At 41.8% G+C, this 121,896-nt stretch overlaps 2 protein-coding genes across 10 annotated transcripts; both read left to right on the top strand.

Annotated features, from left to right (window-relative positions):
- The first annotated feature begins 214 nt into the window (after positions 1-214).
- cobll1b (cordon-bleu WH2 repeat protein-like 1b) lies at positions 215-34,452 on the top strand. 4 transcript variants are annotated; one of them, XM_014164118.2, is made up of 14 exons: positions 215-589; positions 801-890; positions 13,077-13,215; positions 22,205-22,402; positions 24,146-24,353; positions 24,507-24,732; positions 24,944-25,003; positions 25,198-25,292; positions 25,467-25,709; positions 25,906-26,023; positions 30,583-30,844; positions 30,941-31,026; positions 31,165-32,534; positions 33,907-34,452. In XM_014164118.2, the coding sequence occupies exons 2-14, from the start codon at positions 845-847 to the stop codon at positions 33,961-33,963; spliced, it is 3,108 nt and encodes a 1,035-aa protein (XP_014019593.1). In that variant the 5' UTR covers positions 215-589; positions 801-844; the 3' UTR covers positions 33,964-34,452. The 4 variants fall into 4 exon arrangements, with proteins under 4 accessions (XP_014019593.1, XP_014019594.1, XP_014019596.1 ...); XM_014164119.2 differs by lacking the exon at positions 13,077-13,215 and having other exon boundaries at positions 220-589; XM_014164121.2 differs by lacking the exons at positions 215-589; positions 801-890; positions 13,077-13,215 and adding an exon at positions 17,456-17,713.
- A 284-nt stretch (positions 34,453-34,736) lies between these two features.
- LOC106581801 (growth factor receptor-bound protein 14) lies at positions 34,737-93,277 on the top strand. 6 transcript variants are annotated; one of them, XM_014164122.2, is made up of 15 exons: positions 34,750-34,857; positions 46,844-47,059; positions 48,563-48,695; positions 75,959-76,115; positions 85,863-85,984; positions 86,139-86,213; positions 86,445-86,582; positions 88,074-88,184; positions 88,369-88,464; positions 88,574-88,633; positions 89,842-89,958; positions 90,093-90,162; positions 90,758-90,845; positions 91,025-91,118; positions 91,213-93,277. In XM_014164122.2, exons 2-15 carry the CDS (start codon positions 46,872-46,874, stop codon positions 91,357-91,359), a joined length of 1,596 nt encoding a protein of 531 aa, XP_014019597.1. In that variant the 5' UTR covers positions 34,750-34,857; positions 46,844-46,871; the 3' UTR covers positions 91,360-93,277. The 6 variants fall into 6 exon arrangements, 5 of the variants coding, with proteins under 5 accessions (XP_014019598.2, XP_014019597.1, XP_045560425.1 ...); XM_045704469.1 differs by lacking the exon at positions 34,750-34,857 and adding an exon at positions 46,229-46,386; XM_014164123.2 differs by lacking the exon at positions 46,844-47,059 and having other exon boundaries at positions 34,737-34,857.
- The last annotated feature ends 28,619 nt before the right edge of the window (positions 93,278-121,896 follow it).

Here is a 121,896-nt window from a genome sequence, read left to right as displayed (position 1 = left end):
ACCTGGTCAGTCTTCCTTGGAAAGAGCAGGTGTTCTTAATGTTTATTAGCACTTAGTGTACATATTTCCAATGCTACTTTAAATGAATTAAAAAAAACGAAACGTTTGTAGCCTATTCCTTCTGGGATGGAGAGACGAAATCAATCACCGCTGGGAGGAAACTAGGGCAGTAAGGTATTCGACGCCCCACGAAAGGCTGTTTGCACACTGAGTCGTCGTGCATAGCATCTACAGTACCGATAGGCGTACGCTTGGACGCCGATTTTTTTTTTTTTTTAGTTGTGCATTCGACAGAGAACTTGGCATCCGTAGCGTTGTGTCACAACTTTGATATGTTAACTGCTGGCTAAACGGGAAAGACCGAGTTGTGCTGGCGGCGTATTGGAACAGAGCAGTGACTGTTGTTTTGATCCAAGAGTTGGAGGTAAAAGTGGGAGTTCCAGAATTCATAAGAACGCAGAGTAGCCTAATGGATCACTGAACGAATGAAAAGTCTACGGTATATTTTGTACGGTATAAGTAATTTTTTGAATCCCTAATAAAGACTGATGAAAGTTGACAGCTGCTCGGAGGGGCAGGGCCATTCATGGTAAGAGATGTCGAGTTACAGAATGATCTTAATGAAATTGTACTTTAATGTCTGGCAAAAGTTATGCGGCGAACAACTATGACTTCATTGTTAATAGGGCTCGCCCATCCGCAGCAGGCACTCGGTCTTTTGGGACAGCTCTAGATGTAAACCTGTGCATTTTTTTGTTATCAAATATGAATAATTGTGTGTTTTGCTTGCCTTTCATTAGTCCGAGGGATTTTATTAAACCTATGCAGCTAGACATGGAAGAAAATGGGTCCCAAGGAACTCCACGACGACGACGATTCTCTGGCTCTAGGTACAGTATGTGGATTCAATATGGGTTTAAGATCAGAGGGTTCCTGTGTGAGAACTGTCAGTTTTTCTTAGCTGTAGTCTACTACATTATTGTTCACTTCAGGATAGAAATTGTCACCGTTATTTGGAGGTGTTCTAAAATGCTTAGATTGATGATGACACTTACAAAAACGTGTATATTAGATCATTTATGGTGGAATTCTTGAGATGACATCAGTTGGAAAAATATGGGACTTTTGTAGCCCATGGTGTCTTATGTCATTCCAAATCCTTATTCAGGTCAAACCTTTTACAAAGCTTCACTGGGATTCCATCCCTTCTATGCCATTATCTACCCCCCCCCACCCCCCACACACACAAAAAAATACAATGTTGCAATACATTTTCTAGACATGTTGCAAGCAAATTGCAATTGAATGACATAATTGCATGTCTAAGACAAAGAGTTTGACTCATTTAATGGTCCACAACCAGAGGGGACAGATGTGCATCGGCTATATTGAGTAAATGTAGTCAGTAACTGAAGTAACAGTTGTTGCAGACATTTCAGTAACCTTTGAACTCCACTCATTTCCTGCCTTCTGAGTTGTTCTGAGAAATTGCCTTGACCACATGTTGGGGTCATGGGAAGCATTTTGGAGGAAAACCAGTGTGCATCTCATGTGCGTTCTAATCAACGTCTGGTTATTTTATTCATTTATATTCTAAAGTCTTTTGGTCGGTAATTGTATGGATGGATGACCTCACAGATATATCATCATATTTCAGTCTCAATATGGAAAACTCAACAACTGTGGAGAAATGGAAACTTCCCATGAATTGCTATTAAACCTTCAAATTCTGCATCTCATTCCTAATTAAAATCATAATAAATCTGCAGGCCTGCATTGCATGCCAAGGGAGTGAGCAGTGACTTTATTAAAGCTTGCAAAGAACTTTGGGAGAACTCACTCCCAAGTTTAAGAGCAAACGCCTCCGACCAACTGGAATACAGTCAGCTGACATCATCTTCAAGCAACCGGTCTTGAACCAAATAAATGGGAAATTCCACACTGTCACAGTCATAACACTTTTAAAGAGATCCTCGTTGACTCTTATTTATTTGACATTCAATATTAGGCGAAAGACACGTTTAGACCTCTCCTCGTGGATCATTTTGTTTTACCACCAGTGGTATTTTTTGGGATAGGTGCTTATCACGAACTCCACATAACCACACAGTAATCAAGTGCTGTAGTTTCAGCTTTTGATATGTCGTTGTAGAATTGTGTAATTCGGTAGCAGAGCCCCTCTCTGGCTTTCTAGAGTAGCAGACTACCCAATTCAGTTTGTTATTTGGAAATGAAAGCCAATCTCCATGAGCTGTTCGGGGGGGGGGGGATACATGTGTGCCGGTTTTATTTGTGGCTTCTCATACTTTGAGCCACAACTGCTTCTGAAAATTCCCCCACTTTTCAAGTGCAATGACTTGTGGAGACATCATGTGGCCCTCCACACCATGCTACATTTGTTATCCTACTACAGACACTTCCAAAACACATGCCCTTGTCCAAGGGTGGCAGTTTGTAGTACAAACATGCATAGCTCTATGAACACAGTGACATTCACTTGAGGATTTTCCAAATTCGCCTCAACTAAATAATTGTATGTCTAGTTCTGCTTTGGCCGTTGGAAAGGTTACTTAATGTCTGCTAAAAGACAGTATCATATTGTCACAGCAGCATCTGTTTGCAATGACATCTGGTGTCATTTTGAAATTCTTCGCTTGGCAACTTTGCATTTCTGAGTAGCGCTGCACATACAGTGCATTCAGTAAGTAGTCACACCCCTTGACTTTTTCCACATTTTGTTGTTACAGCCTGAATTCAATTAAATTCATTGACTCATTTGAGATATTGTGTCACTGATACCCCAAAATGTCAGCCGAATTATGTTTTTAGAAATGTTTACAAATTGATTAAAAATTAAATTCTAAAATGTCTTGAGTCGATAAGTATTCAACCCTTTTGTTATGACAAGCCTAAATATGTTCAGGAGTAAAAATGTGCTTAACAAATCACGTAAGTTGTATGGACTCACACTATTTGCAATAATAGTGTTTATTGCACATAGAGTGGGGTACAGAGATGACTACTCCATCTCTGTACCCCACACATACAATTATCTGTAAGGTCCCTCAGCCGAGCAGTGAATTTCAAGCAGAGATTCAACCACAAAGACCGGGAAGGTTTTCCTATGGTTTGTTATGAAGGGCACCTATTGGCAGATGGGTAAAAGAAAGCAGACACTTAATATCCCTTTGAGCATGGTGCGGTTATTCATTTTACACTTTGGATGGTGTATCAATACACCTAGTCACTACGAAGATACAGGCGCCCTTCCTAAATCAGTTGCCGTAGCGGAAGGAAAACGCTCAGGGATTTCACCATGAGACCAATGGTGATTTTAAATGACAGAGCGAAAAGAATTAAGGCTGTACAAAATACAAATATTCCAGAACATGCGTCCTGTTGGCAATAAGGCACCAAATGAATACTTCAAAAAATGTGGCAAGGAAATAAACTTTTTGTCCTGAATACAAAGCATTATGTTTGGGGCAAATCCAAAACAACATCACTGAGTACCACTTTTCATATTTTCAAGAGCAGTGTTGGCGGCATAATGTTATGTATGCCTGTCATCAACAAGGACTATGGAGGTTTTTTTTAGGATAAAAATAAACAGAATAGAGCTAAGCACAGGCTAAATTCTAGAGGAAAACCTGGTTCACTCTGCTTTCCACCAGACACTGCAAGACAAATTCACCTTTCAGCAGGACAATACCCTAAAACACAAGGCTAAATCTGCACTAGAGTTGCTAACCAAGACACAATTGAAGGTTCCTGAGGAGCCTAGCCATAGATTTTTTTTTTTTATACCGATTTAAGTCCAAACTGTGAAGACTTAAAAATGACTGTCAAGCAATGATCAACAACCAATGTGACAGCATTATAAAAAAAAAATATATATATATTAGTATTGTACAATCCAGGTGTGCAAAGCTCTTAGACTTACCCAGACTTACCCATCGCTGCCAAAGGTGATTCTAACATGTATTGACCCAGGTGGTTGAATACTTATCTAATCAAGATATATTAGTGGGGGTAAATAAAACATTTCTTCCACTTTGACATGAAATAGTATTTTGTGCAGATTGTTGACAAAAAATGACAAATCCATTTTAATCCCACTTTGTAACACAACAATGTGGAGAAAGTCTAGGGGTGTGAATACTTTCTGAAGGCTATACAGGCCTATATAAATGTAGGATCTTGATTTAAAAAAAAAAAAAAATTTTATCACCCTGTTGCAGGAGAACTTTCCTAGGAAATGTCAAACTTGTAGTGTAAAAAGGCTTCTGATGTTTTCATTTGGACATTTCAGAGTTGAGTTTTCCTTATGAAAAATGTATCAGCCCCTACAAAAATGTCCATTAGTTATAATGCACATAGTAATTCACACTTCCTGTTGCTGCAGGATTATTTTCCTGTTGTAGCAAACTGCTGTAGCAAAGATCCTACATCTGTACAGGAAAGGAGTGCAGAAGGAGGATGGATGGTTTATAGATTTTCCTCCATGACAGTTGAGTGTTTTATTGGTGACATTCCTCTCCCTATCCTCCCAGCTATGTGAAGCCCTTGCTGATAATGAGAGACACCTTTTTTACCATGATCTCACATTGCAGGCTTCCCTCGGAGTGGAGCCGAGCGTGGAATTGGTGAAGGTATTGTGAATCCCCGCAGCTGTTTCCAGACACTTTAGCAGTCCAAGGGCACAGCTGCATTTTAATTCAGTAGCTTTATTCCCACTTAACTGCATCCAGTGAAGATGTCATAAGTCTAGACCCTGGCAAATGAGAACCCTGTCACACATTGTAGAGGCTCAACTATTTGGACCTTTCTGTTATAGGTCTTCTGTTCTGAGTTGAAACTTTGCAGGAGTATAAATGGATTGGGTCTCAGCAAATATTTGGACAATTAATTAAGTTCACAGTAGCCCTATTCAAAGTGGTTGAAAGCTATGGCGAGAGGGATGGGCTGAATTCTACAACAGATAAATATTAGGAAAATATAGCTGCAAGCTGAAATCATTGGGGTCAAAGTTACTGTCCCATAACCATATTTTGTGTTATAACGCCACAATTTAGCATACTGGCAGCAGTACGCCCTTATAACGAGCTACTGCACACCCATGTTTTCCATGGTAGAGGGTATAGGTCTTTGAGGCTAAAGTGTTCGCTGTGAGGAGAGGAACTTGTGAAACTAATACTGCTGTTTCAAATCCAAGTTTGCCATTTCAAACCACTTTGATCTGTGCTACTGTGAGCTTAATTAATTGTCCAACTATTTGCAGAGACCCAATCCTTTTATACTCCTGCAATGTTTCAACTCAAAACAGAAGAAGACCTAAAACAGAAACGTGCAAATAGTTGAGCCTCTACAAACAGAAGTGTTATCATAAGTCTAGACCCTGGCAAATGAGATCTCTACTGGATGTAGTTAAATGGGAATTAAGCTACTAATGTAAGGTTATGATAGCATAGACAAAAGCCCTCAGAGTTCTAGCATTTGCAACATTTTCCCCTTGAAACTTTCCTGAGGGGTGAAAGCCACTCTGTTCAGCCAGGAAAAGAGTTTCCAATTGGGCCAGGAACTACTGTAGGTTACAAATTAAACATGAAACACTGTGTCACAAACCTCTGAAAGCCAATCGAGGACAGCATGTGTCATTCCCTCACTAAATGCGATGAACTTATTTGAAAATGAACACGTTTCAAAGTAACTTTTCAATACAGAATAGTATATACTGCGTTTTGATACAGCATTTGTGCGATTATGATTAGGCCTATACTATTGTACAATGTTGTTCATCACATTATTTACGGTACTGTTTGACAGACTCAATAGAGTAGATAAAGATATCACACAGGCCTTGTTGTTTGTAGTTTCTGTGAAGAGGTCAGTGGCATTCCAACGGCCACCCACACCACTCATAGCAACGGCATTAAATGTAAAGGAGAGGCGAAATCACTGAATTTGGCCAGTAGGAAAAGGAAAAACTTCTGTTAACAGAAATGTAATTGAGACCTTAAGACAAGCTTGTGTTTGCTAAGCCCGTCAGGTCTTGGGAATACAGAGGCTTTTATGTCTTGTGGATGGGATGCTTTATGCCTCAGAGGGCTAAAACAGACAGTGGCCATCATCCAGAGAACAGGGAATAATGGGTCCTCTTTGTTGAAGCCAACGCACTGACCGTAAATACCAATGAGAGCTTATTACTGGAGTTGTACTGGGTTAGTATACAAAATCAGTCAACTATATGTTCAAATTTCGCCAAATGAATTGGTAGGCTTGGCTATTCCAGGAATTTCTGTGCTCGGTTTTGATACCAGAGAGCACGTATTCAACACAGATTCCACGCAATCGCTCTGTGCAAATGGCGTCATAGTGCCTGGAGAACACAAATAGTCAATACTGTGTATGAAGTCTTGGCCCGTGCTTTGATTCTGTTGTGTACTCTTCCAACACATAACAGATGGAAGCCACCTACCATCCACCTTCATAACAGAGCCTTTTGTGTTAAAAAGGTCAGAGAGAAATAGGACGGGCTGAATAAAAGTATGTGAAGCAAATCTCTAGATGGCGCTATTCTTACGCACTTTATCATTTACCAGTTGTTCATTCAGTATATTGAATATGTCACAGAAGCAGACATTTCGCAGCCATTAACCTAATGGTTACAAACGTGAGAAATATGCATCTTTCATAATGAATGCTAGTTTATGGCACTGTGGCCCATGTATCATTTATTTTTATTTTGGGATTTCCTCTGTCTTTTACTTGGAAAACTGTAATCACAAAGCAAGATCGTAGATACGTTCCCATATAAAGCTCTTGGCCCTTTGACATTTTGTAAAGCTCCAGTGCCATGTGATGAGCATCAGGGGAGACTGCAGAGCAACAGGCTAATGCTTCTTTGATAAACACTCCTGTATAGACAATGCAGCATTGTCTCATAAAAAATTGAATGCAGTGTGATTATATATTAAAATTATCACTCAAGGGGAAATGCGCTCTCTTCTCCTGCATTTTTATGTAAATGTTGACCTCCCAGAAAGGACAAACTTGTTCCTCTTTTTCAGTGGCGTACACAGTTTACACTCTTAGAAAAAAGGGTTCCAAAAGAGTTCTTCGACTATCCCCATAGGAGACCCCTTTTTTGGTCCAGATAAAACCGTTTTTGCTTCCAGGAAGAACTCTTGGGTTCCATGTAGAACCCTCTATGAAAATGGTCCTAAATGGAAACCCAAAAGGTTATACCATGAACAAAAAAGGGTTCTCCTATGGGGACAGGCGTAAAAACCCTTTTTAGGTTCTAGATGGCACTTGTAGTGTAGGCAGCTGAAGCATGTGTATGTGATGGGTTTACAGTGCATTCAGAAAGTATTCAGACCCCTTGACTTTTTCCACATTGTTACATTACAGCCTTATTCTAAAATTGATTTTAAATTGTTTTCCCCCTATTCAATCTATGCACAATACCCCGTAATGAAAAAACAAAAACAGGTTTGAAGATTTTTTTGCAAGTGTATTAAAAAAACATTACATTTACATAATTATTCAGAACCTTTACTCAGTACTTTGTTGAAGCACCTTTCGAGTCTTCTTGGGTATGACCCTAAAAGCTTGGCACACCTGCAGTTTCTCTCAAGCTCTGTCAGGTTGGATGGGGAGCGTTGCTGCACAGCTATTTTCAGTTTTCTCCAGAGATGTTTGATCGGGTTCAAGTCCAGGCTCTGGCTGGGCCACTCAAGGACATTCAGAGACTTGTGCCGAAGCCACCCCTGCTTTGTCTTGGCTGTATATGCTTAGGGTTATTGTCTTGTTAGAAAGTGAACCTGCTCTGGAACAGGTTTTCATCAAGGATCTCTCTGTACATTTCGCCATTCATCTTTCCCTCGATCCTGACTAATCTCCCAGTCCCTAGCGCTGAAAAACATCCCCACAGTATGATGCTGCCACCACCATGCTTTATCATAGGGATGGTGTCAAGTTTCCTCCAGACGTGACGCTTGGCATTCAGACCAAAGAGTTCAATCTTGGTTTCATCAGACCAGTGAATCTTGTTTCTCATGGTCTTAGTATTTCAGGTGCCTTTTGGCAAACTCCAAGCAGACTGTCATATGCCTTTTACTGAGGAGTGGCTTCCGTCTGGCCACTCAACTATAAAGTCCTGATTGGTGGAGTGCTGCAGAGATGGTTGTACTTCTGGAAAGTTCTCCGGAGAGACCATCGGGTTCTTGGTCACCTCTCTGACCAATACCCTTATCCCCCTATTTCTCAGTTTGGCCGGGCGGCCAGCTCTCGGAAGAGTCTTGGTGGTTCCAAAATTCTTCCATTTAAGAATGATTGAGGCCACTATGTTCTTGGGAACCTTCAATTCTGCAGACATTTTTGGTACCCTTTAGCTCTGACATGCACTGTCAACTGTGGGACCTTTTATACAGACAGGTGTGTGTGCCTTTCCAAATCATGTCCCATCAATTGAGTTTACCACAGGTGGACTCCAATTAAGTTGTAGAAATATCTCAGGGATGATCAATGGAAACAGCAGGCAGCTGAGCTCAATTTCAAGTCTCATATCAAATCAAAGTTTGTCACATGCGCCGAATACAACAGGTGTAGACCTTACTGTGAAATACTTACTTACAGGCTCTAACCAATAGTGCAAAAAAGGTGTTAGGTGATCAATAGGTAAGTAAAGAAATAAAACAACAGTAAAAAGACAGGCTATATACAGTAGCGAGGCTACATACAGTAGCGAGGCTACATACAGACACCGGTCAGTCAGGCTGATTGAGGTAGTATGTAGATATGGTTAAAGTGACTATGCATATATGATGAACAGAGAGTAGCAGTAGTGTAAAAAAGGGGGTGGTGGGTGGCGGGACACAATGCAGATAGCCCGGTTAGCCAATGTGCGGGAGCACTGGTTGGTCGGCCCAATTGAGGTAGTATGTACATGAATGTATAGCTAAAGTGACTATGCATATATGATAAACAGAGAGTAGCAGCAGCGTAAAAAGAGGGGTTGGGGGGGGGGGGCACACAATGCAAATAGTCCGGGTAGTCATTTGATTACCTGTTCAGGAGTCTTATGGCTTGGCGGTAAAAACTGTTGAGAAGCCTTTTTGTCCTAGACTTGGCACTCCGGTACCGCTTGCCATGCGGTAGTAGAGAGAACAGTCTATGACTGGGGTGGCTGGGCGTCTTTTGACCATTTTTAGGGCCTTCCTCTGACACCGCCTGGTGTAGAGGTCCTGGATGGCAAGCAGCTTAGCCCCAGTGATGTACTGGGCTGTACGCATTACCCTCTGTAGTGCCTTGCGGTCAGAGGCCGAGCAGTTGCCGTACCAGGCAGTGATGCAACCAGTCAGGATGCTCTTGATGTTGCAGCTGTAGAACCTTTTGAGGATCTCAGGACCCATGCCAAAATGTTTTTGTTTCCTGAGGGGGAATAGGCTTTGTCGTGCCCTCTTCACGACTGTCTTGGTGTGTTTGGACCATTCTAGTTTGTTGTTGATGTGGACACCAAGGAACTTGAAACTTTCAACCTGCTCCACTACAGCCCTGTCGATGAGAATGGGGGCGTGCTCGGTCCTCCTTTTCCTGTAGTCCACAATCAACTCCTTAGTCTTGGTTACGTTGAGGGATAGGTTGTTATTCTGGCACCACCCGGCCAGGTCTCTGACCTCCTCCCTATAGGCTGTCTCGTCGTTGTCGGTGATCAGGCCTACCACTGTTGTGTCGTCTGCAAACTTAGTGATGGTGTTGGAGTCGTGTCTGGCCATGCAGTCGTGGGTGAACAGGGAGTACAGGAGGGGACTGGGCACGCACCCCTGTGGTGCTCCAGTGTTGAGGGTCAGCATGGCAGATGTGTTGCTGCCTACCCTCACCACCTGGGACGGCCCGTCAGGAAGTCCAGGATCCAGTTGCAGAGGGAGGTGTTTAGTCCCAGGATCCTTAGCTTAATGATGAGCTTTGAGGGTACTATGGTGTTGAACGCTGAGCTGTAGTCAATGAATAGCATTCTCACATAAGTGTTCCTTTTGTCCAGGTGGGAAAGGGCAGTGTGGAGTGCAATAGAGATTGCATCATCTGTGGATCTGTTTGGGCGGTATGCAAATTGGAGTGGGTCTAGGGTTTCTGGGATAATGGTGTTGTGAGCCATTACCAACCTTTCAAAGCAGTTCATGGCTATGGACGTGAGTGCTACGGGTCTGTAGTCATTTAGGCAGGTTGCCTTTGTGTTCTTGGGCACAGGGACTATGGTGGTCTGCTTGAAACATGTTGGTATTACAGACTCGGTCAGGGACATGTTGAAAATGTCAGTGAAGACACCTGCCAGTTGGTCAGCACATGCCCGCAGCACACGTCCTGGTAATCCGTCAGGCCCCGCAGCCTTGTGTATGTTGACCTGTTTAAAGGTCTTACTCATGTCGGCTACAGAGAGCGTGATCACACAGTCATCCGGAACAGCTGATGCTCTCATGCATGCCTCGGTGTTGCTTGCCTCGACGCGAGCATAAAGTGATTTAGCTCATCTGGTTGGCTCGTGTCACTGGGCAGCTCGCGGCTGTGCTTCCCTTTGTAGTCTGTAATAGTTTGCAAGCCCTGCCACAAGACGAGCATCGGAGCCGGTGTAGTATGATTCAATCTTAGCCCTGTATTTACGCTTTGCCTGTTTGATGGTTCGTCGCAGGGCATAGCAGGATTTCTTGTAAGCTTCCGGGTTAGAGTCCCGCACCTTGAAAGTGGCAGCTCTACCCTTTAGCTCAGTGCGAATGTTGCCAGCAATCCATGGCTTCTGGTTGGGGTATGTACGTACACTCACTGTGGGGACGACGTCCTTGATGCACTTATTGATAAAGCCAGTGACTGATGTGGTGTACTCCTCAATGCCATCGGAAGAATCCCGGAACATGTTCCAGTCTGTGATAGCAAAACAGTCCTGTAGTTTAGCATCTGTTTCATCTGACCACTTTTTTATAGACTGAGTCACTGGTGCTTCCTGCTTTAATTTTTGCTTGTAAGCAGGAATCAGGAGGATAGAGTTGTGGTCGGATTTACCAAATGGAGGGCGAGGGAGAGCTTTGTACGCGTCTCTGTGTGTGGAGTACAGGTGATTTTTAGATTTGTTTTTTCCCTCTGGTTGCACATTTAACATGTTGATAGAAATTTGGTAGAACTGATTTAAGGTTCCCTGCATTAAAGTCTCCGGCCACTAGGAGCGCCGCCTCTTGGTGAGTGGTTTCCTGTTTGCTTATTTCCTTATACAGCTGACTGAGTGCAGTCTTAGTGCCAGCATCTGTCTCTGGTGGTAAATAAACAGCCACAAAAAGTATAGCTGAAAACTCTCTAGGCAAGTAGTGTGGCCTGCAATTATCACAATATACTCTACTTCAGGCGAGAAAAATCTAGAGACTTCCTTAGATTTTGTGCACCAGCTATTTACAAATATACACAGACCGCCCCCCCTCGTCTTACCGGAGTGTGCTGTTCTATCTTGCCGGTGCAGTATATATCCCGCTAGCTGAATATCCATGTCGTCATTCAGCCACGATTCCGTGTAACATAGGATTTTAAAGTTTTTGATGTCCCGTTGGTAGGATATTCGTGATCGTACCTAGTCTAATTTATTGACCAACGATTGCCGGTAACGGCAACTTTCCCAGTCGCCTTCTCCGGGTCCTGACCAGGCATCCGGCTCTTTGTCCTCAGTACCTGCGTCTCTTCCTCTTGCAAATAACAGGGATGTCGGCCCTGTGGGGTGTTTGGAGAATGACTTGGGCATCGTCCTTGTTGTAGAAAAAATCTTTGTCTAATCCGAGGTGAGTGATCGCTGTCCTGATATCCAGAAGCTCTTTTTTGCCATAAGATACCGTAGCAGAAACATTATGTACAAAATAAGTTACAAATAACGTGAAAAAAACACATAAGAGCACAATTGGTTGGGCGCCCGTAAAACTGCTGCTATTTCTTCCGGTGCCATTTTACAGGGGCTGAATACTTATGTAAATAAGGTATTTCTGGGTTTTTTTTGTTTTTTTGAAGGAACTTGCTAAGATTTCTAAACTTGTTTTCACTTTGTCATTATGGGGTGTTTTCTGTAGATGGATGAGGATTATAATTTTTTTTAAATCAATTTTAGAACAAGGCTGTAACGTAGCAAAATGTGGAAAAAGGGAAGGGGTCTGAAATATTTTCTGAATGCAATGTAAATAGTTCCAGGCGCTAACTGCTCCTAATTTCAGCTCTTATCACTCCAAAAGCAATGGATTTAAACATACACTTGGACAGTAACATATTACTTGTTCTTTTCTTATCTTAATGCTTGGCAGATGTTCACCCTGTCTTTACTGGTCTTTACTTGCCAATACTGAGTAAGTTCTGGTAGAAGCATATTTGACCTCTGAATTAAGGTGTGGGGAGAGAACAGGTCAGACAAGGTTGATCTCTTCTGTGACTTGCGTTGGGCAGTGTCATGTACATGGAATTCAAGGATCACCCAGAATGATCTGAAATCTCTTTGATTGACAGACTGGCTGACTAACTTACTACCAGCTGGAGTCCCAGTGGTATTAAGATGGATATAATGTACTATAGTCTTAAATGGCACCCAGCCGTTCCTTATATAGTACACTACTTTTTGACCAGTAGTGCGCTATATAGGGGAATAGGGTGCCATTTGGGATGTGCCCAGTGTTACTGAAGTGAAATAAGGCAGTACATAACAGAAGGTTATAATATACAGTATGTTAACGATAAACCACTCTGAAGTTATTAATGCCCCCTGGATACTCGGTTGTCTAAATAAGGGTGTGAAATGTTCCAAGCAAGTTTGAAGCCTGCATACGGACATGTTATGGGAAAATTGTTTTTGTTTTGCCTAAAATAATAAGGTACACACACAGGAAGTGGGGAGTTCTCCTATTTTTTTATTTTTTTTAATCTCCTACCATCCGCCCCACACAGCTCCTCGAGTAATGGCCTTTCCAGACCTTCTCTAAACAGCTCGTGTTTACTGTGAGCAACCTCTTACCAAATTACCAGCTGTGTCCCTGGTCCTGTGTTTTGTCTTTCCACAGGGATTTCCCTTCTCTGCAACCCAACCCCCATCCCCTGTCGCTCCGATTCCCACCCACTAATGCCTCCAACCACAAGTCGTCCCTTATCGTCTGATATGGCCTTTCTGTTAAATGAAGGACAAACTCTGAAGGCAAAAGAGTATGTACAGAGGAAGTATACTAAGGTCATCTGTTTCAGTAGAAATTCCTCTGTTACACTTGGAGCATGAACTGTGTGACACTTGATCATTGTACTTTATCAAGCACCTAGTTCTGTTGTTTTAAGGTAAAGAACCAGGGAAGGGGACATCTATAGTACATAGTAGGGCAGAGGGTGCAGGAGAAGACTTTGACGTAGTTGAACCTATGTTGATCTGGCACTCTCATTGTAAGATGTAGGACATTTAGTTGAGTCCAGTGTACGCTTACTATCCAAGGTCAAACTGTAGCTTCCTGTTTTTTGTTGCATATTCAATGGGCAGAAGGTGACCTCTTGTGTAGATTGTTCCATTTACAACCACTATGTTTAGCAAACAAAATACAGCACAGGACAGTTCAAACTACTTTAAGTACTGTGTAATAGTCGGTAAAAGGCAGCATCTCTGAGCCGTGCTTTTCGGTTAGTTTCAGGTCATGTTTCAACCTGCATGTCATTCCTGACATTATCAAGTAGTATGGAACTGAAAAATGTTGAGATAGATGTTCCTCTGCAAGAAAAGAATCTAACACCAACCTGCATATTGGTGCTTTAAATCTTGATCTAGTCTTCTGAGTTTAGCTTGCCTATTATTAGCTTTTCTCATCTACCTGTTGAATAGTCCAACATCTATTATGTGCTGTGTGAGTAAAGCATTGGAAAGCAGGAGGTTACTAAATCGGGCCTTGGTAAGCTGCTGGGGATAGTAATAAGAAGGGTGTCCACCCACTCTGCCCAGAGTGGGTGAAAACACGCTTTGGTGATGACTTTTCACTTCCTTATGTTATGAAATACATTTTTCCAAGACAAATATAATTATTTATGTTCTGAATCGGTAGGTGGGGGCTGTCTCAAACATATCATTAACAGTATATCCAAAAAGTTGCATTTTGTAACCTAATACGTCTGACAATAAGCACCTAGCTGTGTTGACAAAGCGGTGCGGGTTTCTCATAACTTTTGAGGATTTTACATTTTGTGGTCGCCGTCTTCCAAGTTGTTTCCTCGGGTTGCAAAATTAACATAACATAACACGAGCTGAATGAAATGTAAAAGGCTTTGAAAATAAAGGGCTTGGTATACGCTCAGTGATCTGTTAACATTTCACAGAGACGCTTGTTTTTTAACGGATTATGATAGAGACTTGAGGTTTGGACCAATTGTTTTCTTAGAGGATTATCTACACAACTGAACATTTTTACCCATTGGTCAAAAGATGCGGTTTTGATTGGACACCCTATAATAAGTTCTGACTGACTCCATAGTTAACACTTACTATTTCATCACCGGCCTGTACAGTAGACCTAATCGGGCAGAATGCTCAGCTACCTACAGATGTCCGATCTTAATTTGATCACTGTTTTGTCGCTGAAAAGTTCAGCATCAGGAAATTCAAATGAGCCTGAAAACCCAGAGTTATTTTTTTATTTATTTCCATGCGGGGCAGTTGAGTCATTGGAACCAGTGCCAGCTCTCACTCACTCAAACGTTAAAAGCACCAGACAGAATATCAATAAATATCCCACTGCTACTATAGGCCTATAGGTCCTATTACTGCAACGTTCAAATACATAAAAAAAATACTAATTCTGAGATGCATCAATACACATCAACAATCGTTGTTTTATATAGCTTAACACAAGAATGATATTGGTCTCGACAACGACATACGTGTCAAGTGTATCCGAAATGCAGCTGTACAGTAAGCTAAACCTTAGGCTACAGTAGGCTATCTAAACTAATTGCATACAGGCCTATAATATCACAAAGACAAGATGAAATTGAGAATAGTGAGGTAGCCTATGGAATGGAGTGTAATGTCGCATCAAAGAGAGCAACTGAATTTTAAACAGAAAAAAAACATGATTTTTGTGTGTGTGTGTGTATATATATATATATATATACACAGTGTATTCAGACCCCTTGACTTTTTCCACATTTTGTTAAGGTACAGCCTTCTTCTAAAATGGGTGACTTTTTTTTCTCCATTAATATTCACACAATATCCCATAATAACAAAGCAAAAAACGTATTTTTAGACATTTTTGCAAATGTATTAAAAATAAGTAAGTATTCAGATCCTTTACTCAGCACTTTGTCGAAGCACCTTTGGCAGCGATTACAGCCTTGAGTCTTCTTGGATATGATGCTACAAGCTTGGAACATCTATTTGGAGTTTCTCCCATTTCTTCTCTCTCTCAAGCTCTGTCAGGTTAGATGGGGAGCGTCGCTGCACAGCTGTTGTCAGGTGTCTCCAGAGATGTTTGATCGGGTTCAAGTCCGGGCTCTGGCTGGGCCACTCAAGGACATTCAGAGACTTGTCCCGAAGCCACTCCTGCTTTGTCTTGGCTGTGTGCTTAGGGTCGTTGTCCTGTTGGAAGGTGAACCTTCGCTCCAGTATGAGGTCGTGAGTACTCTGGAGCAGGTTTTCATCAATGATCACTCTCTGTACATTGCTCCGTTCATCTTTCCCTCGATCCTGACTATTCTCCCAGTTCCTGCTGCTGAAAAACATCCCCACAACATTATGCTGCCACCACCATGCTTCACTGTAGGGATGGTGCCAAGTTTCCTTCAGACATGACGCTTGGCATTCAGGCCAAAGAGTTCAATCTTGGTTTCATCAGACCAGAGAATCTTGTTTCTCATGATCTGAGAGTCCTTTAGGCCTTTCCTTCTTTTGGCAAACTCCAAATGGGCTGTCATGTGCCTTATTCTGAGGAGTGGCTTCCGTCTGGACACTTTACAATAAAGCCCTGATTGGTGGAGTGCTGCAGAGATCTTTGTCCTTCTGGAAGGTTCCCCCATCTCCACATAGGTGCTCTGTCAGTGACCATCGGGTTCTTGGTCACCTCCCTGACCAAGGCTCTTCTCCCCCAATTGCTCAGTTTGGCCGGGTGGCCAGCTCTAGGAGGAGTCTTGGTGGTTCCAAACTTCTTCCATTTAAGAATGATGGGGGCCACTGTGTTCTTGGGGACCTTCAATGCAGCAGAAATGTTTTGGTACCCTTCCCCAGATCTGTGCCTCAACACAATCCTGTCCCGGAGCTCTATGGATAATTTATTCGACCTCATGGCTTGGTTTTTGCTCTGACATGCACTGTCAACTATGAGATCTTTATATATTGACAGGTTTGTGTCTTTCCAAATCATGTCAATTGAATTTACCACCGGTGGACTCCAATCATGTTGTAGAAACATCTCAAGGATGATCAATGGAAACGGGATGTACCTGAGCTCAATAATGAGTCTCATAGAAAAGGGTCTGAATACTTATGTAAAGGTATTTGTTTATTTTTATACATTTACAAAAATATGGCCGTAACATAACAAAGTGGAAAAAGGGAAGGGGTCTGAATACTTTCCGAATGCACTGTTGTTATGGTCTTGTAATGAACAACGTCACTTAGATCACATGATTTGACCTAGCTTCCCATGCACACTGCAACAACCTCATCTTTTCTGTTTTACGATTTACTTCTCTAATGCTATTTTACTATTTCACAGTGAAACCAATTTTATTTATTTTTATTTTATTTTTTTGTAAATTTTAACCAGAACCAGACATGCTGGATTCATTTAAAGAAATGTTGCTCGGACGTTGAAAACAATAAAGTGTATTCGAATGGAGACTTGTGGATTCATCAGATGTATAATACTAAGGTAATGCCGCTACTGTAGGTACGTTATCTTAGATTGACATGATTAAATCAGCCTAATCTCAACAGCCCTATGCAAATCAGAGGCTTGAGGCAAAGTCTGTTGTCGTCTATAAGGATATGTTTATCAGAAGTCATCAGAAAGCAATCATCCAGAAGTGATTTATAAGATTAGCTTACAGGGAATCTGTTCCAAACCCTCGTCTCAGCAACTAGAGCACCCTAGAAACATCTGAGCAGGCATGTAATCTCATTCGTTGGCAGGCTTGTTCATGGGAGTAAGATCCACACAAGAGTTGCTGATGTGATTTCGGAGTGAATCACCTCGAAGAAGCAGTGTGTGGTGGTGGTCTGTGTTTGGGATAATGAATAGCAAACACATACAAAGTAACACCTGATTGAATTGAGTGTTGGAAAAGCGTCCCAGGCATGCTATTGTAGCCAGGCTCAAGAAGGCGGACAGATGGCTAGCGGACACGGTGTTGTTTGGACTGGAGGATATGAGAGGAAGTTGATAAACTCGCTGTGAATGTGATGGATGGCAGGGCTGTGTTGTTTCACCGCCCTGCCCACAGGTTCACGGCTCTAGCGCAGCGTGCAGGGAGGTAAAGTAAAGCTGATTTAGCCCTTTGCTTATTACTGACAGTGGGGGAGTTCACTCACTCACTGAACTGAAGTTTCACCGATACACCAGGCTTAAGAGATTTCTGCGACCGACTGACTGAGGGGGCCCACTGTGTGAAGGGATTTAAAGTACAGGAGACTACAGATTTTCTGATGTCACAGCCTGGGCGGGGCATTAAGGTAGGCCCGGTCTCCTCTGCTCCAACAGTCATAGCATAGCGGAGTCTGTCTTTGAACGCAGTGGAGATGGCAGGTATTTAAGAGGGGGAGAATTCAACACTGAGGCCAAGAGGTAAGAAGGCGTTACAGGGTAATGATTGGAGGAGATGATCTGTTTTTAGGATGAATGTGTAATGTTCAAACCTGTAGCCAGCATTTGAAAAGAAAGTACAGGTTGACTTGAGGCACTCTAGTTTTGCTCTACTTCCTAGAGCACCCTGTCTAACTTTTGTTGCGTTGTTTTTTTCCTAAGACAATGTTGAAGGGGAACATAGTGGGTATACGTGCCTTCAGTTTTAGGATTGTATACACTTGTGCATTACTGCTATGATTCTTGAAAGTACATGCCTGGGTAATAACTTAAGACAAGACAATGTAAGCCATGTTGCTTGCACTGTCATACAAGAATGTTGTAAGACCCGTTGGTTTGAGCAGCTAGTTTACTGGTTGTAGTTTGCTTGGATTCAATGGTTTTGTGGGAGTGTACAGTAAGAGTTTCTGTTAACCCTGTATGTGTGAGGCCGTACAGTAGATTACTCAGGCAAGGCAATAAAAAAAAAAAAGTGGTGTGGACGTTGGTGGTGGTATGCATTGTTGCACTCTCGCTTCTTAAAATACACAGGGTGTTGTCCAGAGGAGAGCAGGAAGGCTTGTTTGCATAGCCACTTTTGTTTGTCGCTTTGTTCATGAACCTACCTTTTCCCAAGGGACCTTTTAGGTTACACAGCCGGTAAGAGACTTCAACAGCGAGAAGGCTTCCTAATCTTTATGCATCAACTCTCAGTAAAATAACTTCAGCTTGGCAACTCCAAGAACACTCTTGTCAGTCATAAGCATAAACAATCTGTTTTGCCCCTCAAGTATTTACTTTTTCCCCTCGGGGTTTCCCATTGATTACGAAAGAATTTCATGGAAGAGGCTGAAAATGTCTTTCATGGGAACATACCTATGTTCCAGCTGCAAACATGTCCATTGGAATGCAAGGAATTTAGACAGCCCTTGTGGTGATGTTATTTGTGCCTTTTTCTTATTGGTTCAAAACAAATATATAAGAATGGCATATCAGGATATTACTTGTTTAAAAATGGTAACAATCAAAACGGAATGTATTTAATACCGGCCAGTGAGTAGGCTTGAGCAGGTTGCCTGCTTCCCAGCCCCTTCAGCTTATTCATTTAGAGGAGTGAGTAGCAGCCTCCCTGATGCCGGCGATCGATATTGCAATACTTGTTTTATAGGTTCGTTAATTATGTTTGCCCCTAACAAAGACCAGGAAGTAGCCATCAAAGGTACGACACTATAACGTCTATGGATTGATTTGGAGACGCATAGTCATTACTGTTGAACTTCTATGGACTGTTGTGTGTGTCTCTCTCTCTCTCTCTCTGCCTCTCTCTCTCCTCTCTCTCATATGCACACACACGAAGGCATCTCAGGTATATGAAAGTCAGTAGCAGTATCTGGATATTATGCCTTTGAGCTGTAGTCCTATTTGTGCATCGTCAGACAATAATGGAAGGAACAGGCCACATGCCTTTGATGCTAATCTAACAGTAGGATTCTGAAAATGCAATCTGGCTGCTTGTGTGCCGTCTGGATGTATTTAGTTATTGTCTGCTTTAGGTAGACTGAATGCGGACCTTCCTGCAGCTGCGTTGCACATTTGCGCAGTACCAGGTGTGAGCAAAAACATCAGAGGCTGATTTCACTCTACATCTGTTTTCATATTTCACACTACTGTAGTGATTCATCAACTGTTGGTGCCAGACTAACAGTAACTGATGGCTGGCAATGGTACCCTAGAGTTCACACAACTACTGTGTGTGTTCTGATACAGTCTGGCAACTGGCAAGTCCATAAGTATAGTAGGCCTCGTTCGACTTGTCTACCAAGGTTACACTCTTAGGAAAAAAAGTTGCTATCTAGAACCTAGAAGGGTTTGCCGGATGTCACCATTTGAAGAACCATTTTTGGTTCCATTTTTGGTTCCAACTCTTTCCACAGAGGGTTCAATCTACCTGGAACCCAAAAGGGCTCTACTGGGAACCATAAATGGTTCTCCTATGGGGACAGCCAAAGAACCCTTTTGTGTACTTACATCATTGGAGGCTGGTGGGGGGAGCTATTGAAGGACGGGCTCATTGTAATGGCTGGAATAAAATAATGGAACAGTACCAAACAAATGGAAACCACGTTTGCCTCCGTTCAATTTATTCTGTTCCAGCCATTACAATGAGCCTGTCCTCCTATAGTTCCTCCCACCAGCCGCCACTGGTATACATACACAGGATACACTCTGGTACACAGGATCAGCTGTATCAAGCCTGTGATCAATAAAAGACACGGGAAACAAAGGCACCAGACTTGTCATTTCCTCCTGTCTATTGACCAATAAGCATGTTCCCTGGTTGTGAATGGGTTTGTTTATGCACGCCAGACCTATATGCAGGGAAACACTTGGGGGTAAATGTAGGCTTAAACGGGTCAAGCTGCAACATGTCTCCGTCTGTCATCAGTCACCTCACTGTCTGGCAGAGGCTGCTGCTGCAGAAACATGGGCTTGGATGAGGAAAACAGTCCTTTTGTCTCTGCCTCCGTCACATGTTCTCAGAAGTGTCTGGATATGGCTCCGGAGAAAAGCTAGGCTGTCTTATAAACCAAACAATATTCTGTTTTGTCTTGAGGACTTTTGACTATTGGTTATATTGGCACCTGCTTTTTGCTTCCAGAGTCTAAAGTATCGCTGTTGTAATTTGTAGACATGACACTTAAATGTTCTTTCCTATCTGTGGAAAGAAAGTAAATCTTGGCATAATTTTGGCGAATGGTATAACATTTACATAGGGAGAGAGTAGCTCATTCCCATAATCGCATTGCCAAACAAACCTTTTAGAGCCATGAAATCTGGACTTTGTACCCTAGCCTGGTGCGGACCACAGTAGTCTGTCTGTTTTAGCTGGGGGCGTCTGTTGACATATTTAGTCACAAGGCTATTCATGGCCATTTCTGGTGGTTCTAGACTAGTTTTGTCTGTGTGTTGAATATAACTGTTGATTTAACACTGTCTTCCCTGCCTAATGTCTGTTTCTGAGGCTCTAGGCTTCTGGATGCATAAGTCCCACGCTTTTGTTAAAATCTAAAGCAGTTAAATGACTTTTAATTGCATCATTGTGCAACTATTGTGAATGAAGGTGGGGGCTTACTGGTGTGATTACATGATTAGAACCATGGAATATTTGAGAATAGAACCCCCGAAAGGAACTAATAGTAATTTCAAGTCAGGGCTTAGTGGGCCTGGGCCTCTCAAGTTAAGACATTGCAAAAATGACCTCTGAAGAAATCACATACACTACAGATCACGCAGCTTAGTCAATTGTGTTACTCCCCACTGAATTAACCCCTTGAATAACTAATGACAGCTTTCATTTATAGATAGTATTATGTATATTGCATTTCACTGCCAGTTTCTCATACTGTAATGTACAGTATCCCTCTGAAGGACAAAGTGTGTGTGACACCTTATCAGGAGATTTGTCTGTTTTTAAAAAAAACGCATGCATGTTTGCTTTGGCTGACTGCGTTAGCTGTTGCAGTCAGGTTAGAGCTAATCTGTCTGTACAGTGAGAAACATTTTCAATCCAACCTAAAGAAACAAGAACAAGAAAAAATCAACCATATGATTACACTCTCCCCAGTTAGCCCAGTCAGTTTTAATGATGGTGTAATTAGTATAAAGTAATGATTGGCCAGACATTTCTTCTGACAGATGGTCAGACTTTTCTATTCAGTTGTACGCGCCACACCGCAGATGCCACTTTACTCTGTATCGTTGGGGAAGGGCTAGTCAGTAATTCCTGTTGTATTCAGCGCATGTGACAAATACGATTTGATAATAATATTGCTGATTCAGTGATTTAAAGGGAAGACTGATGGGTTTTAAAAGACACCTGTAGAGTCATTTAGAGAACAGTTCAGAGGAACAGAAACTTTGATCACTGTGCTCCACCTTTTTGTTTCCTGTTTCACATGGGTTACCTTTCACCACACCGTCCTCAGGCCTGATGGACAAATCACTGCACTTGTCTTGTGACTTGTTTGCAAAGGGAGCCCAAGCTCTTTCATCTAATAGCTGCTTACTTTAAGTTGGGAAGAAAGGATTCCTTTCATGCTATATAATATGTGTAATCAGATTGTTTTATGCAATAACAGAATCATGTCTCATGAAATTTAGTTTTTAGATCTATTGCGAATGGTTAGAATTATTTTCGTGACAAATGACTGCATTCTCTTTTTCTACCTGTTCAATGTTTCTTATTTATATGGATACCATCAGGGAAAGATGTGTATTCATACCAGTGAAATACTACCATATTGTTTTAGACTGTAACAGGCTGATAATATTGTGTTAATATTATTGTGTGAGGCTCATCTTGTCCCTTTTCCTACGGACAGAGTGTCAACCAAAAGCAAGGCACCCTCTCCTCCAGTATCAGTGAAGGGCCTGGAAGGTGCAGGCCTCTCCCAGAGACACTCTGTATCAGGATATCCTCTGATGACCATGGACCAGAAAGAGAACCTACTTGAACAGGACCTGACTCTGGTTGTGGTTCTGCCAGGCGGAGTGGAGAAGACGGCCACTGTCCATGGCAGGTGAGACTTGGGCTTAAGTCCCACACGGCACCTATTTAGTGCCTATGGATCCCGGAAATGTTCTATATGCACAAAAAGCTTATTTCTCTCAAGTTTTGTGAACAAATTTGTTTACAACCCTGTTAGTGAGCCAGATGACTCAGGTTTTGAGGGAGCGTGCAATTGGCATGCTGACTGCAGGGATGTCCAACAGAGCTGTTGCCAGAGAATTGCATGTTCCTTTCTCTACCATAAGCCACCTCCAATGTTGTTTTAGAGAATTTAGCAGTACATCCAACCGGACTCTCAACTGCAGGCCACGTGTAACCACGCCAGGACCACCCATGGCTGTGCCCCTGCCCAGTCATGCAAAATCCATAGATTAGGGCCTAATGAATTTATTTCAATAGACTGATTTCCTTCTATGAACTGTCACTCAGTAACATTTTTGAAATTGTCGCATGTTACGTTTATATTTTTATTCAGTATAAAATGGTATATGATTACTGCACATCCTACCATTTACATCATCTTTCCAAGGCTCTAATGTAATGTCCTATTTCTCTGTCAGATATTGTAGGTGGTGCAGTAAAAGCTGTGGTTTTGGTTAACAGTACTTGAACCATTAATTGCACCAAAAAGTTTTATGATGTGGCTGATTCCTTTCCACTTGTTAAGGTTTAATGATGTTATTTATGTTTTAGGCCCAGTAATTACATTTTATGGTTTAAATATGTGTAAAAAATACATTTCCTGAACTTATATCTCCTATATATAGGACACACTTCAAAAATAAATCATAAGGAATGTCTTTTGCCATTTATGAATGTTTTGTTCAATGTGTTTCTATGGGATTTGGTTCCATTGGTGAAATTCAATATTTTTTTGATACCTAAAGGGGTCATAAAATGTAAAATCAAATAGCTAAATGATCCATGGACAATTCCATGTCAGTTTATACCCCCCCCCAAAAAAAAATCTTAGACTTTAGAGAATTAGATAAGATTAATATGTGTAGACTGTGTAATTTGCTACAGGCCCCCTGCACACACATTTCATGAGTTAGTCTTATGAAGTCTGGACGATGAAACCCTCATCCACACCAATTCAGCTGAGACCAAAACGCCTAATCAGACAAACATAAGATTAATATCTCAGTCAAAAGGGCTTTGTTGTTTTTCAGAACAAGGACTTTGTGTCCTGGTATGAAACTACAGGCCCACACTCTTCACTCGCCATCACCAAAGTTTACTCAAGATATCATTCTTCTATTTTTTGCAAGACTCAAATACTCCACTGGTATATTGTGCCCCCTTGCCCTCTCTAGCTTTAATCAAGACCAACTTTTAATATAAAAGGATTAAGCATCAAATTCTTCACCCTCTTTTATTTTACAGAGTACAGTGAACTCATTATGATAAGGATTACACTTCTGGTATTATATTTCCAGAGACTGGAATTTGGAAACTGCTGCATAGCTTTGTGTGGATGCTGTTGCTAAATGGTTTTCCACATCACCAACAGTTGTTTGTGTGTGAAGCCCAAACTGACAGCTCCTTATGCAAAGCTTTATCACTGTGAAAAAGTAGTGTCATAATGCATTACTATTACGTAGAGTGTAAAAGTCTTCTGTGATAGCATCTACTTTCGTGAGAGTAGTTTCTCCTTGGCATTTGCAATTTCCACACAAAAGTTCAGTGTACACACAGCCTTTTATCCTTAGCTTGGGCGATTTATTACTACTAACCTTTTTGTGTTTTTCAGCAAGCCGATGATGGATTTGTTAGTTATGCTTTGTGCCAAGTACCACCTGAACCCATCAGGCCACACTATAGAGCTCGTCACCACCAACAGAAACCACATCAAGTTCAAACCCAATGCTTTGATCGGGGCCCTAGAGGCAGAGAAGGTTTTGCTCAAGCCCAAAGGAATGGAGGAAAAGAGTAAGAAGCCTGGCCCTCAGATGCCAGAGGTACAGTTGAGACATCTGTGGTAGAAATGTCCTAGATATAATAATTGTTATCTTGTAATGCATATATGAAATGATAGATATATGTTTTTGTTCTGGCAGTTTTTAATTAGGTTAGTCATGAGGTCTGATAATCTAATTTCTTTGACTCTTCAGGCAACTGTCCGTCTGGTAATAAACTATAAAAAGACCCAGAAGACTATTCTAAGAGTCAGCCCTCGAGTCCCCCTTGAAGACCTCTTACCAGCTATTTGTGAGAAATGTGAATTTGACCGACAGAGCACACTTTTATTAAGAGATGCCCAATCTGAGGATCCTTTGGATTTGACCTGTTCTCTCAATGATTTTGCAATTAGGGAGGTTTATGCAAGGGACACAAAAGGTAAGGGCTTCTCTTTAAAACCATCAGCCTTCAAAACATTCATCAATCTGAATAATTACTATACATTCTGAACTAATCTCGGCACTCAGAACCAAATCTCGTGTGTTTAGTCTGTCAACAGAGACTTATTCTGAATAAACTTCATTCATTCATTTTACAATTAAACAGGTGCTTTTACTACCACATATAGTTGCCATCTTCTCTTCCATAGCTATGTACTCAGCAGATGTACCTGCCTCACCTACTACACCAACTCACCAAGATCATCTAGGTAATGTAACATGATTTTACTTGCCGATTTCTGTTTACCTCTGACATTATGCATTTGAAGTCCGTCAACACTTTTGACAGAAACTTAAGAAACGTTGTCAGTAAGATCAAATCGAAGTGTATTTGTCACGTGCGCCGAATACAACAGGTGTAGACCTTACAGTGAAATGGCCGAGATCTATATATTCCTAACAGATACCATTACACCCAGCAAAGATAAAATCCAGAAGGAGAAGGAAAACAAGGGATTGTTCAGTCTATTCAGGAAAAGTAAGAAGAAACCTGAACAGGTGTGTACTATGTTAATTTACAGGTCAGTTTTGGCTGATTATGAGTTAAATGGGTGTTGGGGTGGGGCATGGGGATACTGTCACAGCCATGTGATTGGATAGTTTTCTCTTTGCTTACTGCAGAAAACAGGCCTTTGATCAGGATCTGATTGGATGTTTGTTTGCTCTTTAAAGGGAATGACTGCCAGTGCCCCGGCGTCCCCAGTCTTCCCTAGCAGGCCTCGACCTCTCAGCATGAGCTCACTCAGTGCCCACTCCTCCACATTCAACTGCAGCACCATGCCTTCTGACATGCCAAAGAAGAGACGGGCCCCTCTGCCCCCCATGCTGGTGTCCCAGAGCTGCCCCTCTAACCTCAGCCATCGCCAGAGGTCCATCTCCACCTCGGAGCCCGAAACCCAAACGGATGGTGACCAGGTGAGTGGGACTCAACCCGACTGGACCTGTGTTCTGGCTTTACCAGGCCTGTTTGTAAAGGTAGTTATTAGTATGTCCAGGGAAATGGCTCGTGATGCATTTTAAAATTGAAATCCTAGACAAGTAAATCAATAATTTCAGGTAGGTTACTTCTTTGCATACTTCAACTAACTCGTTTTCCTCTTCTGTTGTGGAGATGACGACCGGTCTGAGTCGCAGCACAGAGTCTTCACTGAAGAGGACAAAGCGCAAGGCTCCTCCACCCCCCGCATCTCCTGGAGTGGTTGTCCAAGATGAAACTTTCCTAGATAGAGGTAAGAGAGGTTTCACTGAATTCATACGTACTGTATTGAATTGGCTTGAGCTCAAACCCCTGTCTAGATACTGTATTTCAGGTGTAGTTTCTTACATTAGGGAGTTACTTGAAAATAGCATCTTGAGGCAAGTTTTTTTTTGGATGTTGGTGATTTAGTTCCTCTTTCTCCTGGTTTGAGACCTTGAGTACATACATTGTACTTTGGTCTCTAAAGTCAACAACTGAGAATAGTAAATAAGACCAATGATTGATCAGTGGGAGTTGCAGTCATTGTATTTGACTCTGATGCCTCCTAGTGGTCAATATGAAACAGTTACAGAATGAAATAGCTATGCTTGTGGAGCCTTCAGTACTCGAGAGTTTGAGTCTAAACTTGCTGAGGGAGATTCTGCGCTGGCGCAGCTTCCTGTTGTGTCTTCTACCCACTCTGCTCTGCTGCCTCTTTCACCACCTCCTCAAGCATCTCCTCTTCCTGCACTGGCCTGCTGCTTTTCCTTCCCACACTTTCTGTCAATCGGATGAACGTGCTATTCTGTTGGTTTTCTTGCTGCATGTTTACACCTCCCTGCATGAGTTTTCTTTGGCTCTTCTTTCAATGTACTTCAATATGATCAAATTGGTTAAAAAAATACACTCTTGAACACAACAATACAGACATAAATACATGCAATACTTAGTTGAGACATTGAACAACAGTTTCCAGACTTTTGATCATACAAAAAAAGCATGTATTTATATGGGTTTATAATTATAAAGTGATGGAAATCAGACACACTGTTATTCAAGTGAAACACCTCGGAAAGCACTATCCGGAAATCCACTACCTGCGATTGACTGAATACCGGCTTTTGGTTATATCTGTTATTTGTTACTGACTAGCTTAGATTGGGTTGCATGCTTTCTGTGAGGGAGGAATGATCTTTAGTGATCTTTAAAGTTTAAACATACATGAAGTACATTCTAATCACTCCCAGTCGTTCAGCAATACAGACAGCCCCGGGAGACTTTGCGTTGGATCTAGCCATCATCCTCTCTTGTTTATTCTGAAATGTGTTTTTTGTATTTTCAAATGGCTCTTTTGATACTTGTTTCCGTCCTGTTCCTGTCTTTTGTAACATACTTAGTCCCCAGTTATGCTTTCCACACGTCAACTACTTGTGTTGTCAGACCTGAGTGTATTTCATAGGAACTTCATTTGTACGTTCAGTATTTCAATACTACACTAGCCAATTATCCCAGATCGTATGAATAAAAGATTTGACTGCTCTCTGCTTGTATTGCTACATCTTCCATCTGCCCTCCCTCCCCCGCTGGCTTCACATAATCGACTTCACAGAGGATGATCAAGCCCAGATTCTGGATGTCTCTCCCTGACGTCCCACGGCTGTTCATTTCAGTTAGACATCCCAGACTGCACAGTGAGGAGTCTCAGCTTTGTATAACCAGCCTGCTGAATATTCCTTCTGCTCTCTATTTTCCTGTGATGGCCTTGAAGTGCCGAGTGAAGAACTAGAGGGGAATATGAGATGCTAGATGTCTTCATTAAGCCCAATTCACTGGTCTGAAGTATCCCTAACACAATAATATTAGGTTCGCTGTTGTGTGATTTGTGAAAGTGACACTAGTAATTAGTGACATTTTTTTGTAATTAGTGACATTTTTGGCAGATACCAATATTTTCCTTGCCATAAAAACCGATACAGATTTAACCGATATTTCAAATTTTAGCGGCCTTAAGCATTCTAGTACAGTTAAATAGTTAGACCGCTGCGTCCATGCGTGTGTTTTAAGGCACTGCATCTCAGTACAGTCCCTGGTTCGAATCCAGACTGTATCACATCCAGCCGTGTTTGGGAGTCCCATAGGGCAGCGCACAATTGGCCCAGTGTCGTCTGGGTTTGACCGGGGTAGGCCTTCATTGTAAATAAGATTTTGTTATTAACTGACTTGCCTAGTTAAATAAAGGTTACACACACACACACTGTCCAAAAAGTTATTTTGTTGGCATTTACGTATGTCCCCATTACCAGTAAAACATAATCAATCTCTTTCACTTACTTGCTGTGCTGTTTCGTTGTTCAATCGTTTCATTCTCAACCAGGATTTCATCTTACATGTCAAGCAGTGAAGTTTCAGCTCTGTCCGTCCGCAGCTCCTCTTCCTCAGTATGCATTGTCACTGTGTCCATTTCCATCTTGTCCAGCTGTGTATGTAACATTTCACGTAAATCCTGTTTCTTGACTGCATCGAAGTAGCGGTCCTGGTACATAGCATCGAGCATGGTGGCGACACAGTAAAGAGAGAATGCCACTGAATTTGTTCACAGCCTGTGTTGGCAGTTTTGTTGAGCAGGTGTTTCAATGCCATGACAGAGGGGTATCACGTCTGCAGCAAGCGCAGTTGAGGTTCTTTCTCAAATCAGTTGTTCGAATGGAGCTCGCTAGTGTGTTCATGTTTCAAACATGTTCTCAAATGCTATTGAAATGTCAGAGGTATGACAACCAGCACATTCTTGAGCATGCAATACGACCTTCCTCAGTACGAAATCCTCATCGACCCACTGTGCTGTCAGACTCAGCATGCTCATGGGGCTGATATTGCTGGTCCAAATGTCAGTCGTGAAGCTAATAGCAGTGACGCCACTACTGTGTAACTCCGGTAGGGCAACATCTGAAAAATAGCACACTTGGTAGTGTGTACTGGTGCTCGACTAGTCGGCGAAAGCCAACATCACCCACGACAGAGAACGGTTGATTGTCAAGTGCAATGAATTTCATTATCTTGACGTTTTAGTTGTCTTGCTGAAATTTTCTTACGCTTTCAAATGACTGCTCGACTTGTTGACTGCTCGATCCACACAGCAGACATTGTGGGCAAGGTTAGGAATGCTGTGTTGCGCTAAATTTTACATGGCATCATTACGTCATGTGCATACCTATAAAACATATAGCGTAGTTACGTCAGCTTTGACATCGGTTTTGCACATCGGCGTTAAACTAGACATCGGGCCGATGTCGACATTTGCCAGACATGAGACCCATTTTTCTCCAAAAAGTTGACTCAAGTTTGTCAAATCACCTGGATGATCATCAAGACAATTAAAATAATGTTCTATGGACAGATGAGTCAAAAGTTAAACTTTTTGAATAACATGGGTCACATTATGCCTGGTGAAAACCAAACACCGCATTCCACAGTAAGAAACTTATACCAACGATCAAGCATTGTGGTGGTAATGTGATGGTTTTGGGATGCTTTGCTGTCTCAGGACCTGGACGACTTGCCTTAATAGAAGGAACCATGAATTCTGCTCTGTATCTGATAATTCTATAGGAGAATGTCAGGCATCCGTCTGTGAGCTGAAGCGCAGCTGGGTCATGCAGCAAGACAATGATCCAAAACACAGAGTCTACATGAAAATGGCTAAAAAGCAACAACAAAAATGGTTTTGGAATGGCCTAGTTAAAGTTCAGCCCTAATCCCAATTGAGATGTGGCAGGACTTGAAACGAGCAGTTCGTGCTTGAAAACCCACAAATGTCGCTGAGTTAACGCAGTTCTGCATGGAAGAGTAGGCCGAAATTCTTCCACAGCGACATGACACTGATCAACAACTACAGGAAGCGTTTGGTTGGAGTCATTGCAGCTAAAGATGGCACAACCAGTTATTGAGTGTTAGGGGTAATTACTTTTTCAGACAGGGGCATTGGGTGTTGCATAACTTTGTTTATGAAATAATTAAAAAAAATTATGTCCTGTAATTGTAGCGTTATTTGTTCACTCGGGTTCCCTTTGTCTAATATTATATTTTGGTGAAGATCTGATAACATTCAGTATCAAACATTTGCAAAAGTAGAGCATTTTAAATCGGGCAAATACTTTTTCACAGTACTGTAAGTATTCACACACCTGAGTCAATACTTTATAGAAGCAGCGATTACAGCTCTGAGTCTTTCTGGGTAAGTCTAAGAGCTTTCCACACCTGGATTGTGCAACATTTGCCCATTTTATTATTTTCAAAATTCTTCAATCTCTGTCAAATTGGTTGTTGATAATTTCGAGGCAACAATTTGCAGGTCTTGCCATAGATTATTAAGTAGATTTAAGTCAAAACTGTATCTCAGCCACTCAGGAACATTCACTGTCTTCTTGGTAAGCACCTCCAGTGTAGATTTCGCCTTGTTTTAGATTATTGTCCTGTTGAAAGGGGAATTCATCTCCCAGTGTCTGGTGGAAAGCAGACAAACAGGTTTTTGTCAAAGATTTTGCCTGTGCTTAGCTCCGTTTCTTTTTAATCCTGAAACTCCCCAGTCCTTAACGATTACAAGCATACCCATAACCACTATGCTTGAAAATATGGAGAGTAGTAATGTATTGGATTTGCCCCAAACATAACTTTGCATTCAGGACAAGTTAATTGCTTTGCCAGATTGTTTTACAGTATTACTTAAGTTCCTTGTTGCAAACTGGATACATGTTTTGGAATATTTTTATTCTGTACAGGCTTCCTTCTTTTCACTCTGTCCTCTGTCATCATCTCCATCCTGTTGTGCTGCAGGTGGCCAACCTACTACACTGGAAGAGATCGTGGAGCAGGAGGAGACCACTGCCTCTGTGATCCTAGACTCCATGAGTGATGTCCAAGAGGACGACAGCAGCCTCAACCTGTCAACAGCAGACATCTCCGTGGACTCTGAGAGAACCGAGGGTCTCTCTCCATCCCCGGATGCCCCGCATGCTGAGATGGAGACCTCCCCACCGTCTGAGAGCGAGTGCCCAGCGGGGGAAGATCAGTCTTGTGATCTGTCCTCAGATGGCAAGTACGAACTCTAGCAGATAGTCCTACATTATGAATGAAGTAGTGCCTCTTTGACTTCGGTTTTTGCATTGCTTTTCTTAACTCCTGTTTTTGATAGACTAGTGCACAGCATGGTGAACAACGCTGAGTGCAGGATTCCCATGCTGAGTGTGGGGATGGACACATCTGAAACAGAAGATGCTGGTAGGTTTACAAGTAGTGATGAATTCAAATACATCAAGTTCCTAATGCTAACTATGGATGTCATGCTATAGCTTTAGTAGCAATGTTGGCAAAAGCCATGTCTACTTTGTACTAAATCATGTTTTTTATGTTCTCCAGAAAGCCCTCCATGCCAAGCAGAGGAAATAAGTGGTCAGACAGGTTTGCCATGTGAAGATTCCAGAACACAAGGTGGGGCCAAAGGTGAATGTAGTACCGAGAGCTCTCCTACTATCAGCCCACCAGCAGCCCAGCCAGTGACACAGAGCACAGGAACACAGGCCTCCGATCAGCTGGACACTGATCCCTCCTGTGATGAACGACCAGTGGCCACCAGCACCCCCTGTCTCCCTGCCAAAGCCTCTACCTCTGGAGCGGTGGGCCAGAAGAGGGACATGTCCACATCCACAGAGGAGCTGCTGACCACTGGTGAACCCATCACACCTGCCTTATCTCCTTCCTCAGCAGCCCATCAGGGCCAAACATCCACTCAAAGTGCCCCGGCCCCACCGAAGCCATCCAATGAGCTGACCAGGGACTACATCCCCAAGATGGGGATGACTACGTACACTATCGTGCCTCAGAAGACTCTGGAGAAACTGAGATACTTTGAGGTGGCGCTAACGTTGGAGTCCCCTCATGTGGCTCTAGAGAAGGAAGTAGATATTGGTTCACTTGAACTCAAAGACTGCACTACACAGGCTGAGCAGTTACAGGTCAGAACAGAACAGATAGAGCTGCCGTCTACTGTACCTAGGGAAGACTCTCAGTCTCAGCAAGTCCACAGCACTACTACTAGTGAGAGCACTGTAAATGGCAACCTGATCGAGTCTATTCACTCCCCCTCAACACCGACAACAATAATTCTTGCAAAAGATGACAAGATTCTATCCCCTGCTAGTGGTGGAGACCAAGCAGGCTCAATAGCAGAGGTCAAGGAGATGAAAATTCCGCCCGCAACTAAACCCAAGCCTGGCTCGTTCCGCTTGCCACAGCACAAAAGAACACCTGGGTTTTACGTTACCTCGGCTGCAGTGAAAAGTTTGAGTGCCAGTCCTGACGCTGGCCAGAGGGAGGCTCCAGGCAGTCTAGTGGCAGCAGGGCAGGCCCTGCAGCCAGTAGGGGGCAGCTTCCCCCCTCCTCCTCCTCCGGTGCCGTGGAACGAGGAGACATCAGAGGGTGCTGAGATAGTTGAGGTGGAGCTGAGGCCAAAGGAGGAAGAGAGCAGAAGTGTGCCCCCTCCACGGTCCAGTCCCGTCAGGGCGCCCCCATCCCCAGGACTGAGCCTGGAGAAATTGAGGAGTTTCACTGCTCCCAAACCCTACTCTCCTACAACCCCATCCCGCTTTGCCCAAGCTGTATCTTCGGCGGTCAAAAGGTCCCAGTCCTTATCCAGTGGGTCCACCTCACCATCTCCTTGCTCGCCACCATTCTACCCAATCACAAGCAGCTTTTTAGTTAAAGATCCTAAAGGAACAGATGGGGATAAGGTGAGTAGTTGCAGATGTTTTGTGTCATGTTCTTTCTATTAGTCTCTGTATTCTCTATTAGAACATACAGTAGGAATCTGGATATTTATCTAATTCAGTGAATTTCTAAACGAGGATAGCGCATCTTCACAGCTCAATGAAAAAGCCAAGTAGTTGCTTTTCCCTTAAAATGCCGAGGCTCAAATGTTGATTGCTTTGATACTTGTGCTGAAGTTCAAAGCATAGGACTACCTTTAAAAATACTTTGCAGTAGAATTGAATCTCTCATCACAAGATGATTTAAGTGATCCATGTTTCACTCAGTGTTATCTTTAAACATTTGGCTACCCTCGGATGAACTCTTCAGTCTGCTGTTTTTCCATGTCCTTTAGGGTCAGCTTTGAAACTTGAATAACACAGGAAAGGGGAGGTGTACTCCTCTCTGAGAATGTATATACAATTTTCTCTCAATGGAATTAGAAAACCACAATGAGCTTTTGTTTCTAGGCTGGGTGTGTGTGTCCCCCCAGTGTGGCCTGGTAAACAATCCTAGCTGCTTATCCCACCTCTTAGACACCTTGACCTATGACACGCCCAACTCCATCAGAGACTGGGCCGGTGTGCCTGCGTGTCAATGATGTGCCTGTCCTTGGGGAGCCACATTTTGTATCTCCTTGTGAATGGCCTGAGCGCACATCTTTTACCATAGTTATTCCTGAAGGACGCTCTGTACCAGGCCTATAGCGTGGTGTACTGGTGGTTGATGTATCTAAAGCAGGTACAGCAGTGTCTTCATTCGAGTTTCTCTGTATTGACTGGCACACTCAGTTCTGAGTCTTGATTGATTGTGTACATTGTGTCTTCTCCGCTGAGCACAGGGCAGTGACAACAGCGATTGGGTGAAGGACAAAGGCTTGGAGCTCCAGGGAGTGGGGGACCCGTGTAGTGTCCCAGCCAATGACATAACTGTTCAGATGGCAGGCCAGAGTGACCCTGGGCGGCGCCTCAGTACGTGTGGAGAGGAGCTGAGAATCAACGGATCAACAGAGACATCTACAGTAAGCACTAGACTGTCACATAACATGGTGTTAAGTGGGGAGGGACTGCGACAGTGTCATAGACTGCCTACTGTAATATGACACTCACTCCCCACTTAACACCATGTTATGCGACAGTCTAGTCCTTACTGTAGATGTCTCTGTTGATCGTTTGCTTCTCAGCTCCTTTCCACACGTACTGAGGCGTTGCTCAGCGTCACTCTGGCCTGCCATCTGAACAGTCATGTCACTGGCTGTCCCCCTCCCTGGAGCTCCAAGCCTTTATCCTTCTCAGACTACATGAATGCATGTATAATTGCGTTAAGTTTCAAGATCCCTCTTCTTTTTTTTTTCAGGAGCCCGATGTCCTGCCTTCGAGTCTGTCAGTGCCCGAGCCCAGGAAAGAGGAATAAAACTTTGTTTGATAGTTTTAAGACCTTGGTTGCTAGTCTTAACAAGCTACACACTGTAGAAGACTACTTTTCTGTTTTGTTATGAGATAAATTACTGTATGTCCTCCACATATCATTTTGATGTTATGAAATAATTGTATGCATTATTCCCAATTTGTGTTTGAAATTTGATTCATATTGGACTTTTCGGCTGTCTTATTTTGCCAACGAATATGTATATTATTAGTTTTAATATTGAGTTGTAATTTTCATTGAGAAAATACAGTAGCCTATTTAGTACTGTCTACCATTTTGAAGAGGTCAATAATTGGACTGACCTGAAAGTGGTACTTATAAATTCCTCAGTCCATTTTTTATTTTATGTTACTCATTTGGTTTTGATAAAGCTGTGCCCGGACATACACTGGTATGTAAAGTATTTCTCTAAACATATAATGCTGTTATGAATTCAAGTTACATTCACAGTATATTAAAGTATTGACAATCAAAGAGTGTATCTCTCTGACAATTTTTTTTCCCGAATGAGTTCGAAACTAATTGCAACAATCATATACACTAGACAATTTTATGTTATTAAAAGTCCAAAAGGTCCATTAACGGAAATTTAAGCATGCTTCAACTACAATGAAACGGGACGAAACAACATCCCATAAAAAGTAAGCAAGTGTAACCTGATACTTCTCTCTACAAGATTGAAAGATGTTTCAGGCCGGATCTCAGTGCCAGACCTCTTTCAGGTAAAACGTCAGGGTTGTGCATGACGTAACGCATAAGTAAATATAAACACCTGTCTAGGGAGAGCGCGTGGACTAGATGAGCAAACACCTCAAGGACAGCGATGAAGACGAGAGAGGAAGCGATATGCAGTAACGGTGCCATTTCAGCGAGCAGCAGGTATTATGTTACAATAAACCATGTTCTAGGGAGCGCTGGCATAGGCTAATTGTTTGAGTTAGACCGATAAAGTGTATAGCTAGCCTACTGTGTAATTAGGTTCATGTCGATGGTTACATGGTGTCCTCGACCTACCCGTTGTGTTTTTTTTTTAGATTTCCTTCGATTATGTTGACTGTCTTATTTCCTGACAAACGTTGTGTGTTCCTGTGCATTGTGCCAGGAAAGGTGAAACACGTGCAGCCTACCTGTCTTGTCTATGTCATAAGAGGCTGAGGTGAAATAATGTAGCCTTAATAAAAGCTGCAATGTCACTTTTTTTTTGGCAACCGGACCAAATGAACATAGAAATGGAGTTATAGATCTGTCATTGTAATTGAAAACAAGTCTAAGAATCTATAGTGTGCAACTGCATCCCGCAATTCGGGCATTCCTGCATGTGGGCATTCCTGCATCCCTTCCACCGCCCAGTATACTATTGTTTCCTTCCCCCCCTTTAGCCTCAAAGTTTTAGTTTTTGCGTCTTTTACTTTCGGTTTTGTACACCAGAGTCAAACAGCTGAAAATAAATTTTACATAACCCAAAATATTGTATATCCCAGCGGTTTAGATGGTACAAGGATTGTCCACACAATGACTGCTTGTTTTGGCACATAAACTAAGTTTAGGCGAACAATTCGAATTTTAGCAACCAGTAAATGGCGGCGCGATTTCTGCATATTACATCTTTAAATGGGAATTGAAAAGTTATGGGAAAATACAACTAAAGGCTGTAACCCTTCATTATACATTCACAATTCAAAACATAATTTCAAAAATGTTCAGCAAAAACGATGAGTTAAAAAAAATAAAATGTATGATGAAGATTACAAACAGGCTACTCTAGCGCTTTATTTCACACAGACTACCGTAAAATGTCACTTCAATACCATACCACTGCCATCTGGCTGTTGTTTGTATGAACTTACCGAGTCATGGCTCGACATTGAAATCCATATGGGCTTGCCTACTTGTCATTATTAGAGCAGAAGGCTATATAGGGTGTAGTCACCTAACCCTCAGTAAAGTAATAACAATAGTATCCTATTATAGCACTTAACTGACCATGACTAAATGTATAAAACATGTATATACAAATGTTAAATTATAATGTATTACTTAAGAAAATGTAAAATATAATAATGATTAAATTGTAGCATCATGCCTTTACTTTTGGTCTTGAAGGTAGTAAGTTCGAAAGAAGCATGATTAAGTTGGTGCATAGCCCTTAGGAATTAAATGATGAAATAAAAAAAAAATGTTGCTTCCAAACCCTGAGTAGGTTTGAAATTCATTGCAGGTTATTGCCTCATATAAAATTCTTCAAGAATGGGTGTGTATTTTTAGTCGTTTGATAAGGAGACCTCTAAAATATCCACTTAGCCTTTGAGTGTATTGCAGGAGATAGGCCCTAAAAGCTCTTCAGCCTAGAGCTTTAGTACACTCAGGGAACAGGGTATGCTGTACAGATTTAGCAAATGTTATCTACACGTTTTCAAGTATTTTCTCCTAGAGTTGCAAAGAGTGTGTGCTCGACAGATGCATGTTAATGTTTCATTATAATGAGCAGCGATATCTCTGAATATACAGTATTGAGAGTGGTTGAGGACACCAGGCAGTCTGAGTGTTTACAAGTGTACTATTGTAGGCTGTAAATTACAGCCTGTAATTTATTATGCTCTTGGGTATTTTGCCTGTCTTTTTGTATGCCTGAGTTCATGCAGTGGAACAAGAGGGCATGTGATCCCTGAAGTGGATCCAGGTGAATATTTTTATTTACTGAGAACATTATTTTTTTTTACAGATGCCAGTTTGCTCAACTGATGGATTTTGCTAATTAAAATAATAATAATTAAACAGACTATCGCTAAATATTTGGCTTGGACCGTATATCGGGGTATTTTGAAATACTGACTATGATTTTTCTTTTTTTTTAATTCACAATAATTAAATTGAGCCAGTCACATGGTATGTTTGTTTACAAAGAGCACATGGAGTGAAAGGATGTTTCCTGAAGATCCACTGTTGATCACCTCTCTTCTGCTGCTCAAGTTACACTTGAAATTCACTACTAATGTTTGCCAGCTAAATATCTTATAACTACAAGTTGACTATCTAAGTGCCAAATAGATTTTCTCCAGCTCAGGGCTCCAGCTATGGATTTGTTTTGCTAACTTGCTAGCAATAGGGGGCTAGCTTGCAAGATCATGCTTCTTGGTTACAGCAGAGACAATCAATCCCCTCCTGTATTAAGTGTGGGTAGTCTTTTGAGATAGTTGTATAACTTTATGAGCTGGGTTATCTGCCCTTGTATTTAGTTCATGTTTGCTTGCGTTTGTTAGCATTTACCTAGCGTCTGCTATAGGAATTCGCAAGTACTTGATAGCATAAAAAAGAAATGAGCTCCTCCTGTGTGCACTGCTGGTAATACCACATACCCTGGTATGGTACAGGAACAATATGAAGGTATGGAAATCTGGATACCGCCCAACCCTACTAAATATGCGGTTCTGTTTACATTGATGTGCATATCAGTCAAACTTGTATTGTGTAGTTACAGTATCACACCCTTTAAAACACAGAATTTGTACTTTTTGAAAACACCATTGAAATACTATTCAAGTCTATTCCACATGGATTATCCTTTTAAGAGTAGGATTACAGTTTAAAGAAGAACAGTCTACGTTGGTAAAAATAAAATAAAAATGCCTCATTTGGCAAATCTGTTATCCATGCATGTCAGTAAATCTGGGATCAGTGAATTTAGCTGTCTTTTTTTTCCTGTTTTCAGAAGGGATTTGTAAAGCAATTGAAATTGCTTTTACACATTATTAGGTGCTATTCTTAATGTATCATATCAGTTATTATTGCGTGTTCGTCACTTTAAGTGTCACTCTTTTCAGGTAATAGTAATAATCTACTGAGAAAATACTTTCAGGCCAAAGTCTTATCTACTAATTGGGGAGTATTTTCAGAACTTTGTGTAAAACTATATCTGGGGAAAAAAAGACCATACCGAGTTATTCTATAGTAACGGTCAACATTGGCAAATCACAGGTTTGGAGTGACCCTGTTATTTAGATTATACCCAAGAAGCATGACAATATTCATGACATCATTGGTACTGAATGTGTTGTGCCAGATTTCTTTCTTTAGTTCTTCATCTGCCACGACTCGGGATAGAATTCAACAGAGATAGACACAAGCAGCGGACGATCCCTCAAAAGTCTTGGTGGTATTTCATATGTAAATTGCAGACAGTAATGTGTAGAGAATCTGATTTTCTCTCTCCCCTCTCTCTTTCCTGCTCTCTCTTCCTCTCTCTCTTTGTGCCCCCTCCCAGTAGTTACATTACTTTACAGTAGTAATTTTAGTGTTGCCTACATACTGTAGACATGACAAATTTGGAAGTCGGTAACATTAGAGTATATCATATATTTCACATAAAATTACTGTAATCTGCCTGTTGGATCGAGAATTGCATTATTCTGCTTTTAGCTTTGGCATTTCTTGAGTTGGAGCAAAACAGCCAAACTTTTTTTTTGTCACAGGGTTTTGTCTATTGCTGATCGAGCAGCATGATGTGTTTTGGCTGCTCAGTCATACACATAATGGCTCATGCAACATTTCTTTCTAATCAACAACCTGGGACTCCAAGAAATGATAGATTGGGGTCTTATAGCTGTCCTCTTTTCTGCGTCAACAGAGGATGAAGCATTAGAAAGGAAAGCCCGTTTTGCTATTTGAATTCTATGAGGTCCTCCGTTAGAGCAGCTGATGTAGTGTAGACAGCTGGGACTGGGGAGTGGTGTGGGGTTAGACGGCATAGTCAGTTGTGCTGTAAAGGTCAAATGGGGTGAGAGAGTTATGTGTTCTGTTTTCCGAATTCGTAATTATGTTTCTACGTAACAGTCTCAGAATAGCTGTTTCGGCACTTTCCGTAAGCACAGTACCACTTGCATGTGTGGAGTATGCCGCTCCAGAGATAAATAATTGATGATGATTATGAGGATAATGTTTGCTTAATTACTTAATATCCTAGCGAGAACATAGTCTAGGGGCTAGATCATATGTTGATGTCGATCACACTGTATGTGCCTGGACCGGTTTCTGTTTCTTCAGTTACAACACAAACCACACCACCTTGATGAAAGACACCTAGGCTTTGTTTGTCTTTGCGAGCTTCTATTTTCCTTAGGAAATCGTCTGGCACTGTAAATAACACGTTACTGTACCTACCCAACAGTAGGAAGGCCAACCTCTACTGTAGCACGAATTGCAGCTCACCTGTACTCCCCACGTCACTCATGAATATCAGATGAGGGGAGTGGGACTAGGATATTCAGGAAGAACAATCGACTAGGAAACGAGCAGCGCGACTCGTATAATGACAGTACATAACAGTGTTGATCTAGCAATGCTAAGCTCTATCCTTAGCTCCAGTTAGAAACCATTGAGACGTCACTGTTTTTCCCAACCTGGGGTGTAGGCTAGACAAGGCAGACTGTTCTAACAAGGCCAGGCTAATGCTGTGGACCGTCTTCGTGTTGGATCGAGTCCTGAGAGGGGATCGCTTTGTGAGGCTGCTGAATGTATGAGAATGCAACATGACCTCTGGGAGACGGCACTAATATGGCTTTGTTTCCGTGCATGTACTGTGTGTGCCATGACAACAACTTAGATCATAGGTTAAAGGGACAAAACGGGTGCCGCAGCTACTCTATGATTGGCCTGTGATCTTTACGTTTAATTTACAAGTGTTCAACATCTTACTCAACCGTTACTCCTCATACATAATCCAAACAAGCTAGAATGTACCTAGGATTTCACCAGCTATTGTTGTCTCCCACAATGGAATTGGAGAGGGGACTGTGAATCTGTCTCCGTCCATACATGTGTTCGTACGTTTGTTAGTCACTCGCGATATCTCGACAGCACTGTCCCGATTTTGACAACTTGGGTGAATGATGCTCCTTGCCGTAGAGATCTGGCATTTACACAATTACAATGATTGGTCAGATGGTGGCGCTATAAATGCAATCTTTGAAATGTCACGCCCCTCACCTCGTTTGACTTGGTCATGAAATTCTGGACATAGGTCCCTCTTCTCACAAGGAACACATTTGCCTCAGGGACTGATAAGGTCCGCCATTTAGAATTTTGTGAAAAACACTTAAAAAGCTACTCTTCTGGGCCCGATCTGCACGAAACTTGATATGTGGCATCTATCGAAAAAGGTCTCTCAACACAATATTTTCCAGACTAGTACCTAAAACAACATGGCTGCTTTTGACCAATAAACATTCACTTGGGCGTGGTCTGGCACATAAATGCATATAAATCAAGGATCCCGAGTGGCGCAGCAGTCTAAGGCACTGCATCTCAGTGCTAGAGGCGTCACTGTAGACCGTGGTACGATCCCGGGCTCTATCACAACCGGCTGTGATCGGGAGTCCCATAGGGTGGTGCACAATTGGCCCAGGGATGTCCGGGTTAGGGGAGGCAGGGGTAGGCCGTCATTGTAAATAAGAATTTGTTCTTAACTGACTTGCCTAGTTAAGTAAAGGTTAAATAAAATGATATTTGTATTGTAACACAATTTAGCACACGTTGCAAATACTATCAAGACTCAACATATGTAAGGACATTTAATATTGACCACACGGTGGCGCAATAATGGGAACATGTTTATATCTACTGATCTGTTTGACTCCGAGTGGTGACATTTGGTACACATGCTCAGGGATATGAGTCTAGCTAACCCACACGATATCTCAGAAACCACTGGCCCGATTTTGACCAAATTTGGGTGAATGATGCATCTTGCCATAGAGATCCGTCATTTACAAAATGTCATTGTGGGGACAATTGGAAAGCATTTGCATTGACTGATAGCCGAAGAATATGTTTCAGGCCAGGGTTATTTTTGGACAGCTCATTCTGCTTGGCCTCACGGTGTCCTTGTCTCAGACTTTGTTTTTGTAGGACCCCAGTTGGATTGTTTGACTAGTCTGTCTTTTTGTCTTACTTTCTCACTCACTCACTCACTCACTCACTCACTCACTCACTCACTACTACGCTAATTCACTATTGTGCTCCTTATGCGATAGACTTGCGTCGTGTCCAGGGGGTATACTTGTACATCAAGCTGCTACACGCTACAGAAACGGGAGGCTCATGCCCTATGAGCCATTCCGGCTCGCACAAGGCTCGTGCAAGGCTACTTACGTACTGCTTATGCATTGGATAAATAAGCATGGGACTATTTACATTCACCTTTACAGAGACTTCAGCAGTAGCATGTCGTTTATTTGATTGTTTCCTGTTTTTTTTTTATTTTGTGTCGTGCTTTGTCAGTGGTGCTCTCCAGAGAGGGGGCCTTTCTTATGATGGTGTGTCTAAGTGAAAAGGTAACCTAAGCCAGGTGGAGCTGTGTTATTGTGACAGTGCTGTTAGCTCAGGCTCCTTTACACTGGGAGTGCATTACTGGAGGCACACAGCTCCCTTTCATACAGATCTGTCTGATTTTTTTTAATTTTTTTCTCCATTGAATCGCTAGGGGGCTGCTTAAACAACTGAGGACCCATAGGGCTCTGGTCAAAAGTAGCGCACTATATAGGGAATAGGGTTCCATTTGGGACGCACTCTGAGACACAGGAGCCTCTTCAGGGTAAGACTGAAGCCATGTTCTGGGAAAAGATGCTCAGTGTCCTTCTCAAGAAAACCCTTTAGTGCTTGTTTTGTTGTCAACTGTGAAAAGACACAATGATGGGCCATTTGATGACTCTCGCGTTGACTTTGGAATCCAAGAATCGAGTGATAAGGAAACGCAGAACATTAAATATAAGTAATCTAAACAAGTGATACAGGTAGTGGGACTTGTAACCAATTTTTTTCCCCACCAAAAAAAAAAACCAGACGTGGCACTATGCAAGTCTTATGCCATTTGCAGACTTGGTGACTTACAGAATACATGTAAAAAATAAACTGTAAACTGCTACTTTAGCAGTAAAAATATTGTAATACTTCTAGGATTACTTTTAAATTCAGAAAGGATGTTTTCGATAATTATTTGACTCCTGTTTTTTCAATGACATTGAAATCAGTACTGAAAAAAGGCGCAAGTTTAAGTTTGTTCCGCCTGAGGGAGTCTGACCACAAGTCAGAGACAACTATGATGACACACAAAATGCCTTTTGAAGGATTGCGTGAAAAGAGCAGGAATAGGCTTTTGTAGGCTACAGTCCAAGCTATGTCTTCCAATGGTGTTGACTGCATCCAAAGATTATCCAACTTGAATAAACGCTTGGAGGTAAGGACAACAGCAGTGGTGTAGCCTACGTGCGCTATGGATAACACTTATTATTGAAATCTACATACAGTAGCGCATTGATGTGAATCACAGTGCTGCTCTCTCATTTAGCTATTTGCACCTTAGATTGTGGATGGCTGTTCACAAATGTACACTGAGTGTTCAAAACATTAAGAACACTTTAATATTGAGTTGCACCCCCCCTTTGCCCTCAGGATAGCCTCAATTTGTCGGGGCATGGACTCTACAAGGTTTTGAAAGCGTTCCACCACAGGGATGCTGGCCCATGTTGACTCCAATGCTTCCAACAGTTGTGTCAAGTTGGCTGGATGTCCTTTGGGTGGTGGACCATTCTTCATACACACGGGAAACTGTTGAGCGTGAGAAACCCAGCAGCTTTGCAGTTCTTGACACAAACCGGTGTGCCTGGCACGTACTACCATACCCCGTTCAAAGGCACACAAATCTTTTATCTTGCCCATTCATCCTCTGAATGGCACGCATGTACAATCCATGTCTCAATGCTTAAAAATCCTTCTTTACCCGGCCTCCTCCCCTTCATCTACACTGATTTGAAGTGGATTTAACAGGTGACCTCAATAAGAGATCATAGCTTTCACCTGGTAATTTTGTCATAGAAAGAGCAGGTGTCCTCAATATTTTGTAAACTCAGTTTATATGTGTATTTTAACCCAAATGTTTTTCTACCAGTGGACAGCCAGTGAAAAATGTGCTCTTGCAACAGCTGCATAGTGCGGATAAAAGTTTGAGGGATTTCCTCCCTTCCTCTGTGGTATTGTGCTCCACATACTGTCAAAAACAAGTTTTAATTCATGAAGACCACAAGTCGGGCTTTTATTGCTCAATCTAGTTCGTGCTGATAAAAAAAATCCATAGGCCTAACAGACACATGCTCAAACTCGCACACTTTTGATAGACTTAAACAGCTGCAAATTGTTGAGATATCAAAGTGTCGCCAACAAAAAAGTTAATAGTCCTATAGAAAATGCAGCATATGGCATTCGTCTTTCACATGCAAATACAACTTATCGGTAGTGCTCAAAGCATGCAATTCCACGAGAGCAGCATTTATTTTTCAACTCGACGCAATAATACCAATCAGTCCTCCATGACAACAAAATCATTAACAGAGTAGGCTAATACGTTTTTAGTTTGAGTTATGCTCAGGTAATTTTGGGCTAAGCTATATTTCAAAATCCTTTTCTTGAAGATCAAGGGGTATTAAATTAACTGGAAATCTGACTGACTTTGGTGAAGATATAGCCTAATTGTATTAGTATCTGTAGTAGAAAATAATTGGTTAGAAGAAGCCTACATAACCAACCCATAAAGTAAAATGCAACATCCATTCATGGCCAGTTATGTAAACTCTAACATTATCCTGCAGTAGATGTTGTTCAATATACATTTTTGTCTTCTCAAGGGGAAAGTAATAAAAGTAACTGAAAGTAATCCCATTACGTTACTGAGCTTGGGTAATCCAAAAGTTGTGTTACTGATTACAATTTTGGACATGTAACGGCAAGTAGCCTAGTGGTTAGAGCGTTGCTGGATCGAATCCCCGAGCTGACAAAGTAAAAATGTGTCATGCTGCCCCTGAACAAGGCAGTTAACCCACTGTTCCTAGGCCGTCATTGTAAATATTAATTTGTTCTTAACTGACTTGCCTAGTTAAATAAAGGTTAAATAAAAAAAAATAAGTTACTGTAACGGATTACATTTAGAAAGTAACCTACCCTAGCCATTAGTAACCCTAACATGTAATCCATAGATTATATATTTTTATTATAATTTGTATTTTTTTTTATTATAATTTGTATTTTTTTTTACAAAATATTGACGTATGTTAAAAAGAAAGAAGAAAAAAAAAGTGTTATATTCTCGGTCACAGATGGATGTGCGTATAATACAATGAACATACATTGACCCCAATTACTCAGCCCCAATATCTATATACCACAGCCCACTTACCCACACACCTAAACCCAATTAGCCACACACCCCATGCCCTGACCCTAACACCCACATGCCAATACCCTAATATTGATACAATCAAGTACCAATACACCCAAATCATAGCCCTAAATGCCCTATTTGTTACTCATAGACTCCAGTTCCTTTTCCAATACTCCTCGGCCCTGATACCCACTTCTCTTAAGCCTGTATTCCCCAAGTCACCAACGGTAACCTATCCAGCTATTTGCTGCACACCCAAACAATGTTATTTGCATATCTTAGTCCTGTGATCTCTGACCTGTATACGCTAATCATTTTCATTGATAAACTCATAGTTCAGTGGTATAACATGTGCCCCATTAAACCATTTTTCCTACCACAAACTTGTTGCCAAAGGATTTGAATGGGCAATAGACGTCCGTCCAGACCCAGCCATATGAGCCTTGTGTATTTCTACACTCCATTACTCATAAACCAGGTAAATCCATGGGCATACTCATATATAAAACAGGTGTGCCCAAGCCTCAACATTCATACAAACAAGGTCTACAGTTGTACTTTAGCCCCAATATTCTTACCAACCAGGTGTACACCTGCACGTGTAACCCCCATTTTCTTTTCTATTTTTAACAGGTCTACTGCTACATGTCAGGCCCAATTGTCAAAAAATAGGTGTACTTCTCCATTTCAGCCCCAATATTAATACAAACAAGGGTACACCTGTAATACAGCTTCAATTTACATACCTACAAAGTCTGTACCTGTGCTTGAACCCCAATAGTCAACTAAGCCAGGTCTAAATATGTGCCAAAGCCTGGATACTCATAAACTGTAAACCAGGTCTACCCCTGCACCTCAGCTCCAGTACTCCTGCAAACCAGGTTTACACCTTTTATATCTCAGCCCAAATACCCATACAAACCAGGTTTACACCTGTGGCTATGTCCCAATGCACTGATAGCCGGTCTTCCCTTGTGCAAGAGACACTAAACAAACCTACTGCCATTCAATATTTGTTACATTATTACACTAATTCAGTTTATGGGTCTATACATGGCCAATTCCCCCTCAAATGACAAAATATGACTTTCTACTGTCTATCACTGATTTAAACATACAGCATGTAAAGGGCTAATAGATAATCGTCTGTAAGATCGTCTTGATGAAGTATATCCATAACCCAACTCGACTTCAATCTACTGAGAAAATAAAGACTCTGCTGTGATGAATGAGTTAGAGCCACTGTGTTTTCCCATTGGTCACACGGCTAAGAAATGTTCATATACCTCCAGCATCATTGATTCAATGAATTGAAAACGGAAGGCACATATGTAAACGAGACCCTTTTAAACATATTTACGAAGAAAATATTTTTAAATGCCAACAATGTATTTGTTTTTTTAAGCTGTTGAATACAGACTTCTGGTGCCAATATGTCTGTAAAAGTACACCTTGGAGATTTATGCCTGTGGTCTTGAAACCATTAGAGAAATCATATTAAACTTCTTTGAATCATACTAGACCCCTTTTTACTAATGCATAATATGACTAATTAGTTGATCTTCTCTGGAGCCTGTAAAGTACAAGCATTTCTTTCCACTATTGTGACCGATGGGATTAAATGGGTTAATAGCATTTGCCATCATTTTGTGTTATTGCAATTTTAAGTAGCTTTTTGAAAAGTTGCTCCTATACAGATAATGGCCACTGTTCAGTTTTGAAGCACATAACATTAATAATCACCCTCAGCAGCCAACAACAAATTCATGTTCAATGTCTACTTTCTAATAAAGTAAAAATTGGAGTTAGAAACATTTGCAAAGGTTTGAATAGAATGAAGTTCTGCCATCTAGATTTCAGCAAGCTAAGTAAACTGGTACTGCGACCAGATGTTACCATAATGACTGCCTGCATGTGATTATCCACAGTAGCCTCTCAGCCCCAGCCCAATCTCTGTTACACATTACCTTTCAGATAGATGCTATCACGTCAACCATCGCCCCACATAATGCTTGGCTGGCTGTCACAGAATGACATAACCTACCACACCACACCACAGCCCACTACATCATGGCTGAGTCATGGCTGGGATACTCTCCGCTTCTACATTCATCCAGTCCAGCACAGGGCTCAGTTTTAAAGTGCAGTCGGGACCTCAGTGCGAAGTCTGTGACAAAAGGAACAGTTGGTATTACAGTCTGGTAGCCATCCAGGACTCATAACATAGCTAAGTTACATACTAACAACCCTTTGCGTAGGTGTGCTTTCTGTGCAGGTCTGCTTTCCAGGAAGTGGGAGAGGAAGAAAAAAAATCGAAGAGAAAAAAAAAAACTAAGAAATAGAGGGAAGAATTAACTACAACCAAACCAGGGGGAGAAAAAAAAATCCCAGAGTTGGCGCATGCATTTTAATACGCCACTGTGTCAAAGCCAGGGCTCATTTGCGAGTCATTGAGTTAAAAATATCTTTATTGTGGTGGATCATGTTTTGCCCCACTGGGCCAGTTGCACGGGCAGCAGATGAGCCTTGCGGAGAGGCATGTGTGTGCTGTGAGCAGACAGAGGATCCCTTCTAGCTCTTGCTCCCTCTCAATGTGCTCTACTCTGCTACTTCCCTGTACACTCCATTCCAACAGCTCGTCTCTTTTCTCTGCTCCAGATGATGCCTTGGATATAGCCGGCCCCCCATGAGTGATATGAATAACACACTGGAAGACGTACACACCTCTGGCTGCCTCGGAGAGAAAGCCGAGATTTCTGGGAGTGGGAAGGGTAATGTGAGTGGCTTTTCCAGCCCATCCCTCATCCCTTTGCATGGTCCTTTACAACCACCAAATCCCCAGCTCTCCAGGAATGTTGTCTGCCAGGGGAATAGGTATTGTTAATTTCTCCTTTGGAATGGCTGGTGTGAATGAATGTGATTTAGTGTCACATTTTTCTTTATAGTTCATAGTTATGTTTTCAACGAACAGTCTAAAACACAAACCATTTGTGTTAGTAATATATATCCCCAAATTTCCTTCAAAAGCCTAAGCGTATCTCTTACTTTATACTGTAACTCACTGCTTGAAGTTAATATTTAACATATGTGATTAGTGCGCTCGTACAATGTGCTCTCCTACAGAGGAATAGTACACCCTTTGTATTCGCAACAGCAGGGCAAAGACGTCCCAGTTGAACAATTGCTGTAGACTTTGTACCGCTAAATGCACGCCTGTCGGCGAGAGAATAGTTTTACCCAATTTTGAGAGTACACTGAAAGAACCGGACTCGAATCTAACACCTGTTACTTTGCTGCTTGTAATTAGTAACTTAGTAACTGCTGTGTGTTTACAGAGCAGTAAGGACATGTCAATGGGAGACACCTTTTACCATTCAAGGCCCTCAAATGTATTTGTCAAATGCGCGCGAATACAACAGGTGTAGACTTTACCGTGAAACGCCTTCACATATATAAACCATGTTAAATCTCAATTTCATATCTTCTCATGATACTAATGGCAAATGTGGTGATGCTTTTGTCAGGCCGGTCTTTCCCACACGGACAGGGTTGCTTTTTCTGCTCGTTTTGGTATGAACGGATTAAACGGACACGCTTTGCTGAGTTTTATGTGAAGTAAACAGCGTAACGGCCATCATGGCCTCTCCCTCATACAGACACAATCAGAAATCCACGTCAGATAAACATAAGGATCATAGGCCTGTATTTCCGTTGTGGATTCACTATGCATGAACGGGGGTGACCCGGCTCTCTAGTGTGTAGCCAAACTCTGTCTTGACATGATGTCAAGTTGAATTTTCTTTATACTAACTTAGCGCGAGCTAGGCTCCAAGTGCTCTTTCTAAGCTGCGCCCTGCTGAGGTGGAGGGTGCGTTATCTATCGTCTCATCAAAAATCAGTTTGTCCCTCTGCTTGGTGTGTTTTCTGACTGGCTGAGAGTGGGGGGGGGACCGGGGGGACGCAGTCGTAGACATGGCTAGTCTCACTGTCGGTCAGCCATATCTGTGTCTGTCTGGGAGTATCAACTGTTCAGTCCTACTGATCCCCTCGAATGTACAGAAGACACATGATTCACAACAAAGGCACTAACAACAGCTAGGAGGTATACAGTAGAATCTGGCAATACACATGCTTCAGTATGGGTATTGACAGTGATATATGTCTCAGGTAGAGGCTAAGGAGATCCCATGACTCGCTGTAGGCTCCTAAAGCTCCAGGCATCTAATATCTGATATATCATTGCAATAACATTACCACGAATGCCTATCTCTCCTCATTCCAGATGGAAAGACTGACCGACAGGCAGCATATTGTTTGTGTTAAGCTCAGTGGTTGTCAGTATAATGTTTTATATACTTATTCTTTGCCTCGCTCCAGGAAAATTGAAGAGGGAGAGGAGTTTCTGCTGGCTGCTCCTGTACCAAGCCTTTTCCCAGAACTCATTCCCTCAACCGTCTCATCCCTTGTCTCCGATTGTTTATTACCCTCCACCAAAAGTGGCGCAACTCAGGTGAGCAGATATTTGTTTATTTTACACAGACAAATAGAAAATACAATGTCCCCCTGTAATGATTTCCAGTTGACAACCTCGGGTGTTACATGTGATCCTAGAAGGGATAACACTGCCAGATAAAAAAAAAAGAACACAAGCTGCAAGACACGTGTACGTTCAAATTCTCGCGTGACTCGGTCATACTTGGCATGAGCTAAAAGTCTAAAACTGCGGGGCGTGAGGACGCAGAACCAGTTGTTGAGTATGCGAAGCACACGCTGCAGAGAAATCCCAAAGAACATGTGACTGTGAGATCCTGACTTTGTACCTAGATTCTGCATCAGCAACGGCGTTACAATGAACAGCGCACTCGTTCTAATGGCACAAACGTGTACAACCAAAGAGCTCAGACAAGGGTCGGTGACCCAGTGTTTATGTAGGCCTATGTGGTGTGGTTGTACCGCCGGGCATGCTGTTCTTCACCCTGCCATGGGCTGCATCCCAAATGGCATCCTATTCTCTATATAGTGCACTACTTTTGACCAGCTCTGTAAAGAAGAAAAAAAAAGGTGACTGTGGGGGAGAAGAGAGCTGGCACTGGATCAGCGTTCACTCCTCACTGGACCCCTGGCTCTGTTCTGTTCTGCTTGATCTCATCATATGGAGTTCCTGTGCTTAAGTGAATAACTTTCAGTGCATGCTTGGGTAACACTGTTAAATGTAAAGTGAAAATGTAGATTTCCTCCTAAATGGACATACGCAAAAGTAATTATATATCATGAGAGGGCTAACAATCACCGAAATAAAAGCTAGACAGTCAGGGAAAAAAGAAAAATGATTTGAGCAGTTTTTGATTTTGTTATTGTGCTTGAGTAAAGTAACAGCGTTAGACATGGCAAAATGCATAGAACTGCAGAAACATTGCTTTAAAACGGCGAAATGTTCTCTCAACTCCATGAAGAAATGTGTAGAATTGCAGGAAATTGGCACACTTGGGCAATCAGACAAAGGGGCAAATTATTGTGGCCCTGGTGGCACAAAATAATCTAAAGGTCTGATGTTTTGGAAAATGGTCGTGTGTGTGTGTGTGTGTGTGTGTGTGTGTGTGTATCTGAGCGCCATCAGCTAGGACTTGACATTGGTTAATCAAATCTCCCCATTCTTGCTCAATTTGACAAGCCTTCTCATACAGCTACAACTGTATATGCATTCGCACATCAAGTCTTCTCTTGAGTTGGGCTCGGGGATGGAACAACTGTTGAACATCTGAGCTTGTGGCGTGTGTGTACTGTATGTACCGCACATCTGTTGCTATGGGGTAATATTGTTGGGTAAAATACAGGATTAATCACAATAATTGTTTCCCAAAATAATAATTGCTTGCCAAACATTTATTTTTGTAATGCCAATCCTGGTTATAGGTGACATTCCTTCATATGAATTGCTGACATTATTGAGCATATTATTCGTTAATTGTGGAAATAAAGTAAGATATGCAAGATTTTTTGAATGAATATATATATATATATATATATATATTGTATACAATCGAGGTAAGCGCATTGGAAATGCTTTTGGCAGTTGATCTGCTTCTGTTCTGTGGGTGGCACTGTGTGCTCTTTTTAAATGATTGGTCCCAATCTCTCAAAGGCCCTAGGATACATGTGGACAGGGGTGGTCTGCCAGTCACTGGGACGACAGTCCTACTTGGGATGGGGGGAGGTTTCAGCAGTTGGAATAGTGGAGAACAATTGGAGGTTTACTTAGTAGCAGTGAGAATTCCATGGTATAGCTATATGGACACAATCATTATGGTGCTTTTTAATGGTAAGTTTACAAACATATATATTATGATAAATAGAATTGAAACTTTTATTTCATTATGGTGATATAAGTATAGCCAATTGTAATGGCTCAGCAGATCATGAGAAAAGACAATCAGTATTTACCTGGCTAAAAGGAATATATTGGAAAGTATTCAGACCCCTTGACTTTTTCCAAAATTGTTTAGGTTACAGCCTTATTCTAAAATTGATTAAATAGTTTTCCCCCTCAATCTACAAAAAATACCCCATAATGACGAAGCAAAAACATACTTTTTTTTGCTAGTTTATTTAAAATAAAAAATATATAATTTAATTTACATAAGTATTCAGACCCTTTACTCAGTACTTAGTTGAAGCACCTTTGGCAGCGACTACAGCCTCGAGTCTTCTTGGGTATGACCCTACAAGCTTGGCACACCTGTATTTGGGGTGTTTGTCCCATTCTTCTCTACAGATCCTGTCAAGCTCTGTCAGGTTTGATGGGGAGCATTGCTGCACAAGTATTTTCAGGTCTCTCCAGAGATGTTCAATTTGGGTTCAAGTCTGGGCTCTGGCTGGGCCACTCAAGGACATTCAGAGACTTGTCCTTCACCCCAGTCTGAGGTCCTGAGAGCTCTGGAACAGGTTTTCATCAAGGATCTCTCTGTACTTTGTTCCGTTCATCTTTCCCTCGATCCTGACTAGTCTCCCAGTCCCTGCCGTTGGAAAAACCTCCCCACAGTATGATGCTGCCCCCACCATGCTTCACTTTAGGGATGGTGTCAGGTTTCCTCCAGACGTGACGCTTGGCATTCAGGCAAAATTGTTCTGTCTGGCCACTCTACCATAAAGGCCTGATTGGTGGAGTGCTGCTGTCCTTCTGGAAGGTTCTCCCATCTCCACAGATGAACTCTGGACCCATCGGGTTCTTGGTTACCTCCCTGACCAAGGCCCTTCTCCCCCGATTGCTCAGTTTGGCTGGATGGCCAGTTCTAGGAAGAGTCTTGGTGGTTCCAAACTTCTTCCATTTAAGAATGATGGAGCCCACTGTGTTCTTGGGGACCTTCAATGCTGTAGAAATGTTTTGGTACCCTTCCCCAGGTATGTGAGTTGACACTGTCTCGGAGCTCTACGGACAATTCCTTCGACCTCGTGGCTTTGTTTTTGCTCTGACATGCACTGTCAACTGTGGAACCTTGTATAGACAGGTTTGTGCCTTTCCAAATCATGTCCAATCAATTGACAGAGATGGACTCCAATCAATTTGTAGAAACATCTCAAGGATGATCAATGGAAACGGGATGCACTTGAGCTCAATTTTGAGTCTCATAGCAAAGGGTCGAATACTTATGTAAATAAGATTTCTGTTTATTTGTAATAAATTTGCTAACATTTCTAAAAACCTGTTTTGCCATTATGGGGCGTTGTAAGTAGATGGAGTAAATAAAATATATTCCTCAATTTTTTAATAAGGCTGTAATGTAACATAACAAAAAGTGGAAAGTCGAGGGTGAATACTTTCCGAATGCACTTTATTATAATTTATCAAGCAATACAAGACCCTATTATTATGGTGGGAGATTATGGTTTTAAGTACCTCAATGGACCGTATAGGAAATCACACTGCAAACGATCACCCTTATCCACGTAAGGAAATCACGAATATCATGGATATAATGGAACGAGTGGATATATGGAGGTTTAAATATCCTGACCTAGTGAGATATACAGTTGAAGTCGGAAATTTACATACACCTTAGCCAAATACATTTAAACTCAGTTTTTCACCATTCCTGACATTTAATCCTTGTAAAAAAGAAATGGAGAAACTTATTCAAGAAAAATCAAGTGTAATGTATTCTGAAAATAAAGCGAAATGGATAGAATATGGGGAAAATGCACTTTCTTTTAAATGTTATCTTCAACATAGAAATTCTACCAAAAATAATTTACTGAAACTTGTTACAAATGATGGTGTCACCCATGATTCACCAAACAATATTTTGAACAGGGAAGCAAAGTACTTTAAGCATATGTTTTAGTTTGTCTCCTCCATCTCTACTAACCAAAGTTAATTGTTAGTATTATTTTCTATTAATAATGAACAATTAACAGCTGTACAGAAAGACTTCTGTGAAGGCTGAATTACAGAGGAACTTCTTGATGCAACTAAAGTTAAGTCCGGGAAAACTCCAGGGCTGAATGGCATACCATTCAGGTCCATTTAAAAAATTGGAGGCCCCTTACACTATGCAAACTGCATAGCGCATAGAATTAAAAAGGTGTTGTTGGATATTATTCATCCTAATCAGACAGGTTTTTTACATGGATGATACATTGGAGATAATATAAGACAAGTACTGAAAACAATATAACACTATGAAAAATCTGGGAAACCAGGGCTGTTTATCATATCTCACTTTTTGAAAAGTCTTTGGATAAAGTACGACTGCAATTTATAAACTCAGCAAAAAAAGAAACGTCCTCTCAATGTCAACTGCGTTTATTTTCAGCAAACTTAACATGTATAAATATTTGTATGAACATAAGATTCAACAACTGAGACAAACTGAACACGTTTCACAGACATGTGACTAACAGAAATTGAACAATGTGTCCCTGAACAAAGGGGTGGTCAAAATCAAAAGTAACAGTCAGTATCTGGTGTGGCCACCAGCTGCATTAAGTACTGCAATGCATCTCCTCAAGGACTGCACCAGATTTGCCTGTTCTTGCTGTGAGATGTTACCCCACTCTTCCACCAAGGCACCTGCAAGTTCCCGGACATTTCTGGGGGGATGGCCCTAGCCCTCACCCTCCGATCCAACAGGTCCCAGACATGCTCAGTGGGATTGAGATCCGTGCTCTTCGCAGGCCATGGCAGAACACTGACATTTCCTGTCTTGCAGGAAATCACACACAGAATGAGCAGTATGGCTGGTGGCATTGTCATGCTGGAGGGTCATGTCAGGATGAGCCTGCAGGAAGGGTACCACATGAGGGAGGAGGATGTCTTCCCTGTAACGCACAGCGTTGAGATTGCCTGCAATGACAACAAACTCAGTCCGATGATGCTGTGACGCACCGTCCCAGACCATGACAGACCCTCCACCTCCAAATCGATCCCGTTCCAGAGTACAGGCCTCTGTGTAATGCTCATTCCTTCGACGATAAACACGAACTCGTCAGTGACGAGCACTTTTTGCCAGTCCTGTCTGGTCCAGCGACAGTGGGTTTGTGCCTATAGGCGCCGTTGCCAGTGATGTCTGGTGAGGACCTGCCTTACAACAGGCCTACAAGCCCTCAGTCCAGCCTCTCAGCCTATTGCGGACGGTCTGAGCACTGATGGAGGGATTGTGCGTTCCTGGTGTAACTCGGGCAGTTGTTGCTGCCATCCTGTACCTGTCCCGCAGTTGTGATGTTCAGCTGTACCGATCCTGTGCAGGTGTTGTTACACATGGTCTGCCACTGCGAGGATGATCAACTGTCCGTCCTGTCTCCCTGTAGCACTGTCTTAGGCATCTCACAGTACGGACATTGCAATTTATTGCCCTGGCCACATCTGCAGTCCTCATGCCTCCTTGCAGCATGCCTAAGGCATGTTCACACAGATGAGCAGGGACCCTGGGCATCTTTTTTTTTTTTTTTTTGTCATTAGAAAGGCCTCTTTAGTGTCCTAAGTTTTCATAACTGTGACCTTAATTTTCTACCGTCTGTAAGCTGTTAGTGTCTTAACGACCGTTCCACAGGTGTATGTTCATTAATTGTTTATGATTCACTGAGCAAGCATGGGAGACGGTGTTTAAACCCTTTACAATGAAGATCTGTATAGTTATTTTGGATTTTTACGAATTATCTTTGAAAGACAGGGTCCTGAAAAAGGGATGTTTTTTGTTGTTGCTGAGTTTACAATATTCTTGCAACCAGCAGGATGTTACAGTACCAGTCAAAAGTTTGGACACAACTACTCATTCAAGGGTTTTTCTTTATTTGTACTATTTTCTACATTGTAGAATAATAGTGACGATGTCAAAATGATGAAATAACAAATATGGAATCATGTAGAAACCAAAAAATAGTTAAACAAATCAAAATATATTTGAGGTTCTTCAAAGTAGCCACATTATGCCTTGATGACAGCTTTGCACACTCTTGACATTTTCTCAACCAGCTTCACCTGGAATGCTTTTCCAATAGTCTTTGAGTTCCCACATATGCTGAGCACTTGTTGGCTGCTATTCCTTCAGTCTTTGGTCCAACTAATCCCAAACCATCTCAATTGGGTTAAGGTTGGGTGATTGTGGAGGCCAGGTAATCTGATGCAGCACTCCATCACTCAAATAGCCCTTATACAGCCTGGAGGTGTGTTAGGTCATTGTCCTGTTGAAAAACGAATGACAGTCACACTAAGCGCAAATCAGATGGGGTGGCGTATCGCTGCAGAATGCTGTGGTAGCCATGTTGATTAAGTGTGCCTTGAATTCTAAATAAATTAGACCAAGACGCCAGCGAAGCCGCCCCCACACCGTCTTACCACCACCTCCATGCTTCACGGTGGGAACCAGACCTGCGGAGATCATCCGTTCACCTACTATGTGTCTCACAAAGACACAGCGGTTGGATCCCAACATTTTGGGGGGGACTCATCAGACCAAAGGACAGATTTCCACAGGTCTAATGTCCATTGCTCGTGTTTCTTGGCCCAAGTAAGTCTTCTTTTTATTGGTATCCTTTAGTAGTGGTTTCTTTGCAGCAAATCGACCATGAAGGCCTGATTCACGCAGTCTCCTCTGAACAGTTGATGTTGAGATGTGTCTGTTACTTGAACTATAAAGCATTTATTTGGCCTGCGATCTGAGGTGCAGTTAACTCTACCTCTGTTGCAGAGGTAATTTACTTTTCCTGTGGCGGTCCTCATGAGAGCCTGTTTCATCATAGCGCTTGATGGTTTTTGCGAGTGCACTAAAAGAAACTTTCAATGTTCCGGATTGACTGACCTTCATGTCTTAAAGTAATGATGGGCTGTTGTTTCTCTTTGCTTATTTGAGCTGTTCTTGCCATAATATGAACTTGGTCTTTTACCAAATAGGGCTGTCTTCTGTATACCAACCCTACCTTGTCACAACACAACTGATTGGCTCAAACACATTAAGAAGGAAAGAAATTCCACAAATTAACTTTAACAAGGCACACCTGTTAATTGAAAAGCATTCCAGGTGACTACTGTACCTCATGAAGCTGGTTGAGAGAATGCCAAGAGTGTGCAAAGCTTTCATCAAGGCAAAGGGTGGCTACTTTGAAGAATATAAAATAAAACACTTTTTTTCGTTACATGATTCCATATGTGTTATTTCATAGTTTTGATGTATTCACTACTATTCTAATTATAGAAAATAGTAAAAATATAGAGAATCTCGAATGAGTAGGTGTGTTGAAACTTTTGACTGGTACTGTGCATATTTCCCCCCGAAATTTGGGTGATTGGAAATTATGCAGGCAATTGCTTTGATGGAAGCCCCCCCCCCCCCCCAAAAAAATATTATTATTATTTGGCTTAAATATTTAAAACATTCTCTACACTGCCACGGGGAATGGCCTCTGAAATCCAGCTTCCCCGATTGGCCGACCATGCCCGGTCCACAACCTAAGGCCCTTTTTTGATCCAGAAAAAAACATGCAAATATTTTTAACGAAAGTGGGGGAATAGGGTTTTGAAATTATTGAAATATGATCATACTTAGTGACAGTACAGAATTTGCACCATTTCATATAAATGACAGAGCATTTTCTGCCCAGCGTCCTCTGAGTGACAGAGACTCCATTCAAATGCCTGCTGACTTGTAATAACTTCAGCTTTAAGCATAAGGTTATTTCTTATTTCGCTCCCTATGCAAATTATGTGTCGGATTTCACATACTGCATCTCCGATGAGAGCAGAGAATGGAATGCGAAGTGGGACATCCAGACCTGTCACGGATTGCACAGCAATTGATGTTTTGCCATTCAGAGTGCTCTGTACACACATTCAAATCAGATTTAAAAAATGTAATTTAGCTTGCACTGCGGCAAAAAATACAACATGGTCACAACTATTTTTGCAGTTTGATCTACAGAAATGAATTTGGAATTAGTGAAGTAAAACCAAAACAAATCTAATTTTGATTTGAATCAAAACATCATTTTCTCATTGCAGGTCAGGTGCAAAGCTATTTTTGTACTGCTCAGATTTAATTTGAGCCAATGTTTAATTTGTGATCTATGATATATGTATGTATGTATGTATGTATGTATGTATATGTACATACACATACATACATTTTTTGCTGGAAACATTAATATATATATGTATGTGTGTGTGTGTGTGTGTGTGTGTGTGTGTGTGTGTGTGTGTATATATATATCTCAGACCTCAGACTCATGGTAAAGCCTGAAATTTCAGCGCTAACCGAAGAATATCAGCAGCGTTAGACCTGGCTCGTCAGCTTTTAACGAGTTGCTTTCAGTATATATTTACCATTCTCCAGTTTGTTCCGGAGCCCACCATTGTGCGATTTGAGAATACATTGTGATTGTTGTTTGTTCTCCTGTAGATGCCTGTAGTGCTTGATTATCTTCCCCAAATAAACTAAGCTGTCACTCTTCGCTTGATATGGCAGTCTCAAATGAGCCCTTTATACCCGATCCCCTTTCCACTTGACCCAGGATTCACACTGGAAAATCAGAAAGTGATTGCAATTCTCTAATGCACCCCTCGCTCTACTGTTTATAAAAGTCCAGGGGATTAGCGTGGATTTGTCATTCTCTTTTGGATTTTTGAGAGTAACATTTTTCAATTTCTCAGCAGTGAAGAAGTAGAATGACACCTTGGTGACCTCAGCCTTGAACAGTGTGGCTCCTTGTTAGCCTGTCTCAATGTGCTCCTTATGTAACACCGGGATGAGGCTTGCATTCGCACCTGATTAGGCTGACAGGCTTTCACTCAGCCTTTTGAGCTTTGCCATTGTCAAGACAAAGGGACTATGTCAGACTGCCCAGCTGTTTATGTGTCACAATCCCCCAGTTGCAGGGTCACGACCCATCTTCACAAGCACTTGAGAAACCGGTGACATCACTGCCCTAGCCTCCCTATCCCCATAAATGGGTGTGCCAAGTCTGTCTTTTCAATCCCCCAGTCTGTCTTTGAGGGTAGTCTGTTTCTAGGCAAAACTGCTTACTCTCAACATGTAAAGCTGCAGATTAGTGTCTATATGTCATCAGATTTCATGATAAAGTAATGGGAACGCTTTACTTGTTTTTGAAACACTTTGTCCCACAAAAAGGTGGTGGTACTGTTAAATGATAAAAGATATAGGGACAGGGCTAGAGTTAGTAGTGGTGGTGTCTGCCTTGGTGCTAGTTGCCGTGGCAATTGGAGCAGCCAGTGTGCTTGTGCATGATTGGCCAGGTTTTGGTTTACTGTGGTTGGCCTGAATGCCTGTTCGGGAATTATTTCCGATGCCCTTTGCTTGACATGCCTTTGTTTTACATGGGCTTTAAAAGCTATTCCAGTCGTGAGAAAGCAGTTTGCCTGAGCCCGTCAACCGTGCATTTTCATAAGAAAGTCTATTGTGTATATAATTTGCCCTTGTCCATATAATTTTTGCTTCTCTGTCATATGTTTTATGCGAGGAACCAGTTTGGCCACGCATTATTTGAGTTCTATCATCATTGTCAATATTAAATGTTCAACTGTTCAATATTAAAATGTTCTTCAAGCTAATTCATTAATATTGTATGAAGTATTATTTAGATGCCGAATGCCTGTGGGGGTTTAAAGTTGTTTAAATTGTTAAAAGGTGACATACAGTTGTTTTTTGTAGGGTAGACACTTTAATCACTGATTTATTACAATCGAACATAGTAGTTGATGTTTGGATATGTTACATACTGTGTAGTGACTGACAATATGTTTTAATCACAATTGTTCAATTATCATTTTCACCTTTTATGTGGGGTATTAACTCTGTGCATAGAATGTGCAAAATGTTCTCACTAAGAAAGACATAGGGGACATGGGCCAATGGCAGCCAGTGATTATGATGGCAGATGGGGTGATAAGGGGAGTAAGTGAATCACGATCTGTCCTATACTACTTCTGCTCCCTCTGCCATATCACAGGCACTTCTCTGTGACTACCTTGTGAAATAGTATACTTATGCACTTTGGATCATAACCTCAAGTCAGATCCCATTGGCAATGCCAGGGACATGGCTCCTACCATGTCTTTGCAGCACCAATGGCCCTCAATAAGCTAGCACAAAGCCCTCTAATCCCTTCAAGGCTTTGAAAGGTATGCAAGGTACTGTAGGCGCTATGGTTGTTTGTGTGGTAGGGAAGGCGGTTGTGCAGAGCCTACTTTTGGAAAAGGAAACTCTTTACGTACACCAGATTGTCCCATGACAGCTACTTGCAGGCCTGTCATATGTTGTGATGTTTTTTTGTGACACCTTATTGGTGGTTACGTTGCAATCAAATGGTTCATTGTTCAATTGCATAGCAATCATAATAACATGCATAATATTGCTTTCAATCATTCTCAGAGGCAACTTAGATTTCACACAATAACGGGCACCATAGAATCTTCGTTACGTTGATGTCCGCATGTATTCTGAGTCTTTTAGATGTACCAAACTGGTATAGTGGAAGGACTGTACACTGCTTGGCCTGTCATCAGACACACACACACAGACAGAGACCCTGCTTCCAGGCTTTTTTTTATATATACAGTTGAAGTCAGAAGTTTACATACACTTAGGTTGGAGTCATTATAACTCGTTTTTCAACCACTCCACAAATTTCTTGTAAAACAAACTATAGTTTTGGCAAGTCGGTTAGGACATCTACTTTGTGCATGACACAATACATTTTTCTGACGATTGTTTACAGACGGATTATTTCACTTATAATTCACTGTCTCACATTCCAGTGGGTCAGAAGTTTACATACACTTCCAATAATTGTTAGACAGATTATTTCACTTAATCACAATTCCAGTGGGTCAGAAGTTAAAATAAACGAAGTTGACTGTGCCTTTAAACAGCTTGGAAAATTCCAGAAAATGTCATAGCCTATCAGAAGCTTCTAAAGCCAATTGACATCATTTTGTGGGGGTGCTTTGCTGCAGGAGGGACTGGTGCACTTCACAAAATAGATGGCATCATGAGGCAGGAAAATTATGTGGATGTATTGAAGCAACATCTGAAGACAGTCAGGAAGTTAAAGCTTGGTCGCAAATGGGTCTTCCAAATGGACAATGACCCCAAGCATACTTCCAAAGTTGTGGAAAAATGGCTTAAGGACAACAAAGTCAAGGTATTGGAGTGGCCGTCACAAAGCCCTGACCTCAATCCTATAGAACATTTGTGGGCAGAACTGAAAAAGCGTGTGCGAGCAAGGAGGCCTACAAACCTGACTCAGTTATACCAGCTCTGTCAGGAGGAATGGGCCATAATTCACCCACCTTATTGTGGGAAGCTTGTGGAAGGCTACCCAAAACGTTTGACCCAAGTTAAATAATTTAAAGGCAATGCTACCAAATACTAATTGAGTGTATGTAAACTTCTGACCCACTTGGAATGTGATGAAAGTAATCATAGCTGAAATAAATCATTCTCTCTATTATTCTGGGAATTTTTACTAGGATTAAATGTCAGGAATTGTGAAAAACTGAGTTTAAATGTATTTGGCTAAGGTGTATGTAAACTTCCGACTTCAACTGTATATTTGTAACTACCCGAGGTCGACGGATTATGATTTTTCAACGCCAATACCGATTTATTGGAGGACCAAAAACAGCTGATATCGGCAGATTTTTAAAATATTTTTTATATCTATTTGTAATGATGACAATTACAACAATACTCAATGAACACTTTTATTATAACTTAATATAATACATCAATAAAATCAATTTAGTCTCAAATAAATAATGAAACATGTTCAATTTGGTTTAAATAATTGTTACGAATCCCTTTGGCCCAGCGGTCTAGGGGGGAAGGATACGAGACCCGTAACATAAATCATGCAAATTATAATCGTGACAAGTAACAGTGAGAACCAACAAACCACAGACAACTGAAATCTACCGTCAAACTCAAAAGGTTTATTTTAAACACACGGTAAAGGGATGTGAGAAAAGGGGCTGAGCTGGACCCAAGCAAAGAAACAATAATCCAAAAACACCCCTAAACTAGACTAGCCTATTGCCACAACAGCTAGCTAACCAAAAATACAGAGGGTGGTCCGCCCAGTTCTAACTAGGGTACTTAGACACAGTATTCCTACGGGTAATGTATGCCCATGGGCGACTTGTCTTGGTACCTCCTTTTCCCACCAAACAATATGAGAGAGAGAGAGAGAGAGAGAGAGAGAGAGAGAGAGAGAGAGAGAGAGAGAGAGAGAGAGAGAGAGAGAGAGAGAGAGAGAGAGAGAGAGAGAGAGAGAGAGAGAGAGAGAGAGAGAGAGAGAGAGAGAGAGAGAGAGAGAGAGAGAGAGAGAGAGAGAGAGAGAGAGAGAGAGAGAGAGAGAGAGAGAGAGAGAGAGAGAGAGAGAGAGAGAGAGAGAGAGAGAGAGAGAGAGAGAGAGAGAGAGAGAGAGAGAGAGAGAGAGAGAGAGAGAGAGAGAGAGAGAGAGAGAGAGAGAGAGAGAGAGAGAGAGAGAGAGAGAGAGAGAGAGAGAGAGAGAGAGAGATGCGCAAAAACACAGTGTTGGAGAAGAAAATAAAAGTGCCATGTAAAAAAAAAAAAAAAACTACCGTTTAAGTTCCTGGCTCAGAACGTATGAAAGCTGGTGGTTCAATATTCCCAGTTAAGTAGTTGGAGGTTGTAGTTATTATAGGAATTATGACACATCGACTATTTCTCTCTATACCATTTTGTATTTCATATTCCTTTGACTATTGGATCTTATAGGCACTTTAGTATTGCCAGCCTAATCTCGGGAGTTGATAGAGTTGAAGTCATAAACCGCACTGTGCTTCAAGCATTACTAATAGCTTCTGGCATACGCAGTAAAGTGCTGTTTGAATGAATGCTTACGAGCCTGCTGCTGCCTACCACCGCTCTATCAAGTCATAGACTTAATTGTAATATAATAAACACAGAAATACAAGCCTTTGGTCATTAATATGGTCAAATCCGGAAACTATCATTTCGAAAAAACAAAACGTTTATTATTTCAGTGAAATACGGAACCGTTCTGTATTTTATCGAATGGGTGGCAACTCTAAGTGTAAATATTGCTGTCACATTGCACAACCCTCAATGTTATGTCATGATTATGTAAAATTCTGGCAAATTAGTTCAGTTCACAACAAGCCAGGCGGCCCAAACGGTTGCATATACCCTGACTCTGCTTGCACTGAACGCGAGAGAAGTGACACAATTTCCCTAGTTAATATTGCCTGCTTACATGAATTTCTTTTAACTAAATATGCTAAAAGATATACTTCTGCATATTGATTTTAAGAAAGGCATTGATGTTTAGGTACATTTGTGCAAAGATTGTGCTTTTTTCGGCAAAGTGCTTTTGTTAAATCATCACCCGTTTGGCGAAGTTGAAGTAGGCTGTGATTCGATGATAAATTAACAGGCCACGCATTGATTATATGCAACGCAGGACAAGTTAGTAATGTCATCAACCATGTGTAGTTAACCCTTTCACACGTACCATCACACGGGTGTGATCAATCTACAGTGGTCCCTGAAGGGTACGATCACACCCGTGTGATTAGAACGCTTATTTAGAACGGCCAGTTTCGACTGACGCAACAATCAACATTTGAGCTGACCACACTTTTATTCAGAAACTATTTACACAAACACAGTCCTTACAAAGTTATGTCAAGAATGTGAGCAGTTTATTTTTGGATGCAAAGTTCAGATATTCGCTAGAAGTATCTATAGCTTAACAGCATCATCCAAACTGGAAAAATGTAGGCTACATTTGTCCTAGAGCTAACTGAGGAAGGATTGACGCAACACAAGCGGTCATATTTTATAACTCTTGGCTGACAAACTACAATATGAATTAGCTAATAGCAATTACTATTTATAATTAATCACATCACGGGTGAGCTCCCCATTGATTGAAATAATTAAGTAAAGAACTTTCTAGAAATCGAAAGTAATTCGACAATTAGTTTCAGTGCGCCACAATGCTTTTTTTTCCTCACAGAAACCAAAAGATAATAAGAGAAGACAAGATGAGTTTGGTCTGTTTTGCATGTTGAAGGGGTGTGTCGTCTACCATCGTTCACATCCCACCATTTCACTTCCTGAAGTTCTCAAAAAATGATTGAACCCTTACTCACCTCAATGTGTTATAGCATCTTTGATCCAACAGGCAACAGACAGAAAATGTGTGTGTGTGTGTGTGTGTGTGTGTGTGTGTGTGTGTGTGTGTGTGTGTGTGTGTGTGTGTGTGTGTGTGTGCAGGACGGGCGATGAGCAAATGTCTGCAGACTTGAACTGCACAAACAATTGGGAAGTGTTTGGGGAATTTTGTCCGGGTCAGAAATGTCAAAAAAATTAATTGGTCCGCAAAAGTAAAAATGACTACTTTTATGTGAATGAATGAGGCAGAACACACCTCAATTCAAACTGTTCTTAGAAAATAAACTTGTTAGATAATAATTTGAAAACAGCCTATAAATAAAAACAGGCTGCGTGCCTTGGTTTGAGGGCAGCGCGGATTAAATGTACTGTTGCGTAACAGGTGGTCAGCCTGCCATGTAGTTTCCTCGTGGATTGCAATGTAACCGGCCATAATCTGCGTCCAAAAAGGCAGATTATTGATTGTTATGAAAACTTGAAATCGGCCATGCCGATTAATCGGTCAACCTCTAAGTAAATACCTGTGGTCAACTTGTGCAATACGTTAGGAGATAAAGCACCTGTCACATTATTTTTTTATATTATGAAATGTACCAGTAATCCCCAGTCACATGTTTGTTTACAAGCAAACAACGAGGAGAGACCGGAGTCTTGTGAGTCACTCACTGTTTTGTAGCACACGCCAGGTGATCTAGTGACGGTATGGAATTTAGCTAGATCTCCAATCACTATTCATTTTGTTTTATACACTGCTGCTACTCACTGTTTTATTATCTATGCCTAGTCACTTCACCCCTACCTACATGTACAAATTACCTCAAACCTGTACCCCCGCACACTAACTTGGTACCGGTACCCCCTGTATATAGCCTCGTTATTGTTACTTTTTCATAATTTTTTACTTTAGTTTATTTAGTAAATATTTTCTTAACCCTTCTTGAGCTGCACTGTTGGTTAAGGGCTTGTAAGTCATCCTTTTACGGTAAGGTCTACACTTGTTCTATTCGGCACATGTGACAAAGTCTGATTTAATTTTGATTTAATAACTGTTCAGTTAACTGTCTGAAAAGTGCTAAATGATCTGTAGTTGTGCTTTTGGTGACGTCTACTTGATTGAGGAATTGAGGACTGAGATATGTGGTTGTCCCATCTAGCTATCTTAAGATGAATGGTACTAACTGTAAGTCGCTCTGGATAAGTCTCTGCTAAATGACTAAAATGTATATGTAAGTGGTTAGCTTCTTGCAATCAAGCTCCTCTTGGTAAAAACAGAGGATCCCCTCCTGGATCAAGAGCCTTGCTGTCTAATATTGGTTTTGTGCGTGCATAAAACTGCGAGGAGCATTTTTGAGTTACTTGTATAATTTTATGAGCAGGGCTGTCTGTCCTGCAAATACACTGCTCAAAAAAATAAAGGGAACACTTAAACAACACAATGTAACTCCAAGTCAATCACACTTCTGTGAAATCAAACTGTCCACTTAGGAAGCAACACTGATTGACAATAAATTTCACATGCTGTTGTGCAAATGGAATAGACAACAGGTGGAAATTATAGGCAATTAGCAAGACACCCCCAATAAAGGAGAGGTTTTGCAGGTGGGGACCACATACCCCTTCTCAGTTCCTATGCTTCCTGGCTAATGTTTTGGTCACTTTTGAATGCTGGCGGTGCTTTCACTCTAGTGGTAGCATGAGACGGAGTCTACAACCCACACAAGTGGCTCAGGTAGTGCAGCTCATCCAGGATGGCACGTCAATGCGAGCTGAGGCAAGAAGGTTTGCTGTGTCTGTCAGCGTAGTGTCCAGCGCATGGAGGCGCTACCAGGAGACAGGCCAGTACATCAGGAGACGTGGAGGAGGCCGTAGGAGGGCAACAACCCAGCAGCAGGACCGCTACCTCCACCTTTGTGCAAGGAGGAGCAGGAGGAGCACTGCCAGAGCCCTGCAAAATGACCTCCAGCAGGCCACAAATGTGCATGTGTCTGCTCAAACGGTCAGAAACAGACTCCATGACGGTGGTATGAGGGCCCGACGTCCACAGGTGGGGGTTGTGCTTACAGCCCAACACCGTGCAGGACGTTTGGCATTTGTCAGAGAACACCAAGATTGGCAAATTCGCCACTGGCGCCCTGTGCGCTTCACAGATGAAAGCAGGTTCACACTGAGCACGTGACAGACGTGACAGAATCTGGAGACGCCGTGGAGAACATTCTGCTGCCTGCAACATCCTCCAGCATGACCGGTTTGGCGGTGGGTCAGTCATGGTGTGGGGTGGCATTTCTTTGGGGGGCTGCACAGCCCTCCATGTGCTCGCCAGAGGTAGCCTGACTGCCATTAGGTACCGAGATGAGATCCTCAGACCCCTTGTGAGACCATATGCTGGTGCAGTTGGCCCTGGGTTCCTCCTAATGCAAGACAATGCTAGACCTCATGTGGCTGGAGTGTGTCAGCAGTTCCTGCAAGAGGAAGGCATTGATGCTATGGACTGGCCCGCCCGTTCCCCAGACCTGAATCCAATTGAGCACATCTGGGACATCCATGTCTCGCTCCATCCACCAACGCCACGTAGCACCACAGACTGTCCTGGAGTTGGCGGATGCTTTAGTCCAGGCCTGGGAGGAGATCCCTCAGGAGACCATCCGCCACCTCATCAGGAGCATGCCCAGGCGTTGTAGGGAGGTCATACAGGCATGTGGAGGCCACACACACTACTGAGCCTCATTTTGACTTGTTTTAAGGACATTACATCAAAGTTGGATCAGCCTGTAGTGTGGTTTTCCACTTTAATTTTGAGTGTGACTCCAAATCCAGACCTCCATGGGTTGATAAATTGGATTTCCATTTGTTTATTTTTGTGTGATTTTGTTGTCAGCACATTCAACTATGTAAAGAAAAAAGTATTTAATAAGATTATTTCATTCATTCAGATCTAGGATGTGTTGTTTAAGTGTTCCCTTTATTTTTTTGAGCAGTATATTTTAGAAAATGGCTCCCCTTGTGTTCAGTACCAGTATTACCGAATATCCTGGGATGGCACAAGGTCGGTATGACAATCTGGACACCGACTAACACGGATCCCAAACCGGCTGTGCGTGTGCGCTATCGTGTGACATCGTGCATAAATGTATTTGGTACCCCTACACCAAACGCGATCACGACACACAGGTTAAAATATCAAAACAAACTCTGAAACAATTACATTAATTTGGGGACAGGTCGAAAAGCATTAAACATTTATGGCAATTTAGCTAGTTAGCTTGCACTTGCTAGCTAATTTGTCCTATTTAGCTAGCTTGCTGTTGCTAGCTAATTTGTCCTGGGATATAAACATTAGGTTGTTATTTTACCTGAAATGCACAAGGTCCTCTACTCCGCCAATTCATCCACACATAAAACGGTCAACCGAATCGTTTCTAGTCATCTCTCCTCCTTCTAGGCTTTTTCATCTTTGAACTTAAATGGTGATTGGCATCTAAACTTTCATAGTATTACCACGACAACCGGCAAAACAACTCGTCTTTCAATCACCCACGTGGGTATAACCAATGAGGAGATGGCACGTGGCTACCTGCTTCTATAAACCAATGAGGCGATGGGAGAGGCAGGACTTGCAGCATGATCTGCGTCAGAAATAGAAATGACTTCTATTTTAGCCCTTGGCAACGCAGACACTCGTTGATGCGCGCGAGCAGTGTGGGTGCAATAATTGAATAACATAAATTCCTACATTTATTTTGCAATGCGCGCGCGACGCGAGTGGTGTAGTCAGGGTATAAGCCTAGTGTATACATGTCTAGGTGGACGATTTATGCTCTTATGATAGGCCCGGCACAGTCCAGTCAAGCACCAGTGAAGGAGGATTCATATGGGAATTGCTTTTATGTAATAAAATAATATTAACCAGTGGTGTAAAATAACTAATTAAAAAATACTTTGAAGTACTACTTAAGTAGTTTTTTGGGGGTATCTGTACTTTACTTTATTATATATAATTTTGAAGAATTGTACTTCCTAAAGAATATGTACGTTTTACTTCCATACATTTTCCATGAAGTACTTACATTTTGAATACTCAGGACTGACAGCAATATGGTCCAATTCACGCACCTATCAATATAACGTGTTGTCATCACTACTGCCTCTGATCTGGCTCACTCACTAAACACAAATACTGCGTTTTCTAAATGTCTGAGTGTTGGAGTGTGCCCCTGGCTGTTTAAAAATAAATAAAACAATTGTGCCGTCTGATTTGCTTAAGGAATTTCATGTATAGCTTTTACTTTTACTCATGTATGACAAATTTAGTTCTTTTTTTGACCACCTAAGGCGCTTCAGAGAAACGGATAGTAATTTAAGTGCGCATAGAATGGAGTCATGAGTGCATTTCCTTCACAATCGAACAAACGGGCTCATTCTGTTCAGAACAACCCAGGGTATGACGCCACGTCATCCTTGTAACTGTACATCAAACATGGCGATCATAAACTTTAATGTAAATTACATGAATATTATAATATGGAAATGGGAAGCGCATATTTGGACTCACGTGTGTGTGTGGTTTGCTTATATGACATCAAAGCTCTATTTTATTATAATCCTCAACGTCTCAGCTTTCAAAACACATCGCCTACCATTTGATCTACAGTTTTCCCCACACACAAACAAAACATTTGTAAAAGTAGCCCAGTTAGCGGGAGGGATGGGGGCATCTTCTCGTTGTGCTTGGTGCTCACATTTAGATCTGCTGTCAGTTGAATCCCATACAGCACTGTAAAGTGGAGAACCTGAGCTCTGACATGTATAGCATGTTACTGTACAGCCACTGCCGTTTTATCAGTGTCCAAATCTGCCATTTTTAACCCGTATACGGGTACGTGTGTAAAGGTCTACGAGCACATAATACAATCTGTTGTGATATGGATTGAGAATATCCGTTTGAATGTACTGTACAGTTTACTGAAGGTACAGTTGAAAGAAAGGAGTACAATGGTAGCGGTGTTTCTACTCCCATACCTCTCAGCAAAGGCATTCATGCATAATTGTAGACCTGCGTTTGCCAGAGTTTGTTTTATTTGCAGGCATGTGGGGTCAGAAACAGTTCCTCCTGCCCTGCTGTGTGTGTGTGTGTGTGAGAGAAAGGGTCTTGTTTGAATCGAGCCCTGGTCAAGGACAGAGTGTCTGGAGCAGGCTTTGTTATGAGAGTTGCGGAGACTCCGTTATCAATTTGGCTCCATTAATACAAATTCATTTTTGCACTCCCGATAACTAGCAGCGTCTGCTTGTCTGTGCGATTCACAACATGTTGTGTTGCGATTCCAGATAAACTGTGAGCTTGGGATGGACTCCTCCGTTCTCATGAGGGAAGCTGTATGACAGTCACCACTGTGCTGCCTGCCAACCCCCCGGTCTGGTCTGGGAGGGAAGGAAAGAGTATCAGGAGAGAGGAATCCTCCCACTGCTACAATGTGTCTAGATTTAGTCAAAACTACAGTACATGGTCTGATTCTGACCTGTGTACTCTGTTAGTACATTTCATGCACTTTTAATGACATATTAATGTACGTAAAGCTGGATAATGTGCTTTCTTGTTGAATCCATTCAAATGCATACCGTTATCTGCCCATAGAATGTTGTTGATTTTAAATCATTAATCGGCCCTTCTGTAAAATAATACTACTAAAATCATTTTCTGGTCTCGTTGTTTCTCATCATAAAGTCAGGGTAGTATTTTCTCAGATGAAGTTGCCTCTTCTGCTTGACATTTTAAGATTAATAGGAGAGTTTTGGCTCAAATGTTGAGCTTTGCCCTGCACTTGGAAAGACAGAAATATGTAGCAGAGTGGAACTGGCCTGTGCATGGTGTTGTGTATATCTAGCAATGCATTTCTGGTCCCTTTTCGACTGTGACCCATTATAGGGCCTAGCTAATTGCATAACTGGGTTTTATGAAAAGAGATCTCACACTTTTGGATGTTTCTAGTTTCCTGTGTCCAAGGACATGTTTCTGCTGTCCTTTTTTTAATAAAACATAAACACTTGAACTCTCCAACAAAAACACCACTATTATCATCGTTATCAAATTCCCCTTTTTATCTCTTCCTTGACCTTTTTATCCAAGTTCAAGCTTATCAGCAGGAACATTTGGCAGAATAGCCAAGGGGGCTAATATAATTGTTTAGCGTTGTCAGAATTAAAATGGTTTTGTCAGGGCCAAATCCTCTTTTACCATCGACAAAAATGTATTGAATACATCTTTATTTGATGTGTAACTCGTCTTTATCAGACCATTGAGAGTGACTTTCATTATTACATCATTAACTCTAATGCATACTGTGTAAGGCTGCTCGTTTCAGAGACTTCTTTGTTCATCCTTACAGTACAACAGATTTAAACAGATGAATTGTGGCAATTGTCGCTGTGGGAACAACTTGGCGCAGAGCTATTTTGAAGCCCCCAATTTATACAGTCTCCCAACCTCCTCCTCCCGTCCCCCATTCCTCTTTGCCAACCACATCTTTTCCTTGCTGTAGTGTCGTATAGATATGAAATCAGCAATGCGCTATTGTCCATTGCCTATACCTGTACTTGACTTGCACGCTTTTTCCGATAAGAAATGTGGAGAAATGAAATATGGAAATTCATGTCAAATGTGATTTGCCAGATATTCTTGTGGACATATTTGCAAATTGCATTATTCTAAAGTTGACAACATTTATACACTTCACGTTTTTGATTTATTTGCAGGAGATTGTAGTACAATGATATTGTTGAACAGACGGACATGTTCTGGTTACGGGGGGAAAAAGAGGTGTCAATTCTCCTCCTAAATTACTGGCCATCGACTACATCACAGTTTTCCCTTTCAGATATATTTTTTTATTTCATGTTGCGTTTGTACCAATGGAAAGACATTCTCTGAGCTGTTAGAAATGGGCAACTATATTACTATAGATAATACACCTACTCACTTTTGTGTCAGATGTTTCATCTTGATTTTTAGTCATTTTAGCGTTCTGGCTTTCTCTGAGCTTCTGCATCGTAAACTATAGTCCTTCTTGGAACTATTTTTATCAAGACTTGTTTGTGGCTTGATAAAGTGGCTTTCTTAAAAAAAATAAAAAATATATTTTTAGATTTCCAAGGACAAAGGAGGAGTTTCTTGTACAGCGATGACTTCTCTGTCTCACACATTCATTGTGCACGACCTCAGTGTAGAGAGATACGATACAACGTGCATTGTATAGCAGAATCACTTAGAGAAGACTTCTGCATATTAAGATAATATACTAAGTATGACATTGCGCGGTTTGATTTTTCTAAAATAATCTATAGAATACCAGTATTTACAACTTAGATATATGGATATTATTTATTTTAGTTGTTGTGTACTGAGGAAAGAAGCATGAACTTCCATGCGAGAAGAGTCACCTTGCCTGCCATTACTCCACTTTGTCTTCAGAAGCGGGTAGGAAACGTGCTTGTAATTTCCTCTCTTTGCCACACTGCATGACTTCTGCTTTCTTTAACTGTCCTAATAGTGTGTCCGTGTTAAATCGTACAATGGGATTCAACTAAACCACTCTGGAACTAGAAGTGGAAAAACAGTTTATTCATCCACTTTTCTGAACCAGTTTGGCCTGGAGTTCAGAAAAAAAACTCCAATCCAGAGATACAGTAGTTTTTATTTGATCCTTTGGATTGTGCTTCAGTATTTATATCAGTTTCCCATCAGTCATCACATTAGCTTTTTTTTTTACATTAAATTCATAGATTTGTCTTCAGTATGTTTTCCCCTTTACTGCTGAGGTACAGTATATGGCAGTCATTGGAGCAGCTATGCTTTTTCTGAGGTTAGCTAGCCTCCTCTGTTTTGTGTGTGTGTGAGACAAGCAGGCCTATATTTTTCACCATGCGCTTCCCTGGATCTTTCACAGTAGCGTGTTTACAGTAGCAGCTTAATAGAAATGTGATACAATTTTGCAGTCGACGCACTTATTAAAAAGTGAAAAAACAATGGTTGACATTAAAACCCAATTTTGGCCACGTATTTCAAAATACTCTGTGAACTCAGACTTAGACAGCTTAATGCCGTGATGATATCACGCTAAGGATAAATGTAGAAGTAATTTGGAATACAAAACATCTGACCGGTTGAAATATGTGTCTGTAACGGTCTATAAACTTGTTTTTGGCAAAAATGACACTAGAGTGAGCCATTTCAAGGTTCTATGTGAGCCTGTTGCCTGTTGCACCACTGAGGAGTTCCACTGTTAAATGTGTAGAAGGTTTGACCTAGGGTTATTTATGGTCCTCCAACATATTCTTGGTTTGGTGTTATGAGTACCTTTTTGTAAAAATGTGTTGTTAAAATAAGTTTCGCATTAATCATGAAATGAAAGGCTTGACATTACGTGGCAGAAACGTAGAATATACAGCTGCACAATGTTTAACTAAAATGCCTCAAAATGAGAGCAGTGGGGCAAAGAGACTGCATAGGCCCAGGTGTAGCATCTAGGACTGCTGTGTCCAGACAGCCAGGGAGTTCAAGCATGTGGAGGAGTAGCATGGCTAACTGAGCTTATCCAGTGCTTTGCTGTAGTGAAGGGCACTGTGGATGCATGGTTGCTACACGCTGAGCCGAGCCCAGGGCTGAGGCCACTGCTGTGGCGCTCACAGATAGAGCTGCAGCTGTGGGAGTGGAGTTCAAGGTAAAACCAGCACACGCAAATTAGTAAACCGGTGTCCGCAACCCTGTCCTTGAGATAAAGAGGACTTTATAGCGTTGTTAGCAAAGCATAGACAAATCTATATTTAGGCCAGCGCTTATGTCTGTCTGGATTTTCCCTCCCTTTTCTGTCTCAATTGGAGACCATGCTCCTTTCCTCCCAGAGTTTCTGTACAATTTGTATGTACAACCGTGTGGCCGTCGACGGGGGAAGGCCGGGGCTAAAATATGGGTTGCAGTCAGTACTGTTTCAAAGCTCGTAGCGCTGCTTAGCCCTGTCATCAACCTTATCTCTGTTGCCCAACTCTTATCTTACTTCCCTCAGCACTCTCCCATGTCAGTCCCTGCACAGTGTATGTCATTGTGTTAAGTTCTCGCAGTTCCAGAACGACTGACTATCTGAACTTAAATCGCGAGCGCACTTCACATTTACTTTGGACTGAAATGCACTTTTGGTATTTAGTTGCACAGGCCAGGTTGCCTGCATGTGCTCTGAACTACTTTTCACTTCAACTGAGGCGTTAAGCAGTCCTTATGTGTTCACCCTCTTTGGATTTGTTGTAGTATTTGAGTGTCGTCTTTGAACATGGTATAATGAAAGAGAATATAAAAATTGGTAGAAAACTGCATCTTTAGACTATCAATCTTTCTTGGAAAGCTTTTTGTAAAGCATCCACAATAACTATATTAGTATAATGACGCAAAAAAAAAAGGGAATTTGGCAGACAGAATTGGAGCTGTGAAATAAAAGCAGGTGCAGGTGAGCACATGGAGCAGCATGGCTACCTGATGAATGCACCTCTTTGTGCTCATTGATACAGAAAGCAGCAGTTCACAGCAGCATTTTATCTGGCTTCGCCATTCATTTGACTCCCTGGACCAAGCGATTTATCATGGATACCGAGGCCAGTCATTTCAACCCTTGTTGAAACATCCCAGCATGCTATGATACAATGATCAAATCGATTTATTGGCGAGAGCCGGCGCATGTAGGAGCTAGTGTGGGCTCAGTCTGTTGAAAGGTTCATTAGAACGAATTATGCACGTTGTTTTTATTGTTCGTTAGTTGTGAACATTTTGCTGTCTGGAATCTTGTATCTCCAGATACAGAACGTAGGATACCGAATGAGGACAGAATCGGCCGTTTTAATTTTTTTTTTTTATTGCAGAGTGTTGAATGCATTTTCAAGAACCTCACCAAATATTTGTCCAAAGCTCTCTGAAGTGGGTAAACATAGATAATAGTCAAGAGATATGCACACAGATTATATCTAGCTTTGCGGAACACTCCAATAAGGACATACAGGCCATATTTGTTTTTATTGCTAATATAAAAGAGATATATAAAGAGACCGAGTGTTACAGGGAGTATGCACAATGCCTCGATCACACCTACTGCGTCTTTTTGCAGTATAATCTGGATATGTGTGCAGCAAAAGTTCATCATTCACCTTCTGCTGCCATTTCTGTCAAGCCGTCTACGCATACAGTTTTTATGAGTACGTTCGATTTAAATCCAACGAATTCGCCACACAGAACGCACCGCAACTGCCTCTGCCATGCAATGCTGCGAGGCAAATGCAGTGTTCCATTGGGACATTTTAAAGTACTTCTGGTGTACCAAAATGCAATGATGCTGTCGGTGTGATCGAGGCGTAACACTACAGTACTTTATAATACATGTGTAGCATTTTCATGAAGCAATATCTCAATGAATACATGTTCTGTCATCATTCGTTTTGGGTGTTTTGTTGAAAAAGGTGCACTGTACTGGTAGTCATATAGAACTGTTTCCAATCAACAAAAATGTTGTAATTCATGTTGTATTGCACTGGAACAAATGACGACAAACTATCATTTAAAAACAAGTTGTAATAGGATTCTGATTGGGGTGACAAAACCCTACAGGATTACTTTTGATTTCCAGTAGGAAAAAAGTAGTCCAGTAGGACTGATACAAAATATTTTAGGATTGCGAGAATCCTATAGGATCCAATATGATTACTTTTGATTTCCAATCAGGGGGGAAAAAGCAGTCCAATAGGATTCTGAAAGAGGTGGAACAAAATCCTAATCGGATTGTGAAAATCCTACAGGATTCTTTTGGAAAAATCACAAATCCTATATTTTTTTTTGACTAGGGTTTTCCTATACATATATTAAAATATCTTCCTGACACACAAATCCTAAACCTTGTGTAATATAGCATCATGTCCAGTGTATTTGTGTGGAGGAACTAATGTCGTCCTGCAGGAGTAACGCAGTAAAAGCTGTTTCACCCCCTAACAAACCCTGCCCTGTTCCTCCATGAAACACGATCCTTTGGAGATTTGATTTGGCAAATTCTCAGGAAGTGACTTCCACAGAGGGACACAACTGGATTCCTGCCTAGATGTTTTTTTCCACAGCCTGATTTAGAGGCTCCTTCACACTGGTTTCATCTCTTTTTTTCTTCTTTTTTTTTTCTTTTGTCATTTCTACCCCTGGAAATGCATTGGATGCAGTATAATGTTCTATACAGTAAGTGCTCTGGGCCTTGAGATGATCATCTTCGGCTTTCTACTTCAACCTCAGTGACTTCAGTGTTGCTGCAATGTATGAGATGATTAGTGTGTCATTATTAGCTTGTCCGTCCGTACTGTACGGACAACTCACCAAAAGGACATTAAAGTAATCCCAGTAATGCAGTCCCTTGGCTTTTGTTAGGTACCCGCAAAGGGGGATCCTTACGTGTTTTTGGGGTCTTGTAAATCTCAGCACTGACTGATTTTTACTTCATTGAGGGGTGACGTCATAGTTGGTGGTTGTGATTCGCTGCGGGCTCCTTAAGGGCACTGACCCCAGCTCGGCTGGAGCACTGTGGCCTCGTTTCACTCCACAAAAGAGGGCTGGTGCATCCTGCCCCACGATCCGCCTTAAACCAAGGCACAGAGACCCATGCACACAGAAAGAGGCAGCCACAAAAGAGGGCTGGTGCATCCTGCCCCACGATCCGCCTTAAACCAAGGCACAGAGACCCATCCACACAGAAAGAGGCAGCCAAGCCAGTTGGTCTTTACTGTGACTCTCTTCCTCCCTTCTCCCCGCCCACCCCTGTCAACTTTAGACAGAGTTGACCCAACTAGCATTACATTTAACCAGCACCTTTTGTAATGGCTTTAGAGCTCACGCAGGGCTTTATGCTAAGAACTCGAATTGCCATGGCTGTGTGAATAGGGAGGGGGAGCGAGCCTTTTGACTCTTTTCTCCTCCTCCTCCTCCTCCTGGGCTGTGTGGAGCAGAGCAGGCTGATCCTGGGCTCTTTTACTTGGGGGGGAAAAGGTAGCAGGTGATTGGGCCATAGCCCCGGTGACATATATCTGTGGAGTCAGGAAAACGCTGTGCTCAGAGGCAGCTCTTTCTAATTAGCTCATTTCTGCCCCACTGCAGTAAAGAGAGGAGAGGGAGAGGGAGAGCGGGCTCTACTTTTCGCTTCCCAGCTGATACTGACTCGCTGCTCTGTTCTGTTCGGCTCTGCACCGTCTTGCCTGTCTGATGCATGTTTCCATGTTCCTCACTAAAAGCCTGGTTTACAATGCTGTGCACTCAACCCTACATAGGCTACAGAGTTAGCTCAAATTCACAAGTCTTGTCTCCTAACAGAAAGGTAAGTTGTGATGTCAGATGATTTGTTAGTAGCTTGTTTTGTGTTAATATTGCATGACTGTTGAGGTTCTCAGAGCTTTTTAATGCAGAACTGTAATATACCTGCTGTGAAGAAGAAGGAAAAATAAGGAAAAGGTATTTGGAGCGATAGGCTACGCAGTAGGCACGTTGATGTTTGTCGTGTCTTGTCCTGGAGGCAGGACTGGTCGCTTTCCCATTTAGATAGGCTGCAAAATGAAAATGTATGAAAACAAAAATGTTGGTGTTAAGTTAAGGTTAGGCGTTAGCAGTGTGGTTAGGTTTAAAATGTTATGACTTTGTGGCTGTGCCAGCTAGTGACCTCTCTGCAGAGCTGTCTCCAGAACAAGATTTATGATGGAAAAACGCTAACCTGCACACAGTAGGCTACTTTGTTAGGGATACGTTTATCAACTTTTGGGAGAATCTGGTGCTGTTGTGTGTGGGTAGAATTATGGTGGACTTTGACAAAGATGAGATTTGACATACCTAATATCCTATAAGGCTTGGAGAACATTTGAAAATCCCATGTGTTTGACATTTTCTCACCACTGTTTCTTGCCTAGTTGGTTATTTGTAAAGTTTGATGTATCATTTAATGTACATTTATTTCATGTACGTATGTGGTATGTATTTTTAAATGTACATATAAAGCAAGCTCTGAACTTTTCTGATACATATGTTGTTCATGTCAATGTGTTTGTTTCGCTGCAGGTAATCAAAGTGTATAATGAGGACAATACAAGTCGAGCGGTAGAGGTTCCCACTGACATCACAGCCCGGGACATATGCCAGCTGTTTGTCCTGAAGAATCATTGCATTGACGACCACAGCTGGACTCTGTTTGAGCATCTCACCCATCTAAGCATAGGTAAGATTTAAATTCAAAATGATGTTATTTACCCTACCAGGGGCAATTAAGTAAGACAAGTCTGTTTTCCAAGTACAGTATCAAATAGACACAAAATCCTCCGCATACATTTTTTGTATACAACCTTAGATTACTGTGCAATGGTGACGAGGAAGTGCACCAGATTCGGTTTAGTGAGTGTATAACCCTAAACCGGACCCAGTTTATTTTTATTTCTGGATTTTTTTCTGTGGCACACTGCAGTGTGATTCTGCTCTTTGAAGAGATACCACAAGTTGATCAGCAAAAGAGTTAATCGTACAGCAACAGTGGCTCCAATCTTTCTACAGGTGTAGCCTTACCATTTCTCAGCAGCTTGCATTGCAGAACTTATCCATCTATTTTGTTCATTATTTCATTGTCTTTAAAGCATTGATTTTGCTGGAAGTGTGCTGTTTATCATTCAACCAGTTTAGTAAGGTGTATCCTAAAGTCTGCAGTGTTCCTCTGAGTCTCCTTTTCTCCTTGACTTTATTGGCATGACTGTAATGTGTAATTATATATTTTAAGTGTTCATTTCAGATGAGCTTAACTGAACAAAAATATAAACGCAACATGTAAAGTGTTGGTTGCATGTTTCATGAGCTGAAGTAAAAGATCCCAGAAATTTTCCATATGCACAAAAAGCTTATTTCGGTCAAATTTTGTGCACAGATTTGTTTACTTCCCTGTTAGTGAGCGTTTATCCTTTGCCAAGATAATTCATCCACCTGACTGGTGTCGCATATCAAGAAGCTGATTAAACAGCATGATCATTACACAGGTACACCTTGTGCTGGACAATAAAAGGCCACTCTAAAATGTGCAATTTTGTCAGACAACACAGTGCCGCAGATGTCTCAAGTTTTGAGGGAGCTCGCAATTGGCATGCTGACTGCAGGAATGTCCAACAGAGCTGTTGCCAGAGAGTTTAATATTAATTTCTCTACCAAAAGCTTCCTCCAACGTCGTTTTAGAGAATTTACCAGTATGTCCAACTGGCCTCACAACCGCAGACAACGTGTAACAACACCAGGACCTCAACATCCGGCTTCCCCACCTGCGAGATCGTCTGAGACCAGGCTCCCGGACACCTGATGAAACTGTGCGTTTGCACAACCGAAGAATTTCTGCACACAGTCTCGGGAAACTAATCTGCGTGGTCGTCGTCCTCACCAGGGTCTTGACCTGACTGCAGTTCGGTGTCATAACCAACTTCAGTCAGCAAATGCTCACCTTCGATGGCCACTGGCACATAGAAGTGTGCTCTTCATGGATAAATCCTGATTTTTAACTGTACCAGGCAGATGGCAGACAGCGTTTATGGCGTCGTGTGGGCGAGCGGTTTGCTGATTTCAATGTTGTGAACAGAGTGCCCCGTGGTGGTGGGGTTATGGTATGGGCAGGCATAAGCTATGGACAACGAACACAATTGCATTTTATCGATGATAATTTGAATGCACAGAGGTACTGTGACGAGATCCTGAGGCCCATTGTTGTGCCATTCATCCGCTGCCATCACCTCATTCAGCGTGATAATGCACGGCCCCATGTCACAAGGATCTGTACATAATTCCTGGAAGCTGAAAATGTCCCAGTTCTTCCATGGCCTGCATACTCACCAGACATGTCACCCATTGAGGATGTTTGGGATGCTCTGGATCATCGTGTACGACAGCATGTTCCAGTTCCCGCAATATCCAGCAACTTCCCAAAGGCCACAATCAACAGCCTTTAGTCAATATGAAGAAGATGTATCGCACTGCATGAGGCAAATGGTGGATACACCAGATACTGACTGGTTTTCTGATCCACGCCCCTACCTTTTTTTTGGGGGGGGAATCTGTGACCAACAGATGCATATCGGTATTCCCAGAAATCCAGAGATTAGGCCCTAATGAATTTGTTTCAATTGACTGATTTCCTTATTTGAACTGTAACTCAGTAAAATCTTTGTTGCATTTATATTTTTTGTTCGGTGTATGCAGAAAATACCTAAATTAATCCCTAAATGGAAATTACACTTTTGGAAAAGAAATTTGTGAAAAGAATGTCAGCTAAAACATAACCTCTTTTATTCCAATAGTCAATTGTTTCCTGTTGATGAAACATTGAGCTAACAGGCTCCTAACTGTTGTCATTACAAAGAGTCCGTAAAACTATATAGGGAATAGGGTGCCATTTGGGATATACGAATTAGTTCCTCTCAACCTTTTAGAGCCCTTTGAACCTCTAACAATCTCTGGCCTGATTCACTCATCTTGGTCAAGCCAAATAAAGCTTGCACTTCAAACTACTTCTCTAACAGAAGCACATCTGCTTTCACTGAGTTTGTAATGAAGTGCTACTCGACTTAGATGTACAATTCTTGCATTATTCATTCTCTAAGCCCTTTCAGTGCTTATGTGGCGATGAATTGGTACCTTTTTTTGTCTTCTCTAACGATACTAGACAGACATTGCTTTATTGGCTGTAATAGACCCTGACGAGGATTTGGGTCTGATGACCATGCAGCAGCCCGCCTTGCCCCGGCTGTGGTTATACTATGGGAATAACTCAGCCTCAAATGGCTGTGCAGCATTCCAGACGACTGCCTCCAAACCGCTGCTTTCCATTGGAACGATTAATATGCATTTGAGGTTCAAAGGATTGAGTAAAGTTTGATGATAAATTGAAATAATAAATATAGCTGTGAGCAGCAATGAACGGGGTTCACAGGATGACCAAAATTGCACATGATCCGTTGGATAACAAAGCACTCGCTCATGTAGAAACCATCTTCCTTTATGTACAATCAGCATTACCATGTTTATCTCTCAATACCTCAAGGATGACACAAGACCATATAATGGGGCCACAATAAATGATATACTAATCAATGTTTTAATTAACAGATTTTGAGCATTAGTGTTACATATGCAAATAATTATTTTATGTTTTTTGACATGCTAAATTCAGCGTGGTACATCTTAGGGATGTCCGTGATAGCGATGACAAGGTTCAAGTTGATACGTGCTTTTAAATTTACATTTTTGACCAATCCCTTAGTTTTCCCAAACAAGTTTAGGCATGTACCATGGACCTACATTCCACATTTTGCTGTCATTTGGACTTATGGTTCATTGTATTTTTTTGCATATTTTAGCGCATGCTAATATTTATCTACTGGTATAGTGTGGCGATCCTTTGAATGCATCAATGTTTGGAGTAAATCTGACTTTTTATAGAATGGGTGGTTTGGAATTCCCATTGTTAGTCTCATGCCCATGATATACTAGACAAACTGTACACTGAGTGTACAAAACATTAAGAACTCTTTCCATGACAGACTGACCAGTTGAAGACAGGTGAAAGCCATGATCCCTTATTGGTTTCACTTAAATCCACTTCAATGTGTGTAGATGAAGGGGAGGAGATGGGTTGAAGGATTTTTAAGCATTGAGACATGGATTGTGTGTGTGCCATTGAGGTTTAATAGGCAAGACAAAAGATTTAAGTGCCTTTGAATGGGATATGCTAATAGGTGCCAGGCGCACTGGTTTGAGTGTGTCAAGAACTGCAACGCTGCAGGGTTTTTCACGCTCAACAGTTTCCCGTGTGTATCAAGAATGGTCCACCACCCAAATGACATCCAGCCAACTTGACACAACTGTAGGAAGCAATCGAGTCAAGATGGGCCAACATCCCTGTGGAACGCTTTCGACACCTTCTATAGAGTCCTTGCCCCAATTTTTGTTTTTTACATTGACATTTACATTTGTCATTTAGCAGACGCTCTTATCCAGAGCGACTTACAGTAGTGAATGCATACATTTCAATAATTTCATTTCATGCATTTATTTATTTATTATATATATATATATATTTTTTGTACTGGCCCCCTGTGGGAATCGAACCCACAACCCTGAGTTGAGGCTGTTCTCAGGGCAAAGGGGGAGGGGGAAACATACACATGGCCACATTCATAAAAAGTGGCATTGTTTGTCGTTACCTAGCAACGCACTACTACTTTTACAGATCCACTGTCTCATCTGCCCAGCCATGCAACTTATAAACTTGATCTCCACTGTAAAAGCATCTAGGCGTTCTCTCCGACATTTGAAATATTGAAATTAGATCTCCCATAATAATGTTGTCGGCACAAGATAGACAGGCAGCTTTCCTCAGCCAGTAGAAATGATGAATCTGCCTCATTTTATGGATATATATATATATAAATGAAATGTCAATAGAGAAACAGGTCAAATGAAATGCAGCTAGTTTGCGGCCTTTCTAACTGAAGTGATTGTGTTAGCTGTGTAATTGGCTTGCTAGCAAGGGGGGAGAGCAACCATTTTTGTTTGCCATAGCAACCTGCAAAGTTCTGGAAGTATCAACCAGCTCTTGGGAGGTTTTTGACAGTCAATTTGAATAGAACTAATGACCAGAGAAGCCCAAAAATTGCACTTGACAACCAGTGTTAGTGAATGTAGCATCACGCTCTGTTGAAATATGTGTGGTTTGAGAAAGAATCTTGCTTTTTAATCCTGGCAACCCATTGTATAACAGCAATAATACACTCTAGTCCGTGTGTTATAACATTTTTATCATGGCTGTGATGTGGTCTAAGTCACTCGGCAAAAAATGCCATAACACATGGCCTCGTATTATTGCTTAATTAGTCCTTGAGAATAATTTGTATGATTTATTTTAAGCATTAGTGCCATATTGTCAAAGTGAATTCTTATTAGTTTCCTTATTGGTTATCCATGCCAAACTTAAATCATCTTATCATGGTAATGTCTTTTGAAAACCCTAAAACGATTCAAGATGATAGGTCATTGTGGATTGGATTTACAATGGATTTTAAATGGACACGTAAAATCAGATTTCCTGATTCATCAATAACTTAGCCGTCTCTTAACCAATTCCTTAGCTTTTGTCAAACTAATTTAAGAGATGTACGTACATGGGTCTACATCGGCGTTATTTGAGCTCATGAGAATACGTTTTCAAAGGTTTTTAAAAATGTCTAAGATGGAGGAAAATCTCTCCCAATTTACCTTATGGGTCCTTGAGGCAAATTTGTTCAGCATGAGGAAAGACGCCTTCATACAAATTTCCACGTCTCTAGGTCAAATAAGGCGATGGATATGAGGGTTTAAGTAAGACTGCTTATAACAATAGGTGCCTTTTTGTTTTACGAATTTACTCATGGCCTCTTGTTCTGGTGTGCCAAATTAGAAAAAAGTTACCAATCTATGCTTGAGTTATTTGAACAAAAAGCTAAATTCAGACAATAATGTGTTTGTTGTCTTTGCTGTGAACTTCTAATAACACCCACAGAGCCAGGACTCGCACTGTAAATCCCACCTTAGATTAATAAATAACTTATCTCTAGATAAAGTGTTAATAATCAATCTGCACGGTGTAACGTTTTTAAAAGTAGCAAAACGCATGTCCTGCTGTGACACAGGTCTGATTGTACTGTATGTTGGCCCTGGGCACTAAATGTGTTTATATTGCTGTTATGATTATGAACAAATAACCACTAATGTACTGTATGTGTAACGTGGTTAATTATGTTTCCACTTGCCACTGCATAAATGTGTATTTTAATATTTTATGTATTCAAATTGGTTCTTTTAAGTTCGATGTCAATGAGAGTTAATGTCATTGGCTACGCTTGCAGATGGGGGGAGATTGCAAACATCAATTATTCCCAGTCTGATATTGACATGCAAGCGGTAGGTCACATTCTGAAATACTGTATTATATTTAAGCAATAAGGCCCAAGAGGGTGTGGTACAGTGCATTCGGGAAAGTATTCAGACCCCTTGACTTTTCCACATTTTGTTACGTTGCAGCCTTATTCTATTCTTTTTCTCATCAATCTACACACAATACACCATAATGACAAAGCAAAAACAGGTTTGTATACATTTTGGCAGTTTTATCAACAACAAAAAAACGGAAATATGACATTTACTATTCAGATCCTTTACTTAGTACTTTGTTGAAGCACCTTTGGCAGCGATACAGCCTCGAGTCTTCTTGGGTACGATGCTACAAGCTTGGCACACCTGTATTTGGGGAGTTTCTCCCATTATTCTCTGTAGATCCTCTCAAGCTATGTCAGGTTGGATGGGAAGCATCGCTGCACAGATATTTTCAAGTCTTTCGATGTTAAGAATGATGGAGGCCACTCTGTTCTTGGGGACCTTCAATGCTGCAGGAATGTGTTTGTACCCTTCCCCAGATCTGTGCCTCAACACAATCCTGTCTCTGAGCTCTACAGAGAATTCCTTTGACCTCATGGCTTTGTTTTTGTTCTGACATGCACTGTCAACTATGGGACCTTTATATACAGTACCAGTCAAATGTTTGGACACCCCTACTCATTAAAGTTTTTTTTTGGGGGGGGGGGTTGTATTATTTTCTACATTGTAGACAAACTATGAAATAACAGACATGGAATCATGTAGTAACCAAAAAAGTGTTAAACAAATCAAAATATATATTTGAGATTCTTCAAAGTAGCCACCCTTTGCCTTGACAGCTTTGCACACTCTTGTCATTCTCTCAACCAGCTTCAACTGGAATGCTTTTCGAACAGTCTTGAAGGAGTTTCCACATATGCTGAGCACTTGTTGGCTGCTTTTCCTTCACTTTGTGGTCCAACTCATCCCAAACCATCTCAACTGGGTTGAGGTTGGGTGATTTGTGGAGGCTAGGTCATCTGATGCAGCACTCCATCACTCTCCTTGTTGGTCAAATAGCCCTTACACAGCCTGGAGGTGTGTTGGGTCATTGTCCTGTTGAAAAACAAATGATAGTCACACTCAGCACAAACTAGATGGGATGGCATATCGCTGCAGAATGCTTTTGACTGATACTGTAGACAAGTGCGTGCCTTTCCAAATCATGTCCCATGAATTGAATTTACCACAGGTGGACTCCAATCAAGTTGTAGAAATATCTGAAGGTTGATCGATGGAAACAGGCTGCACCTGAGCTCAATTTCGAGTCTAATAGCAAAAGGTCAGAATTCTTATGTAAATAAGGTACATTTGTGCACGTTCAAGACCGAAAAACATTTATCGTACGGAGAACAGTAGCAACATTGTGGAGCAATGGATGGTCCCATTCAAAGTTATCAATCCCTCACCGAAGCCATTAACAGTGAGACGCAATGCCAAGATAGCTGAGGTTTTTCCCTGTATGGCATTGGAGGACTTTGACACTGACTACTTGGATGGGCCCACTGTCCCTCCAGTCTCCCTGGGGCAGCAGGTGGACAAGATAGATGACAACCCCAACTGTGGGAGGCGCTGCAGGAGTTAGGGCTAGGTGACATTGAGTCCACTCCGTTGTCGCCACAGTATAAGGCCAAGCTAGTTAAGCTTTTAGCCCGCTACGACTCCATCTTCTCAGGGCACAAGCTAGATTGTGGGAAGGCTACTGGCTATGTACATCATGTCCAGAATTGGTGACGACAAGCCGCTCCGTCTGCCTTACCATAGGCTCTCCCCTAACCATTATGACCAGCTCAGACAGGCCTTGGATGAGATGGAGGAGCGAGGGATAGTCGAAGTCCCGCAGTGAGTACGCCCCCCTACTCGTGGTGTTCTGGAAGAAGTCCGGTGATCTGAGACTGTGCAGTCTTCCGATGGCTTAATGCTCGCACCATCCACGATGCTCACTCTCTGCCTCACCAAGCGTTGGCCCTGGGTATCAATGCCTTCTCCACTATAGATTTGACCTCGGGCTACTACAATTTTGAGGTACATGTAGACGACAAGAAGTTCACAGCCTTTACTTCCCCTTTTGGCATATATGAGTATTACCGTCTCCCACAAGGCCTCGGCCAGAACTTGGATGGAAGTGCTGGGACAAAGACCCCATGCCATGGGAAAGGCAAGAAGAAGCGAAAAATACATGGAAATCTCACTGGACAGAAGAGTGCAAACAGGCCTTCAGTCAGTTAAAACAAACCCTCCTCGATCAGGTCATGCTAGCCCACTCTGATTTCAACAGTCCTGACGCTGCCTTGAAGACACCTGATACAGGAGACGGTGAGGATCAGAGTAAGGAGACTGAGGCCTTATCCATGAATGATATACCCACCCATGTCCATGTCTGGTATCGGCACTGACCACGGAAGAGGAGATCCCGGACATGCAGAAAGATGTGCCACTGGTAGGTGACCATCGGAACACACCACATTCTCAGGGTGCCGCTGGTTGTGCAAGCGTGTCAGAGCTGACCTTTTAGAGGATAAAGGTCAGAACCCTCTGAAGAGAAGTCATTCTGAACACACTGGGCCACAGGCTCCAGCAACAGTAGCAGAACACTTGACCTGTGGACAGTGATGGGTCAGAGGTCAAGTAGGCCCAGGTTTTTCTTTTCTTTCTATGAGGTAACCATTTGTCACTGAGTGTACTTAACATGTAACCTGCATGTTTGCCTATGAGGTCTATTAATTTATTTTTAATTTGACCTTTATTTAACTAGTTCCCCTAATTCCCTTTAGAGAATAGTCTATCGACTGGAATATTTGGTGACATTGCAAGGTATTACATTCCTCATTTTGTTTATAGTGTGAAGTGGAATTCAGCAGAGGAGAATGTAACGTGGTTAATTATGTTTCCACTTGCGACTGCAGAAATGTGTATTTTAATGTTCATGTATTCTAATTGGTTGGTTTAAGTCAGATGTCAATCAAAGGTCAAGTCATTGGCTACGCTTGCACGTAGGGGGAGATTGTGAACGTACATTCCTCTGTCTGTTATTGACATGCAAGCAGTAGGTCACGTTCTGAAATACTGTATTTTCATTTATAAACTGGGTGGTTTGAGTCGTGAATGCTGATTTGGCTGACAGCCGTAGTATATCAGACCATATACCACAGGTACTACAAAACATTTATTTTAACTGCTCTAATTACGTTGGTAACCAGTTTATAATAGCAATAAGGCACTTCGGAGGGTTGTGTGATATGGCCAACATACCACGGCTAAGGGCTGTGTCCAGGAGAACAGCCCTTAGCCGTGGTATATTGGCCATATACCACACCCCCTCAAGCCTTATTGCTTAAATGTACAATGTGTACGAGTTCACTATGTACATGTCCTGATGTTGGCGGCTTCCTGGATTTGCTTTTGTGTGTTATTGCTGTAAGAGCGAGTTAGCTTCCATGCTCTAAATGTAATGGTCACATTAGCCCCTGCTAATTCAGTTATTTCCATGCTAACAGGCTAATCACGAATCTACAGCCATCGACATACTGTTGTCCTACACATCTGATGCGCTTCCTTATGTCTATCGTCAGGAACTTACATTTATTGTATTTTAGTACTATTTTCGCAATTTACGTTTGATTTAAAAAAAATACTCAGTCTGATATTGACATTCAAGCGAATAAACACCAATCAACTAGGATTGCCGGCTGGATAGTCCTTTCTTTAAAAACACAATGCAAGAGTTACGAAGTACGATCACATCTGTTACACTGGTGCCGAGACCAGTCTTGCTGTGTTCACTGGGAAGCTGTTACATATGATCACAACTGTATGTTTGAGAGGATAACCTTTCTTTGAACCTTGATGATTCATTCTAGTATTGTGACAAGGAACATGGTCGGCTGCTGTAGGTTTGACTAACTTGACCTTTCTCACTTTCCTCTCTGTCCATTTCTTTTGTCTTTTTGTGGTCTCTACATTTGACATTTCTTTCTCCTGTATCCACCAGAACGAATCATAGAAGACCATGAATCTGTTATGGAGGTGCTGTCCGGTTGGGCCATGGACACAGACAGTCGCTTATATTTCCGGAAGAACTATGCCAAATATGAATTCTTCAATAAACCGCTGGTAAGATGAGGGTGTGATATTAGCAAAGAAAATGGTGTACTCATTTAAACATTATCCCGCCTGTTATCTTAATGCACTCTGCTGGACCAGTAGGTATTAGTTGATATAAAGAGCACGTGTGGTGTTAACACTGATGTTGTTTTCATGTTGATAGGATTTTTTCCCAGATCACATGGTGTCCATATCAAGTGAAACCAACGGGATGATGAACCATTCTCAGCTAATACAGGTATCCATCAAGCTACATTCTACATGTACAGTATCTTCACTTTAAAAAGGGACAGAGTCGGGGCCAGTTTCCTGGACACGGATTAAGCCAAGTCCTGGACTAACAAGCCCTTTCAAAGGAGATTCTTCAGTGAGTTTGCTTGCAAGTCCAAGACCAGGCTTAGTCTGTGTCCAGGAAACAGCCCTTCAGTGGTGCTGCTAAAGTATTTCCGGACTGTTTTCTGTCCAACAGACTTTTCTCAACTCGAGCACTTGTCCAGAGATCCATGGCCACCTCCATGCCAAAGAACAAGGCAGGAAGTCTTGGAAGAAGTTCTACTTTGTCTTGAGGAGGTCAGGTCTCTACTTCTCCAACAAGGGGACATCAAAGGTCAGTCAATATCACTGATAAATTAGTGTGCATTCAAGAAATGTTTCCTCAGTATCTGTCAAGTTTTCCAGATTTCAATATAACATGAATTCATTACAATATGAATGGAATAGATTTCCTTCACAAAATAATTATGTATGTTAAAGCAAAAAGTGTGTTTTTGCAAAAAGCAAATAGATTTAAGGAGATAATTGAACTTGTTTTTGCTGGCTGCTCTATGGGACCATTTGATAAGTCTGTGTCAATGTGCCAGAGTGGTGTGGTGTACAGTAGGGGACTAGCTAGCTCTTGTCTCCTGGCTACTTTGTGTAACTGGTTGAGCTAGATTTCCCTTAGCTCAGCTGGCATGCCAGTGCCAGGGACTGAGCCCTCAACACCCACCGATGACAGGTGAGGCTTAGACCTACACAGCGCTGTGCCAAGCCAACCACTTCTCCCTCTCCCAAAAACAGAAGACACTAAAACAAAAAGACCTCGGTTTTCTATCTCAAATATAGGTGACGCAATTAGAGAAGTAAGATCTGACTTCATTCTTTTAGTTTGATATGAAGGGATTTATGATGTGTAAATTGGTTTTGGCCCTACACATTGCCAGTCAATCAGTCAACACAAACACAGACAACTATAGCTACCCGTTCTTTACACTGTGCCACAGAAGTGAGAATGTTGTGTCGCAGTCCCACTGAGTTTGAACAATGGTTTACTTTGTGCTTGTCTGCTTGGTAAATCTCTTTTGCCTTGGCTCCCTGACAGTGTTCTTATTGTATAAATAGAGCTCTTATCACTTTGTCACATATTTGGTCCTATGTCAAACACTAGCCACACCTACAGTGTAATGGATAGGGCGGTATTATTTGCTTGACTACCTCGAAGTGTTCCAACCTCGTCCCACCTCTCCATTTTAAGGAGTCTGCAGCAAAAACAACAATCTCTTTTTATTCTGTGATCACAATGGACCAGGTCGATGGGAATCTTTGTCCCAAATGGCGCCCTATTCCCTGTCCAGTGCTCTTGGACTCATAGGGCTCTTGTCAAACGTAGTTTGCTGTCAAGGGAGTAGGGTGCCATTTGTGATGCAGACAAAAACTCCAAGCTACTCCCTCTTTACTATTGTCACAGTGACCAACGTACTACAGACTGGCATTATACCACATGCCTTAACTGCTATCTTTTCCTTACGTTGACCGGCCCACTAAGCTCACACAGAGGTACGTCTGTGTGTACATAATGGCCAAGAAGTATGACATTGCAGTCTTTATTTGCTTAGCATCTGTCTTCACACTGGGCAGCCCTGCATTGTTCACATTTCTACCCTGATCCCTCGCATAGTTAGATTTGTAATGGAACTTGAGTCTACTCTACAGTGGAATGCAAGAACCAACCCCTCGTTGCAATGGCGCATCGTCGGGTGGGGGTGGGGGGGGGTGTTCCGTAAAGGGGACACTGAAAGGCATGTGGAGATTTGAGACATGTCTTGTTTTCTGTTCACAGGAACCAAGACATCTCCAGTTCATCGCCGAGTTCAGTGACGGCGACGTCTACACGTTACTATCAGCGAGAAAGATACACGGAGCGCCTACTGACTATGGCTTCTGTGTCAAGGTACTTATTACTTTCTCTGTCCTATAAACCTATATTTGGTGTTTTCTGTAAAGGTTTTAACATGTTAACTTATTCAAGTCATTCTAACCTTTTTATTTATCCCATCAGGGGCAATTAAGAAAGGGAAGTCAGTTCCAAGTTATGTTTGGTAAACTCATGCTTTCTCTTCATGATGATCCTCCAGTCTACTAAGCGTGGCTCTCCACGGGACCTTAAGCTGTTGTGTGCAGATGACGAGCAAACCAGAACCTGCTGGGTCACTGCCATGCGCCTCTTTAAGGTACAGTCACCATGCTGACCCCCCCCCCCCCATCACATCCAAACTCTGTCTAGTGTCTACACATCTAAAGGCTTGCCTTTTTGAAACGTGCTCATGTTTTGTGTTGCAGTATGGGATGCAGCTGTACCAAAACTTCATTCAACCACACCAGAAACAGAAAACACCTATGGTAAGTGATGTGTAGATACAATGTGCTGATACACTGTTTAACAGCACATGACACATAGTTAGTATTCATCCTGGATTGATTTTCCAGAATATTCTGAAATGTGCATATTCCCCCCTCAAATACGAGTATTCTGTATGAGTAAACACCTGTTCTATTTTGGGCGCTGGAACATGTTCCAGCCTGTCTGCTCTAAAAATAACCATAGATCAGCTGCTCTCAGACTTACTAACTCATCACCCCTGCTTTGCTGTCAGAAGAACGCAAAGAGTGGCCAGGCATGGGGCTGGGACCCTGAGCTCAGCGCTGCATGGGGCTGGGACCCTGAGCTCAGCGCTGCATGGGGCTGGGACCCTGAGCTCAGCGCTGCACAGGGAGGGGCTAGGATGCATCTCAAATGGTGTACTTCTTTTGACCAGGGCCCTATGGGATACCCCATGGTCCCTGGTGAAAAGTAGTGCACTATATAGGGAATAGGGTACCATTAGGGACTGACCCTCTGGGAACAGGCTTGCGGAGGATATTAAGTTAGGGTACAGTCATGTTGCTGCTGAATCTCCTTTACCCCGGCATACAGCTGTTACAGCCTAGAGCACGACGTGCCGTTCAACTACGGACAAAGGATCAAATCACAATAAAACCAATCCAAGGAAAGGAGCAATCAGTTTGTTTGCACAATGATGCCTGGGAGCCCCAGAATGATCTTTGCATCGCCTGAATAGACCCAGGACCGGGGCGGAGAGTCTTAGAAGGATTGGAATGTTTCTATCCTTAGAGTAAACAGTAGTCACTTTGTGACGACTGCCCTTAAGGTTAGGGCTGGTTAGGGCTGATAGAGGGGCAAACCATGGCAATTTTAAAGGCTTCTCACTAATCCTGATAAGTATTTTCTTTTGTGTGTGATTTATTTAGAACCAGTGACTATGACAGCTTAAGGAACCATAATCAATTCTATGTGCCCATGTGTCATTCTATTCCCATCCCCTCTAATCCCCAGTGACTGGAGCACATTCTGCTCGGAATCATTTAGAAATTATACTGTCGAACTTCTGACACTAGATGGCAGCACAATACCACACACGAAAGCATGAATGTGCTTCTCCTATAACTTTTCACTCACTATCTGTATCATTTTTTTCAAACGTTTAAACCCTGTTACACTGTATACTCATAATAATGTATACTACCTCAAACACGATGTATATTTCCAGAGAAGTATCTCCGAGAACTCCTTGGTGGCCATGGACTTCTCAGGACACAAGAGCCGGGTGATCGAGAACCCATCGGAGGCGCTGTCCGTAGCCGTGGAGGAGGGTCTCTCGTGGAGGGTAGGCCATTGGTTCTCTCTCTGACGTCATGTCTCTCTACTCAGCGCGTGTAAGGTATGAAATGATGGTGCAGCCATGTGAAAATAGTCCTAGCATGTGACACTTGAACTGCTCTCCTCTCTCTCTCCCTTTAGAGGAAAAGCTGCCACCGTCTGAGCTCCCATGGAAGCCCATCCACCTCTCAGGGTCCCATGTCAAACATGGGTTAGTAGAAGGCCACTTTCAACATCCAAGCAGCAACTTCCATCGACACCGCCACGTGACTGTCCTGACCAGATACACTGTGCTTAATGACTCAGCCACCAGTGTCCTGTCCTCTCCCTCCCTTTGACACATGGGTCGTATTCATTAGTGCACACCTTAGCAGTACGATTTTGGCGGCAGGTAGCCTAGCGGTTAGAGCGTTCTGGCTGCTATCCGAAAGGTGGCTAGTATCCCCGAGTCGACAAGGTGAAAAGTCTGTCTGTGCCCTTGAGCAAGGCGCTTAACCCTGATTGCTCCAGGGTTGCCGTAGATATTGGCAGAGCCTGGCCCTGACCCCACTCTACAAAGGTGTCTCAAGGAGAGTTGGCATATCCCCCAAAAAACATCTCCATTTCACATATGCATATTAATACACACTTGTACGTGTATGAAATGGGACAAATATAAGCACCCACCAAATGTATTATTTTGCAACGGATAACTGAAACGAGCGTTTCTTATTGGACAAGTTCAGCTAGTCACTCACTGTTTCTGTATGTTTCCTTCCGTTTGGGGCCTAATGAACATCACCATGGTTGTCCTGTGTGTTTTGCAGCTCTCCATATGGCCCAGCCCTGGTTCCACAGCAAACTGTCCAGAGACGAGGCACACCGCTTAATCACTCAACAGGGTCTGATTGATGGGTGAGCAACATCAGGCACTTTTCTATGCGTTTTTTTGACGCCGCAAGCTAAAGAGTTTACATATGGATTTTATCGTAGAGTAATTTACTTTCTTTTTTCCCCAGACAGAAATGTGTAAAAAAAAAAAAAATGTAAAAAGTTGTTCCTGACGAAACTGAGAGACTTGTCTTTGTTTTCAGAGTATTTCTTCTAAGGGACAGCCAAAGCAACCCCAATACATTTGTACTGTCACTGTGTCACACACAGAGAATCAAACACTTTCAGATCTTACCGGTGAGTATAACCTTTTGTCTTGGTATATTCTCTACTCTTTTAGACAACATCTTGTTCAAGTGTGTGTGTGTGTGTGTGTGTGTGTGTGTGTCAGGTGGATGAAGAGGGGGAATTGTTCTACAGCCTAGACGACGGTCACACGCGTTTCGCTGATCTGATCCAGCTAGTGGAGTTCTACCAGCTCAACCGGGGCGTGCTGCCCTGCAAACTAAAACACCACTGTGCCAGGATCACCCTCTGAGGGGGAAGGGGTCTCCAAGGGCCCCATTCATACAGAAGCACCTTTAAATCACAGCGACTATCCCTCTGGAGAAGCAACCACCTAGCAACCACCTACCCAAGGGATGCCCTCCTTGACAACACTGAGAACACCTCCAGACATAAGCAAACTGAAACCACTTATCACCTTCTAGAATCCATTCTCTTGGAGAAAACCGTGGTAAATCAGTCTTTTGTAATGACTTACGTTTTTTTCACTAAAATATTATATGGGTGTTATGATAAAATACATGACGACATTGTGTCATACATGACCGTAGGTGTTGAGAAATCTGGCGTTGGAAAGAAAAAAGTGAATCTACTGTAGAGTTGATGTGACTGAGAGGGCTCTATTGCGAGCCCATTGGTTGGCCCTGTATGTTAGCCCAGGTGTGGTGACGAATCACAACCACCACAGGGACTCGTGTGTCGAGTCTAAACTTCCGTTAATATACTGTATACAATGTGGGTCACGTTTGCATTGTGTGTCGGCTCACTTTACTACTCTCTATGGGAATGAACATCTACTGTAGCCAACGGTTGAAACCGTAGAGCGCGAGCTGATATTTGACAGTGTGTGTTCACACCTCGAGAGTAGAATGACCAGTGTGGTATAGCCATCAATGTGCATTATTGGCACAGTTAAGCTGAACCTGGTAATTTGTCAGTAGAAGGGGATCACTGCTATCAGACGAGACAAGGCATGATGGGAAATGTAGTATGTCGACTCTAGAGGAGGCTGGTGGGAAGAGCTATATGAGGAAGGGCTCATTTGTAATTGCTGGAATGGATTACGGGGGGTGAACATGTGGTTTCCATATGTTTGATACCGTTCCATTTATTGCATTCCAGCCCTTACAATGAGCCCGTCCTCCTATAGCTCCTCCCACTAGCCTCCTCTGGTAGGCTACAGTGGTCCTATGGCCTTGGTCATCTCCTGGGTAAGCGAAGCTGTTTTTTATCAAATCTCAAGGGATTCCGGTATATTTCTAAAAAAAAAACAAATGATTGTTTATTTTCTATTTTTAGAGGTATGAGTAGCCGAGGAGAATTCAAAGTGGTTGCATGTTGTTTAAGCTGGACATTGACCGCTGTAGGGAGAGCATGCACAACAACATGCTTTACTAGCCTGCACTGTACATTTATTGGAAATGTACTGATTGCATTTGAATCAATAAACGGTAGGCTGCTCCCTTTTTGTTATCGCAAGACCAGCAGAAGAGATATTTGACTGATTTTGAGATTCAAACCGCAGTCTAAGATAGAAAGACAGTATAATATTGTGATTTTTATTGATCAAAATCTGAATTGTTGTACATTAAAATGAATGTTTTCTAGTCTTTTTTTTTCTTGAAGATTCAGGTAAAGCATGTGCAGCACCTGAAGTGGTTGAATTTTGATGTGAAGAACCAAGACTTACATCCCTTACTGTTTTGTTGCTTCATTTTGGAAATGGTACTGTAATCATGCAGCAATTTGTACAGACAGGTTTCACCAGTACAATATGATAAAACAAGGTGTAACTTACTTTGATACAAGTGACAAGCAAGACATGTTAACAATGCATTTCACACAATATTTCTTTTAACATAAAGAACAGTGCGTTTAAACAGTAATGATGTCATGGACTGCAATGTTTTATAAAGGAAACAAAATCAATGTCTACTTGCACTGTATGATTTCAGTTTTATAATTATGTATTGAGAGCAAGCCACATAAACAAGCACACAGTAGTTAGGTTTCCATCCAATTGGCAAATGAATATTCTCAAATCTGCATAAAAACCATGCCTGCATTTTCCCATGCGTTTTCATCAAATTCGGTGCATGATGGCGTAGTGCACATACAAGTAACTTTTGTCGTTAAAATTCCTATGTACTGAATAAAAAATATACATTTGAGTGGGACTCACCGCTGTAATCGCTGCCAAAGGTGTTTCTACATCTATTGACTCAGGGTTGGGATATTTCTGTATTTCATTTTCAATACATTAGCAAACATTTCTAAAAACATGTTTTCACTTAGTCATTATGGGGTATTGTGTTTAGATGGGTGAGGGAGAGAAAAAAAAAAAATCTATGTTAACCATTTTGAATTTAGGCTGTTACAAAATGTGGAATAAGTCTAGGGGTATGAATACTGCATTACATTTATATTTCTATAGATAACCTGTTAATTGCACTGTAGTAGGTGAAACACTGGTAACACACGTCTGATACTAATGACCCAGCTAGCACATAAGGTTCTGAGAACCATATACAGTATTTCTTAGAGCTTGAGGATTGTGTGGTTGTCCTATGGTTATTTTGCAACAACCTTTCCATTACGTTTCCTACAGGTTTTCTCATGGTTCTATTTAAAGTAATGTTCTCAGAACGTTCAGAGAACGTTAAGAAACAACATTCTGTGCAAATGTCAGTACTTCAGCATAATGCTTTCTGCAGGTTTCCTCATGGTTCAATTTAGTCGTGTTCTCAAATTGTTTAGAGAATGTTAAACAACTTTCTTCTGTGGGAATTCAAGTACAGCATAACGTTTTCTGCAGGTTTCCTTGTGGTTCTATTTAGTCATGTTCCCAGAACATTAAGAAAACGTTCTAAGAATGTTATTTAAAAACATACATTCTGTTCTCAGCATTAAAAAAAACTATTCTTAAGTGTGTTGGCCGTGTCCACTAATTGGCCACACCTGATTTATAAAGAGTGCATGTTTCCTTTAAAATAGGGTCTGTTTGAATAGACTAAAATGAACTGCTTTGTAAAAAAGCATGGTATGGTAGTGCCATCCTGGTGGACTAATTGGTGGACTAATTCCATGGATAAAGAGCAGAAGATCATAGGTTTGAATCTCACTGAAGCCATGCCACAATAAAAACCCAAATGTGCTAGCTGGGGGGTTGCACAGACTGTTAAAGGGCAACTACACTTCCTGATTTAGCCTTGTTTTAGATTTGGTTCATTAAGAAATGCTAGTGACCATGACAGAATTCAAACGCGAGTTGGTTTCGGGGTGTGGATTTATGTGGGTGTCTGTGTGTGTGTGTGTGTGTGTGTGTGTGTTCACAGTTGGGAACAGTTAGCCAATTAGCTTCAGCTGACTGGTGTGCAACCGACCGTGGCAAAGTGGGGCAGCAGGTAGCCTAGTGGTTAGAGCGTTGGATTAGTAACCGAAAGGTTGCAAGATTGAATCCCCGAGCTGACAAGGTAAAAATCTGTCGCTCTGCCCTTGAACACAGTAGTTAACCCACTGTTCCTAGGCCGTCATTGAAAATAAGAATTTGTTCTTAACTGACTTGCCTAGTTAAATAAAGGTAAAAATAAAAAAATACATTTAAAAGTTGGTTTGACTTTGGATAGCCTAGCGCTGGGGCTAGTTAGTAAATGAGACTGTTCATTTTGTACACTTTTCAGTTCTCATTAAATGCTTTCAATATTTCTATATGAATTTCTAAAATCTGTAGTTGGTTTGATGTTTTATAGTCATTGAAATTTGGAGCTATTGGTATTTTAACATATTGTCCCAGGCTACATTGTGTATTTTTCCGATGGTCCCGAACTAGCCCTATAAGTCAACTCAAATTTACCACAAGTATTAGGATCGGGTCGTATGCAGCTGCAATCCGAATTGATGATTACTTGTGTGCTGCCAGCTGTGGGTATGTGGGCAGGATTGAAACAAACCCAACCTTAATTTTTGAACAAAATTACCCTATTTAAACGTAGTCAATATTGACAGTAAAATACATGTTTCTGACTCCTATTCAAAGCCACATAGGCTGCTCTCTAAATGAGAAGTAGTTTTTTTAAGGGGCAGTTTCTATTTAAGAACAGTTAGCCGCTTTCATTCTATACCACAGGACCATAATTGGACCATAATTGGCACCTTAATTGGGGAGAGCGGGCTTGTGTTAGTAACTGGAGTGGAATAGGTGGAATTGTATCAAATACATCAAACACATGGTTTCCAGGTGTTTGTCATTCCATTTGTTCCATTTGCTCCATTCCAGCCATTATTATAAGCCATTATCCCCTCAGCACCCTCCTGTGTTTTATACAGACCATAATAGCCCAGTGTCTACATTATCTGAAATGACAATGTACATATAATTTGTCTTCTATGAAGCTTTCTCTGTGTTCACTATTTCTCTGCGTCTGTCATCAACAGTCACCCATTGTCCTCTTTGGTCACATTTACAGTCGTCGCTAGTTACCACGGCCACAAAGTCAGAAACCTGGCCTAGTCATCGGCGCCACGGTGGTACATGTTATAACCACTAGATGGCAATAAATGGCTTCTCTTAATCTCCTCACCTTTACTGGTGGGTGTGATGAGATCCCTCCATTGACGTCCATGGATCTCTGTGTCTTGCATAGACCTGCAATTGCCACTATTTGAATAGGCTAATCAGTAATTTACTTGATACATGGATTAGCATTCTGTATATTGCAGTCAGATGGCTGAGCGTTTTGACTTGAGGCGCTTCTTGCACAAAACACGAGTAACACAACACAGTCTCTAGTGAGAGTAAACAAATCACCCCGCCACTTCCTGACCACAGCTATTTCAATGTCTTACTTTGAAAATGTGCTTACATCCAGGGTTGAGATGTGCACAGTGAAGTCTTAAATGCACCCCTGCTTCCAAGGTCTTCAGCTAAATGCTGCTCTGGGATGTATTCATGCCATTGATCCATGTCTGGCTGCAGGGCTAGAGATTAGGGAGAGATGGCAGCTGGGGGGGAACTCTGCTTCCCTTAATGAATTCATCCAGCTAGACAACAGCCCAAACAGCCTGTGGATAACTTCTCCTCCCAGGCAGACTAGGGCTCACTGTCTGGGCCCACACGAGAACAAGAACAACTCCTCTTCTCTACTGTCCCTGACCAGAAGGAGAGGAGCAACCGGGCCTGTATTGAGGCTATGTGAGGGTAGGTTTGGACTGTAAGGGGAGTGGATGTGCGGTACTGTATCTGTACTGTCCATGACCCAACAATGTGTCAGCAGGAAGCTGGCTCCCCCAGCAGGGCAGCTCTACTGCTGATGCCACTGTGGCCCCTAAGGAACAGCACAGTCACTAAGGTAAATGGGCAAAATCTGAATATCACTGTCCTTTTGTTTTTTCAGCCTGTTTTGCCTTTTGTCGTTGTACTTTCTAAACAGCAATAAAAATAAAAAAGGTGTTTTTATAGTACTAAAGTAGACGTGTGTAAGAAATAATATTCAATATAAAATCAAATAGGGCTCTTAACAGGAACGTTGCCTTTAAAGCTGAAGAATCTAATATTTCAGCTTTACAGACTGAATAGAGCCCTGGATTGAGGTAAGGTGTATCTATTGTTTGCATTGCAGCAGGATGTATTGTATTAGAGCGCATTACCACAACGCCATACCTCAGAACATATCATTCTTTTTTTTTCTTGTCAAATGCTTTTACCCACTAAACGAATCCACGGCCATTTCCTCATTGCAACACGTTTTTGCAGAGTATTTCCATCCACCTCGTGATACACACACACAGATACATTATTAATGAGCATCCTGATTAAGCAGCTGATTTCTTCTGTCAAATGCCAATCATATCTGGAGATGTAATCGCTATTATACACTGAGTTGAACAACAGGTGTAGAAAACAAATAGCTTTAGCTCAACAAAGAAATATATTAAGACGGTGGGTTGTAAATGCAGAGTTCAAGCACATTGATAATGAGAGTATGTGATATTTTGTAGACACTTATCCAGAGCAACTAGGGTACATTGACAGAATTTTCACCAAGTCAGCTCAGGGATTCAACCCAGCAACCTTGCAGTTACTGGCCTAACGCTTAAGCACTAGGCTACCTGCCAGTACTGAGGTAAAGGTTGGATTTTGTGCTTGTATCAATCTTAAAAAATATATATATAAAATTATTGCACTTCCAGATAAAGTAAGGACATAACTGAATAAAGATACATTTCTTCATGTATTTAAAAGGTCTAGTTTGGTGGTAAGATGAATAATGGACAGCTATATCTGCATTTTATGCTTAAATTATCTCATTTTACTAGACTTTTTCTAAAGGTGGTTTTCACCTCATATTTTTCTGATATATTGTGTCACGGCTAATTGCACAGTTTCAATGTTGGCTTCCTAGTCTGCCTGCTCACCCCACATATCTTTTTTTTTTTCCAGAGGTCTTGGTACTGGAGAACGCCAAGTATCCAGGTTTGTTAATTACAAGGATAGCACATTCAGTCGTCAAATAATGGATGTGGTTTGCAATTTCAGGTTTTAATAATCAATTACTGGGAGTAATTCTCTGTGGAGTCACAGGAGAGTCATTAACTCATAAAACATATGTAATGTAGCTTTTTCTAAAGCCCTATTTTTAAATACATAAGGGAACAGGTTCTACTTGAAGTCTACGCATGTCCTTCCCGTATTACAATCTAAAGTAGCTCAATTATACCTGGACTATTCAGTTTCTACACCACACTACTATATACTTTATCCATCTAGGTAATGAATGCTAAAATACAAATATAATGTACATCAAACGTATAATGTGCATCAAACGTATTGTTCTAAGCAATACATTAGAAATACGACCGATGATACCGTGAGCCTTTGTCTCTGATGTGGAGGTTTACTCACTAGGTTCAGGCGGCTGTCTTTAGTTGTTTAGCTTAGTATAGCCTCCTCAAACTTTGTAAACCAGTGGCAGTGTCTTTGTCATAACAAACCATAGTGTTGTTTTCCACACCAGCAGTACAGTTGTGACTGTCTTCTCGGAACACATTCAAAGCAGCAGCGTTATAGACTGATTTCTGACCTTGAGAAACTAACATGTGAAGAGTGGCTCTACTCTGAGGCAGCCTGGCGAGATGCCGCCCCCCCCCCCCCCCAATCCCCAGTTGAAAGGCATACCTTTACATTGCTCGAAGGAGATAAAGAAATCACAGCAAGCCAAGTGTTTGTGTGATAAACTGACGTGTAAATAATACCTGTGCAATTACAACAAAGAAGAGGATATTGCAAATATGTATAGGGCTCCAAGTAAGATCACACAATTAATCAATGATGATAACAGAGCTGATTCCGAGGGTTATTGGCTATCCTTGTACCCCTGCCTGTTGTCTGAGCTGGGCTGGATAGGTGCTCTGTGATGGAGAGAGAAAGAGGGAAGGCGATACAGAGAGAGGGGGGGGGAATAAGAGAATAAAAGAGAGAGCGAAGCCCCAGGAGCTCGAGCTTGGGCTGACTAACAGTGCAGGAGCTCCCTGTGTGGCTCAGTGGCTGACTGGCTGACCACCGACTGAGCAACATTAAGGCAGTACTGCATGTAAAACCTTCTCACTCCTCACAGAAACACTTGAGTTTGGCAAGCAGGCCGTGGCCCAGCGGGGAGGTGGGCACACTGGGAGGCAGAGAGAAAGAGCTGTGGACAGACAGCAGGGAGACAGCTTATAGAGGAGATGGACTGATGTTTTAGGTGATCAAAAGGATGGATAAGAAAGGGAAAATAACAGGGGGGAAAAACAGGAGGGGGGTCTCGCAGAAAAAAACATTTGGATTTTTACAGGTATAAAAGAGCACAAAACTTGAAAGCCATAGCAAAGTTTAGATTTTTCTACAGCAGAATAGGCCTAAGAAACATATTACATAGTTCGTATTCAACTACAAAGTGATAAATTAGACATGCTGTAAAAGGAATACATCAATAATGCACATTAAACAAGTTGTACAGAAATCTCATTTTATCTAGTATCAATGTTTAATATTCAGTTAACTCAAATTTGTATTAATTTTCAGTGTGAAGAACAAAAATAGTTAATATATTATCACATACAGTACCAGTCAAAAGTTTGGACACGCCTACTCATTCCAGGGTTTTTCTTTATTCTTACTATTTTCTACGTTGTAGAATAATAGTGAAGACATCAGAACTATGAAATAACACATATGGAATCATGTAGTAACCAAGAAAGTGTTAAACAAATCAAAATATATTTTATATTTAAGATTCTTCAAAGTAACCACCTTGATGACAGCTTTGCACACTCTTGGCATTCTCTCAACCAGCTTCATGAGGTAGTCACCTGGAATGCATTTCAATTAACAGGTGTGCCTTGTTAAAAGTTCATTTGTAGAATTGATTTCCTTCTTAAAGCGTTTGAGCCAATCAGTTGTGTTGTGACAAGGTAGGGGTGGTATACAGAAGATGGCCATATTTTTTAAAAGACCAAGTCCATATTACGGCAAGAACAGCTCCAATAAGCAAAGAGAAATGACAGTCCATCATTACTTTAAGACATGAAGGTCAGTCAATCCGGAACATTTCAAGAACTTGGAAAGTTTCTTCACGTGTAGTCGCAAAAACCATCAAGCGCTATGATGAAACTGGCTCTCATGAGGACCGCCACAAGAAAGAATGACCCAGAGTTACCTCTGCTGCAGAGGATAAGTTCATTTGAGTTACCAGCCTCAGAAATTGCAGCCCAAATAAATACTTTACAGAGTTCAAGTAACAGACATCTCAACATCAACTGCTCAGAGGAGACTGCATGAATCAGGCCTTCATTGTTGAATTGCTGCAAAGAAAGAGTGAAGGAAAAGCAGCCAACAAGTGCTCAGCATATGTGGGAACTCCTTAAAGACTATTGTAAAAGCATTCCAGGTGAAGCTGGTTGAGAGAATGCCAAGAGTGTGCAAAGCTGTCATCAAGGCAAAGGCTGGCTGCTTTGAAGAATCTCAAATATACACTGCTCAAAAAAATAAAGGGAACACTTAAACAACACAATGTAACTCCAAGTCAATCACACGTTTGTGAAATCAAACTGTCCACTTAGGAAGCAACACTGACAATACATTTCACATGCTGTTGTGCAAATGGAATAGACAACAGGTGGAAATTATAGGCAATTAGCAAGACACCCCCAATAAAGGAGTGGTTCTGCAGGTGGGGACCACAGACCACTTCTCAGTTCCTATGCTTCCTGGCTGATGTTTTGGTCACTTTTGAATGCTGGCGGTGCTTTCACTCTAGTGGTAGCATGAGACGGAGTCTACAACCCACACAAGTGGCTCAGGTAGTGCAGCTCATCCAGGATGGCACATCAATGCGAGCTGTGGAAAGAAGGTTTGCTGTGTCTGTCAGCGTAGTGTCCAGAGCATGGAGGCGCTACCAGGAGACAGGCCAGTACATCAGGAGACGTGGAGGAGGCCGTAGGAGGGCAACAACCCAGCAGCAGGACCGCTACCTCCACCTTTGTGCAAGGAGGAGCAGGAGGAGCACTGCCAGAGCCCTGCAAAATGACCTCCAGCAGGCCACAAATGTGCATGTGTCTGCTCAAACGGTCAGAAACAGACTCCATGAGGGTGGTATGAGGGCCCGACGTCCACAGGTGCTTACAGCCCAACACCGTGCAGGACGTTTGGCATTTGCCAGAGAACACCAAGATTAGCAAATTCGCCACTGGCGCCCTGTGCTCGTCACAGATGAAAGCAGGTTCACACTGAGCACGTGACAGATGTGACAGAGTCTGGAGACGCCGTGGAGAACGTTCTGCTGCCTGCAACATCCTCCATCATGACCGGTTTGGCGGTGGGTCAGTCATGGTGTGGGGTGGCATTTCTTTGGGGGGCCGCACAGCCCTCCATGTGCTCGCCAGAGGTAGCCTGACTGCCATTAGGTACCGAGATGAGATCCTCAGACCCCTTGTGAGACCATATGCTGGTGCGGTTGGCCCTGGGTTCCTCCTAATGCAAGACAATGCTAGACCTCATGTGGCTGGAGTGTGTCAGCAGTTCCTGCAAGAGGAAGGCATTGATGCTATGGACTGGCCCACCCGTTCCCCAGACCTGAATCCAATTGAGCACATCTGGGACATCATGTCTCGCTCCATCCACCAACGCCACGTTGCACCACAGACTGTCCAGGAGTTGGCGGATGCTTTAGTCCAGGTCTGGGAGGAGATCCCTCAGGAGACCATCCGCCACCTCATCAGGAGCATGCCCAGGCGTTGTAGGGAGGGTCATACAGGCACGTGGAGGCCACACACACTACTGAGCCTCATTTTGACTTGTTTTAAGGACATTACATCAAAGTTGGATCAGCCTGTAGTGTGGTTTTCCACTTTAATTTTGAGTGTGACTCCAAATCCAGACCTCCATGGGTTGATAAATTGGATTTCTATTGATTATTTTTGTGTGATTTTGTTGTCAGCAAATTCAACTATGTAAAGAAAAAAGTATTTAATAATATTATTTCTTTCATTCAGATCTAGCATGTGTTGTTTAAGTGTTCCCTTTATTTTTTTGAGCTGTATATTTTGATTTGTTTAACACCTTTTTGGTTACTACATGATTCCATATGTGTTATTTGATCGTTTTGATGTCTTCACTATTATTCTACAAAGAAAAACCCTTGAATGAGTATGTGTGTCCAAACTTTTGACTGGTACTGTATATTATGCAAACAAGAATTTTTAAAACAATTACTTTGAAATGCTTCAAGAAACAGCATGCACTCGTTAACAAAATAATCTTTGTGGCATCACTGAATATAAGGAGTATTGTACGTAGTGACACACATATTCTTGGCGTTTATAGAGAGCAGAGTGGCTGACACACGACATTGAATCTATTTACATTTCTACCTAATTTTTTCTCTCATTTAAATGGTGTGCAAGTGACTCCTGAGCTAGGCAGGAAGCCTTGAGGAAGAGCTAGGAAATTGACAATTTCTCGGAATGCTGAGCAGTGGAAGCAGAGCAGCATATGTTGGGATTTGAATAGCCAATCGATGAATAACCCAAAGCAGTGTTTTTCTGGACGGACTGGTAGAACATTCCTCCGAGTTTGTGTGTGTGTGTGTGTGTGTGGGGGGGGGGGGGGTCATCCTTCCCCAAGGTACCAGGCAGTAGTAGAAAATATTTGCAATGCCACAAGGTATTTTGAAAGATATTTGGAAAAAAATCTAGAGCTGACCTTTGACAGGGCATTTGGCGAACGCTCACTCTCCCTATCTCCCCTGTTTCTGAGGCAGAGGAAATCATAGCAGAGAATCAGTGTAAGTGGTGCTAAGAATATTCACATACTCTTCCTGGTGTTTCATTTAGTTAACGTTTTGTCAAGAACAAAACTTTTATTGACTTTCCCAAGCCATCTTATCAAATGGTAGGATTTTCATGATGATTTGAACTGAATCCAAGTTGACTGTGTTTTAATATTGAGAGGTTTGCTGTGTTTAATTATTCACTTGATTACAATGTCTTCTTACATACAGTATTGCACTTACAATGAAGACTATAATGATACATTATCAGTTATTATTATACATTATTACATCTTTGGGATGCAGCTTAATGTTTGTTCATCGAATCTTCATATGTGACAGTGATTTCTTTCCCAACTAAAAACAGTTACAGACACAACATGCATACAATTAACTTTTCTGCTAGTCTTTACCTTAAGATAACAAATTACATTTTCCAATTCTATCCTGGTGAACTTAGTTTGACAGATAACAGAAACTCTTCTGCCCATCCATCCCACCGCCCGTCCATCCGTGCCTTACAAAGTTAGAATACCACTAGAGGGCAGAAAGTGCCCAACAAGCAAGTCACATTAGAACAATCTCCTACTCCTTTCACTTTATATTACTAAACACAAAGTCACGTAATAACAGATTGTATTGCACTCTTAAGTATATACTGTACTACTATACTATAATATACTTTTCATTTTTGTCTATAATGTTCAAATCCTATTTAGAACCACATACTGACACTGAAGAAATACATGTAAAATACAGACAGTACATCTTGTGTGGTGAAGAAACAAAGAACACTGGTATCACCAAAAAACCTACTGTATAATATTCCATTGGAAAGATCTGAAAACAATTGATCCTTTATTTGATAAATGACTGTTTGTGACCCCCATCTTGCCATACTGCTTGGTGGTTGCAGCCTATTTTAAGATGTTTTTCACTGGAACAGATTGCTAGAGAGGAACAGATGTCAAGATCACAGGCTCACAACATTTAATGGTTCTTAAGGGGATGGAGAGACTTTAGTTTGAACAAACAGCTTTATACAGAACAAGCAGCCCATCCCCCCCCCCCATTAAAAGTGTAATAGTGGTACATTGTTTAGATATACAGTACCATTACTCCAACGCAGGGAGAATGCATGTAAATACTTAGCGTGTAAATGTGAAATGAAATGTAGAATGAATGGTTGCCATTTGAATAAATATATTTTCTATGAGGTTGAAAATCAAACAGTGGAGGATTTGTGCATTTGTCCTAATCTGTGTCTAATTCATAAGCTTTCAAGGAAATGAGTAGGTAACATGCTGACCACACCGCTCATGTTATGGGCACGAGCGTTGAAAAATAAATGTACACATACATGATATTCAATCATTGCATCCAAACTGCTTGCGAGCGTCTGCGTAGCCAGGCGCTAAAATAGAACTTGGTTCTATTTGTGAAACTTGATGCGCTGGAAGTCCCAGCTCTCCCATCTCTTCATTGGTTTCAGGAGCATATACCAGGTGGGTGATTGAAAGATGAACTGAGGTCCATACTCCAGTCCAGTTGGTGGTGGTAATGCATCTTAAAGTTGGTTGCCAACCACCATATAAAGTCCAAAGAAGAAGAAGCCTGAAGGAGGAGAGATTACTAGAAACAAACTTGGTCTACCCTTTTTTATCTGTGGATTAATTGTTGGAGTAGAGGGCAGCCCAATGTTTTTATCCCAGGACACATTAGCTAGCATCAGCAAGCTAGCTAGCTAAATTGCCATGAATGTTTAAGTTCATTTTGATATTTCAACCTGCGTGTCCTGATGGCGTCTGGTGTGGATGGACAAAATCATGTGACGCGTGCGCACGACCGGTCTAGTCAGCAGTAAGGCATATAAAAGGGAAAGAGGATACCAAGTCAGTTGCACAACTTAATGCATTAAATGACCCAATGTCATAGAATAAGTTTACATATTGGAAATTACAGGGAGTTTAGTTTACTCAATCAGAAAGAGGAAACTCAAAGTGACACTAAGTATAGAGGCAGCACTACATTTTGGGCCATACAGTCTCAGTAAAGCTCCAGCCAATGGGGCTCCTCTCTGACAGAGCCTGACTGGGCTGACAGATCACCCCCAATAGTGATCAATGTCCACTGGGGTGGATACTGTCCCTCAAGTGCTGGAGGAAAATGTAACTCATACATTACACTGGCCAATTGATTAGCCATTGTTTTCCTCCCAAAGACATGGTCTTGGACAACAGCCATCCATTGCCTGATCCATTGAATGGCTGTTACGGGTGTTTTTGCTTGCTGCTACTTTTCTCTGTTGATGGTGCGCTGGAGGAGAGTTGCTTTGTTTCTGAGATTGGCTAAAGTGGTGGGTAATGTAGGAATGCTTTATAAAATGGACTAAATGGTTAAACAATGCCCTCTATATAGTGTATGTAACACTGCTAATATGCATGGTTTATATACTGTGAATATATAGCTAGAACAATAAAGGAAAAAAATCTTACCCTCAACTTAAACATTTGTTTTTCCATTCTGGTTACTGTTATCATCCTACATTTTACAGTACTTCTACGTCTTCAAAACATGACAAGTGGCAGAACAACAAGTCTAATATATTCTGTAACTGCCTAGAGAAGCGGAAGGATTGTGAAATGTGCACTGAAGTGAAACATGGTTCCAGACAGCATCTGACACTGTGTCATTCAGCAACACAGATAAAACCCATTCGTCACCAAACTGCCTGCAACTGCTTTCTGTCTAACACGTACCACTTACACATGTCCAACTACTGAGAGTATGCCAAATATCATCAAAGATGTTATGTTTATACAAAAAAAAGTGACTGCTGTGAGCTTTGTTGACATTGACTTAAACAAATCACATATGATACTGTATTTGATTGCTGCTAGAAGTTGTTGACAATACCCCCTTCAGCCTTTCTCCACTCGAACACATTCCCTATTAGATTTTCCCCTCCATCAGGTCCTGCGATGCAAGCTCAGGTTTGTCCTTCGTCCATTTACGATATAGCTCGCAGACTTATTCAATTCATCAGACGTCCACAATGCATGCCCAACTCAGTGCTGATCCCTTGGACACTGCTTAATCATTGTTGCCTTTGTAGGTTATTTCGCAACACCAGAAAATATGGGGGTTGATTCCATAAGAAAGTGGATTGGACTTGGACAGGGAATATTTAGAGAGCATTCTATTTGTTTACTTAGCTCTTCTTTTCATGCTGGGTTGAATCGAGACTAACTTCAATCATACCTTTGGACCTCAGACTTGAATAGCTAACTACCTCACTTTTTCCCTTATTATCAGACAAGTTAATTGAATCTGAGTCCAATACGTCCCTCCAGATGCTCCTTTGTAAGGAGGCACAAAAGTGCTGGAGCAGGTGTAGCCACGTTAACACTTATTTCCATGGAAGAGCAGTTGGCTCTGGTTAGGCATCTGAGAGGTAGGTTTACATGGCTTTGTAAATACCTTTCATTTTGATCACACTGGGAAGTATTCCTATCATCCTCCATTCAAAAGCTTCCACTTTGACCCACATATAGCAATCTATTGATATAACTGAGAGAGAGGCCTCAGCCTCAATGTACAGTGTTAGTACAGTGGGATGTGGACACAAACATGATCTGCTAATGGGGATATGGGCAAAATGACCGTGACCTCAGAATCCACTGCATTTTCGGAGGAAAGAAATGTGTCTTTGCCAATATTAACAGAGGTCACAACAGATTTGTTTGCAGTGTCTTGCAGGGGTGGGAATTTCACAACATGGCAGTGATTGCAGTAACGTTCCTTACCACTAAAGATGAGAATAGGACAATGTAATACAGTCCTCTCCAAAGGCATATGTTAATCATGGTATGCAGCAGGTAGCCTAACGGTTAAAAGCATTGTGCCGGTGACCAAAAGGTTTCTGGTTTGAATCCCCGAGCCGATTAGGTGAGCAATCTGCCGATGTGCCCTTGAGCAAGGCAGTTAACCCTAATTGCTCCTGTCATGGTCTGCAAAAAATATTAAAATGTATAAGTTACTGATTGATCTTTCATGACACGGCGGTGCCCACACCATTTTGGGAAACCATAAATGCCTATTATAAACGGCTTGTATTAAAATGTCAAATGTTGACGAGACATTGAGTGGATCAGATCTGCTTACATGCCCAGCTTACATAAGACATTTGTGAAAAATGTGAAGACATCTTAAGACGTCTTGAAATGGCAGCATCTTAAGTCATTTTACGATCACTATATTCTCAAGACATAGCACTATTTCAATGAGTATCTTGAGACACCATGAAATGTCTTCAAAATATATCTCAAGGCCAGAGGAGGCTGATGGAAGGATGTTTAATGTGTTTGATACCGTTCCATTTATTCCATTCCAGCCATTACAATGACCCCATCCTCCTATAGCTCCTACCACCAGCCTCCTCTGCTCAATACTTACACCATTGTTTCACCTCAATTCCCAATAACCTATAGCAATGTCAAATTCACTTATTTAGTGTGTAGTAGAATATGATCCTAAAGTCATGGTGAGGTTCAACCTCAATTCTAATACTGCCAGAAATATGATGCACTTAAGCAATGTTCATCATTACTTGTTTTATAGTCATTTTTGTTTATGGATGGACTACATTTCCAAGCTGCGGCCGCTGACATGAATTAAGCACTGTGAATGATCCATAGCCACCTAGCCAAAAGGTTAGGCTGCTAGTACATTCACCACACAGTGGTGTGGATCAGGACTTTTGTCAAAATTCCTCACACTGGGTTCGACTTCATCAAAATGTACTTTCACAAACGTCACGGTACGTGAGCTATTTTCACACAGGCAACCTTAGGCTTGAAGTGGAGTCATTCAATTCTGAGATCATTTATCAGTCGAGCATGAATTGAAAGATGGCTGGAGACTGTGCTTTATTCTTGAACATTTCAGATGTATGAGAGATGGTGGGATTAAGGAATGCACTCTCCCATACTGATCCCAACGTAATGATGGTTCAGCTACTGTTCTGACGTATTTTTATTTACTTAACCAGGCAAGTCAGTTAAGAACAAAATCTTATTTACAATGAAGGCCTACCCTGGCGACGCTGGGCCAATTGGGTGCCAACCTATGGGATTCCCAATCACAGACGGATGTGATACAGCCTGGAATCAAACCAGGGACTGTAGTGACACCTCTTGCACTGAGATGCAGTGCCTTTGACCGCTGCGCCACTTGGGCGCAGCTGTTTTGTTCTGTTTTGTTCTGACCACCGTTTATCAGAAGTATATTTAAACATTTTATGGGTCTTGGAGCTCTATCAAATTACATAAAAACCCTACACAATTACATTTGCTTGATTTACCCATTACCTAGATATCAAACCAGCTTCATTGGAGATTCCACAAAACACACATTTATACAATAACTACCTTGAAAGTTTATAAATCCAAAATGTATCAATAAACTAATTGAATCCAGTTTTTCACATACTGTAAGCTGTTTAGGATTGAACATGGACATACTCCATTGGATAGATATGTTGTGTCCCAATTAGTGCCAAACCAAAAAACACTTCCCCTTTAACATCAAATGCTAAGATGATTTGTATTGACCGATCTTTGATCCAGGAGATTAAAGACGACACTGTGTTAACGCTACAATGGAGAACCCTTAGGGTCAATAGATAGACTTACAGGGGCCAGGGAATGAAAGGGAACCATCCCAGTCGGAGAACTACCTCGTGGAACTATATTCCACATCAGGTAACTGATGCAAGATGAAAAATACTGATAAAAATACACACATACACAGGCTAACACACGCAACTCTACACATGTACACATGGATTTACATCTACACATGTACACATGGATCTACACATGTACACATGGATTTTCTATTGCAGATATGTGGTAGTAAAGTATTGGCCTGAGGGCACACACTTAATGTGTTGTGAAAAGTGTTATTTATGCCATATTTGATTTATTGTAAATACAGTGCATTCGGAAAGTGCTGTATTCAGACCCTTTGACTTTTTCCACATTTTGTTACGTTACAGCTTTATTCTAAAATGTATTTTTTTTTAAATGTACTCACCAATCTGCACACATAGCCCCATAATGACAAAGCCAAAACATGTTTTTAACATGTTTTAAGATTTAAAAAACAGAAATACCTTTGTGTCAAGAACTGCAATGCTGCTGGGTTTTTCAGGTTCAACAATTTCCCATGTGTTTCAAGAATGGTCCACCACCCAAAGGACATCCTGTCAGGGATTTCTTCGTCGGAGGACGATATAGCGAAATCATCGTCGGAAAAAGATGACCAAAATGCAGCAGGGTTGTGATAGTTCATTTTTGAACATTTAATAAACTCAAAAACGAACATTCAAAAATAACAAAACGAACTTACGATTTACAGACAGTCCTGTTAGACTTACACACGCTAAACACGAAACAATCTCCCACAAATACACAGACAAACACCCCCAACTAATATAGGACTTCCAATCAAAGGCAACACCACACAGCTGCCTTCAATTGGAAGTCCACCCCAATTAACTCAACATAGAAACAGATCAACCAGACTACACATAGAAATACATCAACATAGACCATAACTCAAAACCCGGAAATAATAAATCAAACGCCCTCCTAACTAACACACCACCCTGAACCACATAAAACAAATACCCTCTGCCACGTCCTGACCAAACTAAAATAACAATTAACCCTTATACTGGCCAGGACGTGACAGTACCCCCCCCCCCCTTAAAGGTGCTAACCCCGGAAGCACCTTAAAAAAAAACAACCCCAAACAACAACAAAACAAAAATTCCCCCCTACTAAAGGGAGGGAGGGAAGGGAGGGTGGCTGCCGTCAACGACGGCACTGTGCTACACCCCCCCTCCCCAACCCACCTATATCTGGAGGTGGCTCCGGTTCTGGCCGTTCCAGGCAGTCGGGCCACTCTGGCACCGCCGGGGGGCAGTCGGGCCACTCTGGCATCGCCGGGGGGCAGCTCGGGGCAGTCTGGCAGCTCTGGCAGCTCGGGGCAGTCTGGCCACTCGGGGCAGTCTGGCCACTCGGGGCAGTCTGGGCAGTCTGGCAGCTCGGGGCAGTCTGGCCACTCTGGCAGCTCCGGGGCAGTCTGGCCACTCTGGCAGCTCCGGGGCAGTCTGGCCGCTCTGGCGACCCTTCACGGGGCAGTCTGGCCACTCTGGCGATTCCTCACTGACATGGGCGGCTCTGGCGACCCTTCACTGACGGGCGGCTCTGGCGACCCTTCACTGACGGGCGGCTCTGGCGACTCTTGACTGACGGGCAGTTCTGGCGACTCTTGACTGACGGGCAGTTCTGGCGACTCTTGACTGACGGGCAGTTCTGGCGACTCTTGACTGACGGGCAGTTCTGGCGACTCTTGACTGACGGGCAGTTCTGGCGACTCTTGACTGACGGGCAGTTCTGGCGACTCTTGACTGACGGGCAGCTCTGGCGACTGTTGACTGGCGGGCAGCTCTGGCGACTGTTGACTGGCGGGCAGCTCTGGCGACTCTTGACTGACGGGCAGTTCTGGCGATTGTTGACTGGTGGGCAGCTCTGGCGACTTTTGACTGGCGGGCAGCTCTGGCGACTTTAGACTGGCGAGGCTGGGTTTACGCACTAGATGCCTTGTGCGTGGTGCTGGTACTGGGCGTACCAGACTGGGAACACGCACCTCCAGGCTAGTGCGGGGAGCGGGAACAGGACGAGTCAGACTGGGCTGACGTACTTCCGGGTCCGCACGAGAGACAGGAGCTGGAAACCTAGGGCTATGGAGGCGCACAGTCGGTCTTGATCTTACCTCCTGCACAACCCGTCCTGGCTGGATGGAACTAGTAGCCCTGTACGAGCGGGGTGCTTGTACAGGGCGGACTGGGCTGTGCAGGGGCCTGATGGTAGCCGTGCGTAGAGCGGGAGTTGGGTAGCCTGGTCCTCGGAGGCGTACCGGCGACCAGATGCGCTGCGCAGGCATCCTCCTACCAGGCTGGATGCCCGCTCTAGCACGGCACCTGCGAGGGGCTGGAATAACGCGCACCGGACTGTGCGTGCGTATGGGTGAGATAGTGCGCTCCTCAGCGAAACATGGCACTCTCCACCTCATACGCTCCTCCATATAACCACGGGTAGCTGGCTTCCGGCTCTTCCTAGGCCTAGCCAAACTACCCGTGTGCCCCCCCCAAAAAAATGTCTTGGGGGTGCCTCTCGTGCTTCAACGCCAGTCGTGTCCCTCGGAAACGTTCCCGGTCCATACCAATCTTACTCCATGGGCCTTCTCCGGCCATAACCTGCTCCCAAGTCCATCTCTCCCGTTTGTCCAAATCAAAATTCCTCTGCTCCTTCCTCTGCTGCTTGGTCCTGGTTTGGTGGGAGATTCTGTCAGGGATTTCTTCGTCGGAGGACGATATAGCGAAATCATCGTCGGAAAAAGATGACCAAAATGCAGCAGGGTTGTGATAGTTCATTTTTGAACATTTAATAAACTCAAAAACGAACATACAAAAATAAGAAAACGAACTTACGATTTACAGACAGTCCTGTTAGGCTTACACACGCTAAACACGAAACAATCTCCCACAAATACACAGACAAACACACCCAACTAATATAGGACTTCCAATCAAAGGCAACACCACACAGCTGCCTTCAATTGGAAGTCCACCCCAATTAACTCAACATAGAAACAGATCAACCAGACTACACATAGAAATACATCAACATAGACCATAACTCAAAACCCGGAAATAATAAATCAAACGCCCTCCTAACTAACACACCACCCTGAACCACATGAAACAAATACCCTCTGCCACGTCCTGACCAAACTAAAATGACAATTAACCCTTATACTGGCCAGGACGTGACACATCCAGCCAACTTGACACAACTGTGGGAAGCATTGGAGACAATATGGGCCAGCATCCCTGTGGAATGCTTTTGACACCTTGTAGAGTCCATGCCCACACGAATTGAAGCTGTTCTGAGGGCAAAAGGGTGGGTGCAACTGAATATTAGGAAGGTGTTCCTAATGTTTTTTACACTCAGTGTATGTATTCATAGTTAAAGAGGGATACACACACAGAGAGAGGGAAAGAGAGAGAGAAAGAGTGTAGGCTTGCGAAAGCATGCACACATGTCGCAGAGTTAACTGTAGAACCAAGAATAAAGCAGACAACATCTGAATACCATGACACTTAATCTTCCAACTGCGAGAGTGAGTGCCCCAATGCTAGCTTCAATCAAGTTTGTAGCTATATGACTCCTTGCCCCTATTTTCCCAACCAATCTTTGTGGTCTATTAAGGACCTTGTTTCAGAATTTTTAACAGATATTGGCTTTCATTAACTCTCATCCCCCTCATGTAAGTATGGAACACTTTACCAAGAGCACCCTGTTTTCCAAAGACTGAAGAGTCTTGTTATTGGAAATGAAATTCCTAAACATTGATATTATTTCCACCGAATAGGACACTTCTCGGAAATGTGAAGCAGTACTTGAGGACAAGGATAGCATTCCAGCACAATTGACGGAAAACCATTTATTCCCCAAGTGCAAGCACATACTTCATCCCTCACCAGCATCCTAAACTTTATGGAGAATTGATTCATGGCACTTCACTGGCTTTTTGCTTTGCTGATTTGTTTAAAGATTCTTCATCAAGTCCCGGCACTCCAAGAGAATTTGAGGGGGAAACCCCAGTGATAGCTGAGACTCAAACGTAATGCAGACACTCTATAGCAATCCAGGGGATCTGAGGTCTCCAGAGAGTACTATGTACGCGTGTTTGTGTGTTCTTGCGTGCGTGCATGTGTCTGTTATCTTCCCAAATAAAAACAACCGCTTTTTACGGGCACGTTTTATAGTACAGAAAGCTAGTCACTTAAAATGAATATACTGAATGGCCCATATTACTCAATAGTGGGACCATAAAAACATCCCACTTCCTTTCTGATATCCCTCATTCTGTACCCCTCTCACAATGCACAGTCCCTGGTGTACACCTGTCCAGATCCCTGATGTTGAGAGAATTGAAATACTAGGACATCAAAATTCTAAGCATCAGGCATCCATGATATAAATTCAGCACCCTCCAGATGACTGAATAATAACAGTAATGCCATTTTTACATTGACTAAAAGTCAGAGTTCCCCCTTCATTAATTTTACAGTCACTCTCTGGGATTCTGAAATGCCTAGCCATAGCACACGTCTCTTCGGTCTCACGTGTGTCAACTCTAGCCTTGCCACATCCATTGGAATAGTGAAAATGTAATTGCATCACAGAAGGTTGGTGGGACCTTAATTGGGGAGGACGGGCTCATGGTAACAGCTGGAGCGGCATTAGTGTAATGGTATCAAATATATCAAATACATGGTTTCCATGTGTTTGATGCCAGTCCGTTTGCTCCGTTCCAGCCGTTATTATGAGTCGTCCTCCCTTCAGCAGCCTCCACTGAATTGCATACCTTTCAAAGGAAGGTTGAGTTCTCTTTCTTTCACATATTTTGCTTACAAAAGTGCCATTCTTCCAGTACCAAAGGAATAGGAAATGTGATATGCTATCTGTCTATTGAATCTGCTGTCATATCAGTTATCTATGTGTGGGAGTACAGTAAATCAGAAGGCTTTACAGTTTCAGTACTATATGCACAGGTGAACACTATCTTATCACAAAGGTCACATGTTTCAGTACTATATGCATAGGTGAACACTATCTTATCACAAGGTTACATGTTTCAGTACTGTATGCATAGGTGAACACTTTATCACAAAGGTTAAATGTTTCAGTACTGTTTCAGATTGTGCTAACATAATTGCAAAAGTGTTTTCTAATGATCAATTAGCCTTTTAAAAGTATAAACTTGGATAAGCTAACACAACGTGCCATTGGAACACAGGACTGATGGTTGCTGATAATGGGCCTCTGTATGCCTATGTACAGTTGAAGTCGGAAGTTTACATACACCTTAGCCAAATAAATTTAAACTCAGTTTTTCACAATTCCTGACATTTAATCCTAGTAAAAATTCCCTGTCTTAGGTCAGTTATGATCACGCCTTTATTTTAAGAATGTGAAATGTCAGAGTAATAGTAGAGAGAATGATTTATTTCAGCTTTTATTACTTTCATCACATTCCCAGTGGGTCAGACGTTTACATACACTCAATTAGTGTTTGGTAGCATTGCCTTTAAATTGTTTAACTTGGGTCAAAAAGTTTCGGGTAGCCTTCCACAAGCTTCCCACAATAAGTTGGGTGAATTTTACTCCATTCCTCCTGACAGAGCTGGTGTAACTGAATCAGGTTAGTAGGCCTCCTTGCTTGCACACACTTTTTCAGTTCTGCCCACAAATGTTCTATAGGCTTGAGGTCAGGGCTTTGTGACGGCCACTCCAATACCTTGACTTTGTTGTCCTTAAGCCATTTTGCCACAACTTTGGAAGTATGCTTGGGGTCATTGTCCATTTGGAAGACCCATTTGCGAACAAGCTTTAACTTCCTGAATGAAGTCTTGAGATGTTGCTTCAATATATCCACATAATTTTACCTCCTCCTGATGCCATCTATTTTGTGAAGTGCACCAGTCCCTCCTGCAGCAAAGCACCCCCACATCCTGATGCTGCCACCCCTGTGCTTCACGGTTGGGATGGTGTTCTTCGGCTTGCAAGCCTCCCCCTTTTTCCTCTAAACATAACGATGAACATTATGGCCAAACAGTTCTATGTTTGTTTCATCAGACCAGAGGACATTTCTCCAAAAAGTACGATCTTCGTCCCCATGTGCAGTTACAAATCGTAGTCTGGCTTTTTTATGGCAGTTTTTGAGCAGTGGCTTCTTCCTTGCTGAGCGGCCTTTCAGGTTATGTCGATACAGGACTCGTTTTACTGTGGATATAGATACTTTTGTACCTGTTTCCTCCAGCATCTTCACAAGGTCCTTTGCTGTTGTTCTGGGATTGATTTGCACTTTTCGCACCAAAGTACATTCATCTCTACGAGACAGAACGCGTCTCCTTCCTGAGCGGTATGACGGCTGCGTGTTCCCTTGGTGTTTATACTTGCGTACCATTGTTTGTACAGATGAACGTGGTACCTTCAGGCGTTTGGAAATTTCTCCCAAGGATGAACCAGACTTGTGGAAGTCTACCATTTTTTTCTGAGGTCTTGGCTGATTCAAGGTAGGCCTTGAAACACATCCACAGGTACATCTCCAATTGACTCAAATGATGTCAGTTATCCTATCAGAAGCTTCTAAAGCCATCACACCATTTTCTGGAATTTTCCAAGCTGTTTCAAGGCATAGTCAACTTAGTGTATGTAAACTTCTGACCCACTGGAATTGTGATTAAGTGAAATAATCTGTCTGTTAACAATTGTTGGAAAAATTACTTGTGTCATGCACAAAGTAGATGTCCTAACCGACTTGCCAAAACTATAGTTTGTTAACAAGAAATTTGTGGAGTGGTTGAAAAACGAGTTTTAATGACTCCAACCTAAGTATATGTAAACTTCTGACTTCAACTGTAGATATTCCATTAAAAAATCAGCCGTTTCCAGCTACAATCGTCATTTTCAACATTAACAATGTTTACACTGTATTTCTGATCAATTTGACATTATTTTAATGGACAAAAAAAAGTGCTTTTCTTTCAAAAACAAGGAAATTTATAAGTAACCCCAAACTTTTGAACGGTAGTGTATATATATATACACACACACACACACGTCTTCATGTTCTGGGTTTTGTTCTACAGGGCTGGCTTGATGAGTGCATTGCAATTGAAAACACATTTCTGCCTGGCATTGAATAAATATTGACTGGAAGTAGAATAGAGAACTAGATATAAAGCCAGAGGATTTTCCCCTTTGTGTCAGGCTGCATTGATGGTGAGAGATACAACCAAAACAAGATGTTTGAATAGAAAGTTGATATACACAAAAGGTTAATCACTGCTATCAAACAAACAAAAAGTTCTGCATGGAGAAAATCTATCCCTCATTCTCTACTGTATTTACACCCGATGAAATATGTGAATAGAAATGATAAGATATTTCCCTTATAGAATACCCAGGATGATCTGCTTGCAATAGGATATGTGAATAGAAATTATATAAGCTTTGTGAAAAACAGAATTCTCTGCTTGTCCATATAGGACACTGGGTTACTGTCCAGATGCCATATGTATCAAGTATCTAAGAGCAGGAGTGTTGATCTAGGATCAGATCCCCCTATCCACGTAATCTTATTAATTGTGATTTAGAAGACCTAACTGATCCTAACTCAGCACTCCTACTGCTTGATACAGTTGGCCTCAGACTAACTGCTCCTTGTTTATTTATTTATCCATTATTTTACCAGGTAAGTTGACTGAGAACACATTCTCATTTACAGCAACAACCTGGGGAATAGTTACAGGGGACAGGAGGGGGATGAATGAGCCAATTGTAAACTGGGGATTATTAGGTGACCGTGATGGTTTGAGGGATAGATTGGGAATTTAGCCAGGACACCAGGGTTAACACCCCTACTCTTACAATAAGTGCCATGGGATCTTTAATGACCTCCGAGAGTCAGGACACTAATTTAACATCCCATCCAAAAGACAGCACCCTACACAGGGCAGGGCATTGGGATATTTTTTTAGATCAGAGGAAAGAGTGCCTCCTACTGACCCTCCAACACCACTTCCAGCAGCATCTGATCTCCCATTCAGGGACTGACCAGGACCAACGCTGCTTAGCTTCAGAAGCAACCCAGCAGTGGTATGCAGGGTGGTATGCTGCTGGCTATGTATGACCATAAGACCATAAGATCTGCAATACCTCTAAAACCTCCAAATGTTATTCTATAGAGTGGCCTTATTCCCCCTGAAGGACTGGAGCTCAACCTGGGCAGTGGTGTAAAGTACTTAAGTAAAAATACTTTAAAGTACTACTTAAGTAGTTTTTTGGGGTATCAGTACTTTATTTTACTATTTATATTTTTGACAACTTTTACTTTTACTTCACTACATTCCTAAAGAAAATAATGTACTTTTTACTCCATACATTTTCCCTTACACCCAAAAGTACTCAATACATTTTGAATGGCTAGCAGGACAGGAAAATTGTTAAATTCATGCACTTATCAAGAGAAGATCCCTGGTCATCCCTATTGCCTCTGATCTGGCGGACTCACTAAAACACAAATGCTTAGTTTATAAATTATGTCTGAGCGTTGGAGTGTGTCCCCTGGCTATCCTAAATTTAAAAAACAAGAAAATTGTGCCGTCTAGTTTGCTTAATAAAGGCAATTTGAAATGATTTATATTGTGCTTTTGATACTTAAGTATAATTAAAACCAAACACTTTTAGACTTTTACTCAAGTAGTATTTTACTGGGTGACTTACACTTTTACTTGAGCAATTTTCTATTAAGGTATCTTTACTTTTACTCAAGTATGACATTTGGGTACTTTTTCCACCACTGAAACTAGGTCATATCTTGTTTAAATCAGTTTAGGGTCTCATATGCTGTGCTGATTTCCATGTAGGCCTTAGCATTCTATTAAGAAGTAACCACCTTCCACCGATGCCCCAAGGATTAAACAGGGCAGTCTGTCTCTCTCTGCGTAGCCTCACCTCTACCTTTGTAGTCAATAAATGACTAACCACAGAAGAATGAGGCGTTGGGAGAATCAATCTACAGGAAGCCTCTCCACAGTTTTCTCATCATTTTACGTGTCCTAGTTTGTGAGATGGTTTCTGTGCCGTTCAATGTTAGGAAAAGCTAGAGCGTGAAAGGGATTTTGATTCAGTGGAAGGATGAATAAGTTATGTTTTACTGAAGGAGTTAAGTGGTGTGTGTAGCTACTGAGTGTTTCCCACTCAGATGAAAAGCAACGTTGTAAAATTCAGAAATATAATATTCAGATGGACAGCTTTCATTGAACAATGTCATTGAGGTTTTTAGAGTGTACCTGTGAGTAAACACACTCGGCGTGTCCAGCTTCCAATCTGCTGACGGGCAGATTGGACCGTGGGGACCACAACCCACTCAGCATTATTGCATTGTAATCAATAGTTGCGTTTAATGCTGACACTCCAAAGAGTTCTATAGTTCAGTAGTCAAATTCCATGCAACTATTGCAGCCTATTAACCCCTCTCACATCACACAGGGCACTGAGGCATTCAAACAGGTTGTTTCCTTATTGTTTCCCTATCCAAATAGACATCTCCATGGTTACCTTTTCAACCGCAGGATCAATCCCATTCTATTTGCACGAGAAAACATGTCACAAAATTTTGTCAAGAATTTGTAACTTAATCAAAGGAATTGGATGTACGTGACTGAATAAAAATAATATGCACATAGTGTCTTCTTATAAACTCAGTAAATAAACATTATTTTCAGAGGTGAATGAGAAACTAATTTCTACACACAAAAGAAATCCATGTCCTTGGAGCATCCTTTTCATAATGTTCAAGTGTGTTTCAAATGGACACCTCCATGTCTATTCTTGTGTTTTCATACACACATGCTGATGAGAGTTTATCTTTCACTCCACTCAAGCTCATAGAAAGCCTATCTCTAAGTCTTTTCACAACCAAAAGGGGAAAACATTCATTTAAAAACGGTAACCATATATGGTATCGAGAGACCATGTCAGAGGGAAAATAATGAGATTCATAACTGACAGATACGAGACGTTCCTATTACGCATTTTCCCATTAATTTGTTAATTTACAGATGACTTTCACAAAAAGGTATCCACTCAAGATTGTTACTACTAATATGGCCAGAAAGCTCTAAGACATAACATAGAGTATGCACTTTTTAAATAGGACTTTGGCTGTCCCTTCAGTCCAGTCTTCTTAAGCCCCCGGGCTTTGAACAAGTAGATGATAAAGTCTGGGATGAAATGACTAAAACAGACATCTTTCAGAGTAAAATGAAGTCCCTCAGTATTCTTTTTTTTATCCGCTGGAGATTCATTTGAAGTTTATATTCACAGCACCATGGCCACACGATTATGTTTTAAAGTAAATGTGCAGCATGAAAAGATGAACGCTACAGACTGGTCATTCATGACGAAAAAAAATGTCTTGGTCTCCGAGATCCTCACTTCTAGCACTATACGCTTTGTCTTTTGCCTTCACTTCATCATTATAACTCCACGCCGCTTTTTGATTCCACTCTTTAAGATTGTAATGTGTAAATGTGAACAAAATGTATAAACTATTATTTCAGAGCCAAATGGCATTAAAGACCCATTAATCATTTTCTGTATGTGAATGCTCTGTGGCTATTGCAGATCAGTTAGTATGCTTAGTTCTAATCTAGAAACATTCTATATCAGGGGATGATGCTGTCTGTTCGGGTGATTGAAACAAGCCCATATTAAGAAGTAGCTTTGGAAATTAGTCCGTGGAGACCCTCTGGAGCCGAGTAGGGGAATGAGAGCCGTCTTCGAGAGGAGCCGTGCCTTTTGAACCCCACTCATTGGTATTCCAATGTGCGAGTGGCAAGCTGCTCTCTAAATGGCAGAGGCATCCAGCCTGGTACCCCCTCGACACGCTCCTGCGCAGACAGACCTTGTGGAGAGCTGCCAACATATGCAGCCCAGAATCCTCAAATTAAAATGGGCCCAATTAATAATCACATAGTTAGTTCATACTTCAAACCTTACACAGAGCTCTACGAAACAAAGTTTGCATCGGAAATTATGGAGTATTTTTTTTTTTTTTAGCATTTCCAAGCTTCACCTTAACATTTTGAACGTTCATGTTTTCCTCACCTCTGCATGCTGGATTTCTGGGTTCGTTAACGCTGTGGTACTGTAGGTACGAGGCAGGTCATTCTTTTCCCATACTTTTTATTCTCTAATATGGACAGACTATGTAAATCCCGTCTTTGAGGAGGAATACACTGCAAAAAGATAAGATATATACATAGTGAAAAGTTATGTTCTATGTAAGTGGCTCATCGGAGGTGGCACGCCAAACATGGCATTTCAGATTTGCAGGATGATATATATATATATTTTCTTACATCATGCTTGTCACCCTCCTCTGCAAGTATTGTTTAACCTTAAACAGTCATTCTTCATGTCCTACCTCTTATGGATAAAGAGAACATATCATTGTAGAACCCTACACAGCAGTCTTTCTGTTAACCTTAATGTTATTCAACGCATAGGGCCTACATTGATATGTTCTCTTTATCCATTTAGTCACAGTAATTTGAAAAAATAATATATTCCCTTTGAAAATCGATTTTGATAAACTAAACTGTGTGTGTATTCCCATGCCATGTGACATTAATCAGACTGTTTATAGTTTTACTATCATCAGGCTCAGCGTTGAATTACTGTGTGGTCTTATCACTGTCACTGATGAACATTTTACAGAAAAAATAGTTGTTAATCAGATGTAAATATGCAAGGCATGTTCCCATGGGCTCTCTTTGAAATGCAAACAAAGGTGGGGTGGACGTAGTTCTAATGCAGCAGAATCACAGGGGTGTGATACTCTTCATATCTCATTAAAATAGGAAAGACAGCAGTTCCCTCAGCCCTTCATTAATGGATTCGTTGCAATTGGTTTTTAATTTGGCATTGAGGATTGACATTATCTCAGTCCATTTTGTCATGCATGCATCAAGCATCAGTGTATGGGGATTTTAACATGACATACACAAACACCGGTTGAAATGTTGAGTTAACAGTATATACTTCAGATTCTATTTTAAATTGTTTTATTACACAATACATTTATATTTTTGAAATCACCGAAGGAGATACCACTGTAAAAAAATGCAATATAACACTGTAAAAAATACACATATGGAATCACGTAGTAACCAAAAAAGTGTTAAACAAATAAAAAATATATTTTAGGTTCTTCAAAGTAGCCAGCCTTTGCCTTAATGACAGCTTTGCACAATCTTAGCATTCTCTCAACCAGCTTCAACTGGAATGCTTTTCCAACAGTCTTGAAGGAGTTCCCACATATGCTGAGCACTTTTTGACTGCTTTTCCTTCACTCTGCGGTCCAACTCATACCAAAACATCTCAATTGGGTTGAGGTTGGGTGATTGTGGAGGCCAGGTCATCTGATGCAGCACTCCATCACTCTCCTTCCTGGTCAAATAGCACTTACACAGCCTGGAGGTGTGTTTTGAGTCATGTCCATTTGAAAAACAAATGACAGTCCCACTAAGCGCGTATTGCTGAAGAATGCTGTGGTAGCCATGCTGGTTAAGTGTGCCTTGAATTCTAAATAAATCACTGACAGTGTCACAAGCAAAGCACCCCCACAACATCACACCTCCTCCTCCATGCTTCACGGTGGGAGCCACACATGCAGAGATCAACCGCTCACCTACACTGTGTCTCTTCCAAAGACACAGCATTTGGAACCAAATATCTCAAATTTGGACTCATCAGACCAAATGACAGATTTCCACCGGTCTAATGTCCATTGCTCATGTTTCTTGGCCCAAGCAAGTCTCTTCTTCTTTTTGGTGTCCTTTAGTAGTAGTTTCTTTGCAACAATTTGACCATGAAGGCCTGATTCATGCAGTCTCCTCTGAACAGTTGATGTTGAGATGTGTCTGTTAGGTGCAATCTGAGGTGAAGTTAATTGCCGATTCTATGGAAAGCCCTTTTTAATAGGAATATGGTTGCAGTTCCTATGGCTTCCACTAGATGTCAACAGTCTTTAGAAATTGCTTGATGTTTTTCTTTTGAGAAATGACGAAGTAGTTCTGTTCTTTCCATGTGTCACTCAGAGTGACTCAAGTCTTCTGGTGCACACGACCTGGAACGCGCTTCACTTTGTTTTCGTCCTGTATTGAACACAGTATATCCCGTTTTAAATTTGATCGATTATTTACGTTTTAGGGTACCTAAGTTTGGATTAGGAAAGTTGTTTGAAATGTTTGGACCAAGTTTACAGGTAACTTATTAGATACTTTGTAGGCATGTTGGGCGAGTTGAAACCGGTGTATTTCTGAATCAAACGCGCCAAATAAATGGACATTTTGGGGATATAAAGAAGGAATTTATCGAACAAAAGGACCATTTGTGATGTTTCTGGAACATTTTGGAGTGCCAACAGAAGAAGATCTTCAAAGGTAAGGCATGAATTATATTGTTATTTCTGACTTTTGTGTCGCACCTGGTTGGTTGAAATATGACTTTCATGTGTTTGTATGCAGGGTGCTGTCCTCAGATCACATGGTCTGCTTTCGCCGTAAAGCCTTTTTGAAATCTGACACTGCGGCTGGATTAACAAGACGTTAAGCTGTATTTTGACGTATAACACTTGTATGTTTTATGAATTCTTATTATGAGTTTTTCTGTTTTTGAATTTGGCACGCTGCAATTTCACTGGATGTTGTCAAAGCAATCCCATTAACGAGATTCGAGCGGGAATGGGGGTGAAGGGATCCCTAAGAGGTTAAAGTA

Source organism: Salmo salar, chromosome ssa21 (genome assembly GCF_905237065.1).
Source record: "Salmo salar chromosome ssa21, Ssal_v3.1, whole genome shotgun sequence".
NCBI lineage: Eukaryota > Metazoa > Chordata > Actinopteri > Salmoniformes > Salmonidae > Salmo > Salmo salar.
This window is presented reverse-complemented; position numbering and strand designations above follow the sequence as displayed.

Excerpts from the sequence above, each read along its gene's own strand:
- cobll1b (XM_014164118.2), top strand. The coding sequence starts at position 845 with ATGGGTCCCAAGGAACTCCACGACGACGACGATTCTCTGGCTCTAG. Across the intron at positions 13,216-22,204 it reads CAAACTCTGAAGGCAAAAGA|AGTGTCAACCAAAAGCAAGG; the intron begins GTATGTACAGAG and ends TCCTACGGACAG. Across the intron at positions 26,024-30,582 it reads TGAAACTTTCCTAGATAGAG|GTGGCCAACCTACTACACTG; the intron begins GTAAGAGAGGTT and ends GTTGTGCTGCAG.
- LOC106581801 (XM_014164122.2), top strand. The coding sequence starts at position 46,872 with ATGAGTGATATGAATAACACACTGGAAGACGTACACACCTCTGGCTGC. Across the intron at positions 90,163-90,757 it reads GGGTCCCATGTCAAACATGG|CTCTCCATATGGCCCAGCCC; the intron begins GTTAGTAGAAGG and ends TGTGTTTTGCAG. Across the intron at positions 90,846-91,024 it reads CAACAGGGTCTGATTGATGG|AGTATTTCTTCTAAGGGACA; the intron begins GTGAGCAACATC and ends CTTTGTTTTCAG.